Source organism: Oryctolagus cuniculus, chromosome 14 (genome assembly GCF_051225735.1).
Source record: "Oryctolagus cuniculus isolate XC-2025 breed Fujian yellow rabbit chromosome 14, ASM5122573v1, whole genome shotgun sequence".
Lineage (NCBI taxonomy): Eukaryota > Metazoa > Chordata > Mammalia > Lagomorpha > Leporidae > Oryctolagus > Oryctolagus cuniculus.
This window is the reverse complement of record NC_142880.1, coordinates 63532091-63676269: the sequence shown is the minus strand read 5'-3', so window position 1 is coordinate 63676269 and position 144179 is coordinate 63532091. Positions and strand designations below refer to the sequence as shown.

Below are 144179 nucleotides of genomic sequence, written 5' to 3'. Positions count from 1 at the left end.
ACTAAATTTCAATACATGAAGCCATGGTGTTGGTGTTGGTGGTGGTACAGGCACACTCAAGCCGTATCTAAACCATAGCACGTAGACTCTGGGAAGACCACAGTGGAGGACAGAACCAGGCACCTGACATCAGGACAAGATCTCCAAAGGCTGTAGGCACCAGTGCCAGCAGCAGCAAATAGATGAGGTTGACTCTTTCTCATGCTGGAGCAGGAGCAAGTCTCTTTTCTCTAAACCCCGTATCAAGGACCAAAATCCCACCCCAGTGGCTACAGCCAAGTGAGGGTTCTGAGGTGAGCTGTGTCGCTCCCCCTCTTCGTGGAGGAACGACACAGGACCCTGCGCTGTTCTTTCGTCTGCTCGGCCCTCCCCGGGTTTGCTGCTGGTTCTTCCCGGGTTGGCTACTATCCCTTCCACCTCCGTGGAAGGGCAGTTCCCCCTGGCCACATTCCCCACTTCCGCAGGGGAGCGGCACACCGCCGGCCGGCTTTCTCGGGGGCTGCACAGGTGTTCCTTCAGCTAGATGTTCCCCTTAGATGTTCCCTCGTGCATGCCGTCTCTCTCCTCCTTTATAGTCCTCCTCTGCCAATCCCAACTCGGCTGCCCACACGCCGAGTACGCTGCTCTCCTCCAATCAGTAGCAAGTCCTACAGTTTATTGGTTGAACTGGAGGCAGCTGTGCAGAAGCTGTTTACTTCTCTCCCAGCGCCATATTGTGGGAGAGCAGATGCACAGAACAAGTCTTAATTCCAGTAACTTAGTCCAGTCCGGATTGCTCCCCACAAGCTGCTCTAAAGATACGGAACCACTGAGGAGAACCTGAGTCAAAAACCTCACAGGGGGCCTTGACGCATCTCAGGCAGCCAAGTCTTCACAGGGCAGACATGGATGCTAAGCGGACAGTGAAGGCTCAGAAGGCACTAGTCAAGCCTGGAGGGAATTAATCCAATGAGATTGCAGAAGACTGAGCCCTAACAGGCCAGGACACTTGCAGCTGATAACAGGTGAGGGCCCAGAGCCGGGGCTGCAAGTACAGGGCTGGGAGATCATGCTACAGGGAGCCCCTGGGGCTGGTACCCTGGGGTACCAGGGGCTTGCTTCCGGAGAGAGACACTCAGGGCTGAGTTTTTCCCAGGCCTCGCCTATCCCACCCAAGAAGTGAATGGAAGCCTTTCTGGTTCTCTCTAGAAGGATTCAGGGAAGGAAACTGGCACGGCTGTTAAGTCACTGCTAGGGACGCTCGTGTTGCACCGTATCAGAGTGCCTGGTTCAGGCGCCAGCTCCACTTCCAATTCCAGCTTCTTGGGAGACAGCAGGTGATGGCTCGGGGACTTGGGTCCCTGCCACTCACATGGGAGACCCAGATTGAGTTCCTGACTTCTGGCTTCAGCCTGGCCCAGCCCTGGCTGCTGTGGCCACGTGGGGAATGAGCCAGCAAATGGAAGATATCTCTGTGTCTCTCTGCCTTTCAAATAAGACAAAAACAAAATTTTAACAAATTTAAGGAGAAAGAAGGATCCAGAGAAAGAGGAGCAGGAAAGGGATTCTCAAATTACTGCGAGCTGGGGTTGTGGGTCAGTATGTGGCTAGTGTTGCATTTCCAACTGTTCACCTTTTGCATTGTCAGTAGAGTTATGGGCATAAACCTATCAGTTCATTATTTGCAAAATTTCCAAATACTCCCATGACACCCTGGAGACATGCACACACTCAGACACCCACCTGTAAACACACACGGTAATTACCAGATGCCACAGCCCACGCAGGTTTCCACGGCTGCTCTAGAGACAAGAGTTGACACTGATCCCCTTGAATCAGATGTGCGAGGATTGGTTTTCAACAAGAGACAAAGGGAGGAAGCCAGCATTGTCCTCACCAACACCGTGAGTGTTCAGATACCAAAGCTATCTGGAGTGCAAACCTCAACAGATCAAGTTCCCTGACCAAACTCAAAGTATTTCCTGGACTGTGTCGGCCCTAAAAGGCTAGAAGGACGCTGGAGCTCCTGGCATTTTGGTATTTCCAGCAATTAGTGGTGTTGAAGAATCCCTAAGGGGGCAGAGGATGGGGGGGTGGAGAATCCCAGGCAATGATTTCATAAAGGAAAAATAAACGAATCCCAAACAGGGGTGAGAGACTGAGTCAGATTTTTACTTTACTTTCAGGAAGAAGTTCATGTCTAGGTTTTATCTGCTGTGGACCCCGGCAGGTGCAGGCGAATCCTCAGGCTGAGCTGTGGGTCTCATTTTGACCCTGGGTCAGTTGTGTTAGTTCAAGTTTTCAGACAGACTTAGAATCATTAGTCGGGAATCTTCTCGTAAGCCGAGGCTTTCAACATGGCCTCCTCCACCTCGAAGGCTGAGTGGTGATAACCGGAGAGGGGTGAATTTATGAAGTGAGCAGCTATTCAAAAACACCAGTCACTCCGAATTCATGGAAGCAGGTGCGAAATGACCAAGTTTCAACAGCTGAGGTAGGATGATACTTTGTAATCAGAGAAGCCCAGCCCGGGACAGGGGAAAGGGACACCGAGAGGAATCAGGGCAGGCTGTGCCTGGGGCCAGCACTTGGGAGCTGGGGGAACCCAGGCAGGGATGACAAGCTGATGGCTCGGCAGGGAATGTGGACCCAAGGGTAGCAGGGAGCCCCGCGGGGGATGCAAGGGACCCCAAGGAAAACAGAGCTCACCCCAGCTTCAGGAGGCAACCACTGCCTGCAGGCTTTTCTTTCATTCCACACAAATATTTAAAGTACAGTTGTAAATATTTTGCAAACCAAAAATATCAGCAGTGGGGAGAGGGGGGTGGGGAAGGAGGGGGGTAGAGGAAGTAGGGACATTCATGGATGGTTTTCTGCCTCTAATTTTCGACTGAAAAAGTCAGTAACATTCCCGTTGCTTGTATTAAAAATGTTTGTTTTGCTTAAGAGTCAGCCAACAAGAAAAGAAAGCCTCTCTCTCTCTCTCTCTCTCTCTCTCTCTCTCTTTCTCTCTCTCTTTAAAGAAACGTAGCAACCCAAGAAGGCAGGTGTATTTTATTGAATGGCACTTTTTGGAGTTCAGTTTTTAAAAAAAGAAAAAAAATGAGAACGTGGTCTCGGCACAGATCCTGGGACGGGGAGATTGGACATCACAGCGGCCTTTCCCAGAGTGCACCAAGCCCAGCGGAGTTCAGAAGCACCTGCCTCTTTTAAAGAATGGCATGCTCATGCCACCTCAGCCCCAGCAGTAGCGGGCATCTGGCCAGGAAAGGCCCCTACAGAGCCCCACTGTAGAGAAAGGGCAGGCCTGAAGGAGGACGGGAAGTGGACATGTAGGCTGAGGATGAGCCACACCAGCTAAGGCTGTTTGCTGGGTGCTTTGAATAAACAGAGATGTCCTATGGAGGAGATAGAATGTTCCAGGTTAACTCAACCTGGGTGGTGGTCTTGCCAACTAATTTTATTATATTTGAAAGGGAGGGAAGAAGGCAGGGGGCCAGGGAAGAGAAAGAGAATGAGGCAGAGAGAGAGAGAGAGAGAGAGAGAAATCTCCCATTCACTGGTTCAATACCTAAATGCCTGAAAAAGCTGGAGCTGAACCAAGCCAAAGCCCCAAACCCAGAACTCAATCCAGGGAGTGGGTTGGGTGGCAGGGACCCAAGTACTTGAGCCATCACCTGCTGCCTGCCAGGGGGCACATGAGGAAAAAGCTGGCATTGAGAGTGGAGCTGGGATTTGAACCCAGGCACTCCAGTCTGGAATGTGGGCATCCGGAGTTACAGCGTCTTTTTTTTTTTTTTTTTTTTTTTTTGACAGGCAGAGTGGACAGTGAGAGAGAGAGACAGAGAGACAGGTCTTCCTTTGCCATTGCTTCACCCTCCAATGGCCGCCACAGCCGGCGCACCGCGCTGATCCGATGGCAGGAGCCAGGTACTTATCCTGGTCTCCCATGGGGTGCAGGGCCCAAGGACTTTGGGCCATCCCCCACTGCACTCCCTGGCCACAGCAGAGAGCTGGCCTGGAAGAGGGGCAACCGGGACAGAATCCGGAGCCCCGACCGGGACTAGAACCCGGTGTGCCGGCGCCGCAAGGCAGAGGATTAGCCTAGTGAGCCGCGGCGCCGGCCACAGCGTCATCGTTACAGCTCTGCCAAACACCCAGTTACTGCTCTCTGTTTTCCTTTGACCCTTCTTTGGAGAAGCCAGAGCCTCAGGCAGCACCAGCAACATCACTTGCAGATCCCAGTGAAAAAAGAAGATGTGGGCTCCTTTTTCAACAGTTACTGAGGCTTTCATAGGGTAAGGAGAGCGCCCTGGGCAAGCTTTGGCCCTTCCTTGGAGTGTGCCTCTCCTGGTGTTGGGCCTGGGTGACCCTCCGCTCCTAAGTGGAGCCTGTTCCTTCTCGGGTAAGGCAGCGCTGTGGGGGTCACTCTTCAGGCTCCATCTTGCCAAAGCTTTCTCTCGCACGCCTTCCTTGCCAGGCCAGCCAGGAAATTCTGAGATCCCGGCTTTACAATCCAAAAGCAAGAGTAACTCCCAGAACAGCAGCCACACCAGACAGCTGCACATTTAAAGATCATTTCCCAAAAATAACCTTTGTTATACCTTCTTGTTTTAATTATAACAATACATGTCGATTGAAGAAAATTTTTAAAAATACAGAAACACAGGGCTGGCGCTGTGGCATGGTAGGTAAAGCCTCCACCTACAGTGCTGGCAACCCACATGGGTACCGGTTCTAGTCCTGGCTGCTCCACTTCCGATCCAGCTCTCTGCTATGGCTTCGGAAAGCAGTGGAGGATGGCCCAAGTGCTTGGGCCCCTGCACCCGCATGGGAGATTCGAAAGCGGCTCCTGGTTCCTGGCTCCTGGTTCTTGGCTCCTGACTTCAGATCAGCCCAGCTCTGGCTGTTGCAGCTATTTGGGAAGTGAACCAGCGGATGGAAGAACTCTCTCTCTCTGTCTCTCCCTCTCTATCTATAACTCTGCCTCTCAAATAAATAAATTTTAAAAATACAGAAAAAAGATCATAAAATTACTGGGTATCCAGTCACTCAGATATAGCCACTGGTGACATATAGTTATGTATTCTAATTAGTTTCTACATATGCTTTACACATGGATGTGTAGAAATGTAAATTTTCTAAAATGGAAGCATGCCATAATACTGTTTCATAACCCTGTTCCACTTAATTTTTTTTTACAGGCAGAGTTAAGACAATGGGAGAAAGAGACAGAGAGAAAGGTCTTCCTTCCGTTGGTTCACCCCCCAGATGGCCACTACGGCCAGCGTGCTGCATCGATCTGAAGCTGGGAGCCAGGTGCTTCTCCTGGTCTCCCATGGGGTGCAGGGCCCAAGCACTTGGGCCATCCTCCACTGCACTCCCTGGCCAGAGCAGAGAGCTGGCCTGGAAGAGGAGCAACCGGGACAGAATCCAGCACCCCAACAGGAACTAGAACCTGGTGTGCCGACGCCGCAGGTGGAAGATTAGCCTAGTGAGCTGCGGCGCTGACTCCACTTAATATTTTAATATTTCCCTTTGTCATCAAATATTCTCTAATTGTCTCATCTTTAGGAGTTGTACAGCAGTTACACAGACTTTATATTATGTAGAGGGACAGAATATATATTTCAATGTACTTAACTCATATATATATATAATTTGCACTTGTATTCTCACGTAATATGTGTATGCATGAGACTAAAATGTATTTAATTAAGCTGGAGGGTATGAATTTTATTAGGATTTGCAAAAACACCACAATCCCTGTGCAGCCACATTGGTCAGACTGACAGTAGAATTTCTTTCTCTATTTGCTGACTTTGTAGCTTTTAAAAATGAGGAGTTAAACTGACTTCTTTAAATGACAAACTAAGAAGAGAACGAGGGGACCCTCAGCTTTGGAACAATGTTATCCCAGCACATTGGCACAGTTCTGTCCAGCAATTAGCTCACCAACTGCAATCCTGCTGGATCTAAGACATAAATGGCATTTTTTGACACACGCAAGTGACAGATGATTCTTTTGGAATCTACCGGTGTTCACAAAGGAGATAAGCAGCAATATTCCTGCCTATGAAACTGGAGCGTTTCCTCATTCAGTCACAGAGGTGGGGGGTGGCCAGGAGCCCACAGGTGAAAGAGAAGAATACTAAGCACCCACCACGACATTGCCCAGCGAGGCAGGGGACTCACGGAGCGACAGTGCATTTCAACATTCTTTCGACAGTTCAGTCAACTTCTCATAAAAGCAACAGTAAATGCTTTTTCAAGGGGGGTATGTGCACCCTGGTAGTTTTGCGTGATTTGTTTTCTGTTATTGAACTATGCTACCCTGGAAAATGCTCAGCTATAAATGCCATTCTTTATAAACATGCGCTGGGCCACTGATACATGGCTTTGCAGTTCTCTTTGAACTCAATGTGGCTGCAATCCGTTGCCTTCTCACCAGAGCGAGGGCCTGGGAAGAGGAGCTGGAGAGGCAAAGGTCAGGGGTTGTGCTGGAAACAGCATCTCTCCCAGGAGGCAGGACGGGTTGGTGAGGCTCAGCAGCTCCCTTGCGCCAGGGACTGTGCCAGCTGCTGCCATGCGTCTTCTCTTGTTAACCCGCCAGCAGCCCTTTGAAAAGCAGGACATGCCCAGTTGTTAGAGTGGGAAACGGAGACTCTGCCCACTCTAAAGTCATGCCACTGTGGGTGGCAAAACGGAAGTGAGACTCAGATCTCCTCAATCCCTAGGGAACACTGTTTCCAATAACCTGCCCCAGCTCTTTGGAGGGATGGGAACAGACACCCACACCATCTCCTGTCTTTGGAGGACTTTGGGGACAGTTCTGGTGGCAGAATAGCACTGGGAACCTTTCAGAATGATTTTTCAAAAGTTTCCCTCTTTGGCAGCATCAGCTAGGTGCCAGCTTGTGTGGATTCCTTTAAAGATCCTAACCTGGGCTAGAGAATCCCAGGGAATAAGCCAACATTTTCCCGGTGACCTTTACACAGACCTAAACTTTGGAACTTCCTCTAAGAGTTGCAAAAGGAAGTGTGTGTGTGTGTGTGTGTGTGTGTATATGCACAATGGACACTAAGCGCAAGGTATAAGAGGGCAAAAGAGGGAGCAAAGGCACCTGGAACTTCATACGGTGACACAAGAGAGCTGAGGTGTGCGCACCCAGGCCAGAGACCCTCTCTAGCCCACTGCACAGGCTCCCCGCCATCCTCATATCTACAGCCCTCCCACAACACCTATTTCACATATGTGCACCTCTGCAAAAATCTCACGGTTTTCTGCCGGGCCATCTTGGCTTCTCTTGGAGAATGAAATGCGTTCTGGGGTGGTTTCTTCCTGGATATCAAACTCCAGCAGCTATCAGGCCAAGGGAGACTGCTGGGTCAGGTCAGCTCAGATTGGGGTATAGCTCCTCAGGCAACAGGGACCATCATAGCCATTCTTGCCCCATGACAACACACAGCCCCACCCGCCCCCCAAATCAATACACGTGCTAGGTTTTCCTCTTTGTACCAGGCACGTCCTTTACTCAGACAGGAAAACACCCAGAGCTTTGAGGACCAGTTGGAGCAAGGCACTGCTCATCTCAGGAGGCCCCACTGCACGGCTGATGAGCAAAGGCCTGGAGGAGGCACTGAACACCTGCCATGGACGCTCATGGACAAGGAGGGGAGCTGACACACTTCCAGTTACTGTGGGACTTGCGGCCCATCTGCCCACGCACCACCTGACCCCAGATACTCACGACGCTGGTTCATCCTGACCACATCCCTTGGGAGTTTGTTAGAAATTCAGGATCTCAGGCCCCTCCCCTGCTAACTGAACAAATCCCGGATTTCTCAAATGAGCACAGAGGCTCACCTCCATCAACTGCAGAGAAGGGCGACCCCGCTGGTTGGTTGTTCCTTGGAATCACCTGGACAGACTCTGGACCAGTGGTTGGGTCCCACCACTAGGTTTAGACTTGGTTTGTCTGGGGTGTGGCCCAGACAGCAATGTGCCTTGAAAGCTCCCCAGGTAAGGTTGGCAGATTTAGTAAATGAAAATACAGAATGCCCATTTTAGTTTGGATTTCAGGTAAACAACAATCATTGTTTTTTACTGTGCATATTCCAGGCAATATTTGGACATACATTAGGAATCTTGTGTGTGTCTGTCTCACTCTACCTTTTCATTGGCAACCCAGTCCTTGAGTGATGCTCATGTTGAGAAGCTCTGCTGTAAATAAAGATTCTGTTTTCACAAAGACTCACCCCACAATTTGCTGGCTGAACGATCCTCATTTCAGATATTTTCTCCCAGGGGTCATGTTCACACTTTTGGAAAGAAGGACTTTCTTATCATGACCATGAGCAACCATCAGGTCTACAGAAGTCCAGAAACCCCAGACAATGTAGAAATGGCATTGGCAGGTGGTCAGTACGTAGGAGACACGTTCTGTAGCTAATAATTTTTGTCCTTGTCACATATTCACCTTGTCAGGACTCCATAAATGTCTTGTATTCAACTCTTTTTAAAAAATGATCTACAAAAGGGTAGCAGTTAAAGCTGTGCTTCAGATTTAATTGGGTGTCCTATGTTTTTATTTGTTAAGTTTGGCAACTCTATGGAGAACCCACTCTGCTAAAACACTCAGAAATATATCCTGAGAAATTTGCTGTCGCAGATTCAGTACTTGCCCTGACCTCTGCTAAACTCTTTTTACTCCAGACCCCTGAACTTCAGCAGGTCAAGTCGACTGCAAAAATGTGACTACTCTGCTAGCCAAGAATTCCAGTTCATTCTTCACCGGTCCTGTTATTTAAGTTGCATTTAATAGTTTGGCCTTTATCTCACTCATAAATCACATGTGGGAGAAATTAATATTGACAGACATTTGTTGCTAATAAAATGATCCCAACTTCCTTGGTATTTTCTTTCTTGCATTATTTTGCAAAGAATGCAATGAAGACAAGCAGTGGCTACAAAAGAGGAAACGGAGCCGCAGAGATAAGGCGGGATGCACGGGAAATGATGCTTCCTGCACTGGTGGCTCCCACGTGGAATCTGGGGCTGGGGATGCTGCAGAAACCTTGCGGCGGAGGTTGATGGATCACAAGTGCACTCAGCCAAAGAACACAAACCTTGTGGGAAGCCCTGGGGGGGATTCTGGACTGGGACCCAGCTGCCTAAGGCAGGTAGGGGGGAAGGAGTGGGAAGAGGACTGTGTGCTGGAGAGGGCCCGTTGCAGCCACAGCCCAGGCCAGTTTCTGGGAGGCGACTGTATTTCTGTCCTCTTCCCTTCCACGTGTTCCCTGGCCTGATTCCTCCCCCATCCTTACTGTGGGCCTGCAAACAGCAAAGTCTCCGTGTGTGAATGGAGGCTGAATGGACAGACTGAACTGGCCAGCTGGGTGTTCAGGCTGACATCAGCCCAGTAGACATCCACAAAGGGAGAAGATGGGTTTGTCACTGTGGCTCAGCAGGTTTATCTGCGGTTTTCAGTGTCAGCATCCCATAGGGGTGCTGGTTCGAGTCCTGGCTGCTCTACCTCCAATCCAGCTCGCTGCTAATGTACCTGGGAAAGCACTGAAGGTGGCCCAAATGCTTGGGCTCCTGCCCCCACGTGGGAGACCTGGATGAAGCGCTTGGATTCTAAGCTTCGGATCATCCCAGCTTTGGCCATTGAGGTCATTTGGGGAGTGAACCAGCAGATGGAAGATATCTCTCTCTCTCTCTCTCTCTCTCTCTCTCTCTCTAACTGCCTTTCAAATAAATAAATAAATCTTAAGAAAAAGAAAGGTGGAAAAGAGGAAAAGAATGAGAGCAGAATAATGAATATGAAAAATGAAAGCTATTTTTTAAAAAAATCCCATAGGATGCATTCAAGGGTATAGGGGTTACAAATAAAATATAATTACAATGCAATTATATTTAACTACAATATAACTATATAAATACCAGAGTTTTAAAAATAATAAAATGTAATAAATAACTGAATGCCAACAAGTTGGAATTGTGTGCATATATTCTGTGTGTGTGTGCATGGAATTTATGGGAAAATGAAATTTAAAGATAAGTTGATTTTGATGCAAAAGTTTTTTTTTTAATTCAGAGATAGTTTTTTTTCCTAATACACATTTTTTTTTATTTGACAGGTAGAGTTAGACAGTGAGAGAGAGAGACAGAGAGAAAGGTCTTCCTTCCGTTGGTTCACTCCCCAAATGGCCACTACGGCCGGCGCTGTGCCAATCTGAAGCCAGGAGCCAGGTGCTTCTTCCTGGTCTCCCATGCAGGTGCAGATGCCCAAAGCACTTGGGCCATCCTCCACTGCCCTCCCGGGCCACAGCAGAGAGCTGGACTGTCAGAGGAGCAGCCAGGACTAGAACCCGGCACCCATATGGGATGCCGGCGCCGCAGGCAAAGGATTAGCAAATCGAGCCACAGCACCAGCCCCCCAATACACATTTTTCATGAATATTTTGAAGACCCCTTCTATGTATGGATTTCAATTTTATTGTCATCAAAACAAACATGCGCACATATCATTTGTATATAGGGAGATAGTTATATGGCACTGGTTCTTAAGTGCAATGCCAGAACCAGTTTTACCTGGGCACTCCTGAAAAATGCAAGTCCTCAGGTCCCTCCCCAACCCCATTGAATCAGAGATTGGGAGTGGGGCCAGAAATTGGGGTCCAACATTCTTCACTCCTCACTGCAGGGGATTCTTTTTTTTTTTTTTTTTTTTTTTTTTGACAGGCAGAGTGGACAGTGAGAGAGAGAGAGACAGAGAGAAAGGTCTTCCTTTGCCATTGCTTCACCCTCCAATGGCCGCCGCGGCCGGCGCGCTGCGGCCGGCACACCGCGCTGATCCAATGGCAGGAGCCAGGTACTTATCCTGGTCTCCCATGGGGTGCAGGGCCCAAACACTTGGGCCATCCTCCACTGCACTCCCTGGCCACAGCAGAGAGCTGGCCTGGAAGAGGGGCAACAGGGACAGAATCTGGCGCCCCGACCAGGACTAGAACCCCGTGTGCCAGCGCCGCAAGGCGGAGGATTAGCCTAGTGAGCCACGGCACCGGCCTGTAGGGGATTCTGACACTTGCCAGAGTTTGGGGACCTTTGGTAGAGAAGATAAACGCAGTGGAGAAAAACCAGGGAAGTGAGAGCACTGCCATGGAGAAGGGTGTTGGCTATTTTAAATAGAACAACCAGGGAAGGCTCTCTGAGAAGGGTGACTTTCAAGCAGAGCACATAATAGAAGTAAGGAAGGAGGATGAAGTTGATAAGTGGGTGGAAAGTATTTCAGACTTGATGGAACCGCAAGTGCAAAGGCCCTGAGGCAGGATCATGTTTCATGGGTCCAAGAAATAGCAAAGAAACCAATGTAGCAGAGCCTGTGAGCTAGAGAGAGAGTATCAGAAATGAAGTCAGCTTCTCTCAAATAAATTAGTAAATACAACGAAATAAAAAGGAAGATGAAGAGGGGCAGATATGGGGGCAGACTCCACTGGACATGCACCTGCTTTATCTAGCACTTTATTTGTTAGCTAAGAGTATTTCCAGGGGTGGGGTGGGGGTGCTTGGCACAGTGGTTAAGACGCCACTTGGGACACAAATATCCCATCTCAGAGTGTTTGGGTGATGGCTCAAGTACTTGGGCCCCTGCCACCCGTGGGATAGACTCAGATTGAGTTCCAGGTTCCTGCCTTAAGCCTAGCCCAACCACAGCCACTGAAGGCATCTGGTTTGAACCAGCAGAAGAAGAGCTCCTTCTGTATGTCTGTCTATCTCCCTGACTTTTTTTTTTTTTTTTGACAGGCAGAGTGGACAGTGAGAGAGAGAGAGAGAGAAAGGTCTTCCTTTTTGCCATTGGTTCACCCTCCAATGGCCGCCAGCGCATCGCGTTGATCCGAAGCCAGGAGCCAGGTGCTTCTCTCCTGGTCTCCCATGTGGGTGCAGGGCCCAAGCACTTGGGCCATCCTCCACTGCACTCCTGGGCCACAACAGAGAGCTGGAATGGAAGAGGGGCAACCAGGACAGAATCTGGCGCCCTGACTGGGACTAGAACCCGGTATGCCGGCACCGCAGGCGGAGGATTAGCCTATTGATCTGTGGCGCTGGCCCTCCCTGGCTTTTAAATAATTTAAAAAAAAAATAGTATTTCCTTTACCACAGGTAAGCTTTAGTGACTCAGCTGATCTCACTCCTTCAGGACTCCAAAAAGCCTTGGCCACACAAAGAATTTGATGTAGGCTACTGATTACAGAAGGGTGGAAGCCAGGAGGAGCCACACACGTGGATGGAACACCCTGCGGGGCACCCAGCAGCTCCCCCAGACTGTCCGCCCTGCAGCCTGGAGCCCGGCCCTGCAGGCGGCCTGGGGCTCCTTGCTTCGTCACTTCCAAGGCACAGCAGGCATGTTCAGCCAGGTCACTGTCCCTTCACTGTGCTGGGCAGGCTGGCTCTGAATGCGCTACCAAAGCCTGACAGGGCAGCAGGGTCTTCCTCGTTCCCCTTTATCGGGACCCCCTCTCTCCTTTCTTCACCCCAATCTCCTCTCCTCCACGACACTTGGGGGTAACCTGCACATTTAACACTGATCAGCTGGGTCAGGCTTTATGGCACAGCAGCGAAGACTCTGCATCCCACATCCAAGCGCCTGATTAGAGTCCTGGCTGGTGGGCTCCCAATTCCAGCTTCCTGTGAATGTACACTCTGAGAAGCAGCAGGTGATGGCTCAAACAGTGGGGTCCCGGACACCCACAGGGGAGACCATGACCGAGCTCCCCAGTACTCACAGCTGCAGCCTGGCCTCGTTCTGCCTATTGTGAGCATTTGACAGAAGTTTTCCCTCAGTCTCTCAACCTCAGTCTCTCTCCCCACCTCCCATGCTTTGGCTTTCAAATAGAAATAAATAAGTAAATAAATAAATAAAATTTAGAAAACTATCAACAAAATAACATGCTCAATGGCACTGAACTCATTAGACTTTTCCATGGATTTTTTTTTTTTAAGATATACTTATTTATTTGAAAGTCAGAGTTACAGAGAGAGGAAGCAGAGGAGAAGGAGGAAAAAGAGGAAGAGGAGGAAGAGGAGGAGGAGAGAAAGAGATTTTCCATCTGCTGGTTCACTCACCAGATGGTCATAACTGCTAGGGCTGGGCCAGCATGAAGCCAGGAGCCACAAGCTTCTTCCAGGTCTCCCACATGGGTAGCAGGAGTCCAAGCACTTGGGCCATCTTCCCTGCTTTTCCGAGGCACATTAGCAGGGAGCTGGATCATAAATGGAGCAGCTGGGACCCGAACCTATGCCCGTGTGGGATGCAGCTGTACCTGCTACACCACATCAACCCTTTCCACGATTTGAACTAGATAACACGTATAGAGCCTGCAAGTCCACGTCTCCCCTGTCTCCCACTCAGTTATCACACTTGGTACCACCGTTGGATTTATGAGTTTTAACAGCAAATCCCAAATCAGATTCCCGTTCTCCAGATTTATGGTGTCCCACTTCCCTTTTACACAATTCCTAAGCCAACATAAGCCTCAGATCCAGCCCATCTCCCTCTCCTTGGGGGTGTGAAGTGGTATGTCACTATGATTTTGATGTACATTTTCCTAAGAGCTAATGATGCTAAATATTTTTTCATGTGCTTATCACCATTCACATATCTCCTTTAGAAAATATTTATTCAAAACCTTTGTGCATTTTTTAGCTTGGCTATGTATCTTTTTTATTAATATCATCTTTTATGCATTCTGGATATTAATATCTTATCATATGCATGGTTTAAAAATATTTTCTTCCATTCAATGAATTGTCTTTTCACTCTCTCAACAGGATTCTTTGATGTACAGAAGAGTTTAATGTTAATAAAGTCCAATTTATATATTTTTCCTACAATTGGTCCATTAAGATGGTGAGAGTTAAAAAGGATAAAAATAGCAAAGAACAAGTGTTGGTGAGGAGATGGAGAAATTGGAACCCACAGGCATCACTAGTGGAAATGTAAAATGGTGGTCACTGTGGAAACAGACCGGTGGCCTCTCAACATGGTAGACGTGGAATTACCCTATGATCTAGCGAGCCTACTCCCTAATGTATACCCAAAGGAATAGCAAAGAGCGGCTTCTACAGATACATGCATGCCAGCGTTCATAGAGGCATGATTCACAGTAGCCGAAAAGCAGAAGCAGCCTAAGCTTCCATCAGAGATGAATGGATAAACAAAGTGTGGTCTATACGTCCACTGGAATTTTACTCAGCCATAACAAGAAACAAAACTCTGATGCACGCCAGAACCTGGGTGAACCATGAAAACAGTGTGTTAAGTACAAACAACACTACCTACACAAAATGGCCAGGATTAGCCACTTCAGGGAGACAGAAAGTAGACGGAGGTTACCGGGGAAACCGAACCCCTATAATATAAAAGCAGGCGCACAGGCTCTTGGCTGACCCCCTAAGGTGTCCTTGCCTGTCCTTTATCAGAAGGAATTCCCTGACCTGAAGGAGTTACCTAGCTGGCCTTACAAGGTTCACTGGACCCAAGGAGTCATTTGCCCCTGCAATAGCTAAGAACCTTGATGGCCAGTGTTGTCCTGGGCTGGTTTGTGTAGGGGATTCCAGGTCTAGGCAGAATGCAACTGCCCCCCTTCACATAATCCCCAGGCCAACTGGAGCCAACCTGGCCATCAGAAATTCCCTAAAGAGCATGGCATCACTGACCAATCAAAGCAAGGTCAAGAGTACCATTGGCCAACCAGGAACTTGGACACAAGCTGCTCATGCTCCTCTCAGCCTTGATTTCAGTCTGGAAGAACCTTCAACCCTAACTCCTTGGGGAGCCCGGGGAATTAAGCAATAGCTCTCCGGCTCCTTGCTGTGTTCTTTGTAATAAATATATATATATTTTCCACCACCTTGATGTCAGTGATTGGCTTTCTGCATGTCAGGTGAGTTGGGGGGGGGGTCTACAATAATGCTTCCAACTACTTTGGGGCGTTGTTTGGCAACACAAGAGGCTAAAGGGAGAGAAATGTGGGCAGTTATTTCTCAGTGGGTACAGAGGCTCTGTTCTGGGTAATGAAAAAGTCTTAGAAATACACAATTGCTCAGCAGTGTTGGTAAACTACTGCCATTGAATTGCATACTTGGAAATGGTCAAAACGAAAAATTTCATGTTATATATGCTTTCGATAGACACAAAAAATTTTAAGTCTGTAGGATGGTAGGCCAGATGTGAACAGGGATTTAAAAAATTTATATATGAGTTTCACAGTCACCAATCTCATGCACACCCCTGCAGCCACTGCCAACTGCCAGCCCGTACCCTTCTTGTCTTTTGAGGATCTTGTCATACAGAGAGGATGCAGACTCAGGTGAAAGGTGTGCAGGGGGTCCAACAGGACAGCAGCATAAAAAGAGGAGGGGGATACAAAGAGACTTTTCAGCAGCTACTGTGATGGGGAAACCTTGAGATGAGGGCAAGATGTACAAAAGGGCAGTGTGTCCCCTTTAAGACCATCTAGAACCAAGATCATCACACTTCTTCGAGAGCTGGGGCAGGATTTCTGTTTCTCTGAACACAACACTGTGTGAGGACGCGCTAATAGTGATGTCTGATTTTGTGCAGGTTTCCCGGACAATGGTCCTTGATCCCCACCCAGCAGGAGGCAGCCCAGCCCCGCCTCCATCGGGACACTGTCCACCACTGATGAAGAACACCTGTCCGTGGGCACTGAGGCAAGATGGTGCTGCACGAAACAGCACAAAAACGTCCCTCCAGGAAAATCTGGGCGCAAAAACTCCCTGGCCAGGGGCCATTTGGCTCTCTGAGGCACAGTTTCACATGTTCACATCCTGCAGGTCCTACCAGCGGCTCTCTGAACCCACAGCACCCCCAGGCTTCTTCACCGACGGCCCCTCCCACGTGAAGCCCATAGTCGCTCCTGGGATAGCCTCTGCACATGCCCTTCCCCTAGATCTGCAGTGTGCTCCTGCCTGGAACGTCCTCTCTTCCCTCTCTGCCCACGGAAGTCCTACCCAGCGCTGAATCCACCTTGTCCTCAATGCCCTCTCCAAATTCCAATTTGCAACCACGTCTGCCTGACCTGCTCTGCCCTAGTGTTTGTTTTCACTGCCTCCCACTTCGCTCCTTAGTGCCGCTCGGCCTCCCTTTGTTCTCTCACTCACACAGGGAGCCCCGAACCCCTGCACTGGCCCTGTGAATAGAGCTCACATCACACACGCTCAGGACTTCTGATTCCCACACTAACCTAGCACTCTGCCAGACACAGACCAAGCACTTAGTAAAAATGTGTTTATTTTCTCAGTTGATTGCAAGATCATTCCTTTTCTTTCTTTCTTTTTTTCTTTTTTTACAGATTTGTTTTATTTATTTGAAAGGCAGAGAGAGAGAGAGAGAGAGAGATTGATTGATTGATCTTCCATCTGCTGGGCCATTCCTCAAATGGCCACAATGGCCAGGACTGGGCCAGGCCAAAACCAGTAGCCAGGAGCTTCATCCAAGTCTCCCAAGTGAGTGCAGGAGCCAAAACATTGAGAACATTTTCCGCTCCTTTCCTAGGCACATTAGCAGGGAGCTGGATTGAAAGTGGAACAGCCAAGACTCAAACCACGGAACTAGTAAGATCTAAGGCAGTTGGTTGGGGATTTCTGGGAATGGATTTTTTTTTTTTTTTCTGGACAGAACATACCCAGACTTAGAAGGAAAGCCTTTTGCCCTCTTCCCTCCCTTTCTGTATGGGAAGAACATGATTTTGGAGGCCTTGCAGCCATTTTGTGGCCATGTGGGAAATGTAGCTCACAAATAAAGGCAGAGAGCAGTGACAGAAGCACCATGTGTTCTTGATGACACCCTGAGCCACTGAACTTCCACTGGGGACTTTTCCTTTTGAGCTTTTTGTGGTGTGTGAAAAACACAGATCTAGATTAATTGGAAATGTCGGCCCTTTGCCCTCATCCACCACCAGACTCTTCAGGGCAACAAGTCCTATGAGCAGTTCTCTCCTCTCTTTCTCCTTCTCTTCCCTGCCCCTGCCTGGGAAGTTGGAAGACCAACCTCAGGGAGGGACAGACATGAATTCAAACAGAGCCTACATCTACAATGCTCCCAAGAAGGCCAACGATTTTACAAGCTCAGCGTGATCCTAAGAATGTATTAAATCACTGGGAATGTTTTGAGACCTCAGACTCAACAAATCTGAGCCTTTTTCTTGACTTATCAAACCTGCCACACACAGGACATTTGTGATAAGCTCCACGAATGGGAACCATATGGCCACTGCCTGGTCAGAGCATAGGAGAAAGTGGCATGCGTGTCTAACAGGAAGCTCTCTTGGTCGCGCCTTTTACTTGATCCTTAATGCTTTCTTTTGCTTACATAACAAAAGAATCATTAATGGTGAGGTACTCTTCTCTCTCTCTCTCTCTTTTTTTTTTTTTTTGACAGATTCCTTCGCCTGATTAAGGTGATGATCTCAAGTAGTAAGGACCCAAAAAACCGCTCAGCCTTAAAGGATTTTTCCTTAGAAATGTTACACTGAGAACCATTGAACTTGGCACATGGAGAGTTGTCTAATGATAATTAAAAACCCCATAACATTGATATCTTCCTTGACTTCTCTGTAAACAGCCCAGGACTATGCACTCTGCTCTTCTTTGATGGGTTTACTCCTCTGCCTACCCAATAGAAGTCATTTTCTTCTTCAAGTACTAATCAACCAGCAGCTAGGAAAAGACATTGTCCCCAACTCCCACACAAGCCAGAGGGATTTTTTTTTTGATACTTGACAAATCAAAGGCCTTTAAATCATGTTTAATAATGGGAAATTTTAAGGCTTTTAATGCAGACCTTTCTATAAAAACTCTTTTGGCTTGAGATTCAAATCTTTGGCACACTACAGAGGCACGTGGAGGATAAACTGAAGTCACTTGCGTTATTTGAGGAAACGAATGTCATTACTTCACTCCATGGCTATTTCAGAACCCAGTGAGGAGTAGAGCAGGGCGCTTTGGGATGAATCACAGAGCCAGAGATGTGTGAGAGGAGCAAAGACACAGCTCACAGAGGGCAAGAACAAACATGCCATCACTGAAACTTCCGTTATCTTTGTCATCAAAAAAAGTTAGTAAAATGATGGAGTGCAGTACAACCATTCACCTACCAAAGTTTGAATGATATATACATATATGTAATAATCCATGCCGGATACAGAATCCTGGACCACAGACTGCCTCACAGGAGTCTGGATGGGTACAGTTTCAAGTCATTTTTATTAAGAGTTCGGAAAAGTCCCATACCTTTTTGAGCCAGGAATTCCATTTGGAGAAGTTGTGGTGTAGTAGATCCATGCTGAAGCAGTCACTGGATTTCAGAGCCACCTGAAATCAATGAAAATTTATTCTCATTTTATCTGAAAGGCAGAGAGACAAAAAGACAGAAACAGATAGGGAGTTAGGTATCTTCCATCTGCTGGTTTACTCTCCAAATATCTGCAACAGCTAAGGCTGGGCTGGTCCAAAGCCAGGAGCTAGGAACTGAATTTTGGTCTCTCCCAGGGGTTGCAGGGACCCAAGAATTCGGACGTCTCCTGCAAGGTGCACATTAGTAGGAAGCTGGAATTGGAAGTGGGGCCAGGACTCAAATCTAAGCACTCGGACATGGGGGGCAGGACGCCCAAGCAGCACCTTAACTGCTGCACCAAACATCCAGCCCTGTGGAAATGCCTTTAATATGTTTACACTCCTTGATCTGGCCTATAAAATCTGGCCTATGGAATTAATCTGAAATTTAGATACAAAGAATATGATGATCACTGATCATTATAAGAAGCAAAAAGTTTAAGTACTCAAAGATTGGGAAATAATTGAGCAAATTTTGCTTCAGCCATCCAAATTAAAAAGTATGAAGCCACTGAAAATTATGTTTCCAAAGGCATATTAATGTCATGCAAACACACTTATGTATGTCAAATTTAAAATGAAATTATATAAAACCATATAACATGATGTCAACCACATATTAAATATCTACACACTTAAAAGTGAAGAGAAACACAACAAAAGTTATCTACAGTTGTAAGATCTTGAGCTCTCTTTATATCTTAGTTTCAATTTTTAAAAGTTGTTACTTTTATGGTCAGAAAATATAGCTTATTTTAAATCACTAGAATAAAGTGGATTTTTTTTATTTGTATTTACCCATAGTGAATGAAATGGATTCACACTAATGTCGCCTGGAGCCCTTTTATGCATTTATCTATTTATCTCTTTTACCTTGCGGCTGATTTTTCTTTTCTCTGGTCAAAGATGAGCTGGGTTCTCCATGAACTCATTAAAAAGCATTAATGTTCCAGCAGCTTCCTGCACTTTGACCCATCCCCTCCCAAAGCTGGCCCTCTTGCTGCAGCCTGCAGCTCAGCCACTCCTCTGTCATAACCAACTCTAGCTCTAGATGAAAGGGCTGAACTGGCTCCATTCAACATCTTGGGTCTGAAGAGTAAGCCTTGCTATTGGAGCATGAAGGAGCTCCAGATGTGCTTTGCCCTGCTTAACCACACATCTGACTCTTGCCCTAGGCAAGGTAACGGGTGCAGTATCGAACCCCTTGTAGGACCTGAGCTGGACATGCCTCTTCCATTTCCTTCTCTGTCTCTGCTGCAAAGTTTGTGACTTATTAATGAACTTGCCACGTGTTGTTTACTAGTCAGATTGCCTGTTAGGATGTGGGGAGCTTAAGAATTATACCCGCCCCCAGATGATTCTAATTTAATTCTCGAGCAGGGAAAGGGGACGCCTGGAATCAACGTTTTACAAGCTCCCTAGAGGAGCTGAATGTACAGCCTTGAACCAAACTAACTGGCCCAGGGTCTCTGTAGATCAAGACTGTGCAACTAAGTCCTGCTGAGTGTGACGGGATCTGACAAATGACTTAAATGATGGAAATGACTTCTCTGTGTCAAAGACTCATCCATGGAGACCCAGCTCTCACGTGACTTTGGCTAGTTTCTCTACCACAGTAATCCTAACCAACTCTAAGCTCCAGGCTGGTTCCATAAGCCTGCTGGCCAGCTACACGTCTTCCCCATCGGTCTCTCAATGCCACATACCCTAGACTCGCCTGCCACCCTCTCCTCTTGGCCTCTTCCTTTGCTGTGCTGTATCACTGATGTTACCTCCAACTCATTTATCCCTAACCTCAAATCCTGAGGAGCAGGGGTCAGAAATGGACAAACTTTCACAACTCAAGCTTGAGAGGGAAATGTAGGACCCCAGGGAAACAGAGCATCTTCCATCAAATGCATTCAGAACCTCAGCTTTAAAACACTGCAGTGCAAACCACACAGGTCAACGCCTTTGCTTACCACCCTCTTCTGGCATCTCCCTCCTTCGTATCTCTCTCCACTCTGTCTCTTCTGCATTCTCCCTGCTGCCGGCCTGGGCTGTCCAACCCTTGTTTCTCATCTGAGCAATGGGGCACAGCCTGACTGCATTTGTTCTCCACAGTTACGCTGAGTCATCACTCACCACATCACCAATCGGAGAAATTCCTGGAGCTCTCAGACCTTGGAACCAACCTGCCTGGGTTTGCCTCTTCCCTCCACCATTTTCTAGCCATGTGACGTTGGACGTATTTCCTAAACCCAGTGTGCTTTGATTTCCTTATTTGCAAAACAGGACAAATAATTACGATACGTCATTAAGTGGTTGTAAAAATTCAATTAGCTAATACATGGAACCTGTCAGATTCTTGGCCCAACACAGGCACCACATATATACGGACTGTTATATTTTGTATACATATTGTTCAATTATTAACTAAATTCCAACTCTTCCAAGCCTACCACACCCTGATTGCTTTCTGCCTTCTTTCCTAACCCTTTATTGCTTTTCTCCTCCTCACCAGTATCTGTCCCACTAGAGAATTTATCTGCAATTTCTTGCCTCCTGGCCTTTGCTTACTCTTTGTTGCCTGGGATGCCTTATCCTCATTTCTGGCTATGGAGATTCTGTGAATTCTTCAAGTCCAGCTCATTGGCAAACTTACTCTTGACCCCCTCACTGACGCCTGAACTTGGAATTAGTTTCTCCCTCATAAGTGATATATTTGCCACTCACTTTCAACATCTAACAATTGTGCCTTTTATTACAGGAGGCATTTTGTGGCTTCCTTCTTTCTCCTACCTCTCCTACAATGCCAGCTTGTCTAAGACAGTGTGAGTTCCTAAGGGACCCAGTTCTTGCCTTGTTCCTATTTTAAATGCTTACAGGTTTTATTGTAACTTATATTTTATGACCTTGCACTTAGCAAAATGCCGGGAGGAGAGAAGTTTTGTTAAGTTTGTTGGTGAGGGTTGTTAGATGTATGTAGATGCTCTCATGTCTATTCCCAGCTGAAACAGACACTTGGTAATTATCTGGTGACTATAAATAGGGTGCGAAATTGGACACTCAGGACAAAATAGTATCTGAGAACCAAGTGGTCTGCCCTGGGTGTCTACACTGATGAAACTAATGCTACAAATCTGATAGCCATTGCTATTCATGTCCATTAAGAACTTTCTGGTTGTGAGTAACAAAAACCCAATTCAAACAACAGAGGACATTTGATGCTACCTGGCAAGGAAGTAGAAAGGTTCAACAAGGTTTGCTCCAGTAGCTCTACAATGTCACCAAGCAACATTTCCTCCCCATCATGCACACGTTGTATTGAATCTCAAGGCTGGCTTCCCTTATGGTCATGAGGCAGCTTCCAGAAGCTTCCAAGAAACACATGCTTCCACACTCATGTCCACTGGCAAGGTCACCATTTTGCACAACTCTAGGGTGCACCATTTCCTGAACTGCATTAAACACAATGCAAGTGGTTCCTCTGGATCTGTGCCAGGAGATGGCTCTGTCCACCAGAAAGACTCTCCCTAAGGGACATCCACAGAAGTGACAGGAAACTTTAACACTCACAGCCCACAGGAAACACCCTGTGACACGGATAGGTCTTACCTTCTCTGCCAGTCAGAACCAAAGAGTGGAACCAATCAGACTGACGCATCGCAGCATCCCCGTTTGTAAGACTCCGAGTTACTGTCAAAATCAGAAGATGGACAGACTGTGCCCTCTAAGTGGCTCTAGAGAGTGGGCTTCCACTCGAAATGCTTCCTCCCAGAGATATTTTTACCCACATTAATTCTCATCCAGGAAGATATATTTGGCCTATTTTTTAAAAAAATTATTTAATTTATTTAAAAGGCAAAGAGACAGAGAGACAAACAGAAAAGACAAACAGACAAAAGACAAACAGAAAGAGATCACAGCAGCCAGGGCTGAGCCAGGCTGAAGCCAGGAGCCAGGAACTCAATCTGGGTGTCCAGAGCAGGTGACATCTGAGCCGTCACCTGCTGCCTCTCAGGGTGTGCATCAGCAGAAAGCAGCCATCGGAAGTGGAGCCAGGCTCAAACCCAGGCTCTCCGATAAGGGCTGCAGGTGTTCCACAGGGCACCTTAACAGCTGGGCCAAACGCCCACCCCAGGTCGATCTCTTTTAAAATGAATGATGTTTTTATACTGTCTCACTGATACTTTGAGCAAAATTTTAAAAAATGGTTTTCCCACATGTAGTGATATTTCTGACCTCTCAACACAGTCTATATTTTCAGTTTTACTGGAGTTAAATCTTTCAGATGAGACCAAGGAGACCAGAAGTCTGGGCTGTGTCATTTATTAGTTATTTTACTCTGAACTAGTCATGTCATGTCTTTATTGCAGAACTTCATTCATCCAACAACAGGATGTAGAAAAAGCTTAGTAGGTGCTTGCTAAGGGCCAGGTTCTGTTCTAGATGCTCAAGACAGAGCCCTAAAGGTGATCCCTCACCTGTAGTGTGAACGGGAGGCACAGGTAACACCAGCCTCCCCCGAGCCAGAAACACAATGCTCTGGAGGTAGAAACAGCAGGGATGTGTCCTCAAGCCTTGACAGCAGCAGTCACAGCGGGCACGCAGCCACCCCCACCTGTCATAAGCAGCTCTCTCCTCTTCCACGCCACACCAGGACTGCAGGATCGGGGTAAGCTGCATCCTGCCAGCCCTTGCAGACCTCCGAGTTTCAGTAATTCATCATTCGGTTTATAGATTAGTGAATTCTAAATATCCTATCCAAAATAAGTCATATATCCGCTCTGCCTTCAAGTGTATTTCCAGAAGAACAGGTGTGCTTTATCTTCCCACATATAAACATCAGAGCCTGACCCTCTAAGTTCATTTAAAAATAAAAAAGAAGAAAAAGAAAGAAAGAAGAGAACAGAAAGAATCCATTGGTGGGTGGTAAAATTCCTTCTGGTCTCACTGGCTGTTCGTGGAGTTGTTCTCACAGTGATCAGTGATCATCTGGACAGCGGAGGGAAATTAATCAAGTTGAAGGTTAGTCTGGTGCTATAAACTGACGACAGTGGTGCCTGAATGTGAAGAGAAGGAGGGATGGAATTGGGTAGAAGTGGAGTTTAAGTGTCAGCTCAGCCAAGTTACCAGAGAGACCCTGGATATACACATTCATATCTATATTGATCTCTCTGAGTCTTGATTTTCTTATCTGCAAAGCAGGTATATCCATTTCTCCATATTCTTACAAATATTACCAGAGATAATGTATATGAAATATTTCAGGATTTAAAAACATTGTTTTTTCCCTTAGAATAAAGATGAGAAAGACATTCCAGAGGGCAACGAGGCACCAAGTGGTAGTACAGAATTTTAAACGTGGATAGGACCAAGATGACCACCCGGCTGGCTAGTTCATAGAAACTGAAGCCCAGACAATATTGAATTTAATAATTTCATAATTAAAAAAACCATCAATCTGACTTTTAAAACAGAGCTCCATCATCTCATATAACAAGAAGTCTAGGGAGTGGACTATTTTTGAAACTCAACATTGGTAGCCCACAAACTTCTCCCTCACGTGGATATGATGGTTGCCATGGCCCCAAGTGTCACATCCTTATATGATAATATCCAAGGAGGGAGGCAGAGAGACAGGGAGGCTGGGAGGGAGACAGAGAGAGACAGAGATGGATGAGAAATTTGGGGAGAGGAAATTCCTGTTGTACATCATCTCTCTTTTTCAAGGAAAGAATAACTATTTCCCAAGGCCCTCAGCAGACTTTCCCTTGGGTTCTATTAGCCAGACCTGAGTTACATTCCCACCTCTAAACCAATTACTGACAAAAATGAAAAAGAATGAAAATTTCCATGTGAGATGATGGTTCATGATCTTCATCATGGAAGCATCTTTCCAGGGCATGAGGCTGACTCGTGCCTACACACAGCCAGAGTTCCCATTACTAAGGAAAAAGTAAGGAATAACCATTGGGTAGGCGGTCAACAGGTCTGCCATGCCTATCAAAATAGTTCCACTCTTCCTAGCATTTGTGATAGGTGATGTTACACTGAATAACTGACGACTCTTGTCACACAGAGAAATGATTCTACAGTATTCATATAGCCATAAATATGGGTCAACTTCTTCAAGGTTTGTGACCTTTTACATTACATGTGAATATTCCAGTCTATTCATCACTGCTCAAACATAAGGAAATGCTAGATTGAAATCTATTAGTTTCAGGGCCCGTGCTGTAGCACAGCGGGTAAAGCCACTACCTGCAGGGCTGGCATCCCACATGGGCGCTAGTTCAAGCTCCAGCTGCTCCACTTCTAATCCAGCTCTCTGCTAATGTGCCTGGGAAAGCAGTGGAAAATGATCCAAGTCCTTGGGCCCCTGCATCCACACAGGAGACCTGGAAGAAGCTTCTCGCTCTTGGCTTTGGATTGGTCCAGCTCCAGCCATTGCGGCCATTTAGGGAGTGAACTACCAGATGGAAGTCAGTCAGTCAGTCAGTCAGTCTTGCTCGCGCTCTCTCTCTCTCTCTGCCTCTGCTTCTGTGTGACTTTCCCTTTCAAACAAATAAAAGTAACATTTTTTAAAAAAGAAATTCATTGTTCCTAAATAACAAAGCTAACTGAATTATGTATTCACTAATTCTAAATACTTGTTGGGTTCCTAATATGCACTAGAACTATTCTTTTTGTGATGTGTATATAGTACTGGGATAAATGTTTAACCATTTGGAAAAGCAAAGTAAATAAATGCTTAATTTATGAAAGTGATATTTGAAAATCAATATTTATGCAAACTTGAGGTTAGTAAGACCTATCAAAAAAGAGCATAAATGAAAGTTTTAAGTTACTATTATATCCAAAAAACAATACATGAGAAATCTTCAAAAAGTTCATGAAAAAGTGCATATTATGAAAAAATTATACCTGGACTTTACAACTTTTTGGCCACCAAAATAAACTTCCCCTTTAATTCCATTCTCCATGAACTTTTAGAACAAACTAAAGAATATTTTCAATACGTTTCTGATAGTTTGATTCTTGTAGAGTTTTACAAATCAAGATTTGGGGGCCGGCGCCGTGGCTCACTAGGTTAATCCTCCACCTGCGGCACCGGCATCCCATATGGGTGCCAGGTTCTAGTCTCAGTTGCTCCTCTTCCAGTCCAGCTCTCTGCTGTGGTCCAGGAGTACAGCGGAGGATGGCCCAAGTGCTTGGGCCCTGCACCCACATGGGAGACCAGGAGGAAGCACCTGGCTCCTGGCTTCGGATCAGCGTAGTTCTGGCCATAGTGGCCATTTGGGGGGTGAGCCAATGGAAGGAAGACCTTTCTCTCTGTCCCTCTCACTGTCTATAACTCTACCTGTTAAAAAAAAAAATCGAGATTCGAAGATGGCTGAATAGGGAAAAGACATACTTCCTTAGACGATGGGAAAAAAGCAGAAGTGCATTCCCAGGGAGAGTTGGAAATTTTCAGTTGGAATTCTACAGAAGGAAGAGGGACATGGTGGAGCAACGTGGAAGATGTGCACATGGAGCAACGAGCTCACACACCACACACAACCCTCCACGGCCGAGAGCTGGAGGAGACACCAGCTGTGGAGAGCCAGGGGAGAGCACAACCCAGCAACCCATGACACTGGTGATACTGCTGGAGGGAGGGCCTTGCTGACCACACTGTCTTTGAGTCTGACCTGGAGGACAAACAGGGTGAAGGTGGAATGGGGTGAGGAGTGCAGGGTATCTGCCTAATCCACCCAGAAAAGCATGTTTCTTTCTCCCCATCCCCGACAAGGGCACCCTGCAACTGGTGGGGAGAGTGCACCATTTTAGCTCCAGTAGTGGCTGTGATGGCTCTTTGCGCTTGTGATCAGGGGATTTTACCAGAGGGAAAAACCCATGTTCCCCACTGACTTTGAGACAGGCTCAACATTGGTAGCCCACAAATTTCCTCCTCATGTGGATATGATGGTTGCCACAGCCCCAAGTGTCACATCCTCATATGATAATATCCTAGGAGGGAGGCAAAGAGGCAGGGAGGCTGGGAGGGAGGGAGACAGAGAGAGAGGCAGAGATGGATGAGAAATTTAGGGAGATTACATCTTGAAATATTTCATATACATTATCTCTGGTAATCTTTGTAAGAATACAGAGAAATGGATATACCTGCTTTGCAGATAAAAAAAAATCAAGGCTCAGAGAGATAAATATAGGTATGAATGTGTGTATTCAGGGTCTCATAAGACTGTGAGGTGCCCCATTCTCTCAACATATCACAGGCTGAGGGGCTCAAACTGCCAAGGCAGAGCACCCACAGGCAGCTGGCTCTGGGAACTTCCCTGCTCTCTCTGTCGGTCAGAGAAGATCCTCTGCAGCCCATGACCATGGAGCCTTGTGTGCTATGACTGTGGGACCTCTGTGACTGCATGATAGGGTACAGGGTGTAGCTGGGTCTCTGGGCAATCAGCATCCAGCACCAGAGGCTCAGAGCTCCCTGATTCCCTGGAGTGGGTCATTGCAGAGGCATCTGTGCTCACACTGAGGACTGCGGAGATCCTTTGTACAGTTCATGGACCAGCACGGGTGACTGTAGGCTAACCCCAGCCATGGATCATCTTGGAATAGAGGAGATGATGGTGTGATTATGCCACCAGAGGTGACTATGCCACCCCCCCCACACACACTGACAATAGAAGAAATCTCCCATGCCCAGCTTGGTTGTCACCCTGGATACATACCCACCCCATCCTGGAGCACTGACCAGAGCTCCCTGTCCACTCACATAACATGCCTCTGAGTATTCCCTGAAAGATCATACACTCCACTAAGCTGCAGGAGTTGTAGGTGAAGGACAAAATGCATAGAGGAGAAAGCCAATAAGCATTTCCACAAATGCCTAAAGATAAATGCAGAAATTCAAGAAACAAGAATAAGGCAGACAGTATGAATCTCCCAAAGGAACATAAAAATGTTTCAGTATTAAAATGTGAAGATGAAGAGATTGATGAAATACCTGAAAAGGAATCAAAAGAATGATCATAAGATTACTCAGAAGCAATGAGAAGCAAACTCACAAGTTAGAGAAATCCATACATGACATAGAGGAAAAACTTTCCCATGAGATGGAGATTTTGAAAAGGAATCAATCTGAAATATTACAAGTGAAGAAATTCACTATGTTAAATAAAAATTACAGTGGAAATCCTTAACATCAGATTTGGTGAGGCAGAACAAAGAATATCTGAGCTAAAAGACACATCTTTGGAAATATCCCAGAAGAGGAGGAGGAAGAAGAGGAGGAGGAAGAGGGAGGAAAGAAAAGGAGAAGAGAAAGGAGGAAGAAAAAAATAGAAAACTTAAAAACAAGGGCTGGCACTGTGGCGCAGCAGATTAAAACCCCAGCCTGCAGGACCAGCATCTCATATGGGCACCAGTTCAAGTCCTGGCTGCATCACTTCCCATCTAGCTTCCTAATAATGCTCCTGGGAAAGCATTGGAAGATAGCCCAAGTCCTTGGGCCCCTGCATCCACATGGGATACCCTGTAGAAACTCCTGGCTCCTAGTTGCTGATTGGCTCATCCCTGGCCGTTGCGACCATTTGGTAAGTGAACCAGCAGATGGAAGACCTCTTTCTGTCTTTCTGTAACTCTTTCAAATAAACAAAAAATAAATCTAAAAACATGCTTAGAAAACTTAAAAACAATATATGAGATTTATGGGCACTAACAAACAACCCCACATATAATTCTTAGAAGTTCCAGAAGGTGTAGAAAAAAGAGAATGGATTAGAAGGCCTATTTAGTCAAATAATTATGGGAAATTTCCATAATTTGGAGAAAGAAGGGGATGTAGGAGTATGGGAAGCATATAGAACTTCTAAAACATGACCAGAGAACATCTTCACCACAACACATTGTAGTCACATCTTCCACAGTAAAACATAAAGGAAAGATTCTAAAATGTGCACAAGCTTACCTTCAGAGGATCTCTAATTAGACTCACAGCTGATTTCTCATCAGAATATCCATAGGCTAGGAGAGAATGAAGAAACATAGTCCAAATCTTAAAAGAGAAAAATCATCAGCCAAGCATACTATACCCTGCAAAGCTCTCATTTATGAATAAAGATGAAATAAAGATCTTCCATAACAAACAGAAATTGAAAGAATTTGTCACCACTCATCCAGGCTTAGAAATGATGCTTAAGGATGTGCTACACACAGAAACACAGAAGGATAGTCATCATTATGAAAGAATATGAAGGGAGAAAATTTCCCAGTAAAAGTACAAAAGGAATCCAAAGCAAATTATAGGAATATTTGTGGGAAAATGGCAAGACCATGTTATTATGTATCAATAGTAACCTTGAATGTAAATGGCCTAAATTCTCCAATTAAAAGATACACACTGGCTGAATGAATTTAAAAAACAAGACAATTCAACAGGAAGATGTATTTATAGTAAATGTGTATGCACCCAATGCCAGGGCACCTGGCTATTTAAAACAAATGCTAATGGATCTAAATGGAAACATAGACTCCAATAAAATAGTAATGGGGTACCTAATGCCCCACTTTCATCAGTGGAAAGATCAACTAGACAGAAAATCACAAAGAAACAACAGAGCTAATAGACACTACGGACCAAACGGATGTGACTGATTTCTACAGAACATTTCATCCCACAGTTGCAGAATACACATTCTTTTAACCAGTTCATGGAACTTTCTCCAGGATAGACCATATGGTAGGCCATAAAGCAAGTCTCAGCAAATTAAAAAAAATTGAAATCATACCATGCATATTTTCTGATCACAATGGAGTGAAGCTGGGAAGTAACAACTCAAGAATCTCTAGAAAATACTCAAACACGTGGAGAATGAACAACAACTCCTGAATGAAGAGTGGGTCATAGAAGGAATCAAAAGGGAAATAAAAAAAATTCTGTAAATGAATGAATGACAACACAACATATCAAAACTTATGGGTTACAGCAAATGTAAAGAGGGAAGTGTAGAGAAATTGGTAATTACATCAATAAATTGGAAATGCATCAAACAAACTAGCTGTCAATGCATCTCAAGGACCTAGTAAACAACAGCAAACTAAACTCAAAATTAGCAGAAGAAATAGTTAAAATTAGAAATCAACAAACAACACAAATATATGATTATTTAACGAAGAGCTGATTTTTTGAAAAGATAAACAAATTGATGAACCATTGGCCCAAATAACCAAAAAAAGGAAGAAACTCAAATTAATAAAATAAGAAAAATGAGCTGTAACAATGGATACCACATAGATGAAAAGAATTATCAGGAATTACTACAAACAGCTATATGCCAACAAATTGGAATATTTAGAAGAAATGGATAGATTTCTGGACACACACAATCTACCAAAATTTAGTCATGAAGACATAGAAAACTGAAACAGACAAATAACCAAGATGGAGACTGAATCAGTTATAAAGGCCCTCCCAACAAAGAAAATCCCAGGACCAGATAACTTCACTGCTGAATTTAAAAAAGAATTAATTCCAATTCTTCTCAAGTTATTCAAAACAATTGACAGGGAGGGAATCCTCCCAAACTCCTTCTATGAAGCCAGTATCACCTTAATTACAAAACTAGAAAAAGATACAATGAAGAAAACTATAAATCAATATCACTGATGAACATAGATGCAAAAATCTTCAACAAAATACTAGCTAATCTAATCCAACAGTGCACAGAAAGATCATTCACCCAGACCAAGTGGAATTTTTCCCTGGTATGCATGGATGGTTCAACATTCACAAATCAATAAATGGGATATGTCATCAATAAATTGAAGAATACAAATCATTGATAATCACTGCATATAAAATATTTGATAAAATACATCTGTTCATGATAAAAACCTCAAGAAAATTGGATATAGAAGGAACATTCCTCAACATAATCAATGTAATTTATGACAAACTCACATCCAGCATCTTACTGAATGGGGAAAATCATGGAAGAATTTCCACTAAGATCCAGAACCAGACTAGGTTGCCCAATTTATATATCAAACAATTAATATCAAAATGTCCAAACTACCAAAAGCAATTTAGAGATTCAATGGGATTCCAGTCAAAACACCAAGGACATTCTTCTCAGATCTAGAAAAAAAGATACTAAAATTCATAGGGAGGTACAAGAGACCCCAAATAGCTAAAGCAATCTTAAACAACAAAAACAAAGCCAGAAGCATCACAATACAAGATTTCAAGACATAATACAATGTTGTTATAATCAAAACCACCTGGCACTGGCACAAAAATATATATGTAGACCAATGGAACAGAATAGAAACTCCAGAAATCAATCCACACATCTATAACTAACCTTTGTCAAAGGAGCTAAAATCAATCCCTGGAGCAAGGGTAGTCTTCAACAAAAAGTTCTGGGAAAATTAGATCTCTGCATGCAGAAGTATGAAACAAGATCCCCCCCACCTTACACCTTACACAAAAATCCACTTAAAATGGATCAAGGATCTAAATCTATGGTCTGACACCATCAAATTACTACAGGTGAACGTTGGGGAAAATTGCAAGATATTGACATAAGCAAAGACTTTTTGGGAAAAAACCAAGAAGCCTCAGTAATCAAAGCCAAAATATACAAATGGGGTTAGATCAAGCTGAGAGGCTTCTGCACTATGAAGGAAACACTCAACAAAGTGAAGAGGCAACCGACAGAATGGGAGAAATATTTGCAAATTAGGCAATTGATAAAGGATTAATAGCCAGAGTTTATAAAGAGCTCAAAAATCCCCACAACAACAAATAATACAGTTAAGAAATAATAATACAAATACAAATAACAACAAATAATACAGTTAAGCAAAGGACTTGAACAGAGGAAAATTTAACAAAGAAAATTGGACTGGCCAACAGACACATGAAAAAATGTTCAGGATCACTAGCCATCAGGGAAATGCAAATCCAAACCACAATGAGGTTTCATTTTATCCCAGTTAGAAAGACCCTTCAATCAAAAAACAATACATGCTGGTGAGGACATGGGGAAAAAGGTACCCTAATCCTCTGTTGGTGGGAATGTAAACTAGCACAGCCATGTGGAAGACAGTATGGCAATATCTCGGAAAGCTGAAAATAGATCTACTATATAATCCAGCAATCCCACTCCTGGGAATTTATACAAACAAAGTGAAATCAGCAGATGAAAGAGTTATCAGCACCCTCATGTTTTTTTCCACTCACAATTGCTAAGATATGGAATCAACCCATATGTCCATTAACTGATGACTGGATAAAGAACTTACGGTATACACACACACACACACACACACACACAGTAGAGTACTACTCAGCTGTAAAAAAAAGAATGAAATCCTGTCCTTCACTACAAAATGGAGACAACTGGAAACCATTATACTTAATGAAATAAGCCAGTCCCCAAAAGAAAAATGCTATGTGTTCTCCCTTTTCTGTCCTAACTAATAAAGGATCAAAAATGTAATGTAAAGGAATGGAATTGAAATTTTGAGTGTTGATGGTTGTTTACAGTCCTTGTCTCTACTGTTTAGGAACAGCATTTCTTCTTACTATTTGTTGAACTCTTTACTTAGTACAGGGTTAACCTTATAAGTAAACTTTAAGTAGTTCAGTGTAAAAATTAAGAGAGGGAATAACAGAGGAAAGAGGAGGAAGGGTGGGAGCATGGATGGGAAGCATCACCATGTTCCTGAATCTCTATATATGAAATGCATGAAATTTGTTTACCTTATAATTTCTTTTAAAAAATAAATATTTTTTGAAAAATAAAAGAACAACTTTATAAATAACTTTTTTTGAAAAAGGAAAATCTAAACAGAATGGGCAAGGGACACAAACATATGTCATATGGTAAGAAATACATGTAGTCCATGAATAGTTTTAAAATATTCAGTCTTGACAGAAAGCGTACAAAATCTTGTATTTAAATAACATGCTACCATTTTAACTTTATTAAATTGGGAAATGACGTCATGAAGTATGGCAAGTGTCTGGGAGAAAGGAGCATTCTCACCTATTGCTAGTGCAGTGTGACAGTATGCAACAGGGTCTTTAAAGGGGCACAGCTTTTCGTTCAGCAGTTCTGCCTCTGTGTCCTAAAGAAGTGACCAGGGGCGTAGGCGAGGATGTTTTGCATCACTTTGCTCACTGTCATTACTTACCATGTCATTCTAAATTCAGTCTGTGGATTCTAAGTACAGATACCAAATGCAATTGTAAATTCAATTTGACCTACTTCTGGGACCTATTAGAATTTTTTAGATTCTGCAGCATAAAGATCTAAGAAAGCAAAACATTTCAATTAATTCGTCCTGTTTAGTTTTGCTTCAGAGCAAAAGTCCCTCTGCTAACCTCTAGGATCCTTTTGTAGGAAAGTATAACCAAAAATCTTAGGAAAACATTTCCCTCCCCTTCAAATTAAAAATAAATAAATAAATAAGAGATGTTTTGAATCTGAATATCTAGAACAATTAACCTTCAAAGGTGACATTAAAAAATACTTGGGGGCAGGCATCTACCCAAATGTCTGCACCCCACAGCCAAGTTTTTGGATTCAACACTGAGTTTCAGCATCTGATTGCAGTTTCTTCCTAATGTGAACTCTGGGAGGCAGCAGTGATATCTAAAGGGATTGATTCTTGCCACTCACGTGTGAGACTTGGATTGGATCCCTGGCTCAGAGCTCTGCCTCCCCACTTCTAGACAGACAGACAGACAGACACACACACACACACACACACACACCACTGAAAGTGTTTGAGGAGTGAACCAACAGGTGGTAGCACTGGTCTCTCCCTCCCTCTCTGTCACTTGTTTCTGATTTTTGAATAAGTTAAAAATGATTTTTCTAATCTTCATAAATGAAACTAAAGTGCTACAAATTTAAGGAGATTTAAAAAGAGGAGTTAAAATGAAGGAAGAAGCAAACTTAAAACCAAATAGGTAATCAATTTTCTGTTTTAGCTTTTAAATTGCTTTATAACTGTTTTCCACTTAATATTTAGTTATTTTTTAGTTACTATTAAAATTCTAAAATGTTGGGTCATTGATATTTAGGGTTGTGGTTTACATGTTACTTAAGAATTAAATAAGTGAGGCTGGCATTGTGATGTAGTGAGTAAAGCTGCCAGCTGCAACGCCACATCTCATATGGGCACCAGTTCGAGTCCTGGCTGCTCCAATTCCAATCCCATTCTCTGTTAATGCGCCTGGAAAAGTAGCAGAGGTTGGCCCAAGTGCTTGTTCTCCCACACCCATGTGAGAGACCCAGAAGAAGCTCCTGGCTCCTGGTTTCAGCCTGCCCCAGCCCTGGCTGTTGTGGCCATTTGGGGAGTGTACCAGTGGATGGAAGACCTCTCTTGCTGTCTCTCCCAATCTCTCTCCAACTCTGTCTTTCAAATAAATAACTTTTTTTTTTTTTGACAGGCAGAGTGGACAGTGAGAGAGAGAGACAGAGAGAAAGGTCTTCCTTTGCCGTTGGTTCACCCTCCAATGGCCACCGCGGCCAGCGCGCTGCGGCCGGCGCACCGCGCTGATCCGATGGCAGGAGCCAGGAGCCAGGTGCTTTTCCTGGTCTCCCATGGGGTGCAGGGCCCAAGCACCTGGGCCATCCTCCACTGCACTCCCTGGCCACAGCAGAGGGCTGGCCTGGAAGAGGGGCAACCGGGACAGAATCCGGCGCCCCGACCGGGACTAGAACCCGGTGTGCCGGCGCCACTAGGCGGAGGATTAGCCTAGTGAGCCGCGGCGCCGGCCTTCAAATAAATAACTTTTTAAAAAAAGAATTAACCAGGGGCAGGCATCTGATATAACAGTGAAGACACAGCTTGGGATGCCTACATTTCGTATTGGATTGCCTGGGTTAGAGTTCTAGCTCAACTCCTGATGCGAATTTCCTGCTAATGCTAATGTTTCAGCCTAGACACTCCCAGCTCCTAACCATCAGGTGCACCTGCCTTGATGTCCCATGTAAGACTGGACACCTGCTGTAAAAGACAGACAATTCAACAGAGTGCTTCCATGCTGGTTTAGCACAAGCAGCATTTGGGGAGAGCTGTGAAGAATACACATTCCAGGGTTAGAAGTCAGAATCTTGTGTCTTTCTTTTTCTTCTCCTTCCCCCATGCCCCAAGAGACAGAGAGGCTCCATTTACTCTTTTTTTCCCCAAACGCCTACAACTGGCCAGGCTGGCCAGGACCAAAACCAGTAGCCAGGAACACAATTGAGTTCTCTCACATGGATGGCAGGGACATAGCCATTGGAGGCATCACTGCCGCCTCTCAAGGCACACATTAGCCAGAAGAAGGAGGCGGGGGCCTGGAGCCAGGCTGCAAACCTGGGCTCTGGGATTTAGAACACAGGGATTTCAACTGCTAGGCTACATGCCAGCTCCCCTAACTGCCTTTCTGCCATGCCATGGAATATTAGCTATGGCTGTCCCGTGGTTACTGTGTGCCAAGCACTGACCTAGGGTGAAACCTTGACCTCCCCCCATGTGGCTGTGCTGTGTGAGGTCAGGACTTGGGAGAGACAGTGCCGCCTGCTGGCTTTTGCATCAAAGCAGGGGTGAGAGGGAGGGCAGCACCAACCTCCCAACACTCAGAGACTTCTTTTCAGGCTGAGGTCGGGTGGATGGATGGAGCATGGAGGGCACCAACCAAACCAGGGCACTCCATGTGAGGCGGAGGTGGTAGGAGGCAGTGGCCGGCCTGGACTAAGCCCTGTCTGAGTAGAACCTCCCCCAGGAATGTCCCTGACATCTGGAACCTTCTCAGTCACCCAGGACCCGAGAAGAATATTAGATGCTGTACACTATACACAGTTCCTCCAGCACCTCATGAAATCTAAATAAAACAAAACCCACATAATAAATAAAAGGGAATCCAAGAAAGTTCTAATTTTTTTCCCATCATGACTTTAATATTCTCCCGAAGTAGCAACTATGAATTGCTTGTCAGCCGTGCTTTGTCTGCAGTAGAGGCACTGGATTTTAATCACTGCTAAGGTCCTGTACAGCTATATAGTTGCCATCAGTGCAAGCTTCCCTTATGGTAAATTGTGGTCAATGTGTTTATGTGGAATGGGGGAAATTTCCTGCCTCAATTTAGACCGAGGTGTCAACGTGAAAAACCTCAGGATAAGAAGGCACCTCTGTCGTCTGCCATCACACCTGCAGGCATGGCCCTGGAATGTGCAACATGAAACAGGGATCAGGGAATGGAGAGAAGAGAATTTTGTGTGGAAGTCTTTGCAGAAAAAAGCTGCTCTGAACTCTCTCCCCTCAGCCCTCCCAAAGGTTGGAGGTGTGTCTCATCCTGAGATTTTTCCTGGACTCTCCTGCTAGGTGCCCGTGGTGAGAGGGGGCAATGCAGAGGGGCACAAGAAAGCTAAGTGATTGCAGCTGGAGGAGGCTGGCGATGGCTCACTGGCTGCCGGGAATCCAGGGAGGTAGCACAAGATTGAGTCAGAACAGAGATGATGCTGATATGAGAGAACCAGGCAAGGAGTTCAGACAGGGATGTGTAAGCTGCAAGTTCTGTCAGCCCTGCACTGTCACTCTATCCCTTCACCTGTCACCTTAATACGCACACTTTCCCATGATGCACCTGTGTCTCATCCAGATCCAGGAAGAAGGAGAAGCCATGTGGAAGTGAAACTGCATGTTGGAGGCACCACGAAGATTCTCACACACACTAAATTCCACCCACATTCCACCCCCTCTACCTCATAGAAGAGACTGATACTGTTGGAGGAGCTCTTCTTTTGCTGTTGGCGATAGGCAACTCTCCGGGCCATTCCTGAAGGGTCTCTCTCCACGTGTGGTGGCCCACACTCAGGCCCAAATGTATGTCGATCTCCTTTTAAACAAATCCTGCCCTCACGTCTGCACTGCATTATGCCTCTGCATCGAATTCTTATCTCCGTAGGAGCAAGAAGCTGGAATAAAGATTAAGACACGCAAGGCCATAAAGTGCTACATGGGTCTAGGACACTAAGGGAGAGAAAAGGTCTTCAAGGAACCACCTAACAATTCCATAGATGCTCCGTGAAAGGAAATCGTAGCCATCTCCAGGCCCTGAGCAGCTGATTGGGAATGTTCTGCCTTGTGTCCCTTCCTTTTCCCCACTCTGACTCCACCACGCCAGCAGGGAAAAGGCTCAAGGCACTAGTGGGTGGGCAATGGTGAGAGCACAGCCCAGAACAACCTCAGGACCACCAGAGGGCACGGAGGCTGGAGGGGAGATTTGTTGCCAGGTCATGTGTGCAGTATTTATGGTGACCAGTGGAGGCATTTGCATGTTGATTCAAGTCTAGGCAGCTGAAAGGGATTCAAGAATTTCACTTGCCTGGGAATCAGCATAAAAGGCACAGGGTCTGCCTGGTTTTTCAGCTGGGCCGAGAGTAACATTACCATTGCTGCCCTTCAAAAAAGTGTAGTCACCTGGGGAAGCAAAAATAGTCCTAACTTGAATACATCATACGTTGTGCTTGTTCCACCTACCAGAGCACTTTAAAAAGTTTGGGGGGAAATGGAAATTTTTTAAAAATCACTTTATTTTGGCACCAAAATATGTTGAAATGCATGCACACATTTTTCATAATATGCATTTTCCATGAACTTTTTTTAGCCCTCGCGTTCTGGTCTTGCTAACATTTATCCAGCAGCTCTGTTTTTTGGCCAGGTGCTCTGCTGGAGGAATCACTTTGCTGACTTACAGCGCAAAACAGCCCTGTTTACAAAACACTTAATACCTGTATTTTTATTCATAATTGACCCATAAGTGTACACAGGTATGGGGTACAATGTGATATTGCAATGTATGCATATAAGCTATGATGATCAGATTAATTAGCATATCCATCACCATTTATCATTTCTTTGTCCTTTTAAGGAGGTGTAAATCTCTCCATTTTTAGGGAAAAGAAAACTAATGCTGGGGGAGGCTGAAAGGCTGAGCTGAAGTTGGGCCCCAGCTCTGTTTGGTTCCATTGGGAACACCTTTGCCTGGAAGGCAGCAGTGCCTGTCATTGCCTGCAGCAAGAGTTCCCCACCAGAGGCCTGGGCCAGCAAGGTTGTGGATTTGTTCTCTGCCAGAATTGCAGGGACAAGGATGACCCCTGTTTCTAGAGATAGTGCCACAGACACCCCTAAAGAGGTCATCTACTTTGTATTTGAAAGACAGAGTTACAGAGAGAGGTAGAGACAGGGAGAGAGGTCTTCCATCCGCTGGCTCCCCAGATGGCTGCAAGGGTCGAAGCTGCGCCAATCTGAAGCCAGGAGCCAGGAGCCTCCTCCGGGTCTCCCACGCAGGTGCAGGGGTCCAAGGACTTGGGCCATCTTCTACTGCTTTCCCAGGATATAGCAGAGAGCTGGATGGAAGAGGAGCAGCCGGGACTAGAACCGGCACCCATATGGGATGCCGGCACTTCCGGCCAGGGCTTTAACCCGCTGCACCACAGCGCCAGCCCCGAAGTCATCTACTTTGAAGTGCGTTTCAAGCAGTAGGGATAGGCACACAGAGAACCACTCACCCACTCTCCTCTCTCCCCCTCTCCTCTGCAGCACAATCCCACATCACTTCTGGTAGTGGTGTTTAAAGCAAATTAAGAGATACCAATCCCGGCCCCATTGACACTGCTATTGGAACAGACAAGGCACCAACATCCACCAGGACAAAAATACACACTGGGCAGGAAATCTACACCAGTACTAAGGAAACCAAAGGGAACGAAAGTTAGAAGTTTCCAAAAAGAGGCTTAAAACTGCAGGAGAGATGCAGCGATAGCACCAGGTTTTTTCAGTGATCAGGGTCAGTGTTTGAAACAGAAAAGCCTGTTTTCATCAATCTTTAACTTAATGTGTCAGGAAACTGGATAGGTGACTTTTTTTTTTCAACTTTTCATAAAGTCTCAATAAATCAGGTCCAAACTGACCTGTAAATTTCCAGGCAATCCACATATCACTCCCCACTGCCAGCCCCCACCCGCTGCGCTGTCCATCTCCGGAAACCACATAAACATATCACCAGGAGCAGGTTCCTCTCAAGGACAGGCTGCTGCATTCTTCAGATTACTAAATCTTCATGAAAAGCCACCATTGTCCTACCAAGGCGTCCATGCCACCCAGATTGACGGGGTCTCTTACAGAATTGCCCATTTCAGGCCAGAGGGGGCTCCCAGCCTAGCCCTGGGAGGTAATCCTGCAGGGGCATGGGGGCGGGGTGGGGGACAAGTCTCTCATTTATCTTAGAGGGGTGCTAACTTGGAAGCACATGGAAGGCCACTTAAATGTTAACATTCAGAGAGCAAAGCACAAACACCCAGCTTTCAAGCCATCAAATTTTTCTTGTAAAAGATAACCGCTCCTGACTCCGAAGACAAATATTAAAAATAAAAATACCCAATCTAAACACAAACCAGAGCAGCCCTCCAGCAGCCATCCGAGCTTGGTGGTCTCCAGGTGAAAGAAAAGCTGAGTGTGTGTGTGTGTGTGTGTGGGTGGGTGGGTGTATATGTGTGTGTACCAGTGCAGGTTTTTTATTTTTATAAAAACAACTTCTTTTCCTCCACCTTTCAAAGGTTACCGAAGTTATACAAATTCATCTGATGAACGCAAATCCCATTTATAAGTGATGAAACATGATCTTATGAAAGAAAAACAGAAAGATATTTCATTAGCTCACCCAACCCTAGATTCAGTAAGGGGAAAAATGTGCTTAAGAATTTAAACAGTGAGATTTCAGTCACGTCTGGAACTACTTCACATATTAGAAGGTATTTGTTTATTACTCGCTCCACAGACCTTTTCCCACTAAAAACTGCAGGAGAGGTTACAAACAAAAAAAAATAAATAAAAATAAAAATTGAATCTTTTATTTGTATTCAAATCTGGATTTAAGTTGTTAAAGCTAGAATATACACTTAAAACAGGAAGTTCCAATGCCCAGGTTTTTAAACAAAATTTTAGTGGTATTATAATAATTTATTTATTTGAGAAGCATAGAGACTTCTGACTTATTCCCCCAAATGCACGCAATGACCAAGGCTGGGCCAGGCTAAAGCCAAGAACCTGGAACTCAATCCAGATCTCCCTCGTGGCTGGCAGGGACTCGAGTACCTGAGTCTTCACCTGCTTCTCCCAAGGTATGCATTAGCAGAAACCTAGAATCAGGAACCAGAGCTAGAGTAGAGCCCAGGTGCTCTGGTATGGGGCATGAGTGTCTCATGTATTTCTTAACCACTAGGCCAAAGGCTAGCCCCCAAGATCCAAATTTTGACATTTTCTTCCTGTATTAGAAACCACTCCTATGTCTCATTAATTTGGCTCTCTGCCTTGAGATGCTGGCACACCCCCAGAGGTGAGAGTTGCACCAGCAACACTAGCAATAATACTCCCACCCCTCCTGGAGAGACTCCTTGTGCATGTCACACACACAAAAAGAATAATAATAAAAGAAGAAATTAGTTTTGCTCTTCTGGCTCTATCAAGACAAACTAGGACAAAAGAGAGACTTTTGGAATCCCCTGGCACGTTTCTAGCTCTACCATTAGGGGTAAGTCAGAGTGAGCATGCGCTGAACTGAACTGTACATCTCCTCCTTCTCTTGTTCCCACGCTTATATTTAACAGGGATCACTTTTCAGTTAAATTTAAAAATCTAAGAATAATTGTGTGTTAATTAAAGAGTTCAACCACTGGTATTAAGTAGAACAAAAAAAATACTAAAAGGAATAAAATAGTAAGTTGTTCCTTGACAGTCAGGACAAGGGCTGATCAACACATTGTTTCTCAGTGTCCGTTTCAATTTTACAGGTTTCTCTTTAGGTGCTCAGTTAGTTGTCACCGATCAGGGAGAACATATGATATTTGTCCCTTTGGGACTGGCTTATTTCACTCAGCATGATGTGTTCCAGACTCCTCCATTTTGTTGAAAATGACCGGATTTCATTGTTTTTGACTGCTGTATAGTATTATCTAGAGTACATGTTCCATAATTTCTTTATCCAGTCTACTGTTGATGGGCATTTACGTTGGTTCCAGGTCTTAGCTATTGTGAATTGAGCTGCAATAAACATTAATGTGCAGACAGCTTTTTTGTTTGCCAATTTAATTTCCTTTGGGTAAATTCCAAGGAGTGGGATGGCTGGGTTGTATGGTAGGGTTATATTCAGGTTTCTGAGGAATCTCCAAACTGACTTCCATAGTGGCTTAACCAGTTTGCATTCTCACCAACAGTGGGTTAGTGTGCCTTTTTCCCCACATCCTCGCCAGCATATGTTGTTGGTAGATTTCTGTATGTGAGCCATTCTAAAAAGGATGAGGTGAAACCTCATTGTGGTTTTTTTTTTTTTTTTTTTTTTTTTTTTTTTTTTTTTTGACAGGCAGAGTGGACAGTGAGAGAGAGAGAGACAGAGAGAAAGGTCTTCCTTTTGCCGTTGGTTCACCCTCCAATGGCCGCCGCGGCCAGCGTGCTGCGGCCGGCGCACCGCACTGATCCGATGGCAGGAGCCAGGAGCCAGGTGCTTTTCCTGGTCTCCCATGGGGTGCAGGGCCCAAGCACCTGGGCCATCCTCCACTGCACTCCCTGGCCACAGCAGAGGGCTGGCCTGGAAGAGGGGCAACCGGGACAGAATCCGGCGCCCCGACCGGGACTAGAACCCGGTGTACCGGCGCCGCTAGGCGGAGGATTAGCCTAGTGAGCCGCGGCGCCGGCCCTCATTGTGGTTTTGATTTGCTTTTCCATGATTGCTAGTGATCCTGAACATTTTTTCATGTGCCTGTTGGCCATTTGGATTTCTTTTTCTTTTTTTTTTTTTTTTTTTTGGACAGGCAGAGTGGACAGTGAGAGAGAGAGAGAGACAGGGAGAAAGGTCTTCCTTTACCATTGGTTCACCAGTGGCTGCTGCAGCTGGCGCACTGCAGCCGGCGCATGGCACCCCACCCAGGACTAGAATCTGGTGTGCTGGTGCCACAGGCGGAGGATTAGCCTATTGAGCCATGGTGCCAGCCTGGATTTCCTCTTTTGAAAAATGTTTATTGAGGTCCTTGGCCCATTTTTTTTTTTTTTGACAGGCATAGTGGACAGTGAGAGAGAGAGACAGAGAGAAAGGTCTTCCTTTTCTTGGCCCATTTCTTAAGTGGGTTCTTTGTTTTGTTGTTGTGGAGTTTCTTGATCTCTTTGTAGATTCTGGTTATTAAAACTTTATCAGTTGCATAGTTGGCAAATATTTTCCCATTCTGTCGGTTGCCTCTTCACTTTCCTGACTGTTTCTTTTGCAGTACAGAAACTTCTCAATTTGTTGTAATCCCAATTGTTAATTTTGGGTTTGACTGCCTGTGTCTCCAGGGTCTTTTACAAGAAGTCTTTGCTTGTGCCTATATCTTGCGGGGCTTCTCCAATGTTCTCTAATAATTTGATGGTGTCAGGTCATACATTTAGGTCTTTAATCCATGTTTAGTGGATTTTTGTACAAGGTATAAGGTATAAGGTATAAGGTAGACATCTTGCTTCATGCTTCTGCACATGGAAATCCAGTTTTCCCAGCACCATTTATTGAATAGACTGTCCTTACTCCAGGAATTGGTTTCAGATCCTTGATCAAATATAAGTTGGCTGTAGATGTTTGGGTTGATTTCTGGTGTTTCTATTCTGTTCCTGTTTCCTTACCAGTACCATGCTATCTTGATAACAACTGCCCTGTAGTATGTCCTGAAATCTGGTATTGTGATGCCTCCGGCTTTGTTTTTGTTGTACAAGATTGCTTTAGCTATTCGAGGTCTCCTGTGTCTCCATATGAATTTCAGCATCATTTTTTCCAGATCTGAGAAGAATGTCTTTGGTATTTTGATTGGTATCACATTGAATCTATAAATTGCCTTTGGGAGAATGGACATTTTAATGATATTGATTCTTCCAATCCATGAGCATAGAAGATTTTTCCATTTTTTTGGTATCCTTTTCTATTTCTTTCTATAAGATTTTGTAATTCTCATCATAGAGATCTGACATCCTTGGTTAAGTTTATTCCAAGGTATTGGATTGTTTTTATAGTAGCTATTGTGAATGGGATTGGCATTGCCTGTGTATACAAAGGCTGTTGATTTTTGTGCATTGATTTTATATCTTGCTTCTTTGCCAAACTCTTCTATGAGTTCCAATAGTCTCTTAGTAGAGTTCTTTGGATCCCCTAAATAAAGAATCACATCATCTGCAAAGAGGATAGTTTGACTTCTTCCTTCCCAATTTGTATCCCTTTAATTTCTTTTTCTTGCCTAATGGCTCTGGCTAAAAATTCCAGTACTATGTTGAACAGCAATGGTGAGTGTTGCTGTGGATTTGTTCTGAAAGGAGGAGTGAGGTGGGGGCAAGAGGCACGGAGTCACTACACAGACACTGGGAGTCAAGTGAAAGCAGGCCAGAGGCGAGCAACCCGAAGACTCGTATATTTCAGTTGGTACAGCGGCTTATATAGCCGAGGCAGCCAATCTGGTCAAGGGGCAGTTTATGCCTTATCCAATCACAACCTGTTGCCAAGCAGGCTCCACTGCCAGGTGGTTTCCCAGGTGGTTTCCCAAGACATTTCTGAGTAACTGATGTTCACTTGCCAGCTGCCATCTTGGCTGGCCTTCTCATTCCACCACTGGTGAGAGTGGGCATCCCTGCCTGGTACCAGATCTCAGTGGAAATGCTTCCCACTTTTCCCCATTCAATAGGATGCTGACCATGGGTTTTCCATCAATTTCCTCGATTGCATTGAGGAATGTTCCTTCTATACCCAATTTCCTTAGAGTTTTCATCATACAAGGGTTTTGTATTTTATCGAATGCTTTCTCTGCATCTATTGAGATAATCATATTGTTTTTCTTCTGCAGTTTGTTAATGTGGTATATCACATTGATTGATTTGTGAATGTTGAACCATCCCTGCATACCAGGGATAAATCCCACTTAGTCTGGGTGGAGGATCTTTCTGATGTGTTGTTGCATTCTATTAGCCAGAATTTTATTGAGGATTTTTACGTCTATGTTCATCAGGGAAATTGGTCTATAATTCTCTTTCTGTGCTGCATCTTTTTCAGGTTTAGTAATTAAGTTAATGTTGGCTTCATAGAAAGAATTTGGGAGGATTCCCTTACTTTCAATTGTTTTGAATAGTTTGAGAAGAATTGGAGTTAGTTCTTCTTTAAATGTCTGGTAGAATTCAGCAATGAATCCATCCAGTCCTGGGCTTTTCTTTGTTGGGAGGACCTTTATTACTGATTCAATTTCTGCCTTGGCTATGGGTCTGTTTAGGTTTTCTATGTCTTCATGGTTCAATTTAGGTAGGTTGCATGTGTCCAGGAATCTATCCATTTCTGATAGATTTCCCTGTTTGCTGGCATACAAGTCCTTGTAGTAATTTCTGGTGATTCTTTTTATTTCTGTGGTGTCTGTTGTTACATTCTCTTTTTCATTTCTGATTTTATTGATTTGGGTCTTCTCCCTCCTTTTTTTAGTTAGTTGGGCCAATGGGGTGTCAATTTTGTTTATTTTTTCAAAAAATCAGCCTCTCATTTTGCTGATCTTGTGAATTTTTTTGGATTCAATTCTGTTGATTTCTTCTCTAATTTTAATTATTTCTCTTCTCCTACTAGTTTTGGGTCTGGTTTGCTGCAGGTTTTCTAGATCCATGAGATGCACTGAAAGCTCATTTATTTGGTGCCTTTCCAATTTCTTGATGTAGGCACCTATTACTATAAAATTTCCTCTTAAAACTGCTTTTGCTGTATCCTATAAATTTTGGTATGTTGTGCTATTATCCTCATTTACTTCCAGAAAGTTTTTGATTTCTCTCTTGATTTCTTCTATGACCCACTGTTCATTCAGGAGCATGTTGTTCAGTCTCCATGTGTTTGCATATGCTCTAGGGATTCCTGAGTTGCTAATTTCCAGCTTCATTCCATTGTGATCTGAGAAGATGCATGGTATGATTTCAATTCTTTTGAATTTTCTGAGACTTGCTTTATGGCCTAGTATGTGGTCAATCCTGGAGAAAGTTCCATGCACTGCTGAGAAGAATGTGTATTCTTTAAGTGCAAGATAAAAAGTTCTGTAGATATCTGTTAGATCCATTTGGTCTACAGTGTTGATTAAATCTGCTGTTTCCTTGTTGATCTTCTGTCTGGTTGATCTGTCCATTGCTGAAAGTGGAGTGTTGAAGTCCCCCAGTACTATTGTATTGGAGTCTAAATCTCCCTTTAAGTTCCTTAACATATATTTTAAATAGCCCAGTGCCCTGTAATTAGGTGCATATATGTTTATAATAGTTACATCTTCCTGTTGAGTTGATCCCTTAATCATTATATAGTGCCCCCTTTGTCCTTCTTAACAGTTTTTGTGTTAAAGTTTATTTTGTCTGTTATTAAGATGGCTATGCCAGCTCTTTTTTGGTTTCTGTTGGCATGGAATATCTTTTTCCAACCTTTCACTTTCAGTCTGCATGCACCTGTGTTGGAAAGATGTGTTTCTTGTAAACAGAAAACAGATGGGTTTTGTTCCTTAATCCACTCAGCCAGTCTATGTCTTTTAACTCGAGAGTTGAGGTCATCTATATTCAATGTAACTATGGACAAGTAGTGACTTTGCCCTGCCATTTTTCCAAAGATATTTCTAATATATTCTTTGAACTTCCAGTGATCTTGTACTGAGAGATTTTCTTCCTTTACCTTCTTTCGTATTGACGACCATGTTTCTGTGTTTCTGTGTGTAACACATCTTTAACCATCTTTTGCAGGGCTGGATGAGTGGTGAAAAATTCTTTCAATTTCTGTTTGCTATGAAAGGTCTTTATTTCACCTTCATTCACAAGTGACAGCTTTACAGGATATAATATTCTTGGATGGCAGTTTTTTTCTCTTAATACCTGGGCTGTATCTTGCCCTTCCCTCCTAGCCTGTAGAGTTTCTTATGAGAAGTCTGCTGTGAGTCTAATTGGAGATCCTCTGAGAGTAATCTGACATTTCTCTCTTGCACATTTTAGAATCTTTTCTTTGTCTTTCACTGTGGTGAGTTTTATTGAAATGTGTTGTGGTGAGGATCTTTTCTGATTATGTTTATTGGGAGTTCTGTGTGCTTCCTGTACTTAAATGTCTCTTACTTTCTCCAAACCTGGGAAGTTTTCTGCTAGTATAAGAGTTCCTTTTTCCTACAGAGACACAGGACACACACGGACATTGTAAAAGTTCTAATCCACCTGCAGCTGGGTAGAGAACTTTGGCATTGCAGAACCAAAGTGAACCATAATGGCTCTTGTTTCCCCACCTCCCTTAACTAACATCCTTTTCCAGGGGAAATTGTCTTTACTCCTGTCTTTACCTCTCAAGCCCATTTGAGGAAAAAGAACTCCAACCAATCAAATAAACAGAAACCAACCAACCCTGAGTTCTGAATAATTTTCAAATGCTGGAGTCCTGATTGATGGCATCCACTGTGCTTTAAAATGTTTTCCTGTCTTCTCCCTCACCCCCTCCAGCCTGAAACCTCTTGTATTTGTCTTCATCCTCCTCTTTCTTTGTTATTTCAACCAGAGGAATGAACTTTGTATTGGAAATCTGGGGCCAGGTGTGAGGCATTTAGATAAACCTCAGAGGAGCAGCAAAGATTCAGAAGTTGGCAGAAAATATTGCAGTATGTGTTTCCTTAGGAACAGGATTAACAAAGAAAAGGAAAAGGAAAAGACCTTATAGCTAGCACATTTCAAAGACATGAGGTTGTACAAAATGAACACTGTAAATTGGTCCAACTCATAGAGAATTAAGGAGGCACCATTGAAAAATGTAAGACAAATACAGCAAATCTCTATCCAACACACACACATGCAAACACACACACACACACACCACTACATTTTATATTTTCTCTTCAACTCACGTTGACAGTGTCACAATTCGTTGACACTCAAATTCCAGAACACTGGCCAGAACACCTGATCCCACATGAGCAATATTCATATAACATTTCCACCATCAAGATTTCCAACCCTCTATACCAAAAACCGTCCTGTTATCATCCATCTCTTACATCTTTATTCCTCCCTCTCCCTCCCTGGCCCTCCCCTCCACAACAGTTCTTACCCTTTAGCTCCTCAGATTTCACTTGTAGCATTTCAAATGAACTCCAAGTCTTTTTTTTTTTTTTTTTGGACAGGCAGAGTGGACAGTGAGAGAGAGAGACAGAGAGAAAGGTCTTCCTTTTGCCGTTGGTTCACCCTCCAGTGGCCACCGTGGCCTGCGCGCTGCAGCCGGCGCATAGCGCTGATCCAATGGCAGGAGCCAGGTACTTATCCTGGTCTCCCATGGGGTGCAGGGCCCAAGCACTTGGGCCATCTTCCACTACACTCCCTGGCCACAGCAGAGAACTGTCCTGGAAGAGGGGCAACCGGGACAGAATCCAGTGCCCCGACCAGGACTAGAACCCGGTGTGCCGGCACCGCAAGGCGGAGGATTAGCCTAGTGAGCCACGGTGCCGGCCAAACTCCAAGTCTCTTATTTCAGCAATGCCCCCCTACACTGGCTCCCAAGAATGTTTCGTGGTCTTGCTCTAACCCCTAACTCTGGGGAAAGCCCAGATACTCCAGTCTCCGTTTCTCTTCAAGAGTCACTGAGCCTCACTGCAGAAAACCGAATGCACACCAATGCCCCTGATTCACTGCACTGGCATCTGCCTGAGGCTCAGGGGCTCTGCTTCTGCAGCATTTTCCAAGGGCATCCTCAATGCATCCTTGCAGCCATGCGATTGTTCTCTCGTGATCATTTTTGATGCCTAAACTCATATCTTCCTTCTCCATCTTTTCTTCTTAGGTGCCATGGCCTGCTCATTTTATAATCATTTTAAAATCATCCCCTCCCTTTTAGATTCTGTTCCCATTAGTATTTCATTCCTCCATTATCTTTTCTTAGATTCCATCCCACTCACACGACTTCCAGACTTTGATTCCCATTCACTCTTGCAATCAGTTCAGTCCTACAGAAAACTCTGCAGTTGGGGCCGGTGCTGTGCCATAGTGGGTTAACACCCTGGCCTGAAGCGCCGGCATCCCATATGGGTGCTGGTTCGAGACCCGGTTGCTCCACTTCCAATCCAGCTCTCTGCTATGGCCTGGGAAAGCGGAAGATGGCCCAAGCCCTCGGGCTCCTGCACCCATCTGGGAGACCTGGAAAAGTTCCTGGCTCCTGGCTTCAGATCGGCACAGTTCCGGCCATTGCGGCCAATTGGGGAGTGAACCATCGGATGGAAGACCTCTCTCTCTCTTTGCCTCTCCTTCTCTCTCTGTGTAACTCTGACTTTCAAATAAATAAATAAATAATCTTTTTTTTTTTAAAGAAAAATCTGCAGTGGTCTCTTCTTGGCCAAAGGAAACCCAAGGAACCGGCATCAACCCACACACAACAGGACCCCAACACATTCCTCCAGCTGGAAAGACATTATCTTCACCACTCTTCACTTTGGATCCATTGCCAGCCAGCCTGATTTGTCCCTCAAGATTCTGCCTCCTGAGCTCTCCTCAAAGAGCTTCTCTCCCACAGTGCTTACAGTGATCTTGCTTTCTCTTAAGCTCCACAGTAGGTCATTAGGGTCACCAAGAATGACTTCATCTCACACTGCCGTGGGTACTTTACTTCCATACCTGTCTCTATTGGAAGCTCCTAAGGAGCCTTGTTGATAGCTCTGTGTTCCTGCAGAGTTTGAAAAGGATCTTCCACAATGAGAGGAGTCTTCAAGAGTTCGTGGAAAATGTGTCCTATGAAAACCATGCATAAGTTTCAAATTTTTTTTTTGTTTAAAACAAACTTATCTTTTAAATCAATTTTCCACAAACTTTTTTAAAAAATATTTATTTGAAAGGCAAAGTTACAGAGCAAGAGTGAGAGAGAGGGGCAGACAGATCTTCCATCTGCTGGTTTATTCCCCAAATGGCCACAGTGGCCATAGCTGGGCTGACCCAAAGCCAGGAGCCAGGAGCTTCTTCCAGGTCTCTCATGTGAGTGCAGGAGCCCAAACATTTGGCACATCTTCTGCTGCCTTCCCAGGCACATTAGCAGGGAACTGGATAGGAAGTGGAGCAGCTGGGCTTGAACCAGCACCCATATGGGATGCCAGCACCACAGATGGCAGCTTTACCCACTATGCCACAGCACCTAGCCCCTCCACAATCCTTCTGAAGTACTCTCCTATAGGAACTGAATAAATATTTGTGAGAAGAGGGGGGAGGGAGGGAGGAGGGAAGGGGCGGGGAGGCTTCAGTAGATCTTTTCACCTCTCTGGGGCTTATCCTCTTGCCTGAAAAGGGAGAGCTTTCACCGTGGAGGTCTCTAAACAGCCCAACTCAAACACAGTAGTATTTCCTCTGCTAGCTAAATAAATTTTGAAAAATACTGACAAGTTCAGCTTGTCACTTCCCTAAGAAAAAAAAATCTGCTCCCCCCAGCAAGCCCCCACCAAATTGATAGTTCCAGGAACTGTCAATCATAGCATTGTCACCACCCAGGCTGACCACATTTAATTGTATTTAGTGGGGAAAGGTCTGGGGGGCGAGGCTGTGATCCCAGTGCTACCTGACATCTCCTGACCCACCCATTTACCCCCAGCATTTTTATGTGCACATATTTAAATTGCACATTGTTTCCCCCGACTTGAAATGAATTCCACAGAGTCCTCCTTTCAAAGGCTTATTGGGTCTGGTGAGAAATGATGACGGGAGCAGGGCCTGCCATTATTTATTTTTTAATATAATTTCCTGAATCAGTCTCACCTCTCCCCACTTGCACAGTCAAAGGGTAAATAGGCCACTGTCAGTGTGAAGGTAGCATTTTATTTACTTATTCATTTAGTTATTTTGGAGCTCCTATAGCAAAAGACCATAGTGAAAGCGCTTCCACTTTGCTACATAAATTAACTGTGGTTTGACTTTGTCCTTTTGGTGAACTGCACCCCATGTGGTACTGTAAAGGACATGCTGGTAAACTATTAAGTTTGTAGACTGGATAATACTACAGTAAATAAAATATGTATCATAGAGATATAATGTATGTTAATACTACAACCTCCCTCTAAAAGAACAGGATGGAACTGGAATAAGTAAGACTTTCTGGGAAAGTCACTTGATCAGCAGGGTCCCTGGTAACAGAAACTTAGAATGAGGCAACCCTACTCCTAGCTTACATTGCAAAGTAGTTTATTTTACAACAAAGATGCCCATACACAGTCTCATAAAATCCTTACGAAATCCTAACGAAGCCGGCAGAGGAGGAATCTTGCTTCTGCTTGGGTATCATTAACCCCATTCAAGAGATGACAGGCGTGGGTCCCTAGCTCCTGTCACTTGGCACTAGGAAGAGATAGAGCCACCCGCCAGGAGTCCTTGTCCTGCTTCTGTCAGCTTGCCACCATTCCATATCACATCCAACACACATAGACACAAGAAAATGAGAGCACAGACTTCCTAGGCCCCAGCTAGCTGGGACAGAACAAAGATAATGCATATTTGGAATGGCCCATGCAAGTGTTTAAACTGTTAAAAAAAATCACAATGTCTGCAAAGGCAATGATGCTGCTTGAACAATTACAGAATAACGCTGGCCTGCAAGTAGTGCCTCCTGCTGCAAACTTACAGTAATTTGACAATTAGTAATGAAACATACGCGTGTGCATGTATTATGTGTGATATATATTACAGATCATATTTGCTAATCATTTGTAGGAGAGTACCTCAGAAATCTTCTAGAAAAATGGAATTAAGTTTATTTTGTTGTTGCAAAAATATTTGAAATTCATGTTTAGTATTTTCATGACACACATTCTCCATGAAGATTTTGAAGACCCCCTTGTATTATTATATCATCAACAAATCTAGTGATTACGTAACTAAATCTGGTGGTATGAAATTCCTTTAAATGCCTACATTATAAATACACACACAGAGAATTAGACAGAAATAGTAAATCGTACAAGTGGTTTACTGGACCTTGTACATAGTTTGTCTCCTCTTTGTTAGTCCCCAAGCAACGGTTTTCAGTATCAGTGTCATCAGTTTGCCCTGGTGTTCTTGGTTGCTTTCTTAGCGTTCACCCTCATTTAGCCTCTGGTTGCCCTACGCTACTACCTATCCTCAACACACACACACACACACACACACACACACATTTTAATTCCAGGTCTCTATGCTTTTGCTTTTGCTAGTTGTTCTAGTTGCAAGAAGCTTCCCACCTCCTGACTCAACATCATTCATCCTATAAAATTCAAGCATTCTCTGCAGACTTGCCTTGAACCCCCAACTTGAATAGTATCCTTCGGGGATGGGCATTTGGCACAGTGGTTAAGAAGGCGTTTGGAGTGTCTGGGTTCAATCCTGGCTTAGATTCCAATTCCAGCTGCCTGCTAACATGTATCCTAGGAGGCAGCAGGAAAGGATGGTGATGGCTCAAGTTCTTGGGTCTCTACATATGGAAGATCCACAGGGAGGCCCTCGCCCCAGTGCTAGGTTCAGCCTGGCCCAGTACTGGCTGTTGCAGGCATTTAGGAAGTGACCCAGTGGATGAGAGATGATGTGTTTGTCTGTCTATCTCTCTGCTATTCAAATAAATAAAAACAGGAAAATAAAAACTTGAGTAGGGCCCTGCCTCTGTGTCTTTTTGAGTGCCCTGAGCACTCTCCTAGCTCTCACCATTCATGCTTCCTGTTTACATATTCTTTCCAGTGAACCAGAGTGCAGTTGCCTAGGGATTCCTACTAGTCCTGAGTGACAAGAGCTGGTGCCCAGTGCCAGGGCATGAGAGCAGGGGCTATCAGCCTGGTGGTGATTCAGAGAATCAGCCCCTCTCACAGACAACTAGCCATGGCTAACTGCTGTATTTCCGAACTGTTCACTAACCCTCATCTTCAGCACATCCTGACTTTTGTAAAGTTTCTCTCCCTGGTTTTCATTTTCCTTCTATTTCTCATCATCAATGATGCCACCCCTCATCATCCCAAAGGATGCTCTCAGTCCCATAATCTGACCATCTTTGGCAACAGCAAGAATTTTTTCTATAAAACTTGCAATCACTTAGGATGTCTTTTACAACAATTTGCTAAAAAAATCTGTTTTTACTTATGAAATTTGAAGTCTGGAACTTGCTTTGACAGGCACAATTAATATTTTCCTTGAAAACAAACAACAGTATATCATTCTTAACCACTGGTTTGACAAAGATACAAAACAAAGTTTGACAAAACTATATTTGCAGCAATACTAATACATACAGGCATTTATTCTTCTTTGTTGTTTGTTCTTTGATTTTTTTTTCTTTTTTAATTTTAGCTCCCACATACAAGGGAGACCATGTGGTATTTGCCTTTCTGTGTCTGGCTTATTTCCTCTAGTTGTATCCATTTTGATTCAAATGGTAGACTTTTATTCTTTTTATGTAGCTGAATAATATTCCCCCTATATATATGTATATATATAAAGATATATATATATATATATCTTTATCCATTCTTCTGATGATGGATGCCTTGATTGACTCCATATTTTGTATATTATGAATAGTGCTACTATAAACATGGAGGTGCAGGTATCTCTTTGATACAATGTATTCAACTCTTCTGGATATATACCTAGTAGTGGGACTATTGGGTTATGGGACACTTCTATTTATACTTGTTTTTTTAAGAACTCTCCATGTAGTTTTCTACAGGGCTACACTAATTTACTTTCCTTCCATTATTGTATAAGTGTTCCACTGTCTCCACATCTTCACCAGCATTTGTTACTTTCTATATTTTTGATAACATTCATTCTGACAGGGCTGAGGGAACAGCTCATTTTGGTTTGATTTGCATTTCTCTCACAGCTAATGACATTGCATTTTTTTCCCCATTTATCTGCTGGCTATTTGTATTCCTTCTTTTGAGAACTGCCTGTTGTGGGCCTTTGCCCATTTCTGCACTGGATTTGTTGTTTTCTTTTTCTTTTTCTTTTTTTTTTTTTTTTTTTGACAGGCAGAGTTAGACAGTGAGAGAGAGAGACAGAGAGAAAGGTCTTCCTTCCGTTGGTTCACCCCCTAAATGGCCACCACAGCTGGCACGCTGCGCCAATCTGAAGCCAGGAGCCAGGTGCTTCCTGGTCTCCCATGTGGGTGCAGGGCCCAAGGACCTGGGCCATCCTCCACTGCCTTCCTGGGCCACAGCAGAGAGCTGGACTGGAAGAGGAGCAACCAGGACAGAACCGGCGCCCCAAATGGGACTAGAACCCGGGGTGCTGGCACCTCAGGCAGAGGATTAGCCTAGCGAGCAGTGGCACCAGCCAGGATTTGTTGTTTTCTTTGTGTTGAGTATTTTGAGTTGCTGGTATGTTCTGGATATTAATCTGTTTTGGGATAGGAAGCTCACAAATACTTTTTCTCATTTTGCTGTATGTTTCTTCACTCTATTGATTATTTCCTTTACTGTGCAGAAGCTTCTGATTTTGACACAATCCCTTTTATCTAGCTTTGCTTTTGTGGCCTGAACTTTGGAGGTCTTATCCAAGAAGTCATCTCCTACACCAATGTCTTGAAGTGTTTCCCCTGCATTTTCTTCCACCAACTTCCTAGTCTCAGGTCTTAAATTTAGGTCTTTGATCTACCTCGAGTTGATTTTTGCGTTTGGTGTATGGATCAAGTTTCATTCTTCTACATATATACATCCAGTTTTACCTGCACCGTTTATTAAAGAGATTATTCTTTCTCTAATTTATGGTCTGGGCATTTTCATTAAAAATCAATTGACTGTATGTGTATGTGGATTAATTTCTGGGCTTTCTACTTTGTTCCATTGAACTATGTGTCAGTTTTTAAGCCAGTACCATGCTGTTTTCATTATTACAGCTTCGTAGTACGCTTTGAAGTCAGGTATTGCGATGCCTGCAGCTTGACCTTTTTTTCTCAGGATCACTTTGACTATTCTGGGTCTTGTGATTCCATATGAATTTGGGGTTTGTTTTAACTAATTCTGTAAAGAATGTCATAGTGTTATGATAGGGATTGCATTGAATCTCTAGATTGCATTAGGTAGTATAGACAATTTAATGATACCTATTCTTCCAATCTTTGAGTAAAGAATAGATTCGTATTTCTCTTTTGTTTGCTTGTGTGTGTCCTTGATGATTTCTTTCATTAATTTGCCATAATTTTCACTGCAAAGATCTTTCACTTCTTGATTAAATTTATTCCTAAATATTTGTGTGGCTACTACGAATGGGGTTTCTTTTTTGATTTCTCTTTCAGCAAGTTGATCAAGTCTATTCTTTTCTGTATGTTTATTTTGTAACCTACAACTTTATTGAATTGATTTTTCAGTTCTATCAGCCTTTTGATGGAATATTGAGGTTTGTCAATGTATAACTATGTTATCTGTAAACATCCATATTCTGACTCCCTCCTTTCCAGTTTTGATATCTTTTCTTTCTTTCTCTTCCCTAAGTGCTCTTGCTAATACTTCCAGTGCTATATTGAATAAGAGTAGTGAAAGTGGGCATGCTTGTCTTGTTCCAGCTCTGAGGGGGAAAAGCTGAAAGTATTCAGTATGATATTGTGTGTTGGTTTGTCATATACAGCCTTTATGACCTGTTATTATTTTAAAATTGACTGTATATGAGTGAAATATACATAGTTTCATTTTATTATTGTTTATAGTCCTTGCCTATATTCCTGCTGAACTGTGAACATTTTACATGCTAAGCTCTTTGTTTAGGGGAATGTTAAGCCTTTGACTATAATATAAATTAAAAATACGCTATCTCAAAAATTTAAAAAGAAAGGAGAGGAGAGGAGAGGAGTGAAATATCATTATATTCTTAGAATTGTATCTACGAACTACACTGAATTTGTTCTCTTTGTATTATTATCACATTAACATAAGAACTATGGTATAGTGATCATCATGCATTTGCTATGACCTTGAGAAATAATACATCGATAATTGCTTAAAAATAAAATAAATTTTAAAAAATAAAAACACACACAGAAAAAAGTGTCATGCACTTGAGAAACTTTACATAGATAGATTCAGGTTGTGCCTTATTTCAGACTTCATGTTTTCAACAAGTACTTTTGTGAGAAGAGTAAATGACTTGAAAATTATTCAGCATTTGATAAGCGTATTCAAAAATGAGTACTGGTCTTCTTCCATCCTCCCGTAATGAATACACTCTCACAAATTTAGTCTACATGGTGGATACTTTTCAAAGAAATAGGTAGGCTTAAACAGTTTTTTTCTCTTCTATAGTTCTTGTCTCACTGCTATCATCCCTGTGAGGCTGTGCCACTGGTGAAGGCAGATTGTCACCTTCTTCACACAGTGCCTAAAGACATTCCTACAATCACAAAACTTGCCTACTGCAAGGTGCTACCACCAGTCGTGCAGGGCATTTGCACTTCTGCCCATGCTGTCATGCTGAGGGCTTGGAGGCAGGCTTTCTGCTGTGATGAGGTGAAAACATTGCCTCTCTGCACGGAGTAGCTTTGCCCCATGTCCCACATGGTGCTGAATCCCTATCTCCTCTATATCCAAGATTTGGACATCCTTCCACAGAGAGATGGACTGTCAGCTTTATCTCTTAAAGGAATAGGCTTCTTTCAATTTTTATATGTTTCTTTATTTTCATTTTATTTGAAAGAGAGACAGAGTGAAATCTCTCATCTGCTAGTTCATACCACCAAATGGCCACAATAGCCAGGCTGGGTCATACCAAAGGCAGGACCCAGAATCTCCATCTGAGCCTCCCATGTGAGTGGCAGGGACTCAAGTACTTGAGCCATCTGCTGCCTCCTAGGATACAGGAAGCTTTATCAGAAGCAGTGGAGCCAGAACTCAGACCCAGGCACAGAAATATGAGATACAGACACCCCCAAACTAACTCATCCACTGTGAGGACCGAGCTTGCTAACAGTCATATTTGTCCTGCCTTGTTTTAATACAGGATTTCCATCCTTATGCATATGGGATCCTACAAACATGCCCTTTTTGGTAGTTGAATCAGGAATCTAGTTTGGATGCAGCCTGGGACAATGCATGCTACATTTTTGCTCAACCCAGTGCAAAATGAATATGAATATTTAGGCATCTCAAGTATAGTCTTAAATTTATCAGTCACAAGCAGAGTCTCCGAATATGTATTTGGTTTTTATTAAAACCCTTTCCAAAAGGAGTCTACAAAATATAATTTTTTAAAAGTACAAAATTTAAAAATATTAAAAACTTTGAGCATGTGGTTCTTAAGAAAAAGCAGAAGTCTTCAAGGAAAATGTGAACACACACAGGATTCAATCCAGATGAACCCAACTATTAAGGGAATTACTTTAAGGCCATTCTCATAGACTTGTTTTCTCACTCTCTACCCAACTTTGATGTGGAGACACCAGCTTGGTGCCTTTGATTATAAACAGAGCACTACTGGAAAATTGCTAGTTTGGAAAAGAGCAACAATAGTGATTGGGTGAATGACAACAAAGACTATATAAGGAAACGTTCAAGGAGATAAATGTCTATATTTATATGAGATGTATTAAGCACAAACTCGCATCTGAAATGTGTATCTGTGCCTGTATATAGAATAGCTACTGATAAACAAGTATTTCCCTTTTACATATGACATCTATTATGTTTTGTTCTGGGAAAGACTTGGTATCAGTGGCGGGAAGGGGCTAGAATGAACCATCTTGGCCATTTGCCCCATTTGGGGCACCACGATGCAATCTTGGATGATGCATATTAGCAGTTGTCCAGTGGGGCAAATTGCGGGCGAAACCATACAAGCTATGAACTTCCTCCATGTTTGTCCTTAATCCACTGGTGTTCTTCAGGAAAACATAATTGCAGCTAGACACAGTATTTGCTGATACCCTACATGTATCAGAACTGATACGATGGGGAATCTGAAACAACTGACAATTCTGTAATGAATGTTTAATTTACCTATCCATAAAAATGCATATATTTGTAAAGCACTTTCACACGTGTTCATTGAACATTCATGATAATCTCTTAAAGAAAGCAAACCTCAGAAGGGTAGGTGACTTGCCCAATCACCCAGAGTAGAAAACTGAACTTGAGGGCGGTGCCACGGCTAACTAGGCTAAACCTCCGCCTGCGGCGCTGGTACTCCAGGTTCTAGTTCCAGTTAGGGTGCCAGTTCTGTCCCAGTTGCTCCTCTTCCAGTCCAGCTCTCTGCTGTGGCCCGGGAAGGCAGTGGAGGATGGCCCAAGTCCTTGGGCCTGCACCCGCATGGGAGACCAGGAGGAACCACCTGGCTCCTGGCTTCAGATCAGCACAGTGTGCTGGTCGTAGCAGCCATTTGGGGGGGTGAACCAATGGAAGGAAGACCTTTCTCTCTTTCTCTCTCACTAATTCTGCCTGAAAAAAAAAAAAGAAAGAAAGAAAGAAAGAAAGAAAGAGAGAGAGAGAAAACTGAGCTTGAACTCAGGTCTTAAGAGTCTAAGTTCAAGTTTACCATATCACAACTTTTCTTACATGTTACAACTTCCTATTTCCTTCCTATCCATCTCCACAAGGAATTGGCCATCTTAGGGTGAGCTAAGCATGTAGGTGATGATCAAAGGATGAGGGACTCATTGTACTACTTTACAATTCCTTGTTTTGTAAATTTAGAAGTATTCTATAAGAAAAAGTTTTCTTTTAGTTTTTAAAATAAAATAAGGAAATAACCATTAATGCTCTGGTATGAAAATTAACGGTAAAAGTACTGCATGATCAAACACTATAATGGCATATACTCTTCATACTATCTTTTGCATATGTCAAAAGATCGGTACGTTGTCTATAAACTTACGATCTCTTCTACCAATGAGGGTTGGATTTTTTTTAAAAATTTTCAAATTCAAAAGTATTAGAAGGGTGAATGAAATTACAGATAAATTAAATACTTATACAATATTTTTTCAATAAAATTAAACATATCCAAGTTGATATTTTTTAAAAAAAGAAGAGGGGCTGGTGTTGTGGCACAATGAGTAAGAGAATGCCAGTATCCCATACTGGGGCTGGTTTATGTCCCGGGTGTTCCACGTGTGATCCAGCTCCCTGCCAATGGCCTGGGAAAAGCAGTGGCTGATGGCCTAGGTGCTTGGGCCCTTGCCACCCTTGTGGGAAACCTGGAAGAAGCTCCTGGCCTGGCTCAACCCTGGCCATTGTGGCCAACGGAGAGTGGACCACTGGATGGAAATCTTTTGTGCTCTCTCTCTGTGTAACTCTGACTTTCAAATCAACAAATAAATCTTAGAAGAGGAGAAGGAAAGAGGAGGAAGAATAGGAGAAGGAAAGAGGAGGAAGAAGAAGAGAAGGAGAATGATAGGCATTCAGAGCAGGGAGAGACCATTCACTTCCAAATCAATTGATAAGGAAGAGTTAGTTCATGCAGGAGATAAAATTTGATTTGGATTTTGAAAAACTGGTAAAATTTTGAAAGATGAAGATGCGCAAAACGACATTCTCTTAAGAGTCGCCAACACTGGGAAGAACAGAGCATACTTAACAACTGGCCTTGGTTGAAATTTAGGGGACATAAAGGAGAACAGTGGAAAACAATTCTCACATTGCAAATTGGATTCAGATTATAGAGGCCCTCGAACACCAGGAAAAGGCATTAGGTCCCCGTGGAAGGATTTAAAGCAAGGTGTCTTGGAAGCTGTGTGGAGCATGGGTTAGAGAAAGGAAAGATTCGAGGGGGAAGACCAGGTAAGGGTCTATTAGAAAGTTCCATTGAGGAAAACACCAACATATTTTGGGGTATTGGCAGTGGAAATAAATAAAGGAAAGACCCACATGAAAAACTTCATTCACTAATTAGATAGAGCGAGCCAAAAAGGTGGGAAAAGATCAAAGAAGTATCCAGAAAATGGAGCCCAAGAGGAAGTGCTGATTTGAAGCACAGCACCATAAGCTTGCTTTTGGATATTTCAATTTTAAGGTTATGGTAGGATAGTCACACAGTATGACATCCAACAGAATCCAAAATGAGACCAGCTTGTTGAAGTCAGGTCAGGGCATAAAGCAGAAATTTAGAAACTATTGGCCGGCGCCGTGGCTCACTAGGCTAATCCTCCGCCTATGGCGCCAGCACCCTGGATTCTGTCCCAGTTGCTCCTCTTCCAGTCTGGCTCTCTGCGGTGGCCCGGAAGGCAGTGGAGGATGGCCCAAGTGCTTGGGCCCTGCACCCACATGGGAGACTAGGAGGAAGCACCTGGCTCCTGGCTTCGGATCAGCGCAGTGCTGGCCATATTGGCCATTTTGAGGGGTAAACCAACGGAAGGAAGACCTTTCTCTTTCTCTCTCTCTCTCTCTCTCTCTCTAACTCTGCCTGTCAAAAAAAAAAAAAAGAAATTTAGAAACTATATTCGTAGACGTTACTAATGAGGCATGAGAGCAAATTAGGAGGTTATCAAAGAGTATACTGAAAGGACATATGGGAGCAGACGAGAAATGAAAGGAGTGGAAGGAGGAGAGGAGAACAAAATGACGTTGCAAAATGTCTTATTTGATGAATAAAGGCAAAGAAGCCAGAAAGGAGATGGATGGGCAGTGGTAAAGGGAACAGAGGAGCAAAAACAAAACAAAAAACTTCTCAAGAAATGGAAGAAGAGGGAGGATTTCCAGGTTATCAAACAGAATGAAGCATCATGAGAAGAATTTCCTTTTCCCAATAAATCCTGAAACCAACAAAATTACACATTGAGTAAATAACCCCATGGCCCCCACCAAAAAAAAAAAAATGTGCAGCAGCAACCAAACCAGAGAAGGGCACAATCTCATGCCTTAAACATTAAAAAAAAAAAGCATTGGCTGATGAAAGACAGAACACTGGGCCAGTGGGGTGGCAATGCACATCACTCTAGCTCCATACCTAGGAGCCCTACGAGAGCACTAGCTAGTTCCAAAGGCATCTCATTCATATCTCAAAATTGAGAGAAGTTTCCTGAGATGCTAATGCTCTATGTGGGGAATATCAGAAAATGTTGTTACACGGTGGAAACAGTGGGTTTCTGTGACAGTGAACCTGAGTAATGTCATCCCAAGTCTCTTCCCTGCATTTTGACCTCTCAGAAGGACAACAATCACCTGCCAGCCTAATTGGTGCCACTCTCCACCCATAAAGTTTAAGTGTTATTACAAGCCTGGCTTCAGGCTAACTCCTAAAGTGTGTGTAAAGGAATGTTGCAACACAAGTGCCTTTCCTGGCTCCCTACTGATTAGTAAATGTATAAAATCTTACCCCTTCTGCCATACTGTGTGGAAAATTCTTACTAGTTTTGCCCAGATTGCCTGTTGCCCCAGGCTGGACGCTCATACATGAACTGCCCTACCAATCTCTCTTCTTACATGGAGTTTCTCTCTAATCCTTAGTTCTCAGGATTCCTTCTCAGTTCAGAGAGTAACATGCCCTGTCAACATTCAGGCAAAATTATATCTTTGTGATGGCCTTGAAGACTTCAAGAGTAAAGATGAAATTGGAGAAGAGACTCAAACTTTGAGAATAAAATCCTTCAATTTCATGAAGAAAGTACTCACACAGTGAATAAACAGTAAAATTTCAGAAATGTTGGGTTGAGCCCTAATACTCTAATGGGCTCTCTCTACCTCCAGATTATAGAAAAAAATTAAAGAATATGAAAACTAAGGCCGGCGCCGCGGCTCACTAGGCTAATCCTCCGCCTAGCAGCGCCGGCACACGGGGTTCTAGTCCCAGTTGGGGCGCCGGATTCTGTCCCGGTTGCCCCTCTTCCAGGCCAGCCCTCTGCTGTGGCCAGGGAGTGCAGTGGGGGATGGCCCAGGTGCTTGGGCCCTGCACCCCATGGGAGACCAGGAAAAGCACCTGGCTCCTGGCTCCTGCCATCGGATCAGCGCGGTGCGCTGGCCGCAGCGCGCCGGCCGCGGCGGCCATTGGAGGGTGAACCAACGGCAAAAGGAAGACCTTTCTCTCTGTCTCTCTCTCTCACTGTCCACTCTGCCTGTAAAAAAAAAAAAAAAAAAAAAAAAAAAAAAAAAAAAAAAAAAAGAATATGAAAACTAAGCTTTAGAAGTGAGGATTTTGAGGTAAACACATAGGTCTCAGATGGGAAGGAGAATGCCTGCGCTACATTAGGGCAAAAAGATGTCTGGATCAAGAGATCAGGAAGCAAAAGATTTATATGTAAAATAATCAAAACTCAGAAGAAAATTCTTCACTATCCTCTGAGCTATACTAAGAAGATAAATTAGGGGCCAACGTTGTGCCATAGTGAGTAAAGCTGCTGCCTGCTACATCTGCATCACATAGGGGAGCCAGTTTGTTTTCTAGCTGCTCTGCTTCTGATCCAGCTCCCTGCTAACAGCCTGGGAAAGCAGCATACGTTGGCCCAAATCCTTGAGCCCCTACCATCCACATGGGAGACCCAGATAAAACTCCTGGCTCCTGGCTTCAGCCTGACCCAGCCCTGGCTGTTGTGACCATCTGGGGAGTAAACCAGCAGATGGAAGATAAATTCATTCTCTCTCTCTCTCTCTCTCTCTCTCTCTCTCTCTGAATCTGACTTTCAAATAAACAAATAAAACTTAAAAAAATCAGTAAGACAATAAACTCAATCAAAGACTCATAGTGAAGATTATCAGATTGGAAAGTCAAGAAGCAAGAAAATCAGTTGAGGAGGGAAATGTCATTATACCTCTATGATTAAATCTGAGACTATGAGAAATAGATTGGGCCCACCAAATCTTAAACCTACCACTATGTATAGGAAATCCAAACATTTTTAAAACAGAGGTAAATCTAGTCAATGAAAATATTGTTTATACAGAGAATAAAATTAATACAACATAGCAATTAGTTATAAAAGAGTTCAACAAATGGGATAGCAAAAGTAATGTTATACTACAAGCAAATTTTACTAGAATAAAAAAATGTCAACCTGAAGATCATACAACTCTGTTTAAAAAAACAATTAATGGAGACCGCTTATACTGCTAAGACATTTTATAATTCATTTCAAGAATAAAGAATATAGTTGCTAGATATCTAGACAATCAAAACCAATAATCTCGAGGGTGGAAATACCAAATCCTCCCCGATCTTCTCCGAGCCACATTAAAGCCAGAAGACAGTATTGAAACATCAGAGAGTCTGAGAGAGATAATAGTGTATTTCAAGATTATGAGAACTAGCCAAGACATTTGCACATACAAAAAAACTTTCGCAAACATTAGGTTGTACATTTAAAATATATAAAATTGCTGACAATTACATCTCAATAAAGCTGTTTTTAAAAACCATTGGTTTATCTTATTTTGCTTTTTAATGAGAAGAGTACACACTTTTTATTTATATCAGTATTTATAAGTTTTAGTGTACAACCCAATGTATTTTGACCAATGTAACCATAACCCTAATAAAGATTGAGAATGTTTCAGTTACCTCAAACTGTTCCCTGAAGTCCTTTTCTAGAAAATACTTCCATAGTCTTCTGTTATTTTATCATAATAGATTAATTTATTATGTCCTTAAATTCACATAAACAAAACCACATAACATCACTATTTTGCTTCTTTAGCTCAAAAATAATTTTCTGTGTTTCATTCACATTGTGGTATGCATTGCAGTTCTTTCTTTTTTATTGCTGAGTAGTATACTATACTTTTCCATTTTAATGTTGATGACGTTTGGGTTGCTTCCAGTTTAGGGCGCTTATAAATAAAACTGTTATGAACATTTATATGAGTTATGAGTTTTTTGGTAGGATAGATACATTCCTTTCTTTTGGCAATATAGTTAGGAATGGAAATATTTGGTCATAGGAAAGATCTATGTTTAACTTTACTCAAGAGTGAGAAACAGTTTTCCAAAGTGGTTGCATTATTTTATACTCCCACCAGCAATCTATGAGAATTCTAATTTCTCCATATCCACAACAGTAATATTTAACAAATATAGAAATATTTGCATTTTCCACTTTTTTCCTAGGATAACTAAAGAAAGTCTCTTTTCCAAGAAAATGCTCCATTGCTCTTAGTTGTCAAATATATTGACATGAAATCTATTATAATAGCTCCCTTATCTTCATAATGTCACTGGACCTGGACAGATGTCTTCTGATTTGTTTCTTTCTTTTTGAATCAGTTCCCTGTAAGTTTATTAATTTTATTAGATTTTAAGGAATCAATTTTTGCTTTTTTTGATGCCCTTTATTGTTTGCATGTTTTCTATTCCATTGAATGTTCATTTCTTCCCATTATTTCCTTCCTTCTACACTTTTAGTTTTATAAGTCCTGCAAATTGATTTCTTTTTAGGAAGCAATGAACAGATGAAGACAGGAAGAAAAATGATATATTCAATTATATCAAATCTTTATATCTGTGAACAAAAAACATTAGAAGTAAAGTCATTGGAATTAGCAAATAAGAGATCATCAGTGTGATTTTCAAGATGTTTCAGTGTGTACAAATTTTGGATCAAAATCATTGAGCTCCAGGAAAGAAATTTGTTACTCTTTTTGACTATCCAATACATGAATCGAATTTCCTTTGACAATTCTCAACACTCTCCAACTGAAACACATACACACAAACACATGATGATTCTTGAAAGGAGCCAAAACCTATTTCTCACTAGACACATGGAAAAACCCAGAAATTCACTTTCCCAAGAAAACTTGCAGGGAGGGTAAATGCCTCAGGTAAATATAACCCAGGCTCTGCCAGCCAGACACTCCAACCTTATATTAAGGGCCATGAGAAATTCTGCCTGACAGCAGGGTGTTATGGCTTGAGTATGTCCCCCAGATTCACCTGTTGTAAACTTAATCCCCAATTCCACAGTGTTGCGGGTAAGACCTTTAAGAGGGCATTAGCACCGGAGGGCTCTGCTCTTGGGAATGGACTGATACTGTTACTGCAGGAGCAGAATCCTAATGAAAGCAAGTTCCACCTTCTCTCTCTCTCTGTTGTGCTCGCTTGTCCTGCTTTGCACCATCGAATGACATAGCACGAAGGCCAATACCAGATGTAAACATTTTGATGTTAGACTTCCCAGCCTCAAGAACTGTGATTAACATATTTTTCTTTATAAATCCAGTCTGTGAGGGCCAGTGCTGTGGCGTAGTAGGCTAAACCTCTGCCTGTGGTGCCAGCAGCCCATATGGGAGCCATTTGTCTCCAGGCTACTCCTCTTCCAATTTAGCTCTCTGCTTATGGCCTGGGAAACAGTGGAAGATTGTCCAAGTGCTTGGGCCCCTCTACCCACATGGGAGACCTGGAGGAAGCTCCTGGCTTCGGATTGGACCAGCTCCAGCCATTCTGGGTCATTATGGCCATATGGGGAGTGAACCAGCAGATGGAAGACCTTTCTCTGTCTCTCTGTAAATGTACCTCTAAAATAACTAACTAAATAAATAAATAAAATCTTAAGAAAAAATAAACCCAGCCTGTGATGTTTTATTTTAGCAACACAAAGGGGACAAAAACACCAGAGTTGCAGAACTATTACATTTCTGGGGACAGTGATGATAATGGAATTATGAGGGCATCCATCCAGTGTCCATATGGCAGTGTGGGCAGTAAAAACTACAAAATCCAGAATTACCAGAGATATTTCCACCCACTGACTTCACTACTAGCTATACAGCTCTACCAAGTTTTGGTGAACTACCTGGCAACATAATCAACTCATTCTGTACTGAAATTAACCACCTTTCATTTTTGTTGCTTCCAACTAGAACTCAATTAAAAGTTGAAGTCAAACTGGGCAGGTAACGGTAAACAAGCATCTTCCTCAACTCTATTTACTTATTTTTAAAAGCAGAGAGAGAACTCTTCCATCTGCTGTTTCACTCCCCAGATATCCGCAACAGTCCAGACAACCAGGCCAAAGCCAGGAGCCTGGAACTCATGGCCTCCTATGTAGGTGACAGAGACCCAACTACAGATGCACCAACTGCTGCCTCCAAGGCTGTGCATTAGCAAGACTGGAAGTAGAGCTGGGACTTGAACCCAGAGACTCTGGATATGGGATGTAGGCAACACAATTGGTTGTGCCAAACACCAGGCTCTCCTTGAACACAAATTTAAAAAATGATACCCACTTCAGTGCCATTAAGATTATTAGGCAAGATAGCATATAAGAAATACTTGATGTGAAGTTGGTGCTGAATAAAGTTAGTTCAGTAACAATCAACAATTATAAACTCTTGAAAAATTGTTATTCAATCTCATTTTAAAATCATCACTGAATCCATATGTCATGGATCTCAATGGTCAATAAGAAACCTTGTGGAGCAGATAAAAAACTTATATAATATTGACTTTCAGGATTTTAAGCAAGGAAATACAGGCATAGACACTAACTCAAGAGGAGGCAGGATTGAAATAAGTTTTTTGTGTGTGTCATTTTAGGAGTGTTAAGACCAGGATTTCTTGGTAAGATAACAAGTAGGAACTAATAAAGAGCAATTTATACAGAAAAAAAAGCAATGGACAAAAGTGCTTCAAAGATATCAAGGTTCTTGATTAGAATTATCTTTGGTTATAAAAATAAGGAAGCCATTGGAGAATTTTACAGACAAGTCACCACCAGGCATAACGAACAAGAAGTATTAGACAGGTGAGGGAAAGTTCCTGTTTAAGTTAAATCTATACATACTCTGTATCTTGTCATCATAAAATTGAATTGTTTATTGAAAAAGGCAAGAAGCTCTCCTGTGATTTTCAACTCTTAACCACAAAAGTTTTATAGTTATCTCCCAAGGAATGTAAACTTTGACTACAAAGCTATGATGACTACAAATCTTCCTTTCCATAGTTGTTGTAAAAATTATATTTGGACATTTTATGTTTACTATAAAAAGTTTTGGTAGGATATGTTTGTTGTAGTAAATGGGGATTTTATGCTCATAAATCATAATGCATACACCCGTTCTGTGCTGAGGGTGACCCACTCTACAAACCTCCCAATTGTATTCTCTAAGTCACTACTCTACGTAGCAGACTCTTCTGGCTCATGCTTCTCTTCAAAACGTGCATAAAAATTAAATTTGCAATTCCAACAGATAGGCTTCTCACATGAGGCTCGTGTCTCTAGTGTCTTCCTCATGCTCCCCTAGAGAGAGCGGTTTTGGACTAGCAATATGGACGATAGTCAGACTGGAAAGCATCAGGAAGTAACAGCAGTGCGGGAATGGAGTCCAGCAATGTCGCTTCAACTTTAAGGTGTTGGAAGTAAATGGTGGGACAGGAAGATAAGATGCTAACTCAAGAGGGTCAAAGGTTAAAGAAAATAGTGGTTTCTTAAGTGGCAATGCACTTGTTTGTAAGAGGAGGAAGACCAAGAGCCATGAGGAGAGTGATGGGAAACTCAAGAGAAAGGGAATGAGTAATGAAATAAAAAAATATGGGAATCAAGTATTGGGCTGGGGGAGAGGGGAGCAGTGCTGTGGCATAGTAGGTTAGGTTTCTGCCTGTGATGCCAGCATCCCATATGGTTGAGTCCCAGGTGCTTGTCTTCTGATCCAGCTCCCTGCTAATGGCCTGGGAAAGCAGTGAAAGATGGTCCAAGTGCTTGGGCCCCTGCACCTATGTGAGAGACCCAGAAGAAGCTTCAGGCTCTTGGCTTCAGATCAGCCCAGCTTCAGCCCTGCCGCCATTTGGGGAGTGAACCAATGGATGGAAGACCTCTCTCAATCTGTCTCTCTCTCTGACTCTCCCTCTCAGTGTCTGTAATTCTGCCTCTCAAATAAACAAACCTCTTTAAAATAGAAGAAGAAGTGTGGGACTTGGGAGGGCTTGGGAAGGAAGAACGACACTACTTCCTTTCCACAGAAATCTTTAGTAAAAGGCGAAAGATTTATACGATCTGAAGAGAAAGCAGAGTAGGACAGTTCTTCCTTTGAGAATAAAGAGAAGGAATAGATAGTGGAAATTTTAGTACATGAAAGCTCTTAGTCAGACATTTTAATATTCCATTAAGAGAAAAAGGCAGAGAAGTTGTTTTAGCGGTTAGAGGCATGTTTGGAAAACGTCCAGAAGAGAATGCAATGGACAAGCATCAAGAGTTGAGTAGCAAGAATTACCGAGCAGCAGTAAGGACCCAAATGAAATGCTAGTGGATCCAATTAGCAGAGTTCCTTGAATTTTTCTAGCTACTTGTGGGTCTAGAGAATCTCTAGCAGCCACTGAAATATTAAGGACACTGGTCTTTCCATAAGATCTGTAGCTTCATGGAAAGACCCAAGAGTGAAACAGAACTGCATATGCATGGACAGAGCTGGGCAGCAATGGGGCTCACACATTAATGTCCAGGCCGTGGGATGGCCCACTGGAAGTATCTGCAGTGCTACTAGAGGTCTGCCAAGAACCTGAGAGAAATCAAGTGTCTCTGATGTTCTAGTTTTGAAATCAATACACAGTCGCATTGTCATCTCCATGATCTGAGTGACTCCCAGGCCTGCTCAACCAAATGGTGTGAACTGTCTATATGAATATATGAAGATGCCTAAAGAAAGAGAAAATGAAAGGACCGGCCAAGGAGAAAGGCGTCTTTCCCTGTGATCTTTGAGTTTTCTGGCCCCAGTGGCAAAACCATCCCTGAAATGGGGTGGAGGTAGTGGACAGGCAGTCCTTGCCTCGTGCCATGCAAAGCTTCAACCATCTGATTTGGTGCTGACCTAGAAATATCGTCACTGTAGTTTGGCTTCCTTCTATCACAGGTCTTCCTACAAAAAGAAGATACACAAGAGCTGCTCACATCACAAGACAATTATTTTTTACAAAATGTATTAACTAGTGACCAGTTTAATTTTTTTTTCCAATCTCTTTGTACTTATTTGAAAGGCAGAGAGAGAGATCAATCTTCCATCCACTGGTTCCCTCCTCAATGCCTGCAAGTCAGGGCTGGGTCAGGCCAAAGCTGGGAGCTAAGAATTCCATCTAAGTCTCCCACATTGGCAGCAGGGACCCAACCACTTGCTGCCTTCCAGTGTGCACATCAGCAGGGAGCAAAGCCAGTGCTGGATCTTAGGCACTCTAACATGGGGTGCAGGTATCCAGGTTGTCTCTTTCCTAAAGATTTAACTAATTTTATATATTTAGTTGAAAGGCAGGGGGTGATGGGGTGGAAGAGAGGAAGGGAGGCACAGACAGAGAGAAGAGAGGTGGCAAGAGAAAGGAGACAGAAGCGATGTGGGAGAGAAAGTGAGGTGTGGAGGGAGGAAGGGAGCCTCCATCTGCTAGTTCACTGCCAAATCCCAAATGTCTGAAACAGCCAGGGCTGAGCCAGACCAAAACCAGGAACCTGGAACTCATTCTAGGTCTCTTATATGGGTGGCAGGGACCCAGGCACTTGGGCCTTCATCTGTTACCTCCTAGGATGGTTTGGAAGCAGATGAGTCAGGACTGGAATCAGGGTCTCTGATACAGGCTCTCCAAGTGATGTCTTACCCATGTGCCAAATATCTGCCCCTAGTGACTAATTTTCTTGTATCAGTCATGTGAAGTTGGCCTGCCTAAGCCCACCTCTGAAAGCTAGATCACTAGGTAAGCTGGTCATAGGTTTCTGAACCTGCAAGCTGAGATCACACCATAGGCAGATTCATCAAAGTAAGTCCCCACTCTTCAAGGCTTCATGTGAGACAAGCTGCCCTCACTTCCCTACTCCCCCTCCCTGGGCAACTTGGGCAAGAATCCATATCTGCACAGCTTTTTCCATTTTGAAACCACCAAAACATGTGGGTTGCTATGGTCTGAATAGGATAGTCAAACATGCACACAATTAAATCCCCAAATCATGAATCCATAGTGCTAGGAGGGTAGAGACTCAGCCAATTAAGTTGTCTACAAGTAAGTCTAGTGGGAAGTCCTAAGGCCATTGCAGGTGTGCCCAATTCTTGTGAGAGGGTTTGTTATAAGCTGTGGCTCAATAGGCTAATCCTCCGCCTGCGGCGCCAGCACACCGGGTTCTAGTCCCGGTTGCCCTTCTTCCAGGCCAGCTCTCTGCTATGGCCTGGGAGTGCAGTGGAGGATGGCCCAAGTGCTTGGGCCCTGCACCCCATGGGAGACCAGGAGAAGCACCTGGCTCCTGGCTTCAGATCAGCACGATGTGCTGACCGCAGCGCACTGGCCGCAGTGGCCATTGGAGGGTGAACCGATGGCAAAGGAAGACCTTTCTCTCTGTCTCTCTCTCTCTCTCTCACTGTCCACTCTGCCTGTCAAAAAATTAAAAAAAAAAAAAAGTCGAGCCGGCGCCATGGCTCAATAGGCTAATCCTCCACCTTGCGGCGCCGGCACACCGGGTTCTAGTCCCGGTTGGGGCGCCGGATTCTGTCCCGGTTGCCCCTCTTCCAGGCCAGCTCTCTGCTATGGCCAGGGAGTGCAGTGGAGGATGGCCCAGGTGCTTGGGCCCTGCACCCCATGGGAGACCAGGAAAAGCACCTGGCTCCTGGCTCCTGCCAGGATCAGCGCGGTGCGCCGGCTGCAGCGGCGGCCATTGGAGGGTGAACCAACGGCAAAGGAAGACCTTTCTCTCTCTGTCTCTCTCTCTCACTGTCCACTCTGCCTGTAAAAAAAAAAAAAAAAAAAAAAAAAAAAAAAAAAAAAAGTCAAGTCAGGCCCAGCTGCTCTCTCTGCTTCCTGGCTTCCCATGTGATCCTTCTTCCACATCCACTCCATTAATGCCATGGTCTGTCTTCACTAGACAGCCAAACCAATGCATCAACCCAATCTTGGACTGTGAACCTCCAAAGCCGTGAACCAAAATAAATCTCCTTCCTTCATACGTAGCGCATCTTGGGTGCATAATAGTGGATAGCAGAGCAGCAGGATCTGATGTCTTTCACCATTACTTGTTTTGTGGATTTTTCTTTGCAAGCTCTCCAGATGGTCCAACACATAGGGTCCTTCACTGCAAGAAGAAAATGCCCTGTGGTTGGCAGGGCGATTACAATGCTGACATCAATATCATCAGGTGCAGTCTTGGAGTAGCCAAGAGTCAGCAATTTTATGTTCCCTCCACCTACTTTTTTTTTTCCTTTTTCTGGTATATGATGTTGACTCTACATAGAGCATTTTTATCTCTGCTAGAGCCCAGTAAGCACTTACCAGACACTAAGGAAAAAGGGAGGAATTCCTTCTAATGTCCACATAAGCTGTACCCCTAAATGGTCTTCCAACCACAAGGTCTAAATTTCTCTTTAGCATCAGGGAGGTTGTTCCTACCAAAAAAAAAAAAAAATACATACACTTTTCCAGACAGGCCTCCAGTAAGGGGTTCAGATTTTTATCTTGAGTGCTGATATCTTTGTGCATAACTGTGCTCTCCAAGTCCTTTGCCCAGCTTAGAAAATAAACATAGGAAGTTTAGCATTGTCCAAAAAATGTGTATCCATATGGATATTCTCTCATTTGCTCCACCTCCAGCTTTCACACTGGAGTTTTTATGTATGTCAGGTGTGGGAAGGAAGGGGGACAGAAGAACTATATTTTCTTAAGATAAAAAACTATGATTGATCTCCTGAAATTTTCTCTGGCCCTGTAACAGGAAAAGGGATAAATTCATATACTAATGGACATATTTGAGTGTGGGTGGCCAAAAACGGGTTGGCTGCAAGCATTCATGCAAGGAGTGGGGGTTAGACAGGTATATGTGCGGCAGATCAGGGCTGTGACACATGAAAAGAATGCGGCTGAGAGCTCTGTTGCTCCCAGGAGAAACTCAAAAGAAACTGAACTCCAGGAAAATAAAAGGAGAGTCTGGAGCAAAGGACATGAACTCCCCAGGGAGACAGAGACCAGCGGGAAGGCCAGACAGAATGCCAGGGGCAGCAATGGGATCAGCCCTGGAGAGATGGCATAGTCAGTAGAGTTGGCATAACCAGTGGGTACCAGTACCACGTCTGATACAGGATTTCCTATGCACAAGAAACCTGTCTGTCTGAATCTCTTGGATCCATGTGATCTAAGATATTTGATTAATAACAAAATAACTTAGTGATTAAACAAACATTACCAAATCTGGCAATTTAGTGAGTCAAGAAAATATAAAGGAATTTGAAAACGTTAAACAAAGCCAGGAAGATTTTGGCTATCACTGAAATGGGGTCAGGGCCCAGGGCAGGGTGCAGTACAGGAGCTGGGTTTGTAGCTACTCCCTCTGCCCTGTGGCTTCTGGCTCTCTAGAAAGGTTTGGGATCCTCTGTGAAAGCATGTGCCCTGGCCTCAATGGTGCTATCGAGGAGCTGGGGGGCCCCCACAGGGACCCCAACAGCCATGTCTGGTCAGGAACCAAACTGCTCCACAGCTTGCCAATGGTAAGCTTTGTTGATAACCATAACCAATTCTTAACAGGGCCTCAAAGCTTAGAGTTCTGTTCGTTTCAACACCACTCAATGTATCATGAATATAGAACGGTTTACAAGCTAGACTGACTGGGATTAGACTCCAACTCCTGTACTGTGTCACTTAAAATAACCGCACATAACAGCTTCAATAGCAAAGAAGTCAAAGGCAGACAATCCCAGAATTATTTCCACAGTTGAATGAAGCGGTCAGGCTCTTTTCACCATCCCTAATGGGTTAGACCATCACTCTTAGGTTTATTACCTTGTAATCACCAAATGGCTGCTGTTACTCAAGCGTTCAGTTTTAATGACAGCGCCCAAAGCAGATCATTGGAGGAGAAGGCCTCTGTATCATCACCAGGTCCTTTATTTTCAGAAAGGAAAATATTTCTTACAACCACCAACCCATCCTGCACAAATCCCTACCTCCACCAAACTGACTTCCTTGAACATCTGTGACAACCAGATCATTCCAACTGCAAAGGAAGTTTGAAAAGTGAATTATGACATTTAACCTTGTCTTGAGAAGCAGAAATGACTGTGGGCAGGCAACTTTATCTGCTATTTATTAGCACTATATTGGAGCAATATATCACCCCAATATTCAGTGGCCAAAACCCCAACATATTAGTTTTGATTAATCTGCAGATTGGCTGGACAGTTCTGCTGAGTCAGGTGAGGCCCAGCCAGTCTTGGCTGGATTGTTTCATGACGCTGCAGTCAGCTGGTTGTTGGGTTGGCTCGGGGCTGGGTGGTTACCCAGTTGGAGAGACTCTTCTCGCGTGTGCAGCTTTCCCTACCTCCTCTGGTAGCCTAGCCTGGGCTTGTTCAATGGTAGGGGCAGGGGCTCAAGAGAGAAATCAAAAGGCTGCAAGGCCTTCTGAGGTCAAGGGGTCACACAGAATCATGTCTACCCTATCTATTGACTAAAGCAGGCACAAAACCAGCTCGGATTCAGGAGGCAGGGCGACAGGCCCCACCCTCAAAAGGAGGAGAAGTACAGTCACGTGGTAAAGAGTGCTTGCATAGTGAAGAACAACTGTGGCCATTTTTTGTACTCCATTCATCATCATAATCAGTAGAGATGGAAGAAGGCCCTTATTAGATGTATAATAAGTACTTTAAACTCTCAATTTCCCCTTTTGCAAAATGGGGGTGCTATTAAAGTCTAACTTATAGATTACTAATAGGATCTATGCCTTCATGGGGAAGTTACCAAGTACAAAGCAGTGTTAGTCCTCATGATTATTGACCAGTGACCAAACACAGAAGCCCTAGTCTTACATATTTTATGGATAGAGTCATAACTAATGAGCATCTTTGATGCTTGGGACAGAGAGCATGAATTTAGCCCCCACATTTCCCCCAATTCACTCTGAAATCCATGATATTGCTCACAGATTTGTGCTAATGGCAAGATTGTCCTGCGCTCTCTTTAACTCTATTTGCTAACTGGGTTCTAACTTAGATGTTCCTAACCATTGAAGGGGCACCTATGCTATTGTGGGAATTCTATTAATATTCAAATTACATACTCTTTTCAAAAAAGTAATTCCTGTTTTTGTACCCTGTAAATTTAGAGGTACTCCAGGAGTAAGACCTAAAGACTGGCTCTAGTTTCCAAGCTACCTAAGTTTCTATCAAGTGCTTGAGGGAGACAATGGGGAGGAGAGAGAGAAAACATTCAGTGAGAGTACAGTAGGCCTCTGCCGCTCTCATGGTCAAAGCAGGAGCCTGAAAAACAGAGTGTGTGAGCCCAGGCCAGCAAAGGTAGCTATGCAGTTCTCCACTCCTGCTCAAGCCAGATCATTGAGGAAGCAGATTACCCTGCCACCCATGTCAGTGCAAGACAAATTCACTTGACCTTGACCCATAGTTAAGAGTACATAGTACAGTTATACAGAACTCAGTACTCACACACAAAAACACGTGTGTATGTCTGCATTCACAAATACAAAGGTACTTAAAAAGTTTGTGGAAAAGTGGAATTAAAAGGTAAGTTTATTTTGGTGCAAAATTTTTAGAATTCATGCAGTTTTTTCAAAGTATGCATTTTTGTGACCTTTCAAAGATTCCTTATATATGCACAAATGCATAATCAATTTCATGAAACAACATCTTTAGGATATATAAGTCCCTTGGATATTTCCTCTTCTATTGTAATATTGTTTGGATTTGTATTTTCAACTTTTGAAATGCCTGCTCATGACCAATCAAAGTAGAGAAAAAACATTATTTGGACAACTACTTTTGGAAACTACTCTCTTAGGTGGCATAAAGTAAGAAGTACTGAGCAAAATCTGCCTCTTTTCTAGAAGTTTTCCCTATCTCCAGATTTACCAGGGAGTCAGGGTTCGAAGGTTCTGTGGCTGAAGCAGTCTCACAGCGCTGTGATGAAAACTGAGGGGTCTGTAGGGGAAATGCCCAAGCCGGAATTCTGGCCTTGTCACTATTTCAGTTACTATGGGGCCCTCTGGGAATCCTGGGGCTCCCACTGAAACAAAAGGCCTGATGAAACTCCTGCACCGATGTTGTGCAGATCTAAAGATAATCCCCCGGCAGGGCACTTAGTGCAAAATAAGGTGGATACATTTATCTGTTACTCTTCCTTTTGGAAGGGCTGTCAATCCTCTGCCCCCTGGTAAAGCCCTGTGGTCCAATGCTCCTTCTTGCAGGGAGCTGACTGGCAGGTTGCTGCGAGATGCGAGATGCAACACAGTAAATCTCAGTACAGAAAGGTTAGCACCTCAGAGTGGCCCTAGAGGAGCCCAGAGGGAAGGGAAGGAACGTGGAGCTGGATAGCTGTGCAGAGAAGTTCCACCAACCAAAGGAGTTTTTTTCTTTTAAGTTTATTTATCTGAAAGTCAGAGAGAAAGAGAGATAAAGAGAGAGAGAGAGAGAGAGAGAGAGACAGACAGACAGACACTAGATGACCACCCAAATGGCCACAATGGCCGCCGCTGGGCAGATCCAAAGCCAGGAGCCAGGAGCTTCCTCCATGTCTCCCACATGGGTACAGGGGCCCAAGCACTTGGACCATCTTCTGCTGCTTTCCCAGGCCATAGCAGAGAGCTGGATTGGAAGGAGAGCTGGCACTGCAGGCATATGCCACAGTGCTGGCCCCCAGGAGAAAGTTCTGAAGAAAGATGTGGGTAAAGGCTGGTGCCTTTTTCATGGATGTGCCTAGGTCTTTGATTTTATGGATGATTGGAGGTTTTTCTGTTATACATTTCCATTAAATAAATATAAATATCCCTCTTTATACAAGTGGCTTGGCAGCATATGGGGTTGAACTTTGAACCAATGCATTGCAAACAGGTCTGAGTTTTAGTATTTGTGTAAACAAGGAAAAGTAAAATTGTCTGGATGGGAGCAGCTACATCTTCCTCCTCTACCAAATGTCCTGGTGCAGCACACAACCTGATCAACCTTTCTAGTACACATACTGGGCCTCTATGAATTCCAAGTTTTCTCCTTTCAGATTGCTCCTTCCAGGATTGCCTTCAAACCCTATGGAGCATTCATTTACTTTTCCCAATGGCAGTAAATCCTCCAAAGTTCCAGCTAAATTTGATGTGGGAGACAGTCAAGATTATCTTGATTCAGTGCCCAGTGGTGGCTATGAAAATGTGCCACTCAGGTCTCCTACTGCTGGCACCTAATGGACTCATGCCATTGGGGTCTACCACATTTCTGCTATGCAGCTCCCAGGGAGTGAAGGCAGACCTCATCCAGCAAGAAAACAATATTCAAGGGCTCCTTATCAGCCTGGAGGTAAATGCTGGGGGATTGTGCTGCAATCTGAGAGTCTTCCACCCACTCCTGCCACAGAGATCAGACCGTGATACAGTCAGAAAGGCTCTTCCTGATTTCCTTGTGCCCTCCTCTCCTTTGCACAATTTACTAACTATTTAAGAGATCCCGACAACAGCCCCAGGTGTGGGGAAAGAAGGACCAGCCACTGTGCTCAACACAAGTTGAAGGCAAAAGCTAGAAGTGACTCCAAAATAAGCAAAATGAATTTGCTTGTGTCACTGATAAGAAGAGCTCAATCAATATTGCTTAGCTATTGGATGGGCAAAAAAGCTCCCCAAATAATAATGCTACCTGCTGGGGTATAGCCTAAACATCTCATGTATCGGGACATAGTCAGGGAACTCAGTTGCAACTCCAAATTATTTTGAGGAGTGACCAAAGAGATTCTTCATGCGTATCTGTCTCATTCACTTTTTTTAAACAATTATTTAATGAATATAAATTTCCAAAGTGCAGCTTATGGATTACAATGGCTTCCCCCCCCATAACTTTCCTCCCACCCACAACCCTCCCCTCTCCTGCTCCCTCTCCCCTTCCATTCAATCAAGATTCATTTTTCAATTATCTTTATATACAGAAGATCAATTTAGCATAACAGTTTGCACCCACACAGGAACATAAAGTGAAAAATACTGTTTCAGTACTAGTTATAGCATTAAATCTCAATGTACAGCACATTAAGGACAGAGATCCTACATGAGGAGTAAGTGCACAGTGACTCCTGTTGTTGACTTAACAAATTGACACTCATATTTATGGCATCAGTAACCTCCCTAGGCTCTTGTCATGAGTTGCCAAGGCTATGGAGGACTTTTGAGTTTGCTGACTCTGATCATATTTAGACAAGATCATAGTCAAAGTGGAAGTTCTCTCCTCCCTTCAGAAAAAGGTACCTCCTTCTTTGAAGACCCATTCTTTCCACTGGGATCTCACTTGCAGAGACCTTTCATTTAGGTCTTTTTTTGCCACAATGTCTTGGTTTTCCATGCCTGAAATACTCTCATGGGCTCTTCAGCCAGATCCGAATGCCTTAAGGGCTGATTCTGAGGCCAGAGTGCTGTTTAGGACATCTGCCATCCTATGAGTCTGCTGTGTATCCTGCTTCCCCTGTTGGATCGTTCTCTCCCTTTTTTATTAAATCAGTTAGTATTTGCAGACACTAGTCTTATTTATGTGATCCCTTTGACTCTTAGTCTTATCATAATGATCAATTGTGAACTGAAATTGATCACTTGGACTAGTGAGATGGCATTGGTACATGGCACCTTGATGGGACTGAATTGGAATCCCCTGGCACGTTTCTAACTCCACCATTTGGGGCAAGTTCGATTGAGCATGTCCCAAATTGTACATCTCTTCCCTCTTTTATTCCCACTCTTGTATTTAACAGGGATCACTTTTCAGTTAAGTTTCAACACTTAAGAATAATTGTGTATTAATTACAGAGTTCAACCAATAGTACTAAGTAGAAAAAAAAGGGATAAAGTATTAAAATGTACATCAACAGTCAGGACAAGGGCTGATCAAGTCACTGTTTCTCATAGTGTCCATTTCACTTCAAAAGGTTTCCTTTTTGGTGCTCAGTTAGTTGTCACCGATCAGGGAGAACATATGATATTTGTCCCTTTGGTACTGGCTTATTTCACTCAGCATGATGTGTTCCAGATTCCTCCATTTTGTTGCAAATGGCCTGATTTCATTGTTTTTGACTGCTGTATACTATTCTCTAGAGTACATGTCCCATAATTTTTTTATCCAGTCTACTGTTGATGGGCATTTAGGTTGATTCCAGGTCTTAGCTATTGTGAATTGAACTGCAATAAACATTAATGTGCAGACAGCTTGTTTGTTTGCCAATTTAATTTCCTTTGGGCAAATTCCAAGGAGTGGGATGGCTAGGTTGTATGGTAGGGTTATATTCAGGTTTCTGAGGAATCTCCAGACTGACTTCCATAGTGGCTTAACCAGTTTGCATTCTCGCCAACAGTGGGCTAGTGTCCCTTTTTCCCCACATCCTCGCCAGTATATGTTGTTGGTAGATTTCTGTATGTGAGCCATTTTACCTGGGGTGAGGTGAAACCTCATTGTGGTTTTGATTCGCATTTCCCTGATTGCTAGTGATCTTGAACCTTTTTCATGTGCCTGTTGGCCATTTGGATTTCCTCTTTTGAAAAATGTCTATTGAGGTCCTTGGCCCATCTCTTAAGTGGGTTGTTTGTTTTGATGTTGTGGAGTTTCTTGATCTCTTTGTAGATTCTGGTTATTAAGCCTTTATCTGTTGCATAGTTGGCAAATATTTTTTCCCATTCTGTCGGTTGTCTCTTCACTCTCCTGACTGTTTCTTTTGCAGTACAGAAACTTCTAAATTTGATGCAATCCCAATAGTTGATTTTGGCTGCCGGATGCTCACCCGTGAGAGTCCAGCATAGTAAAGACACGATCGCTGCTTACTCGGTTCTCATGGAACTTTATTCATCCAGATGCAAGGCGAAAGAAAAGCCAAGCCCTCCCTCTGCACAATACTATCCCCATTATATACCCAAGGCTCCCCTAGCAGGACGCTCCCAGCCAATGGCAAGTCTGTTCACATGCAGTCCATGCAGGCACTGTCCAATCAAGTTGAAGGGCACATAGTGCCTCAGGACGAAAGTTCATCTTGCTCCATCGGGGTTGTTTGTGTGTCTTCAGGACATCCTGTGGTTAGCACTTGCTTGACTTGTTTTGCTCAGCAGCCAGCACTTCCTTAACTTGTTTTGCACAAGGTGTTACAACAGGCCATGCAAACAGCAAAGTGAGGAAGTTCCCACAGGTGGCCAGCCTGCGGTTCCCCACATTTGGCTTTGACTGCCTGTGCCTCTGGAGTCTTTTCCAAGAAGTCTTTGCCGGTGCCAATATCTTGCAGGGTTTCTCCAGTGTTCTCTAATAATTTCATGGTGTCGGATCATAGATTTAGGTCTTTAATCCATGTTGAGTGGGTTTTTGTGAAAGGTGATAGGTAGGGGTCTTACTTCATGCTTCTGCACATGGAACTCCAGTTTTCCCAGCACCATTTATTGAATAGACTGTCCTTGCTCCAGGAATTGGTTTTGGATCCTTGATCAAATATGAGTTGGCTGTAGATGTTTGGATTGATTTCTGGTGTTTCAATTCTGTTCCATTGGTCTATCCATCTGTTTCTGTACCAGTACCATGCTGCTTTGATAACAACTGCCCTGTAGTATGTCCTGCAATCTGGTATTGTAATGCCTCTGGCTTTGTTTTTGTTGTACAAGATTGCTTTAGCTATTCGAGGTCTCCTGTGTCTCCATATGAATTTCAGCATCATTTTTTCCAGATCTGAGAAGAATGTCTTCGGTATTTTGATTGGTATTGCATTGAATCTATAAATTGCTTTTGGGAGAATGGACATTTTGATGATATTGATTCTTCCAATCCATGAGCATGGAAAATTTTTCCATTTTTTGGTATCCTCTTCTATTTCTTTCTTTAAGATTTTGCAATTCTCGTCATAGAGATCTTGAACGTCCTTGGTTAAGTTTATTCCAAGGTATTTGATTGTTTTTGTAGCTGTTGTGAATGGGATTGATCTTACAAGTTCTTTCTCAGCCGTGGCATTGCCTGTGTATACAAAGGCTGTTGATTTTTGTGCATTGATTTTATATCCTGCTACTTTGCCAAACTCTTCTATGAGTTCCAATAGTCTCTTAGTAGAGTTCTTTGGATTTCCTAAATAAAGAATCACATCATCTGCAAAGAGGGATAGTTTGACTTCTTCCTTCCCAATTTGTATCCCTTTAATTTCTTTTTCTTGCCTGATGGCTCTGGCTAAAACTTCCAGAACTATATTCAATAGCAGTGGTGAGAGTGGGCATCCCTGTCTGGTGCCAGATCTCAGTGGAAATGCTTCCAACTTTTCCCCATTCAATAGGATGCTAGCCGTGGGTTTTTCATAAATTGCTTTGATTATATTGAAGAATGTTCCTTCTCTACCCAATTTGCTTAGAGTTTTCACCATGAAAGGGTGTTGAATTTTATCGAATGCTTTCTCTACATCTATTGAGATAATCATATGGTTTTTCTTTTGCAGTCTTTTAAAGTGGTGTGTCACGTTGATTGTTTTGTGAACATTGAACTATCCCTGCATACCAGGGATGAATCCCACTTGGATCTGTCTCATTCTCACTCTGCTCTGTCTCCCACCACTTCACATGTATGTGCCCTGTCACTGGGAGAAGTTCCACGACCACTGTTGTCATTGCAGACCCATGGCTGCATTTGTTCAAAGCTCAGTCACATACACTCTAGAGTATGTGATTAGAGTACAAAGAGTGTCATTTACATCTGTATTATGGAACCCTACAGAAAACCTTCATTCACTTTAGGCATTTTCCATTTGGGGATATCAAAGTCCATATGCACCACAGGAGCCATTCTAAGAGGCTCCCAATCTAATTCTCCTTGGAGCTTGATGGGCTCAAGTGCCATGGAGAGGCCAAACAGGTGATGGAGGAGGGTGGTATACTCTCCACTTCATACCACAGGTTTTACTTGGTCTTACCTAGAAGTTTTTCTTGTGAGTGGAACAGGGACGTTTCATCAGACCCTCTACTCCTCATCTCTTTTGCTCACAAGGAGCTCAAAATGTGTCCAGTGGACTGGTAGGGCCAGATGCCTTGCATCCCTGCTAAATTTCTCTATTTCACAAACCCCTTTGGCCCTCTCTAGATAGTGAGCAAAACAAAACAACTCAAAACTAAAGATGCTATGACTATGAAGTGGCGTGTTAGCTATGCTTTCTTGTTTTCTGTGTTATTTCCTATATTTTCTTAACCATTGATATTCTTGTACTCTGGCACTTGGGACCTTCCAGATCCTGGAAGAACTGCTCCTCCCAGGGCTAGCTAGATCCTAGAGACATCAAATGACTACAGAGATTTCACAGGTTTAGTCTCTATCAGTCCAGGACTAGGCAATGGCACCAGGGGCAGTCCCTGTAGCTGGGAGCCCACTATACTGAATCAGACTATCTTTTAAAGGCACAAACTGTCTTTCCAATGGCAGCCTTCTCCTGATATTGGCCTCCCTGTTTCTGAATGTTAATAAAATCTGCTTATTAATAACAAATGCACCCTGGGGAGATTTCAATGTTGGGGTCATCTACTAGCAACAGTACGTAGATTATTGTATTCAATAGCTCTCTTTTGGTTACAAAGTATCTCACATGACCTTCTTAATAGATGCAGTTCCACCAACTCTGGTCTTCATTTTAGAGACAAAAGCTGGAGGTATTTGAGCAATGGCAACATTATTGAAAGAAATGTGTGTTCTTTATTTGGCTTGATGTATTTTCCTTTAGGCTGTATCCATGCAGACAGAGTGCAGACAATGTCCTGTTGGTTTTAAGGGAGTCTTAGAACACATACAATAAAAACAGCAATCACTCCAGTACAGTATGTGCCCAGCACCAGTGCAGGTAATTGACCTGCTCAATCCTGATGTCAGCAGTGAGATTGATACTGGAAGTAGCGACCATTATTTTCCCTGTTTCACAATCTGAAATCAACAGCTGGAAAATTGATCTTACAATATTAGAGCTGCAGATAACTTGAAAGTTCGACCCTCCCTGTTTTAGAGATAAATAATATATGTTTATACAGTCTACTCCACTTGAAGAATTGTTAATTTTGAGCACAGTTCCCAAGTAAAGCATATGTATATATACCGATTTTGCTAGTAGTAAGTTCTGATTCCTATGACCTCTAGCCTGGCTATGTCATGTAAGGGAAGTAACACCTACTATAATAATCTCAAACCCCGTAATCCATCACGCATGCTTTGAAAGCACTGAAGGGAAATGTGTTACAATAACCAAACATACCTAGTGTATATCACAAGGCTTGCCTAAATATTTCCCATTTATGCTATTTTGAGAACTGGCTTTTAGCCCAGTTCCGCCAACAGTGTTCAAGATTAAGTGAAAGACCATGTGAGTATGGTAATAGAAAGTACAATTTTCCCCCTAAAGGGCTATTAGTTATGAGTTTACTCTTGTGTGTGTGTGTGTGTGTGTGTGTGTGTATAAGAGAGAGAATGAGGAAGAGGGAGAGGGAGAGGGAGAGGGAGAGAGAAAGAGCACTCTTTCTGAGCATTTATGAAACATGGACTCTGCAATTGTCTTGCTTGCTGGGGAAAATGTGTGTCCTGTTAGGTTTCCAGAGGAAAATTATGTGTCGGCTCTAATCAAACTCGACTTGGAAGACTCTGCAGAAGCTGGCCCACGAGCCCCTCCACAGAGGCCTATCCCATGGACACCACCTCACTCCTGGCAAAACCACAGACAATTTGCTCAACTCAACCTTTGTTGCATTAATGAGCTAAAGGTCCAAGACAACAGCAGGTACCACAGAGCCAATGCAAAGCCAGATTGAGGGGCACCAGGAGCTCAGGTCCTGGGCACAATTCCACCAAGTTTTTGGATGACAGACCCGGGTTTCATGCTCCGTCTTTGGGTGTAGCCCCCCCTGGGACCAAACCCACTGGCTGATGACCACCTGATGCATTCATTTGCCTGGGCCATTATGAGCAACATGGCCATCATATTTCAATGACTTGAATGAATATGTCTTCCTTCCCACACCCACATGCTCCTGCCCCAAGTCAAAAGCTTAAAGGAAAGGACAATGATTGGGATGTGACATTTCCCAAGATGGAACAGCTGGCTTAGATCTACTAAATTGCAGCTTTAATGCATTCTATAGTTAACCCATAAAATAAGATAAACAACCATGTACCAAAGAACTGGAAATAAGGTTTTGGAATTCTTTTAAATTGCACCCAAAGGTTTCTAATTCTAATGTTGAAGACAGAAAGGATCCTTGTATAAAGGCACTGCATGAGTGTACCTAACAAACTCATTAGATTCTTTGGCATAATTTGTGCCCTGGCTTCTACCAGTTAGAATTCTTTATTCTCACGCTTCAAATAAGGTTATGGCTTCTATTTGAATCCACAGCTATTCCATAATCCCTTCGGTGGAGCATAATATCCTATACTGTCTTAATTCTATGCACGTTGATGGCTATGAGGTAACTGATTCAAGGAGATGTACCTCGAGGGGTTGACTTCGTTACTTTATCCATTTATGGCTTAGGTCAGGGACATATCCAACACACAAATGTGATTGACAACCCTGCCTCCCGCCCAAGTGCTCATCTGTCTCCATCCGCTTAGAGCTCCACATAAAGGTAAACCCCAAGTAAATACAGAAGAGGCGTGGATTCCTCCCAGGTTGTGTGCACCCGGAGGCCACCACAAAGCCTCCTCCACAGGCTACGGGCCCAGGCCACCTCACAAAATCTCCTCCCTGAAGTCCAGCTGCCTGTACAACCCTCTGGTCCAAACTGATCGGAAAAACTGTATCAGCAAACAAGGAGTTTGTAACATTTTATTGTGAACTTTCTCTCCATTTTTAAAAATGATACAGATATGTTTTTTTTTTTTTTTAAAAAAAAAAAAACTAAATGAAAGATCTCCGCCGAGATCCCAGTGGAAAGAACGGGTCATCAAAGAAGGAGGTACCTTTCTCTGAAGGGAGGAGAGAACTTCCACTTTGACCATGGCCTTGTCTAAATATGATCAGAGTCGGTGAACTCAGGGGGCTTCCATAGCCTTGGCAGCTCATGACAAGAGCCTAGGGTGATTACTGATGCCATAAACAAGAGTGTCAATTTGTTAAGTCAACAACAGGAGTCACTGTGCACTTACTCCTCATGTAGGATCTCTGTCCTTAGTGTGCTGTACATTGAGAGTTAATGCTATAACTAGTACTCAAACAGTCACTTTATGTTTCTGTGTGGGAGCAAACTGTTGAAATCTTTACTTAATGTATGCTAAACTGATCTTTTGTATATAAAGAGAATTGAAAATGAATCTTGATGTGAATGGAAGGGGAGAGGGAGTGGGAAAGGGGAGGGTTGCGGGTTGGAGAGACGTTATGGGGGGGAAGCCATTGTAATCCATAAGCTGTACTTTGGAAATTTATATTCATTAAATAAAAGTTAAAAAAATTAAAAAAAATAAAACTCAAAAAAAATAAAATAAAAATGATACAGATATGGTCAGAATCTGAGTTTACACTGTGTGGATCACGTGATGAGTAATAAGCCACCTTCACTAGGAAGGCCAACCAGGGCGCAAGAGCCTCAGTCTGAATTTGCTTCTACCCTAAAAAAACGTTGTTTTTCCTTCCAGGGAGGGAGTGGCCCAATACAATTCAGCGGTGGATTTTCCTACTTTTTCTTTTCTTTTCTTTTCTTTTTTTTTTTTTTTTTTTTTTGTGGAGGTAGAGTAGGGGACCAGGGGCTATGGAACAGGAAATATGTGGGAAATAATGTGTATGTATGTGTGTGTGTGCGTGTGTTTTATGTGCTGGGTCTTCTTCCTCAAATGATTTTCTACCTTTGAATTTTCTAGGATAGACCAATATTAACCATTCTGGCTCTGTTTATCTGCTAGGCTCCACGATTCCTCTACAGATCGGAGCCTCAAAGGCTATCTCCTGCTACCAAGAATTGTCTTTGTCTTTTTTGAAAGATTATTCTGCCGATGAGGTCTGAAGCAGCAGGACGGCACGTGTCCTCAGGGAGGAATGTGCTCCTTCACTCCAGTTCTAAAATTGTTCAGAATGAGAGCTCGGCGAAAGGACACCGCAGGGAAAGTTTGTTTAGCCTAAAAATGAGGAGAGGCGGGAAGGAAATAGAATGTCCTTCTGAAGGTAGGGTTAGGACAGGATTAGCAGCTGCCCTGTCTCCTTTGATGAAAGGGCTTAACTAACAGCAAGAGGGATTGAGGCTACATCTTGGAGAAACTTCCTGACTGTCCCAAGCCCTGGCAATATCTTTCCAAAAGAGATTGGCCAATGCTCCTCTCAAAAGACTGTGTTTTTTTTCTAAATATCATGCTGTCATGTAAGTTTGTTTCATGATTGTTTTGCATCCTAAATTTTAGAAATTTTGGACTTTTATGTTTTTTCATTATCCAAGGAACATGTTTATCCAAGTGAAAAAATATAAAATACCAAAATTTCTACCACCCAGAGATAAGCACCATTTATCAATCCGGTGTGCATGTTTTCAGACATTTTGCTCTTGGAGACCGGTTAAGTAATTGCTGCTACAGTCAAAAAATGTAGCTACTAAGAGTGATAGATATATGACGCACGAATATTGGGCCTTGGCCCCAGTGTTTGTCCAAAACCTGCTCTTTGGTTTCCTCTCTGGCCTTGGCCTTGGCCAGCGAGAGGGCTGAGTACCAGCTGTGTTACCATCCGGCAACCTTGAACTTGTTCAATGATTACATTAGTGGGCACATCACCTTCATGTCCAACTAGCAATCCTGTCAGTAACACGAACAAGACACAGTCGGATTTCTGGTTGATATCTGAATATTCACCTAAAAATAGATGTAAGCATTTTGAAAGTAATCTGGAATGAAAATTTCCTTATGTGTTTAATATTTTGAAATTCTAAGAGTTGGAGTACAAATAGCACAAGCGCATGTACATGAGAGTAAAAGGTTACAATAATTAAGAATGATTACAGAAATTATTAATTTTATATACTAAAATTCTTTTTAGAAACTTTTAAAAGTATGATCGTGTGTGTTTAGCCTAGCAGTTAATATAGCCACAGCTGGAACCAGCATTGTGGCATAGTGGGTAAGGCCATCACCTGCAATGCTGGCATCCCATATGGGCACCAGTTTGTGTCCTGACTCTTCCACTTCCTATTCAGCGCCCTGCTAATGGCCTGGGAAAAGCAATGGAAGATGCCCCAAGTGTTTGAGCCCTTGCCATCCATGTGGGAGACCTGGAAGCAGCTCCTGGCTTAGGCCTGGCCCAGTTCTGGAGATTATGGCCATCTGAGGTATGAATCAGTGGATGGAAGCTCGCTCGCGCACGCTCTCTCTCTCTCCCCCTCTCTCTCTCTCCTCCCTCTCTCCTTCCCTGTTTCTCTGTAATTCTGACTTTCAAATAAAAACAAATAAAAAATATTTAGAAAAAAAAAAGATACCCACAGCCACATTAGATTACCTGTGTAGATTTCTGGCTTCAGCTCCTGCTTCCTGTTTCCTACCAATACGCATCCTGGGAACAGCAATAATGGCACTTAGAGATTGACTTCCTGCCACACATGTGGGAGAGCCAGATTGAGTTTCTGGCTTTGTCCTCAGCCCAGTTCCAGACATTGTGGATATCTGGGGAATGAACCAGTGCATCAGAGCTTTCTTGGTGTCTGTCTCTCTGCTTCTGACTCTATGTCAGGTTCTTTGTATCTGACTGTTCTTGCATCTTTGCATCTCAAAGTAACTTTTGAAAGTTTAAATAACTATTTTATCAATATTATACAATACAGAAGGAATTTATGAAGATATGGAGAATAAATTAGGCAACAAAGATCATGATATCCTTTTGAATCAAGACATGTTTATAAAAATGTATATAACAGGCCAGCGCCGCGGCTCACTAGGCTAATCCTCCACCTTGCGGCGCCGGCACACTGGGTTCTAGTCCCGGTCAAGGCGCCGGATTCTGTCCCGGTTGCCCCTCTTCCAGGCCAGCTCTCTGCTGTGGCCAGGGAGTGCAGTGGAGGATGGCCCAAGTACTTGGGTCCTGCACCCCATGGGAGACCAGGATAAGTACCTGGCTCCTGCCATCGGATCAGCACGGTGCGCCGGCCGCAGTGCGCCAGCCGCGGCGGCCATTGGAGGGTGAACCACTGGCAAAAGGAAGACCTTTCTCTGTCTCTCTCTCACTGTCCACTCTGCCTGTCAAAAAAAAAATGTATGTAACACAAGACAACATAAGTATTTAATTCTCCTTGGCCATGAGGTTTTTAACGAAAATATGCTATTATAGAGTTTTTTTTACCTTTTTAAAGGGTAAATCCAAATTGTTATGTAAACTCTAGCACCTTAAAATTTTCTAAGTAGGGGAGGCCAGCATTGTGGTGTAATGGGTAAAGCTATCACCAGCAGCACCAGTATCCTATATGGGCACCAGTTCTTGTCCATCCTTCCATTTCTGATCCAGCTCCCTGTTAATGGCCTGGGCAAAGCAGCAGAAGATGGCCCAAGTGTTTGGGCCCCTGCCACCCACGTGAGAGACCCAGATGAAGTTGCTGGCTCCTAGATTCACAATGACATCGCAAGTGGTAGCTTCACCAGCTGCACCACAATGACACCCCTAGACAAGTCATTTCTGAAATTTGCTAATGCTATGAATCTTGAATACAACGTCCCTTTTAGAAAATGTATTGTTGAACCATTACCCTGAGTTTTATATACTCTGCACACAAATGATTGGCGACATTATTAAACATGCCAGTTGAAAGCTTATCTTTAGTATTAAAGTATACAAAATAGTGGCTAAATGAACTGTCTAGCAGTTGACAGCTATGAGAAATTATTGTGATGTTCCTGGACTATAATAATAGAATTTTCAATTTTGACTAGTAAACATCAACAATGAAAGTATAATAATTTAAACATCTGGATAAATTTCAGATTTATTCTTATACCCCAGCAGTTCCTTCAATGATTGTGATGCTTCACTATAGCCTCTGCCTCAGAAAAAAAGTCATATTTTAATCCTCAGCCATTTGCATTTTAGCAGTCAGTATGTCCTAAATGTATATGCGCTGCACGCTGGAGACATAGAAATGTGCATCCACTAGGATGTTTTCAATTGCATGAAACAGACACCTCCACCCAAACTTTAGAGTGGAGAAGGGAGGAGAATTTATTGGCTCACATCAAAGAATCTGAGATGGTGCATAATACTTGCTTCTGACAAGACTTTATCCAAAACAAGCTCATGATATTTGGAGAACCTGTGTTCTTTAACAGTGTTCCTCAGTCCTGCTTTTTAACTCCATTGGCTGCATTCTCAGGCTTCCTCCTTATGATCCAAGAGGGCTACCAATAGCTCCTGAGGCCACCTGCTTCCATATTAGCATTCAGAGAAGCAAAATCATTGTCCCAGCAGCTTCCAGAAAATGTCAGGGAATACATCTGTTAGGAATATGCTGGGCCAGCACCACGGCTCACTTGGCTAATCCTCTGCCTGCGGCACCGGCACCCCAGGTTCTAGTCCCAGTTGGGATGCTGGATTCTGTCCCAGTTGCTCCTCTTCCAGTCCAGCTCTCTGCTGTGGCCCAGGAAGGCAGTGGAGGATGGCCCAAGTGCTTGGGCCCTACACCTGCATGGGAGACCAGGAGGAAGCACCTGGCTCCTGGCTTCGGATCGGCACAGTGCGCCAGCTGTAGCAGCCATTCGCGGGGGTGAAGCAACGGAAGGAAGACCTTTCTCGGTCTCTTCTCTGTCTAGCTCTGCCTGTCAAAAAAAAAAAAAAAAAAAAAGGGAATATGGTTACATCATATGTCCACCCTGAACCCATCACTGAGGCCAAAGGGAGACCATAAGATGGAACTGGGTTGACCATTGCTAAATGCACTGTGATTATAAAATAATATAGACAGCCTGATCTCAATGCACACTTGATCTTAGCCAAAAAGACCAAGAAGGGATCCCTGATCTCAAGTTAGATTTCAATACAAATATCTTTTGGCTTCACTGATTTAACCACTCCCTTCTCACTGGTTTTTTAGTTGTTAGCACTAAAGTTCATTATTAGAATTAATACCTCAGCTAGCACAACTACACACAAATTCCTCTAAGATGATCTTAGATAAATTCCTAAAAGATAAATTATTGAATCAAAATATATATACAAGTTAAGGCTTTTATACATCTTGCCAAATTGCCCTCCAAAGTAGTTATACTTTCAGGAGCAGAGTAGAGCAACCTCTACCTCACCAACAAATGATATCTATCAGCAATTAAACAGGGAAAGATAAGATCACATTGTTTAAATATGTATGTTTTTTAGCACTGATAAAGGTGAAATCATTCTCACATCAGTTATCCATTGATGCTTAGCTTTTTAAGCATTAGTATTAGTCAACTGTTGAAACCCTGGCTCATTTCTCAATTGGTTGTTTATCTTTACAATACTAGAGTTAGTAAATTGTTTTTGCCATGTGACATAATCTTTTTCTCATTTGGCATTTTCCTTTGACTTCATTTAGCTATTTACTTATTGTTTTTCTATTTATACATTCTAAATCTTGATGTACTCAAAATTTTGAATATTTCTGTTTTAAATATTCTTTTCAGGAATCACTTTCTCTACATCAGTTATTTCAAAATTTTTTTAAAGGCAGAGATGGAAGAGAAATCTTCCATGTGCTGGTTCACTCCCCAAATGGCTGCAATGGCCAGGGCTGTGCCAGGCCTAAGCCAAGGAACCCAGAGCTTATTCTGGGTATCCCACATGGGAATAGGGGGCTGAGCACTTGGGTCATCTGCTGCTGCTTTCCCATGTGTGCATTAGCAGTGGAGCAACCCATATGGGATGCTGGCATCACAGTAGGTGGCTTAACCTGCTATGCCACAACACTGGCCCTTCAAATTTTAATTATATTTTCTTCCAGTATGTTTATTGTTTCATATTTTATATTTATTTTTAAATGAATTTTATTTTTATTTTTAAAGCATTAAATAATCTACAATTTACTTTCTTGTAAGGTGAGAGGTCAGACTGTAACTTTATTCTACAGGGAATCCTAAAATGAATGTTGAGTGGCCTAATGGTCAAGAACCCTGACACTAGAGTCACGTGGGTTGATTTGTACCTTTGTAAGTCAGGCAGCTTTTCCATATCTCATCTACAAAATCAGGATGAAAATAATGGTACCAACCTCATAGGGTGGCTTTGAGGGTGAAATGTTTTAGAGCACATAAAGAATTGTATTTTGCCTAAAGACAGCAAACATTAGGTATTGTTATTACTACTACTTATTGGTAAACCCATCATGTCTATTCTTGAGATTTTTGCCCTGATGAAGTCCTAAATATTCATCTATATGTAAATCTGTTGCCAGAATCTGTTTTATTCATTCTTAAAGAAAAATCAATTTTTCTATTTTAAAATATTTCAAATAATACAGAAATGGATAGAGTTCTATGAGTATACATATAAAAATTTTTAAACATTTGCCATATTTATATGTAAATATGAAGATGTAAATATTATATGTACATACTACTTTTATTTATTTTTAGTTTTTTAGTTTTTTTAAAAAAGAGATCATTCAAGTTTTATTCAACATAGTACTACAAAGTCCCAGCTAAAGCAATTAGACAAAAGAAAGAAATAAAGGGTATCCAAACTGGAAAGAAGGAAGTCAAATTGTCGCTATTTGTAAATATATATTTTTATATATAAAAAAAATCCCCAAAGACCCCCCCCCAGAGCTGATAGAATAAACAAATTCAGTAAATTTGCAGGCTACAGAATCAATGTGACAAAATTCAGTAGCATTGTCATAAATCAATAGTGAATTATCTGGAAAAAAATCAAGAAAGCAATCCCATATCCAATAGCTGCACTGAAGAAAAAGAAAATACTGGGAATAAATTTAACCAAAGAGGTAAAAGATATCTACAGTGAAACCCATAAGTCACTGATGAAAGAAAATGAAGAATAATTTTAAGTTTTGGATTATGATGTAACACTTGTAGTTTTTATGGTACAATATTTCAACACATAGAACCAGCATAAACCAATCACACCACACAATTAGCCTTCCCAGGAACCTGATTTCTTTACAGCTTAAACATCCCAAGTGCTTGGGCCCCTGCACCCGCACGGCAGACTGGGAGGAAGCACCTGGCTACTGGCTTCAGATTGGCGCAGTTCTGGCTGTAGCTTCCATTTGGGGGGTGAACCGATGGAAGGAAGACCTTTCTCTCTGTCTCTCTCACTGTCTATAACTCTGTTAAATAAAAAAAAATTATTGATTGGAAAGGCAAAGTTAAGGGAGACATAGGGGAGAGAGGTCTTCTATCTATTGATTCACTCCCCAAGTGGCTGCGAAGGCCAAAGCTGAGCCAGGCTAAAGCCAGGAGCTTCACCCAAGTCTCTCACATGGGTAGCAGGGACCCAAAAACTTGAACCAGCTTCTGATGCTCTCCCAGGTGCATTAGCAAGGAGCAAGATTGGAAGTGGAGTAGCAGGGATTTGAATTGACATTCATAGGCAGGCAGTGGCTAAATCTGCTGTGCCACAATGCCAGCCCATTATCTCTAGTTTTTTAAGAAATTTCCATACTGTTTTCCACAATGACTGCACTAATTTACATTCCCACCAACGATGTATAAGTGTTCCCCTATCTCCACATCCTTGCCAGCATTTGTTACTCTGATGTTTGGATTTTAGCCATTCTGAGAGAGGTAACATGATATCTCATTGTGGTTTTGATTTGCATTTCCCTCATGGCTAGTGATGTCGAGCACTTGAGCACTTTTTCATACATCTGCTGGCCATTTGTATTTTTCTTTTGAGAAATGTCTGTTGAGGTCCTTTGCCCATTTCATCACTGGCTGGATTTTTTTTTTTTTTTTTTTGGTGTTGAGTTTTTAAAGTTGCTGATATATTCTGGCTATTAATCCTTTGTTGGATAGGTAGCTCACAAATATTTTTCCCCATTCTATTGGATGTCTCTTTACTGATCATTTCCTTTACTATGAAGAAGCTTCCAAGTTTGATATAATCCCATCTGTTTAGTTTTGCTTTTGTGGCTTGTGCTTTGGGGGGTCTTATCCAAGAAGTCATCACTTAAACCAATGTCTTGGAGTGCTTCTACATTTTCTTCCAGCAACTTCATAGCTTCAACTCTTAAATTTAGGTCTTTGATCCATCTGGAGGTGATTTTTGTATAAGGTGAGAGGCATGGATTTAATTTCATTCTTCTACATATATACATCTGGTTTGCTAGCATCATTTGCAGAAGACATTATCCTTACTCCAATGTATGGTCTGAGAACTTCTGTCAAAAATCAGTTGGCTGTATGTACGTGAGTTCTGGGTTCTCCATTCTTTTCCACTGATCTATTTGGTTTGTATGCCAGTACCATGCTGTTTTCATTACTATAGCTTTGTAGTATGCTGTAAAGTCAGGTATTGTGATTCCCTCCATCTTGATTTTTCTTCCCTTCTGGATTACCTTGGCTATTCTGGGTCTTTTGTGATTCCGTAGGAATTTTAGGATTGTTTTTCCTAATCTATAAGGAATGTCATTGGTATTTTGATAGAGATTGCATTGAATCTGTAGACGGTTTTAGATACTATAGACATTTTAATGAAACTGATTCTTCCAGTCCATGAGCAAAGACTATCTTTCCATTTTTTTGTGTGCTTGCTCATTTCTTTTATCAATGTTTTATAATTTTCTTTGTAGAGATTTTTCACTTCTTTGGTTAAATTTATTCCTGAATATGTTACTTTTTCTGGCTGTTGTGAATGGGATTCGTTTCTTGATTTCTCATTCAGTGAGTTCAGCATTGGTGAATAAAATAGCTGTGTTTCTTGTATGTTTATTTTGCAACCAGCAACTTTACTGAAATAGCTTATCAGTCTTAACAGTATTTTGATGGAGACTTCAGGTTTTCCCATGTACAATATCACATCATCTGCAAAAATGGATGTTTTGACTTCCTCTTTTCCAGTTTTGATGCCCTTTATTTCTTTCTCCTCCCTAATTGCTCTTGCTAATACTTCCAGTTCTATATGGAGTAAGAGTGGTGAAAGTGGACATCTTTGTCTTATTCCAGATCTGAGTGGAAATGCCTTCAGCTTTTCCCCATTCAGTATGATATTGGCTGTTGGTTTGTCATAAATAGCCTTTATACTTTTGAGGTATGTTTCTTCTATATCTATTCTGTAGGAAGCTTTTTTTTATCATGAAGCAGTGTTGAAATGTATCAAAAGTTTTCTGTATCTCCATTTAGATGGCAATGTGATTTTTGTTCTTCATTCTCTTGATGTGCATTATGATGTGTATCGATTTGTGAGTGAACTTTCTTGCATCTCTGGGAAAATCCCAATTGAGCATAATGTATGATCTTTTTGATGTGGCTTTGAATTTAGTTTGCTAGTATTTTGTTGAGAATCTTTGCATCTATGTTCATCAAGGATGTAGGTCTATAATTCTTGTGTTGTCTTTGTTCAGTTTTTGTATCAGAGTAATGCTGGCCTCATAGAAAGCATTTGGCAGAGTTAAATTCTGTTCAATATTTTGGAGTAGCTTGAAAAGCATTGGCATTAGTTCCACTTTAAATGTTTTGTAGAATTCGGTAGTAAAGCCATTGAGTCCTGGACTTTTCTTGTTGGAAGACTTTCGATTACTGCTTCAACATCATTGCTTATTATTGGTCTGTTTAGATTGCCTGTATCCTCTTGATTTAATCTTGGTAGGCTTCTTATCAAGAAATTTATCCATTTCTTCAAGGTTTTCCAGCTTATAATTTTTCATAGGAGCTTCTTATGATCCCTTTTTTTCAATGGTGTCAGTTCTAATAGTTCCTTTTTCATCTGCAATTTCATTTATTTGAGTTTTTCTTTTTTTTTGCTAAATGTTTCTCCATTTTGTTCATCTTCTAAAAAACAGCTGTTTTGCTGATCTTTTATATTTTTGTAGCTTCAATTTCATTTATTTTTGCTCTGATCCTATTATAGTTTGCCTCCTACTGATTTTGGGTTTGGCTTGTTCTTTTTTCCTAAGTGTTAGACATAAATCATTAGATCTTTTATTTGACACATTTCTCAACTTTAATACTATAAACTTCCCTCTTACTACTGCTTTTTCTGTCTCCCACAGGTTTTGATACGTTGTTTTTATTTTTATTTATTTTGAGAAGGTTTGTGATTTCCTTTTCTCCTTCAATGACCCATTAAACATTCAATCTGTGAGTATTCTATTATTTTTCTTATTGATTTCTAGTTTTATTCCTTTATTGTCTGAGATAATACAGAATATGGTTTCAATGTCTTTAAATTTACTGAGACTTGATTTGTGCCATGTGCTGGGGAGAAGAATGTATATTCTGCAGCTGTTGGGTAAAATGTTCTGTAAATGTTAAGTCCGTTTGTTCAATAGTATGTTTCAACTCCAATGTATCTTTATTTTCTGTCTGGATGACCTGTTCATTGATGACAGTGGAGTGCTGAAGTCACCCACTAATATTGTATTGGAGTTTCTCTTTCCCTTTAGCTCTAGTAGTCTTTGCTGAGTGGTCCTGTATTGTTATATTGTCTTGATGAATCAAATCTGTTATAATTATATTTATATATGTGTGTGTGTGTATATATATATCCTTCTTTGTCTCTTCTCATAGTTTTGATTTAAAGTTTGTTTTATCTGATATGAGAATAGCTATTCTTGCCCGTTTTTGGTTTCTATTTGCCTGTTACATCTTTTTCAGCCCTTCACTTTCAGCCTATATGTATCTTTATTTGTGAAGTGACTTTTTTGTAGGCAGCATATAATGGGGTCTTGGTTGTTTATCCATTCAGCCAACCTAAGTCTCTTGCCTGGAGAATTTAACCCATTTACTTAACCATTCAAGGTTAGTTTTGGTAGATAAGCACTAACACTTGTCATTTTGTTGATTGGATATTGATTATCTGTGCTTTATGAGTGAATTTGATGGTGTCCTGTATGTTCATGTTGTTTACTTCTAATATACTACTTCCTTGGGAATCTCTCATAAGGCTGATCTGGTGGTGGTGAATTCTCTCAGTTTTTGTTTATCTGGAAAATGCCTTATTCTCTGTCATTTCTAAAGGATAACTTCACTGGACATAACATTCTTGGTCAGAAGTCTTTTTTTTTTTTTTAAACCTTAAATATATCATCCTATTCTCTTCTAGCATGTAGGGTTTCTACTGAGAGGTCTGCTGTTAGTCTAGTTTTCCTTCATATGTAACTGACTCTTTTCTCTTATTGCCTTTAGGATTCTCTCCTTGTCCTGAACTTTCAACAGTGTAACTAGGACATGCCTTATAAAAGATCGTTTTTGTTTGAGTCTGCTCAGGGTCCTTTGAGATTCTTGTATCATGTCTCATTTAAGATTTGTGAAATTTTCAACTAGTATTTCATTTAGCAGGTTCTTGGTGCCTTTTTACTTCTCTTATCCTTCAGGAACACCTAAAATTTGATTGCTTGATAGTATTCCATAGTTCACATAGACTTTCTTCATTTTTAAATTATTTTCTCTTTATTTTTGTCTGATTGAGTTATTCCAGTTGTTCTTGAGATCAGAAATTCTTTCCTCCACTTAGTCTATTCTGCTGTTAAAGCTCTCAATCATATTCTTTATTTCACCGATTGAAGAGTTCATCTTCAAAATTTCTATTTTGTTCTTGAGTTCATCTCAGTAACATTTTCATTTATGTCACTCATTGATTTCTTTAATTATCTTTTTGTTTTGTTTTAAAGATTTTATTTATTTATTTGAGAGGTAGAGCTACAGACAGAGGGAGCAACAGGGAAAGAGGTTCCATCTTCTGGTTCACTTCCTAAATGGCCAAAATGGCTGGAGCTGGGCCAATCTGAAGCCAGGAGCTTCTTACGGGTCTCCCACATGGGGGCAGGGGCCCAAGCACTTGAGCCATCTTCCCTTGATTCCCCAGGCCATAGCAGAGAGCTGAATTAGAAGAAGAACAGCCAGAACATGAACAGGTGCCCGTATGGGATGCCACAGTGTCAGCCTCAATTTTTTTAAGCTATCTGTGTTCTCTGGCATCACTCTGAGTTTCCCTACAATCCTAATTTTGAATTCTATTTCCAGCATTTCATAGACTTCCCTCAACTCAGGAGCTAATTCTGAAGAAACACTGTGTCCCTTTGGAGGCCTTATGTGTTCCCACATTTATGTCTAGGCATCTGGTGTAGTAGTCCCTTCATCTTTTTTACTGGAAAAGAGTTCATGGTTTAGCTGTAAAGCAGGGTATCTCTTGGCTTGTTGCATTGGCTTTGATTCTAGGTGAGCCCAGGAGTGCAATCTCTAAGTGACTTCTTTTTCTTTCATTGATGTTGGTTATGTCTATAACTTACACAATAGTCTATTCTGCTGCAGTTCAGAGGGATTGAAGTGTGGCTGTGAGATGAATGTAGGACTGTCCCTCTGTCTCACAGGTAAGCCTGAGTGATACTGTGGCTATGGCACCAACTGCTGTGGCTCTAGGACTGAGTGATGCAGTTGGGCTCTACCTTAGATTCTGCTAGGAGAGTGCAACCGGTGCTGTACTTATAACGCCAACAGTCTTGGGCCTGGAACTGAGTCCTTTTCCATTCCTAAACGGTGACTAGAAGGTTTACAGGAGATGAGTTCAGAGATGCAGAGTACAGGTAGGTTCTTCCCTAGGTCCACCAGATAGATCCCAGGGGTAGATATATTAATATCATATAACATGGATTTATGACAAAGCTCATAAAATGAAGTTAATTTGGTATATTATTAAGGCATATAATTTAGTGTAGACAACATTCATAAATACCTATAAGCCAAATAATTTACTTTTTAAGCCATATATGTGTGTGTGTGTTCATGTTAACTTCCATATGTAAGGAAAAAAATGTTATTTATCTTTTTGTCTCTAGCTTATTTCACTTAACATCATGGTCTCCAATTCCATTCATATTGATGCCAATGTCAAAATTTCATTTTTTTGAAGACTCAGCAATATTCCATGATGTATGTTTACCACATTTTCTTTATCCGTTCATCTACCAATGAATGTCTAGGTTGATTGCATAGCTTTGGTAATGGGGCAAGTGCTGCAGTAGCCATGAGAGTGCAGCTATCTTTTCATACGCTGACACGATTCCCTTTGGACATAATCCCAGAAGAGGGATAGCTGGGCCATATGGCAGATCTAGTTTTAATTTTTTGAGGAATTTCCATACTGTTTTCTATAATGACTAAACTAATTTGCATTCCCACCAACAATGTATTAGGGTTTCCTTTTCTTTTCATCCTTGCCAACATTTGTTATTTTTTACTTTTTGATAACTATCATTCAGACAGGGTATGCTGATACCTCATTATGGTTTTTACTGGCATTTTCCAAATGACTAGAGACGCTGAGCATTTTTTTATGTGTTTATTGGCCACTTGTATCTCTTCTTTTAGAAAAACGTCTTTTCAGATCCTTTGCCCATTTCTTTTATCTTTTCAACTTTTATTTAATAAATATAAATTTCCAAAGTACAATTTTTGAATTAAAGCAGTTTTCCCCATAACCTCCCTCCCACCCACAACCTTCCAAATCTCCCACTCTTTCTCTCATCCCATTCTTCACCATGATTCATTTTCAATTATCTTTATGTACAGAAGATCAACTTAATATATACTAAGTAAAGATTTCAACAGATTGCATCCACAAAGACACACAAAGTATAGAGTACTGTTTGAGTAATAGTTTTACCATTAATTCTCATAGTACAACACATTAAGGACAGAGGTCCTACAAGGGGAGCAGGTGCACAGTGACTCCCATTGTTGATTTAACAATTGATACTTTTATTTATGACTCAATAATCACCCAAGGCTCTTTTTTTTATTTAATGAATATAAATTTCCAAAGTACAGCTTATGGATTACAATGGCTTCCCCCCCCATAACGTCCCTCCCACCGCAACCCTCCCCTTTCCCACTCCCTCTCCCCTTCCATTCATATCAAGATTCATTTTCGATTCTCTTTATATACAAAAGATCAGTTTAGCATACATTAAGTAAAGATTTCAACAGTTTGCTCCCACACAGAAACATAAAGTGAAAAATACTGTTTGAGTACTAGTTATAGCGTTAGATCTCAATGTACAGCACACTAAGGACAGAGATCCTACATGAGGAGTAAGTGCACAGTGACTCCTGTTGTTGACTTAACAAATTGACACTCTTGTTTATGGCATCAGTAATCACCCTAGGCTCTTGTCATGAGTTGCCAAGGCTATGGAAGCCCCCTGAGTTCACTGACTCTGATCATTTTTAGACAAGGCCATGGTCAAAGTGGAAGTTCTCTCCTCCCTTCAGAGAAAGGTACCTCCTTCTTTGATGACCCATTCTTTCCACTGGGATCTCACTCGTGGAGATCTTTCATTTAGGTTTTTTTTCCCCCAGAGTGTCTTGGCTTTCCATGCCTGAAATACTCTCATGAGCATTTCAGCCGGATCCGCATGCCTTAAGGGCTGATTATGAGGCCAGAGTGCTCTTAGGACATTTGCCATTCTATGGGTCTGCTGTGTATCTCACTTCCCATGTTGGATCATTCTCTCCCTTTTTGATTCTATCAGCTAGTATTTGCAGACACTATTCTTGTTTATGTGATCCCTTTGGTTCTTAGTCCTATCATTACGATCAATTGTGAACAGAAATTGATCACTGGGACTAGTGAGATGGCATTGGTACATGCCACCTCGATGGGATTGAATTCGAATCCCCTGGTATGTTTCTAACTCTACTGTTTGAGGTAAGTCAGCTTGAGCATGGCCCGAATTGCACATCTCTTCCCTCTCTTATTCCCACTCTTATATTTAACAGCAATCACTTTTCAGTTAAGTTTCAGCACTTAAGAAGAATTGTGTATTGATTACAGTATTCAACCAAAAGTATTAAGGAGAACAAACAAAAAAAAAATACTAAGAGGGATAACATATTAAGCTGCTCATCAACAGTCAGGGTGAGGCTCTTGTCATGAGCTGCCAAGGCTATGGAAGCCTCTTGAGTTCACCAACTCTGATCTTATTTAGACAAGTCCATATTCAAAGTGGATGTTCTCTCCTCCCTTCAGAGAAAGGTACTGCCTTCTTTGATGGCTCATTCTTTCCTCTGGGATCTCACTAACAGAGATCTTTCATTTTGGTCATTTTTTTTTTTTTTTTTTTTTTTTTTTTTTTTGCCACAGTGTCTTGGTTTTCCATGCCTGCGAAACTCTCATGGGCTTTTTAGCCAGATCTGAATGCCTTAAGGGCTGATTCTGAGGCCAGAGTGCTGTTTAGGCTTTGCCCATTTCTTAACAAGACTATCAGTTTTGTTGTTGAATTTCCTGAGCTCCTTATATCTCCCAGATATTATTATTTATCAGATGCATATTTCACAAATATTTTTTTATTTTTTTATTTGATAGGTAGAGTTAGACAGTGAGAGAGAGAGAGAGACAGAGAGAAAGATCTTGCTTCTGTTGGTTCACTCCCCAAATGGCCACTATGGCCGGCGCTGCACCGATCTGAAGCCAGGAGCCAGGTGTTTCTTCCTGGTCACCCATGTGGGTGCAGGGGCCCAGGCACTTGGGCCATCCTCCACTGCCTCCTGGGCCACAGCAGAGAGCTGGACTGGAAGAGGAGCAACCGGGACTAGAACGCGGTGCCCATATGGGATGCCGGTGCTGCAGGCAGAGGATTAGCCAAGTGAGCCATGGCGCCTGCCCCCACAAATATTTTCTTCCATACCATCACTTCTGTCTTCACTCTGTTGATATTTTTTCTTTGGCTGCGGAGACGTTTCCTAGTTTCATATAATCCAATTTGTTTATTTTACTTTTATTGTGTGTGCTTTTGGTGTCTCATCCAAAAGAATTCTGCATATAGAAATCCCTTTTCCCAAAAACACTCACTGAAGAGACTGTCCTTTCTCCAGGGAGTGTTTTTTTTAGCATTTTTGTCAAAGATAAGTTGGTGACAGATGCATCAATTTATTTCTGGGGTGTCTACTCTGTTCCATTGATCTATTTTCATTTCAGTACCACATCATTTTGGTTACAGCAGCCCTGTAGTATGTCTTAAAATTTGGTGTTGTGATGCCTCCAGCTTTGTTTTTATTGTTCTTGATTACTTTGGTTATTTGAGATCTCTTATATATCCATACAAATTGTAGCATTGTTTTTTGCTAATTCTGTGTATAATGGCATTTTGGTATTTTGACAGAGACTGTACTGAGTCCGTAAATTAGTTTAGGTACTATGGACACTTTGATAATATTAATTCCTCCAATCCATAAACATGAGAAGTCATTCCACTTTTTTGTGTGTTTTCTTCAATGTCTTTCATTAGTGGTTTGTAATTTTCATTGTACAGGCTTTTCTCCACCAAAAGACTGATAAATAAATGCAGCAAAGTTGCAGGAAACAAAACCAACACATAAATATCAGTAGCATTTTTATACAACAATTCTATTACTGAGAAAGAACTTATAAGAGCAAGCCCATCCCCAATGGCTGAAAAAAATATTAAACACCTTGAGATAACTTTAACCAAGGATTTTTTTTAGCCATTGGGTAGTCTTTTCCTTTTTCCTCTCTGCTTATTTTAAAAGAGTTCATATAAATACTACTGAAGTCAACAGAATGAACTTGTGACTGTGTAAGATGCCTTAATTTCTTGCCCTTCAAAGTACTAGGAGTCATTTACGATGTATTCTCATGCGAATTTTGCATAAATTAGGTATCATCATCCTGTTTCATGGATACCATCTGACGATTCTTCAGGTTATTACCACTTGTTAACTGAGTAAACTTGGACAAGTTTTCTGAGCTCTTTGTTACTTCATTTGTAAAGTAGATTTAATAAAAGGTAGGACCGCATAAGGCTGTTGTGGGAATGCATGGAAAGCACTTAGTACCATGAACATAATCTCAAAATAAGTGCTAGTTAGGAATTTATGCTTATTGTTACTTATGTAATATTACAAGACACAATGTCTTTCCTTCAATCAATGGTCTAGTAACTGCCAGCATGGGGAATCATGATACAGTAGACACAGATAAAAGGAGGCCAATGGTATTTCTCAAGCAAAGTTATAATGTTTTCCTTGTTAAAGGATAATGAATAATATCTAATATAATACCTTGTATATAATAGGTTCCCCCCCAAAATTGTTGAACTAATGAATATAAAGATACCACATTTTTGTTCTATCTGCAGTTCTGAGGATTTAGGATGAAGTAATACTGAACTAAAAACTTCAATAATAATGTTATTCAAGAAATGTTAATTAATAAAATAGTACTAAAATTCTCATCCATGGTTTTTAGTCTATCTTCTTCCCGATGATCATGTTTACACACATGCTGGACAGAGAGATATTAAAAAGAGAGAAAATTCTTAGGGAATGCCAATCTATCAGAGCAACAGTTGTATTTTCCTTTTACCTATGTCCTTTAGAAACGTACTCTACCACAAAGTAATTATCATCCTTAACACATGTAACATGCATGCATGTGTGCACACACACACACACACACACACAGTCAGTTCTTGACATTTTAAACCATTCCAGATTGGCCCAATTCCAGTAAATCATATTAAAATGTCAAGAAAATTAAGTATTAAAGATACAATCTGGTCCTTCTTGAACTTATTTACTTGTTCTTTAAAAGAAAAAAAGATATGGCAGGGAGCCTCTGACTGCTTTCTCCATCTCTGCAGAAAGTCTAATTATGTCTTCTTGCTTTTATTCAAGCAACGTCTTTTACTCTGTGTAAAAAGATGAGGCACCAGAATATTCCAAACCTATGTGAGAGAAAGTGTGGCCATGTTTGCTATTTTCCTATGAGGTTTAAAATACTAGGGCAAGGGCCACACAGCGGCTCACTAGGCTAATCCTCTGCCTTGCGGCGCCGGCACACCGGGTTCTAGTCCCGGTCGGAGCGCTGGATTCTGTCCCGGTTGCCCCTCTTCCAGGCCAGCTCTCTGCTGTGGCCTGGGAGTGCAGTGGAGGATGGCCCAAGTGCTTGGGCCTGCACCCCATGGGAGACCAGGATAAGTACCTGGCTCCTGCCATCGGATCAGTGCGGTGCGCCGGCCGCAGCACGCTGGCCGCAGCGGCCATTGGAGGGTGAACCAACGGCAAAGGAAGACCTTTCTCTCTGTCTCTCTCTCTCACTGTCCACTCTGCCTGTCAAAAAATTTAAAAAAAAAAAAAAAACTAAGGCAAGGCCATCAGATTCTCTCAACCCTGAGTCATCTTGGGGGCGTGAGTAGCATTTAGATGTTACACCAAAGAATTATTAGAAACCAAAACATTAAAATTACTCCCATCTGAGAGTGAAACACAATCATCTTGACTTCTGAAGGAGAGAGGCTTCCTTTCCAATTCTACCATTTTCAATGCCAGTAATTACACCCTGTATCAAAAGACTGATGAGGAATGGACTTGGAAACTGTAGATAATTTAAGAATAGCATTGGTAATTAGACCCAGTCTTTGAAGAAGAACTCTAGTCAGGGGAGGTCTCAGAAAATCTTAAGTCTCAAGCACAATTCCTTGGACACTGCTCCAGAAAAAGAACACATCACTGTGTCCACCTGGCATCTGAAAAGTCAGCTATGTTAACTTGAATTGATTTTTCATAGCCATTTTCAGAAGTGATTTAGGTTGCTAATCAACTGGCAAAGGTTCAGTTCCTATCCAGTCAAGTAATCAAGGTAAAGAGAAATAAACACGTCAATGCAGCCAGTAAAGAAAGAATTAGAGAAGTCCTTTATCACTCTGAGAGACACATTCCTTTGCTGTGTGAACTAAATAACACACATATCACGGTCAACAAAGGGTTTAAAAGCAAGCCCACTTCCTAGTTAGTAGGTAGCCCTATGCTTTCTGTAGGATTTAAAACAAACTACTGAAGTCCAAGGGCCTTTTTGAAAGATTTTAGAAAAAAAATAGATGATGTGATAGATACATAGACAGAACAGACATAAAAGTCATTTGCAGAACCAAGTGAAAGAAAAATGTATTCTTTTTTTTTTTTTCAAAATTCAGTAGCGTCTTCTTTCATTCCTTCCATATATTTTGTGAAATGCCAGTCCCTGTGCTAAGCACTGGAAATGAAATGGTCATCCAGAAAAGAAATGTTTTTCTCTGCCCTACTGGAGCTTCTATCCTTATGGAGGATATAGCCAATGATTACTTAGATAATCTTGCAGACAACATGAAAGTCATCAGGGTAGGCACTGTGGCACAGCAGGTTGAGCAGTCACTGCAGTGCAGGCATCCCATATGAGCCCCAGTGTTAGTCCTGGCTACTCCACTGCTGATCCAGCTCCCTGTTGGTGCACCTGGGAAAGCACTGTAGGATATCCCAAGGGCTTGGGCCCTTGCACCCACATGGAAGACCTGCAGGAGGCTCCTGGCTCCTAACTTCTGCCTGGCCCAGCCCTGGCCATTGCAGCCATTTGGCAAGTGAACCAGTGGATGGAAGATTTCTCTCTGTCTCTCCTTTCTCTCTCCATAACTCTGACTTTCAAATAAACAATCTTTTTTAATAATCTGAAATTCATCATTGAATCAAGTGACTACAAATGAGAACAGAGAGAAGGAAAGGAAATAACCAGAGAGGACAGAGAAGACTTCTCTGAGGAGGGATACTGAGGTGAGATTTGAAAGGGAAACAAGATAAGTGTTTACCAGGATTGCTAGGACAGGATGATATCTCAGGTAGACAATTCACTGTGTGCAAAGACAGGATGACATGGAAAGAAAGCTGATGGAACACTAAGGCACAGAGGCAAAGGTGCAAGGTAGAACTGGGGAGTACACACGAGCTGGGTTTTATCTGCACTCAACCGAACAATAGGAAGCCATTGAAAGAGTTAGAAGAGTGTGATATGGTCAGAATTACAGTTTTGCACCCATCAGTCTGGATGTAATATAGAGAATGGTCCAGAGGGAGCCTAGAGGAGTTATGGGGGAAATCAACTAAAACAGCAGGATAAGCTCTTGTTTTCTGGAGATATGGTTGTTTAGATCAGGATGTTGTCAGTGGTAAGAGATCAAAGCAGAGACTACTAGCATTTTTTAAAAATATTTTTTGTTTGAAAAGCAGAGTGAGAGAGAGGGAGAGAGAGAAAGAAATCTTCTATCTTCCTATTTACTCCCGCAAAGGGCTGCAGCAGCCAGGGCTGGGCCAGGCCAAAACCAAGAGCCCAGACACCACTGGGTCTCCCACATAGGTGGCAAGGACTCAAGTACCTTGAATCATTATCTGCTGCTTCTCAGACTTAGCAGAGGGTTGCAACGGACGCAGAGCAGCCTGGACTCCAGCTGGCACTCTGATAAGGGATACAGGTATCCTGAGCAGCAGCTTAATTTGCTGTACCACACTATCTGCATCAACTACAAGAATCTGAGTTGGATTTGAAGAAGAAAGGGGCTTATTGAAAAAAAAAAAAACTGATTTGAGGTGGAAGGGGTGGAGTTAAAACAACAATAGTTCACAGGGCCAAATACTGCTCATGACTCAGGCAACTAACATTTCTAGTCTAAGTAATTCCTAATCCAGAGTTGTGAATATTTTATGCTGTTCTGAGACCTCTCCCTTGACTCCCACAGCTAATCCAAGACAAAATTCTAAGAAACTGTGGAGATATGTTTCTGGTTAAGATACAGAAAGACATAAAGATTGGCACTTCTACTGTAGCAAAAGAAAATAATAATATTTTTTAAAACCATTAAAGAGCACTAGATACATATACACAAAAAAATCTCTAAATAAGCTATGTCCAAAGAAGTGCATGGCCTTCAAAAAAGAGTAAAAGTGGTGACTATTTTCACACTTTAGGCAAATTGCCTGGGCCAAGCACAGGCAGATGGAAAAGCAGCCTTAACACAGAGTTTGCTAGGATGAGGAGAAATCAGTTGAACTTGTAACAATAGATTGGGGTAACATGATACATCACAATCTGGAAGAATCTTAAACACAAAAATAAAATTCTCAGGGGCTGTGCTGGGGTGCCGCACGTTAAGCCACTTGTGAAACTGTCCATCCATCCTGGCGTGCCAGTTCAAGTCCCAGCTGCTCTGCTTCCAACCCAGATCCCTGCTGATCTGTCTGGACCAAGCACTTTGGCCCCTGCTACATGTGTGGGAGACCTGGATGGAGTTCCTGGCTCCTGGCTCCTGGCTCCAGTTTGGCCTAGACCTGGCTGTTGGGGCCATTTGGAGAGTGAACCAATGGATGAAAATCTCTCTCTCTTTTTTCTGTCTCTCTTCTCCACTAGCCCCATATATCACTCTGCCTTTCAAATAAACAAATAAATAAAAATAAATTTCTCAGAACAGCCAGTATCTCTCCCTCTCCTCTGCCCTAGGAACTCTGCTGAGTCTCCAGAGATCTTCTGGAGTTCAATATGGAGGATAAAATCAAAGTAACTAAAGCTGCAACTAAATACTCTTCTGGTTCAGATCTTACCAAGGAGACCCATCCTCCAGGTGCGAAGCTGGTAGCTGGGAATTGGGCTGAGAGGGCGAGAGAAATCTCCATGAGCTCATGGCAAGGAATAAACTAGGATGAATTATAGCTGTGTCACAGCCCGCTCAGCTAGATTCATATAGGATTTGGGTAAAAGTACCTTTCCCGACTTTTGGACTGAGGAAAGGGAAGCCCTTTGTGACAAAACCAGACAATTTCATGTATTGCTTTTGGTCCTTTTCTAAAAGTGTCTGATACAAAATTTAAAAATTATGAGACATGTAAAGAATGTAAAATGTAAAGAATGAAAATGTGACCCATAGAAGAAAAACAGAACAGCCAATACAAGCAGACCCACCTGTGATTAGATTTTCAACAAAGGAAATCTCTAAAATAACTATTTAATTCTGTGGTATGTGCTGGTATATCTTCTTCACCTCTGATTTTATTGAACTGGGTCTTCTTTCTCTTGTGGTTACTTAGGCCAATGGTGTATCAACTTTGTTTATTTAAAAAAAAACAGTTTTCATTTCACTGATCTTTTGTATTATATCATTTTGGTTTCAATTTTGTTTATTTCTTCTCTAATTCTAATTTTAGGTTTGGTTTGTTGTTGTTTTTCTAGTTCCTTGAGATGCATTAATAGCTCATTTCTTTGATGCCTTTCCAATTTCTTGATATAGGTACTAATTACTGTAAACTTCCCTCTTAGCACTGCTTTTGCTGCACCCCATAAATTTGATATGTCATATTATCATCTTCGTTCATTTCCAGGAGTTTTGTTTATTTCCTTTTTGATTTCTTCTATGACCCACTGTTCATTCAGGAGTGTGCCGTTATATCTCCTTGTGTTTACGTATTTTCTAGAGACTCTTAGTCTGTTAATTTCCAGCTTAATTTCATGTGGTCAGAAAAGATGCATGGTATGATTTTAATCTTTTCAATTTGCTGAGGCTTGCTTTATGGCCATGCATATGATCCATCCTTGAGAAAGTCTCATGCACTGATGGAAAGAATGTGCATTCTGCATCTGCTGATGAAAGGTTCTGTACCTATAAATTAGGTCCACTTGGTCCACAGTGTAGATTAGCTCCGTTGTTTCTTTGCTGATTTTCTGTCAGGTTGACCTGTCCATTGATGAAAGTGGGATGCTGAAGTTCCCCTTTGCTATTGTATTGGAGTCTATGTTGCCCTTTGGATCCATTAGCATTTGTTTTAAATAGCCAGACACCCTGGTATTGGGTGCAAATACATTTATTATAGTCACTTCTTCCTGTTGAATTGATCCCTTAATAATTATGTAATGCCTTTTTTGTAACTTTTAACAGTTTTTGTGTTAAAGTCTAGTTTGTCTGAGATTAGGATGCTCATACCTGCTTGTTTTGGCTTGCTGTTAGCATGGAATGTCTTTTTCCATCCTTTCACTTTAGGTCTGCATGTATCTTTGTTGGTGGTGTGTGTTTCTTCTAGGCAACAAACAGATGGGCCTTGTTTTTAACCCATTCAGCCAATCTGTATATTTTAATTGACGAAGGTAGGTTATTTACATTCAAGGTTATTATCAATAAGTCATGACATGGCCCTGCCATTTTTACATAAATATTCCTATTGCTTACTTTGGATTTCCTTTGTACTTTCACTAGGAGATCGTTTGCATTCACATTCTTTCATAATGATGACTATATTTCTGTGTTTCTGTGAGTAGCACATCTTCAAGCATCATTTGTAAGGCTGAACAAGTGGTGACAAAAAAAATAATCAGAAATTACCACAAACAACTACATGCCAACAAATTCTAAAATCTAAAAGAAATGGATAGATTCCTGGACACATACAACCTACCAAAATTGAGGCACAAACACATAGAAAATCAAAACAGACCAATAATCAAGATGAGATTGAATCAGTAATAAAGACCTTCCCAACAAAGAAAAAGCCCAGAATCTGATGGGTTCACTGCTAAATATTACCAGACTTTTAAAGAAGAATTAATTTCAGTTCTTCTCAACTATTTCAACTATTCAAAACAATTAAAGGGAGGAATCCTCCCAAACTCCATCTATGAAAACAACATCACCTTAATTCCAAAACCAAAAAAAAAAAAAATACAACAAAGAACTATAGACCAATAAAACTGGTGAACATAGATGCAAAATCCTCAACAAAATACTAGCTAATCAAATCCAGCAACGAATTAGAAAAATCATTGACCCAGATCAAGTGGGATTTATCTCTGGTACGCAAGGTTGGTCCACCTTACACAAATCAATAAATGCGATACATTACATTAAAAAATTAAAGAATAAAGACCAAATGATTATCTCAATTGAGGCAGAGAATGCACATGATAAAATACAACATCCTTTCATTATAAAAACCTTAAACAAATTGGGTATAGAAAGAACATTTCTCCACACAATCAATGTCATAAATGACAAATCTCAGCCAGCATCATATCAAAGCAGAAAATATTGAAATGTTTCCACTAAGATCTAGAACTAGACAAAGATGCCCACTTTCACCACTGCTATTCAATCCGATCCTGGAAATTTTAGCCAGAGCCATTGGGCCAGAAAAAGAAATCAACAGAAAGCAAATTTGAAAGGAAGAAGTCAAATTATCCCTGTTTGCAAATGATGTGGTTCTTTGGACAGTGGAACCAAAAGACTCCACTAAGAATATAGGGAATCATAACAGAGCTTGGTAAAGCAGCAGGATATAAAATCAACACACAAAAATCAATAGAATTTGAATACACAGACAATGCATGGCTGAGAAAGAACTTGTAAATTCAATCCCATTCACAATAACTACAAAATAATTTTAAAAACTTAGAATAAACTTAATCAAGGAGATAAATGATCTCTATGATGAAAACTACAAAAACATTAAAGACAGAGATAGAAGAAGACATTTAAAAATGGAAAAGTATTTCATGTTCATCAATTGGAAGAATGACTATCATCAAAATGTTCACTCTATTGAAAGCAATCTATAGATTCAACATGATCTCAATTAAAATATCAATGATATTCTTCTCAGATCTAGAAAAAAATATGTTCTAATTCATATGGAAACACAAGAGGCCCCAAGGAGGTAAAGCAAGCTTAAAAAAACAACAACAAAAAAATACCAGAGGCATCACAATATTAGATTTCAAGACATACTACAGTACAGTTATAATCTAAACAGCTTATCACTGGCACAAATATATACATGTAGTTTAATGGAGCAGAATAGAATCCCAGAAATCAATCTGCACATCTACCACCAACTAATCTTTGACAAAGGAGCTGAAATCAACCCCTGGAAAAAGGATAGTGTCTTCAACAAATGGTGCTGGGAAAATTGGATCTCTGCAGGCCAAAGTATGCAACAAGACCCCTACCTTACGCCTTATACAAAAATCAACTCAAAATGGATCAATGATCTAAATCTGTGACCTGATACAATCAAATTACTAGAGAAGAACATTGGGGAAACTCTGTAAAATATTGGAATGGACCACTGAAGCACAGGCAATCAAAGGCAAAATAGACAAATAGGATTACATCAAGCTGAGAAACTTCTTCACTGCAAAGGGGACATTCACCAGAATGAAGAGGCAACTGACACAATGGGAGAAACTATTTACAAATGATGCAACCGATAAAGGATTAATATCCAGAATATATAGAGAGTTCAGTAAACTTAACAGCAAAACAAACAATCCAGTAAAATGGGCAGTGGACTTGAACAGGCATTTTTCAAAAGAGGAAATTCAAATGGCCAACTGAACATGAAAAAATGCTTAGGATCACTAGCTACCAGGGAAATGCAAATCAAAAACACAGTGAGGTTTCATCTCACCCCAGTTAGAATGGCTCTTAGAGAAATCAACAAACAACAAATGCTGGCAAAGATGTAGGGGAAAGGTAGTCTAACCCACTGTTGATAGGAATGTAAACTTGTACAGCCATGTGGAAGCAGTACAAAGATACCTCAGGACTCTGAATATAGACCTACCATATGATCTAGCCATTTCCTTCCTGGAATTTACCCAAATAAAATGAAGTCAGCAGATGAAAGAGTTATCTGTACCCCAATGTTTACTGCAGCTCAATTTACAAAGCTAAGATATGGAATCAACCTGGATTTCCATAAACTGAGGAGTGGATAAAGAAAATGTGGTATATATACACTATGGAATATTACTCAGCTGTAAAAATGAACTGAAAACCATTATACCATTATATTTAGTGAAGTAAGCCAGTCCACAAATGACAAATAACATATGTTTTCCTGATCAGTGGTAACTAATAGAATACAAAAAATGTAATGTGTATTAGCAAAATTGACACTTTCAGAATTGATTATTTCTTACAGCCCTTGTCTCTTCTGTGGTGGAACAGTGTCTTTTTTTTCCTTACTTTTTGTTGAGTTCTTTACTTAGTAGAGGATTGATCTTATGATTATAAAATAAGCTGAAAGTATGTCATTGTGAAAAATCAAAAGAAAGAATAAGAAAGAAAGGAGGCGGCAGGGTAGGAGTATGGGTGGGTGGGAGGCTAGAGTGGGAAGTATCACTATCTTCCTAAATCTGTGTGTATGAAATACATGAAACCTGTACACTTTTTATTAAAGATTGTTTAAAAATAAAATCATTACTTTAAATATGCTAAAGAATTTAGAAGACTGACATTATGGGTGAACAGAATTCAATAGAGAAACTATAGCACTAAAGAAAGAAGATCTGAAGAAAAATTCCAGAAGATAAAAATATGGTATTGAAACAAAGAATGTAATGAACAAGCTTAACAGGAGACTGGAAACAAATGAAAGATTAGGGAGGCAAAGACGGGTCAACAGAAAACAGTCTATGAGAAGCACAGAAAGAAAATGATTGAAATACTGAACATAGTGTCAGGGACATATGGTTCAATAGCAACTAATCCAGCATACATGTGACTGTAGTTCTCAAAGTATATTTTCCCTCCAAAATGGAATCCAATTAAAAATCAATAATAAAATCATAACTAGAAAAATCCTCAAATATTTGGAAATTATGCTACAAACTTCTAAACAAGCCTTATTAAAGAAGAAATGACAGTCAAATTTATAAAATGTTTTATACTAAATGACAATGAAACCAAAGCATATGAAACTCTGGGATATAGCGGAAGAAGTGCTTAGAGGAAATGTGCACTTTAAATGGATATTACCAAAAATAATAATAATATTAAGCTAAGAACAAAAGGCATATAGATTGATGAGGAAGAAATAAAATTGTTTGCCCATAGCATAATTATGTATGTAGACAATTCAGGCAAACAACAGACTTACTGTAGGACTACTACTTCAATGTAGCAAGGTTATGGGATACAATGGCAATATAAAAAAAGCAATTATATTTCTACACACTAGCAAAAAAATAAAGAAAATTTTCAAAAATTTATTAGCATTTATATTGTCATCAAAGTGCAAACATCTTATAATTTTTAATATTTATTCAAGACTTTATGCTTATAAGCTGTAAAATATCACTGACAGAAATTTTAAAGGAACTAAATAAGTGGAAAGCATACTATGTGCAAAGATTAGAGAGTTCATTACTGTTGAGATATTCATTCTCCCCAAATTAATCTGTAGATTAAGCATAATCTCACCCAAAATCCTAGCAGATATCTTTGCAGAATTTAAGATTCATGGAGTTGCATTAAGACAGTATGCTGGCCGGCGCCGCGGCTCACTAGGCTAATCCTCCGCCTAGCGGCGCCGGCACACCGGGTTCTAGTCCCGGTCGGGGCGCCGGATTCTGTCCCGGTTGCCCCTCTTCCAGGCCAGCCCTCTGCTGTGGCCAGGGAGTGCAGTGGAGGATGGCCCAGGTGCTTGGGCCCTGCACCCCATGGGAGACCAGGAAAAGCACCTGGCTCCTGGCTCCTGCCATCGGATCAGCGCGGTGCGCCGGCCGCAGCGCGCCGGCCGCGGCGGCCATTGGAGGGTGAACCAACGGCAAAGGAAGACCTTTCTCTCTGTCTCTCTCCCTCACTGTCCACTCTGCCTGTCAAAAAAAAAAAAAAAAAAGACAGTATGCTGCGGCCAGCACTGTAGCACAGCAGGTTAAAGCCCTGGCTTGAGGCGCTGGCATCCCATATGGGCACCAGTTCTAGTTCCAGTTGCTCCTCTTCTGATACAGCTCTCTGCTATGGCCTGGGAAAGCAGTGGAGGATGGCCTAAGTCCCTGGGCCCCTGCACCTGTGGGGGAGACCCGGAAGAAGCTCCTGGCTCCTGGCTTCAGACCAGCACAGCTCCGGCCATTGTGGCCATCTGGGGAGTGAACCAGAAGATGGAAGACCTCTCTCTCTGTCTCTACCTCTCTCTCTGTAACTCTGTCTTTCAAATAAATAAAATAAATCTAAAAAAAAAAAAAGATAGTATGCTGACACAAGGAAAAGCAAATAAATCAATGAAAAAGAATAGCATTCATTAATAGATCCCTGTACATATAATCAATTCATTTGAACAAAACAGTGTAATTTGGTGAAGAAATACCAACAGTGTTGTAATAACAAATGGAGCTGGAATAAATTGGCACCTATATGGAAAACAATCAATGTTCACTCTCTATGTTATAACATAAAACAAGTTATTTGGGGATGAGCAAGGACTAAAGTGAAAAATAAAATTCTAAAACTTCTAGGAAAAGAAAACCCTAAAGCACATTTTCATGACAGGACAATCAAACTTTTTGTTGAAATGCACAAGACACTAACCAAGAGGAAAAAAAATAATGTTTAATGACAGACAAACTAAAAGCTTCTCACTAAATATAGCCTTTTAAAAAGTAAAAAAGAAGCTGAAAACTATGAGAAAATATTCACAGTGCATATATGTAGAGGCTTCAAAGCATTCATGGAAAAGTGGAATTAAAGAGATTAAAAATTAAAACTATAAACTTGGTTTTTCAACATAAGCTGCATCAGCTCAAGAGGCTTTTGTAAGCAATAATAACACCCCTTTAGACCACACCTAAAGAAAGCACTGAGGGTCTGGGAAGTAGTCAGGTCATTGCTGTCTTCTTTACTTTACTTACTGAAGGGAAATAGGTGCTCCTTTAAAGATATTTAATACTATGAAACAAAAATCAATCAGAAAGAACCAAATCAGGACTGGAAGATGGATACGGAATGATTGCCCATCAAAACTCGCACAATTGCACTTGTTGGATGAGGGGAGTGAGCAGCAGTATTCCTAGGATGGAGAAGGACTCACTGGTGAAGCTTTCCCAGACATTTTGCTCCTAAAACATTGACTAACTTTCTCCACTGTTGTAAGCAGATGGTATCGTTCTTGGGCCCTTCGGAAAGACAGGAGGCAAAATGCCTTGAGCAGGGGCCGGCGCTGTGGCATAGTGAGCTAAGCCTCCGCCTGCAGCGCCGGAATCCCATATGGATGCCAGTTTGTGTCCTGCTGTTCGTCTTCCAATCCAGCTCTCTACTATGGCTTAGGAAAGCAGAAGAAGATGGCCCAAGGGCTTGGGTCCCTGCACCCACATGGAAGATGTGGAAAAAGCTCCTGGCTCCTTACTCCAGATTGGCTCAGCTCTGGCTGTTGCAACCCTATAGGGAGTGAAACAGCAGATGGAAGACCTCTCTGTATGTCTCTCCCACGGTCTATAACTCTACCTCTCAAATAAGTAAGTAAATAAAAATTTTAAAAATGCCTTGAGCATCCCAAAAACCAGTGGCCACGATCTTTGCTCCTGAACAGTCCACACCTGCTTCGACTAAACCTCCTCTCGGGAGACATTATTTTGATTGTGCTTTGTCTTCAGGATCATAAAGCTACACTTTCTTCCCCATCACAATTCTTCCCAGAAACGCTTTAGGACCTCGATATCACTTTTTCAAAAGTTCCATTAAAACTCTGCTCTTGTCTGCAACTGACTTGAGTGTAGCAGTTTCAGCACTCAGAAAGGGAAAGTTTGGTGCACTTCAATTTTTCAGGGAGAATTGTGTAAGCTGCACCCACTAAGTTGTCCATGGCGTTGACTATTGTTTCTGCTATCAATTCTCAGCCCTCTTTATTTAGGGCATGAATAAGATGAATTTTTTTTCCTCACGTATTGAGAACGGTTTGCTACTGCAGGCCTCCTCTTCACCATGTTCTCATCCTTTCTTCAAACAAGTTACCTGTTTGTAAACTGAAATCTTTGGGTCACTGTCCCCATAAGGTTTCCATAAAACACTGGGGAGTTGACCATTTTCCCACCCGAGCCTCAGCATTATTTTTGTCTATTCTTGCTTCAGGTTGAGCGTCATTCATGTTGCTCGGAAAGGGACTCTTTTCAAACTTTTTTAGTGCCTCAGATTAGATCTTTTTCAGTTATAACAAATTAGTATGAGTTTATTTTGGTATCCAAAAAATTGAAATCCAAACAGCTGTTTTCATAAAATGTGTTCCATGAACTTTTTGAAGACATATATGGAAAGAGTTGTATTTCCAAAATATACAAGTTTCTATAAATCAGTAGACTTTTAAACAGTCCAATTAAAAAGAAGGAAAAGATTTGAACAGATGTGTGCCAATAAAAAGTATAGGAATAGCCAATAAACACATGAAAAGATAGCTAACATTAAAGACTCTTGTGGGGAGCAACTGGGAGCAACTCGGACTAGACTAAGTTACTGGAATTAAGACTTATTCTATGCATCTGCTCTCCCACAATATGGCGCTGGGAGAGGAGAAATAGCTTCTACACAGCTGCCTCCAGTTCAACCAATAAACAGCAGGACCTGCTCCTGATTGGAGGAGAGCAGCGTACTCGGCGTGTGGGTAGCAGAGTTGGGATTGGTGGAAGAGGACTATAAAGGAGGAGAGAGACAATATGCACCAGGAACATCTAAGGGGAACATCTATCTGAAGGAACACCTGTGCAGCCCCCGAGAGAGCCGGCCGGCGGTGTGCCGCTCTCCCGCGGAAGCGGGGAATGTGGCAGGGGGAACCGCCCTTCCACGGAGGTGGAAGGGACAGTAGCCAACCCGGGAAGGACCAGCAGCCAACCCGGGAAGAACCAGCAGCAAACCCGGGGAGGGCCGAGCAGACAAAAGAACAGCGCAGGGTCCTGTGTCGTTCCTCCACGAAGAGGGGGAGCGACAACTCTCAAAGAAATATAAATTAAAACTATGAGATATCACTATCTGGCTAAAATTAAAGACTTACCACATCAAGTGTTAGCAAGGATATAGAGTAACTGGAACTCTCATACATTGCTAAGGAGAACAAAAAACACTTTGGAAAACAGTTTGGCATGTTTCTATAAGTTAAACATATTTTACCTCATGGACACAGCAATTCCACTCCCAGGAATATTCTTAGAAGAAATAAAAGCATAGGCCTTCAAAAAGACTTGTGCACAAATGACCATAGCTTTCTTCATAGTAGCCCAAAACTATAAAAACCAGATGTCCATCAAAAGGAGAGCAAATAAATCAATTCTGATTCATTTATACAATGAAATTCTAGTCAGCAATGCAAAGAACTAAAGAACCATGCAATAATCTAAAGGAATATGCTGAATGACTAAAGCAAGAGACAAAAGAGTAACTTACATGAAGTTCAAGGACTAGCAAAACGAACTGATGGTGATAGAAATCAGAAGAGAGGTTACCTCTGGGAGAATGGTCTAGAAAGTGACACCTTTCTGGGTAATGAAAATTAATGGTATCACAGAACTATATACACATTCGTCAAAACCTACTGAGGTATATACTAGATCTAGACATTTTGCTATATACCCATTACACATCAACAAAGGAAAGAGAAGAAAGTAAACAATCACACTTACCCACATGAACAAAAACCACATACTAAGAAACATTGAAAAGTTCATGGAAAATGGCATTACAATTAAGCTTATTTTTGTTCTAAAAACATATTTGAAATTCATATTTTTTTTCAGAATACACATTCCCATGAATTTTTGATGACTCTTCCTACATACTAAAACCATACTAAACTATCAATTCTACTCTCTATCAAGAGAACTGAATTTATTATAACATTATTTCATATGACAAGGGAAAAGTGTAATAAATATAAAATTCAGCAAATTATCTAGGTTTGTCCAAAGCAGACACACATAGACATGCAGCATGTTTCCTCAAAACTCAAATTATTACCCTACCCAAGAGAGGGCCCCTTTAGCTATCTGAGTATGCTTGTTTATTGTTAGAGCCAGGCTGGGGGGGAAAGCCAACATAATGGGTCTAGCATCAGGGGTCCTCTTTGGAGATGATGAGGGACAGCCTGATGGAAAGACTGGGCCTCTGGAGCCAGCAAATCCAAAATCAAAGCCCCTCTCTGCCTGTGACTTGGTCTGGAACTTGGGCTCTAACCTTGACCTCAGGCCCCAATGTCCTCATCCTTAAGATGGAGTGAGGGTTATTATGAAACATTAATGGACATCACAAATGGGAAGCACGTAGAGCTGGCACAGAGGCAGCTTCTGCGCTTAGTCATTGTTGTGATTTGATTACTAGCAGAGAGGAGATCGCCTGAGGACAGGAGGCAGAAATGATCAGAAGCCAGAGTCACGAGGAAGGAGGCATTAGTGTTGCTGAGAAACCAACCCCAAAGATGCCTTTGCTGAAAGCTATAACCTCAGAGGATCTTTTTGTATTAAACTTTCAGGGATGGGGAACCTTTTGTCTGCCAAGGGGGCTATTTGGACAATTATAACATCATTCACAGGCCATACAAAGTTATCAACTTAAAAATTAGCCTGCCATGGATTTATGGAATTCTGAGTCCTTGCTATGGCTGCCTTGGCAGGGCCAGACTAAATGATTTCATGGACCTAATACAGCCCATAAGCCAGATGTTCCCCAGCCCTGTACAGAACCACCATGTCCTCCCCTATTGGATGTCTCCAAAGGTCTGACTGCTAAGATGCCCTTTGTCAACCATGAAACAAACTAAACAAGCAAGTGACAAGCCGGGATGGCTACCTGGATTTTTCATAATGTCAACAGAGAAAACCATAGACTTTAAGGATAACCAAAACTGTACCACCAGATCGCTTCAAGCTCCATCCCTGCAGAATGGCACGATGAGAGTAGCAGGGAGTTGATGGGTGACTTTTCTGAACATCAGTTTAGTACCTCCGGGTTTTTCACGTTGGGATCTTATCTGAAAGGACACACATGCTTCCTTATGTTTGTAAGGCGTTTGCCTACAAATCTGAAGATGATTTTGTACAATCTGGGCCCACAGTAAGATGTTTCTGGTTTTACACTGCTGTCATCATACGGCTTCAAAGGGCCACTCAAAGCTGCAAGTGATCTCTTTAGACAGCACAACACCTTCTCACACCACCTCCTTCACAGCTCTCCCCTCTGCCCCTGGTTAGCTCTGCCCTTTCCATTGTAAGCATCCCCGTGACCTTCTTGCATGGCTGGGGACCTCAAATTAGGAAGTTCTTTATTATAGTGAGCTAAAGTCCCTCTTTTAAATATGCATGCAGGATTTCTTCTCTATCCTTTGAAGAAAACCAGAATTAACACAGAACCCTTGCCTGACAGTTCTCCCCACTCTGGGAGTGGCCTGTCACTTCTATGCCCACACTACCCAGACAAAGCCAGTCCTTCCTGTTCTCTGCCTGAGCCCTCGCAGTTGACTTCAAAGCGCTTGTCACAATTTACAATTGTTCTATGGACATCTCTGTTAGAAGATGATGTTAGCTGTAAGAGGGGCCGCCCTGAGATACCTTATTCATGTCTGTACCCCTGCACCTGGAGCCATTCTTGGCACATTGCTGGCGCTCAGTAGACATTGGAGGCTCTGTCCAGTCACAGATGTGTTAACACTCAGAGGGAAATGGGAAAGCCCAGCTGTTTCCCTTTATGTTCACACCACTCTCAATACTTTGCTTCTGGCACCAGATGGGGAGGATTTTTTCCCTATTCTGATACCAGCTGAGTTTCCAACATTCTGTATGGTACTCAACCAGACTTAACACAGACCCCATAGTTAAGGGCTCAGCCCCACAAGAAAGACTCCCCCTCAAGTCATAGGTCCCCAGGTGGCCACAACTTCTGTTCTACCTGGCTACAAACCAGACGTTCCCAGGACTCCCTTCTCAGGTTCGATAGTTTGCAGGAGCAGCTCACAGAATCTGGGAAAACAGCTCACTTGCTATTGATTTGTTTTAAAAGATATTTTTTCAAAGATTTGTTTATTTATTTGAAAGGCAGCATTACAGAGAGGCAAAGGCAGAGAGAAAGAGAGAGAACTTCCATCCACTGGTTCACTCTCCAGATGGCCACAGCAGTCAGAGCTGTGCCGATCCAAAGTCAGGAGCTTCTTCATGGTCTCCCACATGGCTGCAGGGGCCCGAGGACTTGGGCCATATTCTACTGATTTTCCAGAGCTGGATCGGAAGTAGAGTGGCCAGGACTCGAACTGATGCCGGCACTGCAGGTGGCAGCTTTACCTGCTACACCACAGCACTGGCCCCTCAAAGGCTATCTTAAAAGATACAAATGGGCAGGTAGATAAAGAGACACCCTGGAAAGGTCCCAAGTGCAGAAGCACTGTCCCTGAAGAGTTGAGGTGTGCCACTCTCCAATCACATGGGTGATATCACCAATTGGGAAGCTCTCCAAATCCTCTACTTTGGGGACTGTTACAGAGGATCTATCTCATAGACATGATTATTAACTCCATCACCAGTTCTTCTCCCCTTCCTGGACGAGGGGAGTGGGTGGCAATACAGTTTACAAATTATTAATCATGGCTTGGTCTTTCTAGAGACTAACCTCCAATCTAGGAACCTACCAAGAATCAAAGAGGCTCCTATCACCCAGGAAATTCCAAAAGACATCAGATCTGTGTCAGATGCTCCCATCACTCAGGGAATCACGCGGTCTTTAGAGCTCCTTGTCAGAAACTGCTGTCCAAGACCAAGTAATGAAATAAAAGATTCTCCTTTGGGGCAGGTGCTGTGGTACAACAGGTTAAACCATGGCTTGGTAGCTGGCGCCGTGGCTCACTAGGCTAATCCTCCACCTGCAGCGCCGGCACACCGGGTTCTAGTCCTGGTCAGGGCACCGGATTCTGTCCCGGTTGCCCCTCTTCCAGGCCAGCTCTCTGCTGTGGCCCGGGAGTGCAGTGGAGGATGGCCCAAGTGCTTGGGCCCTGCACCCGCGTGGGTGACCAGGAATAAGCACCTGGCTCCTGGCTTCGGATTGGCACAGCTTGCCAGCCGTAGTGGCCATCTGGGGGGTGAACCAACAGAAAAGGAAGACCTTTCTCTCTGTCTCTCTCACTGTCTAACTCTGCCTGTCAAAAAATAATAATAATAAACCATGACTTGGGAAATGCGCATCCCATACTGGAGTGCCAGTATGACTCCTGGCTGCTCCTTGTTTCCAATCCAGCTTCCTGCTATTGTGCCTTGGAGGCAAGGAATGATGGCTCAAGTACTTGTGTCCCTGCCACCCATGCAGGAGACCTGGATGGAGTAGTAGGCTCCTGATTTCCAACTGGCCCAACCCTAACTGCTGTGGACATTCAGGTAGTGAACCAGCCGACAGAGATATTTCTCCCCTTCCCTTTCCCCTTCCCTCCCTCTCTAGCTTTCAAATAAAATATATACATCATTTACAAAAAAAAAAAAAAAAAAAAAAAAAAAAAGATTCTCCTAGCACCTCAATCCTCAAGGATTTTAAGAGTTCTGTGTCAGGAACTAGGGACATATAAACACATATTTCTTATTACACAGTAATCCTGTGGTTTAAAAATGCAAGCAATGAAGACATGGTTATACATCTTTAGATACTGCAACATAGCTAGTGTCATCTCCTTAGCCTTCTGTGACCTGATTGTATACTTTATTCCCCTTGAGCTTTCAGACTGTACAGCCCCAGAGAGCAAGAAGATAACAAATCTCTGTGAATTGGGCTGGTTGAACTAAGAGGAAATAGTGGAGAGGTTGTAGATCTGAAGGGAGTAAACCAGGCATTGTCCAAAGGCACTCAAATTCAAAACGTTCTTAACCACCCGGTTTGTTGAGCACAACATCTCTGGCTGGATGGGGCCCACATGCACCATCTTACATGACCTGCTCAACCCTTCCTCCAGGGCCCTCACCTTCTTCCCCTGGACACAGTCCAGTTCATCAGGGGCCCTCTTGAAGTGGGCTTAATGGGCCAGCAGTCACAGTCCATGGGCCTGGAGTAGAAGAAACTGTTCCTTTCTGTGATCTGGACAGCAAATGGCTCCCAAGGCAGCCCCGAAGGCCTGAGGTCTCTCAGCAGATGTCTCGCGTGGTTGCTGGCTCCAGTCGAGTTTGCAGTCAATACATCTTCTTTCCCCAGGAGCTGCTGACAAGCCACTTAATGATAATAATATTTATGAAACAGCCTAAACAAAGATCCCTGGCCTAGAAGAATCAGACCAGACATTTCCTGACGATGTTTTCCTTCAGCACAAGTCTTGACAAGAAGAACACAATTCCCCAACTGCCCCAGCCCCCCCAAAGACAGGTGAGGCCAACACAGTCAACCCAACCACCAAAGGAGGAATGCAGTCAGTTGCTTCCCCTAACCAAAATCATCAAACCAGACCAAGAGTCCCAACACCTGTCTACATGCAAAAATCAGCTGGGGCCTCCTCCTGGTGGCCTCTATACTATCAGCAAGGTGCCCGGGGCGTGTGGCCCATCCACGGATCCGAGATACACAGTCGAGCTCAACAGCATCACTTGCAAATTCTGGAAACCCTTGAAATGGGGCTCTCGAAGTGACAGCTGTATCCTAAGCTTTCAGAGCCACTGATCCAGATCAAGGTTGGTAAAATTGCTATTGAAGAGCCAGGGAGGGGTCTACCATGTGGCACAGTGGGATAAGCTGCTGCGTAGGATGCCTGCATCTGGAATCAGAATGCTGGCTCAGCTCCCTGGTAATGCTCTTGGGAGGCAGCAGGTGATGCCTTAAGTACCTGTGTCCCTTCCACCCGTGTGGGAGACCCTGATGTTGGTCCAGCTCCTGGCTTCTTCTTTGCCCAGCCCAGCTGTTGAGGCTATTTGGGAAGTGAACCAGCAGATGGAAGAACTAACTCTTGCTCTCTTTCTCTCTTTCAAATACATAAATCTTAAAATAAATAAATAAATAAAGAGCCAAGAAGTAAATAATTCAGGCTTTCAGAACTAGGGATACTACACTGGTACTTACATAACTGCTTAAATGTAGCCATTTGTTATGGGTTGCACCGGGTCTCCCCACTCCCAGAGAATATATGTTGATATGCTAAGCCTCAATAGCTCAAAACATGGCCTTGTTTAGAGATAGGGTCTTTGCAGAGGTAGCCAAGTCAAAGTGAGGTCATTGTATGGGCCCAAATCCAATATAACTTTTATCCTTATAAAAGGAGAAACTGGGCCATGGAGAGCAACACACAGAGGGAATGCAATCTGAAGGCACAGGGAGAACAACAGAGACAAGCCAAGGACCGCCCAAAGCTATGAGACAGGCATGCAACAGAGTCTCCCGCACAGCCTTCAGCAGAGCCAACCCTGCTGACACCTACACTTGAGAACCCTGAGAAGATACATCTGTTGTTTAAACCAGTGAGTTTGTAGTACTTTGTTATGATAGCCCCAGGAACCAAATGTACCATTTATAACTGTTAATAATAAGCCTGGGGCAGGTATTTGGCCAGGGTTAAGATGTCAGTTGGGACACCACATCCCATTATCAGTGTGTAGGTTCGTGTCCCAGCTCTGCTCCCAATCCCTACTTTCTGCGAATGTGCATCCCAGATGGCAACAAGTACTCGGGAGCCTCCACCCATGTGGGAGAACTGGATTCGTTCCTGGCTCCCAGCTTCAGCTCTTGTGGGCATTCATGGAGTGAATCAGCAAGATGGGAGTTCTCTGTCTCTCTGTGTGACACATAAATTAAGTGTTTCTGTATTAAGTTCTAATTGTAGGAGTGAGTGAGTTATCCTCAGCACAGGTTCCTGATACAAATAACTTTGACCCCCTGTGACATTCTTTTGCCATTCTGCCTTCTGCCATGAGATGACAAAGGCCCTCACCAGATGCCACACCTTGATAATGGGCTTCTCCACCTCCAAACTGTGAAAAAGAAATGCTGTTTCTTTACAATTCACCAAATCAGAGGCATTCTTTCAGCAACACAAATGGACCAGGACACCAGGATTAAAGTCCACATGTCCAGACCCCCAAATGTACAGCTTTATTGTGCCAGGGCCCCTCTTAAAAATACTTAAGCCTATTCTGAAACACTGGCACTTAAGACACAGCCCGTTGTCCTTTTTCTTACCAAGAATGCCTTCAAATAGGAGAGGGTCCTCCAAAGGTTCAAGAAAATGTGTATTTTGAAAAAACTACACTTGCATTAATACAAAATTTATACCAAAATCAAGTTTTAATTAATTTTTTAAAGATTTATTTATTTATGTGAAAGACAAAGTTACAGAGAGGTAGAGGCAGAGGAAGAGAGAGAGAGATCTTCCATCCTAATTAATTTTAACAATTTTAATCTATGTTTGAACTTTCTGAAGTACCCTCATAAGAAAGGACGTGCTGGAAAGAGGTGTGGTTGGCTCCTTGAGTCACTGGCTCAATATGGTTTGAAACCATTTGAATAAATCAGCCCCTTTGCATACCGTAGAGCATGGCAGGAGGTCGTTCTTGGAGTCTACCTTCCAACTACAAAGGAAAAAAAAACTCAATCCTTACCACATGGATCAGAGCCCCATATGAGCCTACTCTCACTCATGGGACAAAAATCTCCCAGACTTTGTGTCACAGAACACAGTGTATTAATTACCATGGACTTGGTGTCATAAAACAGCATGCATTTGTTTTCTGAGAGTTGCACAGATCAGAACTCGGGGATATTGTGTCAAGGTTCTTTGCCCAGGTTCTTACAAGATGTTGGCCAGAAGTGTTCCTCTGAGACTCAGACACCCTTCCAAGCTCATGCTTGTTATTGGAAGAATTCAGTTCCCTGCAGGCATAGGACTGAAGCCTCTCTGTGCTTGTTAGCAGTTGCCTAGGGGTGCTCTCAGCTCCATACAACCATTTTCCAGTCCTTGCATGTGGACCCCTCCATCTCCAAAGCTAATAACAGCACACAGCAGCCTTCTGATGCTTTAACTCCAACGTCCTCTCTGCCTTCCTCTTCTGCTTTTAAAGGGATTAGATCAGGCCCACTTGGATAACTGCCACATCATAAGGCCAACTGACTTGGGGCTTTAAATTGTATCTGCAAAATCCTTCACATTAGTACCTGGATTGGTGCTTTACTAAATAACCAGGGGACGAAAACCTAGTGGCCTTGGTAGAATTTTGTCTACCACAGTCAGAGAATACCCAAGGTCACCATTGTAGAGGCAGTGGTGGGAGTCATGCCCTCACTACTCTGTCCCTGCTATGTGTCCCACTTCCTGTTTCCTGGGTTATGGTGTCTCCTTGGTTCCTGGTCTCCCAGCCTCTTACCCCAATCTGATGATTCCCAATCAAACCAAATCTCCATTCACCTAATGTCAACCAGAGCCTGCCTCTGCTACTTACAACCAAGAAAACTGATTGTCTCAAGCTATAACTGTCCAGCAATTCATCAAAAATCAGGGATTCTTCTAGAATGTGAAAGGTGGATGTGAGAAGGAAGGAAGGTCAGAGTTACCTGGAGAGCTTTGTTAAACCGCATATCCTCATTCTCCAAACTCTGGTTATCTGGCTTGAAATATATGAGTTCTCCTTACACCAAATGCTATGGTTTCAATATGTCTCCTGAATTCACAAAGTTGTACGTTGTTGGTATGAAGAGGATGGAAATCTATTCCAATCATGGTGTTCCCAGGGGGAGCCTTGGGGAAGTGATTAGAGTGGATTCTTAGGGTAGTGCCCTCATGATTGAATCCTGGTGGCTTTACAAGAAAGAGGAGAGAGGGAGAGAGAAGCTGCACAAATCCAGGCAGACACAGGTGCTCCCTGTCTCCGGCTCCTGACCCCCTTAGGACTCTGCCAGGCAGCATGTATCACCAGAGGCCGAGTCAAGGGAGCCTGCCCGATGCTGGACCGAAAACTTTGGCAATCATGAGCCAAACCAACTCTTTCCTTCATAAAGCAGGCCAGGTATTTCATTAAAGTGTTGGAAAGCTGATTAATACACAAAAGGAAATTGACATTTTAAAAAAAATGAAGTCAGGGTCTATATGATAAAAAGTAAATTAACAAGTCAATCTTAACAATGACCCAATTTTTTGAAATTTAAAATGAATGTACTACACAGAAGCTGAAGTTAAATAAACTAGATTAACTAGCTTAAACTAGTTTAAAAGTAAAAACTCTCAAAAAAAATCTTTTGACTTCATGTAATACTGAGTTTAACTTTGTGTTTTCCTCAAGAAAACAAGTCCTCTCTCTAGACTCAGTACATATGCCTCAGATTTTGACTTTTGTACCTGGGTTTCCATGCAAGGTCACCTTTTGATACAAAAGCTTCCATGGGCAGAGAGTCTCTAGGCTGACTCTAACAGAAGCACAAATATCTCATCACACCCCTTTCTACAAAGTTTCCTCCCAGGAATTCCTTTCTTCTATAAATCTGGTCATGAAAGCCCAATCCGTTGCCTTCCAAGTTTGGCTTTTCTGACTGCAGACAGAAGTAAACCAGCTTTGAGAAAAGGTTATCATCAGGTTTCTTCAAGGCATAATATGATTGACCTAGGTCCAGGAGACACAAGCCCAGTGACTTTTAACAAGCCTTGGGAGGTGCTCCAGGTGGTCAAATTCTAGGCAGGATTTATGTGTTCCATGAGGGTCAATGTTCATTTATCTTTACCCAGTGAATGTACTTTGGCTTGACCCAAGAATGCAGGCTTTGGGTCAGTGGGGGTGGTTCTCTCACAGGTTGGAGATTACTTTCTTTAGAACATAACTGGTTACAAACATCTTCAGAGACATGAAGGGTACTGTCTCTGAAAAGAGGCTACTGAAAAGGAAGATAGTGATTAGTTTTAAGGAGGACATTTATGGGAATAGACAAGAAATGCATAAGGAATCAAGCATCCTTCAAGGTTGCTCCAGGTGGCTGAGATGGAACAGATCTTATGAGCACATCACCCAAGTCAGATTAACCTACTGCTTAAATTAATAGCTTTGTCTGGACACCCCTCCAATAGGTCTCAGTAGGTATTTCTCCTAAATTCTTGGCAGGCTTATCAGGGGCAGCTTGTTTTCACGACCCTGGAGAGCAGCTGGCACAGGTAGGTGTGGCTTAGTGGCCCAAATGCACAGAAAAGGGGAAACATAGCAGTGCCCTCTCCTCTTGAACCTTGATTTTAAGGACTGCAACCTCTGTGTGAAAGAATGCATTTGCACCTGCCTTCCTGAGCGGAGCCACAGCGTCTCTCTCCTCCTTTGCTGCCTGAAACTGCGAGTGAGGAATGGCTGCACCTGGGCAGATGGGGCTGCACTTATATATTTCCAGTCTATGCCAGCCCAACCAGGCCACGCTGCTGATTTAGAGAAGACCCAGAAGCTACCCTGCTGGGAGAAGACAATGACCAGCTACAGGGGAATGGGGAAGTGGGTTGGATGCATACTTGCACCCTTTCAAGAACTCCTTTCCTACTCCTCTCCCAACCACAGGGCACCCATATGCCTCTGAATAAGAAGCCTTGGGCATCCTTGAATATGATGTCTAGCATTTAGCTCCAGAACTGGTACTCTATACCTTTTGGGGCATCCTTGGTTTTCCAGAGCAGGGAGGGAATGAAGAAACAGACAGAAGGATGGAGACCCTGAAGACTGATGGCTCATATCTCAATCTACACCTCCACTGCTTTCTTTGTCAGCGAAAGTGCTATAGTTAAAAGCATAATGCACAGATCTCACAGACTAAACAAATACAGGCTTACTGCTCACTGATGTCACCGTACAGTCTGTTCAGGCCAAAAGCATTACTCCACACAGCCATTCTGGTACTAGGGGCTTTGTCGCGTCCCTCGACCAGCAAGGAAGACACGACCCAAACTCTTCTTCAAGCAGTTTATTCAGGAACCTTGAACAAGCTTCTTCTTCCACCTCCTTCCCTCTCCCATCCCTCTTATAGCCATCAGCACACCAATCAAAAGCAGCCAAGTGGCAAGGATTGATAGGTACAGCAATGCGGAAGCCAGAAGGGAGCTCAGCCATCTCCTTATTAGGAGTTGTTTGTTTCTTGCCAGTCCTTCCGGGAGAAAGGAGCCGGCGCCATCTTTAGGGCACGGTGCAATGGCTCCCCACAGGGCTTCCCATCTCGTGACTCCACCAACCCCCAGAGTCTTGGCATCAGCAGGTCAGGACAGGGGATGACTGTCTGGAGCTGTGTCTATCGCTCTCACCCACCACCCCAGCGACCAGCACTCAGTGACAGAACCCTAGCTCTGCATGGTAGGCTGGGTCATGTAGTCCAGCTATGAGCCCAGAGGGAAAATCAAGGTGGTTTGCTAAATAACTAACCAGTCTCCACCAGAGCTGCTAACTTGAGAAAGTTATTTAACCAACCTTTGCTTTAGCTTCTTCCCCTGTTAAAAGGCTCTAGTATTCAGTTCCCTAGGGAGATTGAGCCGATGGGATCTGTGATTGTGCATTGCACCTTGACACACAATGCATTTCTGTCCCAATAAATCCATTATAATTTGAATGTAGCACAAGTGAAAAGTGAATTGAATACCCCTAACCTATAGGACTTCCTATACTAACAACACAGTACAGTGAAGGGGACAGGCTGTGATCATTTGGCTGCCAGGGAACTGGGGTTCACTGCACTGCCCAGCAGTAGATGTCCTATCGCTAGCCCTGCACAATATCAAAATTCAAAATTCAAAAATTGAAGTACAGTTTCTACTGAATGCTTATTGTTTTCACTCCATTGTAAATTTGGAGAATCATAAACCATTATAAATCACAGACTGGGAGAGAAACACAGAGAGAGACTGGCATTTTAGGAATCAGCTTAAGCAGTTTCTGTGGCTGGCAAGATTGAAACTTGCAAGGCAGACCAACAGGCTGGAAACCTAGGAGAGAGTTGAGTGATGTTGAGTCAGAAAGCAGAGTGAAGGCAGAATGGCTTCTTCCTTGGAGGACCTCAAACTCAGTTTTTCCTCAAATAGCATTCAACTGATTGGATGAGGTTCACCACCATTATGGAGAGTCATCTGCTTTCCTCAGTCTACTGATTTAAAGGCTAACATCATCTAAAATGTAGCTTCCCAGCAACATCTAGGCTACTATTTTACCAAACATCAGGATACTGTGAACCAACCCCTTTGACCTATAAAATTAAGCATCACAATAGATGTGATAAATTAGTGTCAAATGCACCCAGAACCATGCCTGGCATTTAGAAAGCTCCAAACATGTAAAGAATGGCTTGTTATCACTACTGTTGTACCACTCCTGGAGGCCTGAACACAGCATCCCAATACCACCTCCCTCCCTGCATCCCTCCTCAGCTCCTGACCAAAACATCCAGCGAGTGATTGAGCTATAAAGGGCTTATCTTACTGAGACAAATACATTCATTATTTCTCTTCCAAGCACTTTCCATCTCATATTTAGTCCTCCCTACTCAATGAAATGGGCAGGTGGAAATTATTTCAGAGTGGGGATTCAGAGAGGTTGCCTGTGCTCCCACCCAGGCCTCCTAATTGTCACCCTGTCCCATTTTCCAGTTTCTGCTACAAGACAGCCATCCTGTCCTGTGCAAGAGATATCTTTCTCTCAACCTGGTATAAAACTCATTGTATGTTATAGTCTCCTAGCAATAATAATGTAATCAGCATTCTATATGAGTAACTGAAATATGCCTATGACTACTACCTTTTGGGTGTTCCTCCACCAGTTATATTGTGTTTTTTGTTGTTGTTGTCATTTTTGTTGTTGTTTTTTAATAGATGGATCTCAGGGAAGCTAATTCACCATTTAAAACATTTAAAATATTGTTTCCATGGAAAACCAAGCTCCACAATTTAAGAAATAAACATATGAATGAACTTCTGGAATACGACTGTGTTTATAAGAGGGGATTTCCTGCAGGAGTGCTGACACCAGGGCTGGCCTTAGGCACAGCTGGGAGGCAGTTAGAGCTTATCTTTGGTCTCCTTCCCATTCCCGGTGTTCCGGGGCCACCCACCCTACCTCCTATCTGATTTCTTCACCATTGCTTATACTAAATAAAAGGGACAAAGCCAAAAGTGTGGGTATCTGACTTGGCTTGGCCATATCTAGTTGTGTGACCTCAGACAAGTCTTATTCCCTTGATTTCCTTGACTGTCAATCAAGGACTTAGATGAACTCCTGGTGCGTTGCCTTTCAGCTATACCATTTCTCAGTTTATTCTGTGTCACTCTTCTATGAAGCCTTGATATCAGCTGCCCAGTAAATGAAATTCACAGAGGGGCTTCCTCCCAGCCTAGGTATTGGTTCTGAAGTCTTAAAGAAGGACTTTAATGACCCAAAGCCTTAGATGTACAAAGGAATTCACTAATAGTGGAGTTAAGGCGTAGAGTCACAGCATTAGAGAAGTCTTTGAGAGCAATGGGTCCCAGCCCTTGCCCCGTAAATCCCATCAATTGGAACAACAGCACATTCTCCATCTTCTCACCAGCCATCCACGGCTAGAGAGAGAATGTTTATGCAGACTGGAATGATTGAAGTAACTGGAGCCATGTGGAGTTCAGTTGGAGAGAGTCATTCCATCACAGATCTTGCTCCTCAAAACCTAAATCCCTTAGAGGGCAAATTATTTCAGCTGCTTGAGCTGGTGCACTTTACAATGCAGTTGTACAGAGCCTCCTGCCCAGCAAGAGGCACGATCCCTTCTCCCCAAGGACATTGCTGACCCCCACAGAACCTTCTCTCCCTGACCTGCACGCTGGCCAATCATGCTCTTCTGAAACTGGATATAGTGAGGCCAGACTTGTGCATAGCAAAAGACGCTGCCCCAGCTCACTAATCCAATGAAAGGATAGCTTTACACAGGGCACATAGCGTTCCACCCAGCCCATAATGCCTGTATGTGCCTACCGGCAGCATTGCTGTTAAATACCCAAGACAAATCTAAGCCTGCTGAGCAGTCCACCCACTCTTGTCAACTCTGAGCAAAGTAAGTTGTACAGTGTACAATATCACAGCCCTAATCATCCTGAGACCTTGGGTTTGGCCCTGTTTGGTAACTCATTTAATAGGTGACCTTGACCACATCATTTAAATTCTGTGAGAACTTCTGGCTTTGGGGTTCTATCCATAGGACCAACACATCACCATAGAGTCATAATGGTCTTCACTTTCATTATTTTCTCTCCAAAAGGAGGTTAAAAGCCAAAATAAAACAAAGCAAACATCTGATAGGCCAATATCATCTTTCAGTCCTTTTCTCACTAACCCAAGTGTTACCATGCTCATTTTTCCAATGAGAAAACAAGGTTCCAGAGACGCTGGTACCTGCTTTGGATGGAAGTGTGTCTCTCCCCCTTACTAATGCATATACTGAGTCCTAACCCTCAATATGAGGACATTTGGAGATAGGATCTTCAGTTCCTTCCTAGCCCATGAGGAACAATATCCTTGTCATCCTCCAGAACTGTGAGGAAACATATGCCTACTGTTTAAACCAGCCGGGGTATGACCATTTGGTATGGCAGCCTGAGCTGACAGAGCCAGAAACTAACTCCAAATCCCACTGCAGGGACTTTGATGAAGGTGGACTCCAACCAGAACCTACACTCTGCTATTCCTGCTTCCCAAGTCAGTCCTCACGGTCAAAGTTACCGCCATCGGAATCACCTGGCAGTTCTTCTTAAAGACATAGAGCCTCAAGACCCACCTCAGAATTACTCACAGTCAGCATCTCAGAGGATGGGACCTGAAACTTTGTGCATCTTTCTGAGGTCAGCAGGCATCTTCCTTCATTCAAACTCTAGCAGCCAAGAAGGGGAAATCCTAAAACAACTTCTTTGCACTGATGACAGTGCCCAGCACAGCTCACTATCAAGAAATGTGTTGGATGACTTAATGCCATTCACTTGGAACTGAAGCATGAACTTGAACCTCCACTCTCTTGACTTAGGAAGTTTGAAAATCATTTGTAATCTATTTCTAAATAAAGACATCATTTTATACCTCTACTTCAAGAATGAGATATAAACTATCCAACTAGCACTGGAAAAAGACAAACTTCTGAAATAGTTGGCTTTTTTTTTTGAATGGTTGATCAATTTCAACTCCAAACTTTCTCTGATTTTAGTTCTGCCATAAGCAGACTTCTCTGGTTTACACATGCTATCATCATATTATCACTCAATTTATTTTATGCCATTTTCCTTTGATCAGGGTAGAGAATAATTCAGGCTGCTGTTTATAATACACAAAATTGACCTATCTCAACATCCTGATAACCTCCAAGATTGTTGGGTGGTGGGAGGTATGAAATAATGTGCGTTAAAAGTTCCCAAGGGGTAAGAATTTTGTATAATGGTTAAGCCTTTCATGGGATGTCCATATCCCATATTTGATTGCCTAGGTTTGAATCTTGGCTGTGCTCCCAATTCCAACTTCCTGCTAATGCACACACTAGAGGGAGATGATGATGGCTCAAGTAGCTGGGGTTCTGCCATCCACATGGGAGATGTGGACTGAGTTCTGGGTTCCTGGCTTCAACCTGGCACAGCTTGGGCCATTGCAGGCATTTGGAGGAGTGAACAAGTGGATGAGAGATGTCTCTCTCCTTCTTTTCCTTCCCATTCCCTCCTTCCCTTTCAAATAAACTAAATAAAATGTTTTTTTAATCAAGCATTTTCAAAATTAATTAATTTTTTTTATTAGGCAGAGTTAGTGAGAGAGAGAGACAGAGAGAAAGGCCTTCCTTCCGTTGGTTCACCCCCCACCCCCGAAATGGCAGCTACAGCCGGCACGCTGCACTGATCCAAAGCCAGGAGCCAGGTGCTTTTCCTGGTCTCCCATGCTGGTGCAGGGGCCCAAGCACCTGGGCCATCTTCCACTGCCTTCCTGGGCCACAGCAGAGAGCTGGACTGAAAGAGGAGCAACTGGGACTAGCACTGGCACCCATATGGGATGCCGGTGCCGCAGGTGGAGGAATAACCAAGTGAGCCACGGCGCCAGGCCCCAAACATTATTCAAAATTAATTAATTTTTATTTATATAAAGAGAACAGATTTCATATACACAACTCTAAGCCCATGATGATACTTACCACCCTCCCACCCTCCCTCCATCCTCCTTCCTTCGTTTTCCTATCCTTTTCATTTTTGTAATCAGATGCCTTCAACTCACTTTAGTCACAGACTTACCACCTGTTTTTAAAGTGGCAAGAACACATGTGTTTGTATTCATGTAAATGTGTATGTACTCCCCTATGTAAACATAAAATATCCTTGAAATGATTCAACAAAAAAGAAACTGATAACATTGTTTTCTCCAGGGAGGAGAACCCAGAGGCTGAGGAAGGAGATAGAAGAGATACTTGAAGGTTTTTTTCCCTTGACAGAAAGAATGCAAATCTTAAATGGTCAGCCCAGTGAATTTTTACATGTTCATTCATTCATGTAAATTCCACCCTGGTCACAATACAGAACATTCCCAGAACCCCATAAGATTGCCCCTTTCTGGATAGAGCAGAAGAGGGAGAGGGGTAGCCCAGCCCTGGTTCCCTTATTTATCTATAGGGAGCAGTATCGGAGCAAGAAGGTTCAGCAGGGACCTGTGACTTGCCTTCTGCAGGTGATTCCAGGAGTATCACTGAGTAGTCACTGTGGGGAGCAACTGGGAGCAACTCGGACTAGACTAAGTTACTGGAATTAAGACTTATTCTATGCATCTGCTCTCCCACAATATGGCGCTGAGAAGGGAGTAACAACTTCTACGCAGCTGCCTCCAGTTCAACCAATAAACTGTAGGACCTGCTCCTGATTGGAGGAGAGCAGCATACTCGGTGTGTGGGTAGCAGAGTTGGGATTGGTGGAAGAGGACTATAAAGGAGGAGAGAGACAACATGCACCAGGAACACCTGAGGAACACCTGTGCAGCCCCCAAGAGAGCCGGCCAGCGGTGTGCCGCTCCCCCGCGGAAGTGGGGAAAGTGGCCAGGGGGAACCGCCCTTCCACGGAGGTGGAAGGGATGGTAGCCAACTCGGGAAGAACCAGCAGCAAACCCGGGGAGAGCCGAGCAGACGAAAGAACAACGCAGGGTCCTGTGTCGTTCCTCCACGAAGAGGGGGAGCGACAGTCACTCTTAAAAAGAAGCAGCAGGGGCCGGCGCCGCGGCTTACTAGGCTAATCCTCTGCCTGCGGTGCCAGCACCCCGGGTTCTAATCCCGGTTAGGGCACCGGATTCTGTCCCGGTTGCTCCTCTTCCAGTCCAACTCCCTGCTGTGGCCCAGGAAGGCAGTGGAGGATGGCCCAAGTGCTTGGGCCCTGCATCTACATGGGAGACCAGGAGAAGCACCTGGCTCCTGGCTTCAGATCAGCATCAGCGCAGTGTGCCGGCCGTAGTGGCCATTTGGGGGGGGGTGAACAAACAGAAAAGGAAGGCCTTTCTCTCTGTCTCTCTCTGTCTAACTCTGCCTGTCAAAAAATAAAAAAAAAGAAGCAGAAGCCACCTAAGAGATAGAAATGCCAATGATCCAATGATCTTAAAAGGCCACTGTCTTGTGAACTTTGCTGAGGGTCATGGCCACAAGAAACTGGCCAATGGGAGAATTCTCAGGAGGGTATAGGAGGAGATTGGGCTTACAGAAGCAAACTCTAAAAGCTGCCTCTGCCACTTGCAAGGCTGCTATATCACAAGAAGTCTCTTCCAGGATCAGAGGTATATGTGTGAGACAGAAGGATCATGCCAGAGAAGGTAATTGCCTGAGGTCTCCAACACTATGGCTACCATGCTCATTATCTTCAGCACCCGAAGAGAGAATACATTGAGATGACTAGTTATAGAACACTTACAGCCATTTCTCAGCAGGAGTCGAGGCTCAGAAATTCTTCACAAATTCTCCAGAAAGTAAGACACCAACCATCCAATATCCTATGGAGAAGGAAAACTGGAAAAGCCACATTCAATCAATAAATACCTTTGGCACTAAAACTCCATACGTTCATATACCAAGTCCAAGATGTCATCAACTGCAATATACACTGTTATTTTATCACTGAGAAGGAGAAAGTATTACCCAATATAACTGTAAGACTCATCTTGATTTCAGAGATCTATAATGAAAAAAAAAAATGTGTATTCTTAGAGTGGATCAAATGTGGATTAAAATTTCAAGTAGCAACATTATCCTTTATTATGAACAATCCACTTTGGTATTTAGCAATTCATTCTATTCTATTTAGCATTATTGTTTCCAAAACACTGACTATAACCCATTAAACTGGTTTTATAATCCACTAAACCTGAGGTACAACAGTGAAGGTATAGAAATTCTAGATAATTTTACTGAGAACGCAAGAGTTCAAATGAATCCACTGGTGGGACAATTGAGTTCACAGGATAATTACTATTTGGTACTTCAGTACACATCTCTGAATTGCCTAGAAATCTGAGGCGGATCAGTACACAGACATTGTTATGGTAACAATTCAAGACACCGGGGCAGTGGATGCACTTTGCTATAATTAAGCCATGAGACATGTCAGCTAGGGCATTTCTGAGTGCTGATTCCTGCATGCCTCCTGTATGTTGTAAGGTATGTATCCAGAATTAGAGTGACCAAAAGTCCCTACAGAAAAGAACAATAGTCTTTCTCTGCCCAGGGTGAGAGGTTGCTATTTGCAAACATGATTTAAGAGGGAAAATACCTAGATTTTGTTTTACATATTCTCCAAAGATCCAAGTGTGGTGGCCATTGAGAATGTTAACCCTGGCACCACTAGTTTCATTACAGGTTAGAGTTGGATCTGTTCCACTGACACAAGAGCCTAGGGGGAAATCGGAGGAGTGGTTCTCTAGGTGCACGTTGCTCGAGCGTCTTGCTATGCCAAAGCATCACTCAAGCCCACTGAGTCATACAGCTCACTGAATGAGTTTCTGTTGGAATTACACACCAGTTGGACATTTTATTGAGAGTAGCAGCACGGAATGTATTGATGAGCTCTTTTATTTTTTTACTTCTTGGAAAATGAAGACTGGTTAAGAATAAACCAATGAAACACAGGAATGGAGAATACGGGATTTTCTGAAGAGCTTCCAGGAGTAGACTCTTTCTATTAGCACTAAAAAAATGAACATAGAATTATTTTGGCCTGAACAAATTTCATTTCTAATTTTTCCAATTTCCTGTAGGTTTTGAAAATATTGCCTTGGGGAGAGAAATTTGAACCTCCCCCCAGAACAAAATTTTAGAGAACAAGGCAAGAAAATTGCTATCTTAGAGAATTAAAACCAAAGTGTTAAAACTTGTGAGTTCATAGGTAAAAAATTCAAATTTTTATTGGTTTCCAAAAATGTTGTTCTCTTTCTTTGGTATCAGACCCATTGCAACCTTCCACTAGGAGCTAAGATGGTCTGAATATTTGGAACCATAGCAATGAATGGTCAGGGCTGCTGTATAAAGCTCTATAAGTTGTTAAGTACATAAGAGCACCCAGCCAAGAGGATGATTGGAGGTTGAAATCCAACCTGCTCATCTCTTGCCCAATGTGCACTGTGGTCCAGGCAGCTAGCTTCCTGGAGGGAGAAGCACTTTTTCAACTTTGAAAAAAGCACCAAATGTGTTATTGGAGGGGCCCTCTGAATGGGAAGAGAGTGTGAGTCATTGGCTCTCATATTTAAGTAAACTGCGAATCATCCTCAATTCTTCATAAATACCACCCCTCCCCTTGAAATAAATTGGTATTAATGTAGAAATCTCAGCCTCAGCCCAAATATACATAAACTTATGATCTACCAGAAATGCAATTCTGAAGTTCTGCTAGAGTTTACAGATTATAAATTGGGTTCAAAAATCTCCATGTCATTTTAGGATAAGAACCAAGGGACAATCAATTTGATAGAGGAAAGAGGAGTATCACCATCAAATACCTGAAAGATGAATAATATTTTCTTCATATCTTAAAGTTGCCCAAATTAGGAAATATAGTCACCAAAAATAAACCATACTTTGGTGTAACTCCTCCCATAACCACCAACTCTGACCCCAAATCTTCAATGAAACAAATTTCTTCCATGTGGAAAACCTATTAGTTTCTATCACTAAACCAGATTGATTATTTTATTAGTTAACCAACTGGAGCATTGACATCAAAACCAAGCAGCAGAATCCAGGACTTAGCACTGACATCCGATCTGAGTCATCTTATAAGAAGCATCATACTGGAAATTATGTGTTAAAGCTCCCCAGCGGAGATGCAGCCCAATTTCCAGCAGGTCTACCCCTGTTCTCTGGAGGAATGCATAGACCAGGCCAAGAGGATCCTCTGCTGAACCAACAACTCCACCCTGGACCTGGCTCCTGCTGTTCCAGTCTTGGGGGAAAAGCCACCCCTTAACCATCTTTGAAATGTCTGCTGATAAACTTCCTTCTCCCTGAAGCCTCTGCTTTACCACAACTGGATCTTCACTCTCAGTCCTATCAATTATGGGAGCACACTGAGCTCCATCCCTCTTCAAGACCTTCCTCCAGGCTTTTCAGTCTGATCCAAGCACACACCCCATGCCTCCCTCCTCCGTCATATTGGGACTTCCCCCAGAGAGACCACTTCCACTGCTCTTATCTCTTTCAAAGTTATTTCCATCATCATTCCTATATAAATTTATAATAATATACCTATTTCTTTGTTTACTTACTTGTCATTCTCTTCTACTAAATTTTAATCTCCACTGAGAATAGGTACCTTACCTGTTCTATTTCCTTAGCAGTGCCAGTTACAGAGTAGGTTGGCACTCAAGAAATATTTGTTGAATAAATGAATGACTGAATGAATAAACTCCATAGCATTTAGCTTTTATCTATCCTAATTAGGGCAAGCACATAACTTATTGTCCAAGCCAGGATACTTTCAAGGGTAAAAAGGCATGTTATTTACTATGTTGAGACAAAACGGGTATAACACAGGACATAGGATCACCATACATCATAACTCCTACTAAATATTTCATCTCTAACAACCAATTTCCCAGGATTCACCATATCCTTAAATGTTACTTAGGAAAAGGAAAAAAGCATTTTCCTTTTGTTTACACCAGATTCCTCTCTTTAAGATGAAATCTTTGACTTCATGTTTTCCAAAAACTCCTTCATTCATGTTGGTCACATTGGGTTCCAAGAAAAGTAAGCTTTCTTCCTTTAGCATGGCCTTGAGTATGCTGATAACTATGGCTTCACTCAACAAGCCAAAGAGAATGCTTCCTTCATTGTAAGCACAGTTAGTGCCATCTTGGACACCCAATCCAAGTTTATTCAGGACAGACAGTATTTCCATGTTTATTTTCATATTTTTATTTTATTTGAAAGGCAAACTGAGAGAGACAGAGAGACAGACTGATAGAGATCTTCCATCTGCTGCTCTACTCCTCAAATACCCACAAGAGCAAAGATTGGGCCAGATCAAAGCCAGGAGTCAAGAACTCCATCTGGGTCTCCCACATGGATGGTAGGAACCCAAGTACTTGAACCACAGTCTGCTGTCTCTAGGGATGTGTATCGTCAGGAAACTGCATGAGAAGCAGAGGTGGGACTCAAAGCCAGGCGGTCCAACATGGAACGCAGGCCTCCCAAGCAGCAACTTCATCATGCGCCACAACACCTGCCCGCTAGCATTTCATTCATATTTCACTTCAGCTATGACTTTGAAAAGGTTAACCTTTTAGTCTCACCACCCCATATAATCCCACTTAACATTGTACAAATGAAATGTTTGAGAAAGTACGTATCACAATGCCTGATACACATGAGGTGCTCAATAAGTGCTACCATAAAAAGAATAATTTTTAATAAATTGTCATTTTTATTAAATTGCTAGTATGTTAGTATAGCACAGTAGTCAAAAACTCCAAAACCTTGGGTTCAGATTTCCCATCTGTATGGTTTTGGGGAAGGTATTCAACTACAGCAGATCTTAGAATTCTCATCTGTTAATTAAAGATAATTAGGCCTACATCATATGATTATTCTGATGATTAAATAAGATAGTACAAACAAAATATTTGTCTTAAGGCTTAGCACACTCTATTACATAATAATATTTCTTGGAGTAGAATTTTCTGGAAGTTTAGGTACTAAAATAGAAACAAATAACATGGAGTGGAATGTTTTAAGAGGCTTGCTGAGTGGCCACAGAGAGGCCCTCACCAGACTTCTCACAGTTGACTGTGTTATCTGGTCCCAAGGAGCAGCAGGGACAGAAATAGCAATGTGAGATGTGGGGATAGAACACCATCCACTGAGGATCTCAACTGGAGAGAGGAGCAATCAGAACGTGAACACTCCCTGAGTGTTTCTAGGTGAAGGAGGAAACAAAGCCTGGAGAACAGGAAAGGTATTCCAACCTATTCCATTCAATGATCTCCAATTTGTTTGGCCTTGCCACTAAAATCACAGAACAGTTAGAATCTTTAAGATACTGTCGAGCCATATTTTTTAAAGATTCACATTTTATTTTTTCTTCTGCTTCTAAGATTGAAAATTAAGGTTTCCCTGTGGTTACCATTAAAAACATCAGCCCCTTGTAAGCTTTCCTGATCCCAAGTTGTTAGAGTGACGTTGGCTCTTGTTAACAATTGTGCGTACTAAGCTTATAAAAGCTGTGTGGTTTTTTTCAAAAGAACACTGCTTGTTACCTTCACGGACATCTGACTTGTTCCATTCCATGAAATTTAAAACATGGGAAAACTCACTTGGGAATTCCAATTCTAATGATTCTTCAAAGTAAAGAAAGTGCTGTAGGACACAAACTCCATTCCCTTCATCTTAACATTGAACAGTGGTGTATCTGCCTGTACTGTGTGGTAGTTAAGTATTAGAGCTCGGGGCTGCTACATGGGACAAGTTTCACACACAAATGCAGAAATACATATATACACATATACCATATTTAAGTTGAATTCTAAAAGATACATTTTCATCTGCTTCTGCAAACAGAGCTTTTAACTACTTAGCCTCGAGACCTCTTGGGTGCTTACGAATGAAGAAACTAATTGACGGCACGGGGGTTTTCAAAATCAACTGTCTCAAATCTTGATAGACTGAAAAGACTGTATTTTGATGTTGAAAAAATAAGCTGAAAGACTCCATCAAGGGGCCTGTTCTGTGGCATATCAAGTAAAGCCTCTTCCTGCTGTGCCAGCATACCATAATGGACGCCAGTTCAAGACCCGGCTGTTCCACTTCCAATCCAGCTCTCTGCTATGGCCTGGGAAAGCAGTGGAGGATGGCCCAAGTCCTTGGGCCCCTGCACCCACGTGGGAGACCTAGAAAAGGCTCCTGGCTCCTGGCTTCAGATTGGCCCAGCTCCAGCCCTTGCAGCCATTTAGGGAGTGAACCAGCAGATGGAAGACCTTTCTCTCTCTGTAACTCTACCTCTCAAATAAAATCTTTAAAACATTTTTAAAAAGGTGATTTCTGATTTCTTACATTTTTCCCTCTTTCAAATAAAACTGTTTAATCTTTGCCTGTTTTCCTCATTTTACAAGTGACTCATCTGAGACCGAGAAGTTACCCCTGGATTGCCAGACTCAGCAAATAAAAAAGGCATATTCAAGGCCAGCCATTTGTCATAGTGGTTAATATGCTGCTTGGAACACCCTCAGGCACACTGGAGTCCTGGATTCAAACCCAAGTTCCACTTCCTATTCCACCTCCCTCTAATGTAGACTGTAAGAGGCAGCAGCTGACGGCTCAAGAAGTTGGGTCCCTGCCACCCACCTGGGAGACCTGCCTTGAGTTCCCAGTTCCTGGCTTCAGTCACCCAGTCATGGTCCCCGCAGGCATTGGGGGAGTGAATCAGACAATGGGAGACCCCTCCGTTTCTGTCTGTTGTGTGCATGTTCTCTCTCTGCCTTTCAAATAAAATTAAAATTTTTAAAATATGTATTCAAACAGTTTATGGAATATATATGTATGTTAAAAATTCTGTTTTTCATCTATAATTCAAATTAACTTAGCGTTCTGTATTCTCTCTGGCAGCCCTACCCCTAAGGGCCTCAGCTAATGAATAAATGGAATCCCAATGCTAGAACTAGGAGCCCTGATAAACAGCCAGAACAATGCAAGCAGCATTCCCATTTCCCTCTCTGGTGCAGACCTACTCATAGCTAGAAAGCAAAAGGCTATGTAAGGTGGCCTCTCTTCCCTAGAATCCAATGGAAAATTATCATAAATTTGGAAAAGAGGAGGCCATGTCAGTGCAACTATCCCAGCAAAGTACAACCCAAGAGCATGGTTCTCAAGCCTAGTCACATGTTAAAATTGCCTGAGGAGCTTTTAAAAATCTTACCAGTGCCCTGAGATTCTAATTTTAGTGGTGTGGGATGGAGTCTGGGAAATGGGCCTTTTTTTTCCCCCCAGAATATTCTCAGATAATCTTAACGTGTAGCCTGATTTGCATGATGAACCATTGACCTAAAGCTGAGAAATATCCCAAGAAATCTTTATTTACACAATAGTTTGGTCTATATTAAAGTGGGGGCATGTGTGTGTGTGTGTGTGTGAGTATGTGCTTCTCAAAGTTCTGTATTTTCTGTATCTCAGAGAAGTGTTCAAAATGGCCACTTCAGTCATGCAGGAGGATTCACTGAAGGGAGAACATTTTGCTGGTATTCATTTTACCCTCATTCTGACCTTAGTTCCTAGTCACTTCTTAGCCATTATACTTTGTAGTCCATGTCCTGAAAAATCCATTCTAAGTATACAAATCATATATCCCTTAAAAACAGAAGAGTGAAGAGATTATCCCATCTAATGCTACAGACTGCTCCAGATACCCCAGTTACCTGGGGTCAGACATGGAGTCTCTGCCCTAGGATTCATCCCATGGGTTTAGATGAAAGACTCATTCAGTCTTATGACTTCCCACGGAGAGATAAATAAAGAAGCACTCTGAATGTTTTCATTATTGTCATTATATTTATGGCCCTGGTTAGAGAAGGGTCAAAAAGCCACAACCACATCTTCCTCTGTCTCACTATTATTATTACCAAAAAGACATGGCAGTAAATGTATAATAGCAGGATTTCTCAACATGGTCTAAAAAGACAAGATAAAGAAGCTAAGTTACCTCTGCCCTAAACCATGGTTGCCAACTTCTCATTCCTGACGTAATTTATGTGGAAAGCAATTTATTACCTTACTTTGCTGTATCTGTTCTCAAACCATGCTATCTTTCAACACCAGCTGAACTTGACATTTTTAAATCATTTTACCACCTCATGCCATACAAAGTCCAAAATAAATGATCTCTAACTCGCAACTCTGAGGATCCATGTGGCTCGGGGTCAAGCCCTCTTCCAGAGGGTCACTGTTATATAATGCTTATTGAGGTCATTTTACACAATTCTTCATCCTCCCATTCCAGAGTGCATGTGGGATCAATGCAGCCTCTGGCAGCAACACTGTTCTCTTAGAGGATACTTGTTCAGGACTGGTTTTCTTAACCTTAAGGAGTCCCCACTTCATCAAAAGTTAAAAAATTTCATACAAATAAAGTAAAAGATAGAGCCAAATCTAGCCAATTGCATCTATCCGGGAATGACGACAGGGCATATTTTTTTCCATATATTAAAGGGCTGGGTGCTCAATGAGACTAACACCTGGAAACCCTAGGCGCGAGACAAGTCAAACATATGACAAATAAGTCTGAGTCATGTCAATATTTCCTGTCTCAGTGACCAACAAAACCATGTTAAAACCAGTCCCAGCTCCTTTTTGAAGTCTGATTCTATCCCCTACATGAAAAGTCAGGTAAGAATGCTGATCAGCGATGCAAGATTACTAATTCTCATTGGGCAATCATCCCCATTAGTCAAAAAACAACCTTGCCAACAAGGAGGCTCACATCTTTGCAGCAAGCTGCCATCAAGAACTAGCTGTCAAACTCTAAGGGTAATAGGAATGTCTTCTAAAGGCCAAACTCCACCATTCATCTGCCTGACTCTTTCACAGATCTCCAGCCTATGTCTGTGACCACCGTCTTGCTCCTGGCATTGTCAGCACAGTCCCTTTGATAATTCCTCTCTCAGTTCCCTTGGAAAACACCAAAATGTTCCCAAGAGGGGAAGAATTATCTTTTTAAATATTAGTTGCATTTAAAAGGAGAGACCTCAGGCTATTTAATTCATGGCTGAGGTGGTCTCATTCATTCCACCTCTAAGGGTTGAGATTTGAACTAATGATCAAATGGGCCAGCCATACAGGGGAGGAGTTCTGTACCTCCCTCAGCTGTGAATTTCACTCCTGAAGTCAAAAGCACAACTCAGGAACCAACAGGCTGGCTCTCTCCAATGCCCTCTCAACCAACCATTCCAGTGCTGTGACTGTTATATTCAAACAAAAGAGGGTAACAACCACTTTGTCACGCACAACCCAAACAGGGCCAACACCATCAGGATGTCCAGAACCAGAACACAGTGTCCTTGCTTCAGATTTGAAGAAACATTAACTAGAGGTCACCATGTGACATAGCAATAGAAGTACCTGCAGCTGACACAGGCTCCAGGGAGCCGTGGATCAGATGGGCCAACTCTCATCCACAAGCAACAGCACAAAACCCCTTTCTTCCTCTGTCCTGAGGCAAAAAGTGAGTCTGTCTCATCTGTTGACCAAGACTGCTGTTACTTTCCAGCAAAACCATGATCTATCTTCCTTTGTAAATCCTATTCCTGACACACCTCAAACCATCTGCCTATTCTTTTTTGGGTTAGCTTGGGGCTGTTGGCAAATGTCTGTCACTACCCATAAGTGGAATATTTTTTAGCAAAGGGCATGCTGCTTCTAAAGGCATGTTGCCACGGCTGCGGAGTGTTCTTAAACAATCTCCCTGGGTTCTTCTTCTAAACCCAATATGCCTTCAGTAACTTGCAGTATGTCAAATGAAGGCCAAGAGAGCAAGAGATACAAATGCAACCACTTGGGTTTGAAATTTGCAGTATGTTTGCACGTGCTCTCAGTCAATACAAGGAATTGGCTGGAATTTATTAATAAAATCCTAAGTATCAATGTGAGGGAAGACAGCCTCTGTTTCAGATTCAGACTTGCAAAGAGTTTTGGAAAAGTGATTCAGTCTGAGTAAAGAGAACTTCCACTATTCCTTGTCCCCATGGAGCTGGGCCAGGGTTCTGACCAAGGTACTATACGCTGGTTCTCCTTTATCACTTTGCCATCGTCCTCTTTTTCAAAACAACAGAGGAGTGGAAAAAGACCTTAGAACCCCAACTTTGATGGATGTGTATCCATCCATTCACATTGCACAAACACAGAGGAACAAACATGAGAAAAAATTGCTCACATCATTAGTAATCAAGAAAATATGGAATAAAATAACAATGAGATCACTGTTGCCCCCCCAAATGGCAAAGATTAACAACAATTAAAATATTTAGTAAGGGTGTGGGGAAATGGGTATTCTTTGCACTGTTGGAGAAAGTGGAAATTTGTACAACTCTCCTGGAGGCATTTTGGCAGTATTCAGTAAAAATCTTTGATATATACCAATTGTTTCAATTCCAGGCCTCTCTACTAGAGATACCCTAGCATGCACATGCACACACACACACACACACACACACACAAATGTGAATACAAAAAGCACTCAGAGTATCACTGCGTCACCACATCCTATTAGTAGGGAAATGGCTAAGTAAACTACAGTTTATCTACCCAATGGACTATTATATTGCTATCCAAAAGAATGAGTCAGCTCAACATCCTCTGACATGAAAAGATGGCTAGATATATTGCCAACCAAGACAGCAGTTAATAGAATGTTAATGGGCTCCAATTTATAGGAAAACAATGGCATATTTAGGTCTATAACAAGACATGGCAATGGAATTCTTTGTTGGCTTTGTCTCAGGTCCCAAAAGACTTGAAACAAAGCAATAGGCAATCAGTGCTCTCTTGTTCCACACTAGAACACTGGGACATGATATCGAAAGGAGGCATTAGCTATAACCATCAGCCCATCACCAACCTCAAGAACATAAAACAACTGAAATTGAAAGGGTCAATAGAGAATTTTGTTGGAGTAATATTTTGCATTTGCTGGTGTCTCTACCTTTACCTGTATCTGAATAAGAGGCATTTCAAGAGATCTCTGAGAATGCAGTAATGTGTAGGGGTAAAGACCGGCACCTGACCCAGCACCAAAGACTGTCTACTGATAAGAAGCTGAATCAAGCCACACGCAGAGGCCCAGGCAGAAGACTGAGCAAGAGAACATCCGCATTCCCCAAGGGCAGCATGCAAGGGAGTCAGCCAGGATCATTTTGCAAGGGGCCTGTCTGTGGAGACACTGTCAGCACCCCACTCATGTCCTTGCCATCTCCTGATCACGCTCACCACACCTGCTCCAGGGGTGAGCTTTCACTCTCCTAGGTCAGCACCTGCATCTTTCATGACAAGAAGCCTTCAAGTTGCCAGAATCCACCATGCACACAGCCAGCCAGACGGCACGGGGCTTGAAGGGATTGGGGGAACTGTTAAGGAGCGCTCAGGAAAGTTAGAACAAGCATGCGAATCATACTGACAGAGAAAGCAGGGGAAACGGTTTTCTACCCACACTCTGTGGAGCTCTGCTCTTTCTGTATGATGTTAACAACTGCACTGAGAACACTTCAAAAAGTTCACGGAAACAGAATGGGTTCTCAAAATATATATATATGTTTAAGGTCATGGATATGCTAATTACTCTGATGTGATCATTACACTGTGTGTGTATATATATATGTAATATCAAAATTAGTATCAAAACATCACATTGTACCTTACAAATTATGTACATTTTGGGGTGCAAATCAAAATTAAAGATGAAACAGGAAAAAATACTGAGGCCTACACATACACACACTTACAAGTTCATTGGCCCCCAAAAATTTAAATTTAAATCCATGCATAACTTTTTTCATAATACACATTTTCCAAGGACTTTTTGAAGACCCTGCCTACACCAGAAGAAAGGTCTGGAAGTTTCTTCCTGAAGCCAGTTGTGATCTTTTGAGAGCACAATGTGGTTAGGGAATGAACAAATAGGACTTGCTCACTTTTTCTGTACACTTCTATAGTGTTGGATGTACTTTAAATGTTTTATTTTCCTCTATTTGAAACTCAGAGGGGAAAGAATGTGTGTGTGAGAGCGAGAACGAGACACAGAGCTGGGCCAGGCTGAAGCCAGGAGCCCGACTCCATCTGGGTCTCCCACATGGGTAGAAGAGATGCAAGCACTTGAGCCATCACCTGCTGCCTCCCAGGATGCATGACCAGGAAGCTGGACTGGAAGTGAAACAGCAAGGACTCGACTGGCTCTTCAATATGGGATGTGGGCAGACATTGCATTGCAAGAAGCAGCTTAGCCTACTGCACCACAATGCCCATCCCTATTGTTGGATTTTTTTTTTTTTTTTGAAAAACAAACATATACTCTCATCTTTCTCTGCAAACAAAAAGTTAAAATACACATACACACAGTATAAAAATTCAGAAAAGAAAAAGCAAACATTCCATAAATGTAATTCTGTTGTTCCCAGACCCCACCTCTGTGAATATGTGGAGAGCTCTCATTCCCATCCTTTTCATATAATTTGCTTTAAGGAGACAGATTCTCACATGCACAAGCAATCTAGTGAAACCAAACAGGGCAGCATTCAAAGGGTTGTTTACCACCTTCCCCAGATGCTCTGGGGCTCTTTTGGCCATATGAGTATCTGGGTATAAGTGCAAAGAAAACAGATTTAACACCTACAAGATCTTCCTTACGTAGCTCAAAATGTTCACAATCAAGATGGCGACAAAAATCAACAGTTCGACATTTCATGCGCTGCCTCTGGTCTGTAGCAAGACAGACAACTAGACAACCTGAATTTCCTGAACCTCTTACGAAAGCAGAAATACATATTCCTCGCCTAGGTGAGTACTTAGCTCAGATTTGTCAACCTGTGGGGAGCAACCCGGACTGGACTGAGTTACTGGAATTAAGACTTATTCTATGCATCTGCTCTCCCACAATATGGCGCTGGGAGAGGAGGCAACAGCTTCTACCCAGCTGCCTCTCACCAACTTGACAAGCTGCAGGACCTGCTCCTGATTGGAGGAGAGCAGCGTACTCGGCGTGTGGGTAGCCGAGTTAGGATTGGCGGAGGAGGACTATAAAGGAGGAGAGAGACGACATGCACCAGGAACACCTGAGGAACATCTGAGCAGCCCCCGAGAGAGCCGGCCAGCGGTGTGCCGCTCCCCTGCGGAAGTGGGGAATGTGGCAGGGGGAACCGCCCTTCCACGGAGGTGGAAGGGACGGTAGCCAACCCGGGAAGAACCAGCAGCAAACCCGGGGAGGGCCGAGCAGACAAAAGAACAGCGCAGGGTCCTGTGTCGTTCCTCCACGAAGATGGGGAGCGACATCAACCAAGACGTACTAAGTCTGTCCAGAAATTGCCTTTGGGCCTCAAACACCTTAAGGAAAATTCAAGAGAAAACTCCAGCTCCTTTTTTGAGATTTACTCAAAAACTGAATCTGTTGCAAATTCATCTCCTAAAACACAAATCCACAACCTGAGACCCTTCCCAAACGAAGCGCGTGCTGCACATGTGGAAATGGCCTCCTCTCTTGTTTTCAACCTTCCCAGGAACCAGAGAGAAATTTCAGTTTCTAAGCTTTGAAGCAGCAGAACAATGAACAATTGTTAGCCTACGGATGGCAGATGAAGTCTATTACTACACAATGGAAAGTAAGCCGCGTTGTCTTGAGCTTGTGTTTACTATAGGGGTTTGGAGGGTAAAATGATACAGTAGCGAGGGAGGCTGCTGTCCTACCTAGTAAAAACCTCTGGGAAACCCTCAGCACCAAGGGTAGCACCCAACTCTTCTCTGTTTTTCCTCTGGATGAGTATAGGTCTGCGTAATTACATGTAATTTTCCGAGTCTGTCTTCATGAATGAAACTTCTCACCAACTTCCACCAAAACCCTCTAACAAATCAAATGAAGACCAGATCAACAGAAAAACCAGTGCTGTGCAAATACACAGTAAACATCTTCATTTTCTTCATTTAATGGCAAACCAAAATTCTCAAAGAAGTGACAATTCCATGATCCAGCAAAACAGCAGTAGAACACACAAACATTCTCTTGGCTTAGACTATGAAAACTTTCTTCAAGGGTAAATTAAACTGCACTGAAACTCTGAAACCAACGATGGCAAAGTGTATT

The 144179-nt window shown here is 42.6% G+C and overlaps 1 long non-coding RNA gene and 1 pseudogene across 1 annotated transcript; both read right to left on the bottom strand.

Annotated features, from left to right (window-relative positions):
- Positions 1–66253: 66253 nt before the first annotated feature.
- Positions 66254–66339, bottom strand: LOC127492905 (U5 spliceosomal RNA; annotated as a pseudogene).
- A 20045-nt stretch (positions 66340–86384) lies between these two features.
- Positions 86385–130477, bottom strand: LOC149122352 (uncharacterized). The gene is made up of 2 exons (XR_016220264.1): positions 129540–130477; positions 86385–86998 (listed from the first exon to the last, which is right to left on the bottom strand). It is a non-coding gene; the product is annotated as an uncharacterized LOC149122352 (long non-coding RNA).
- Positions 130478–144179: the final 13702 nt, after the last annotated feature.